The sequence below is a fragment of the Dermacentor silvarum genome, chromosome 6 (genome assembly GCF_013339745.2).
Source record: "Dermacentor silvarum isolate Dsil-2018 chromosome 6, BIME_Dsil_1.4, whole genome shotgun sequence".
Lineage (NCBI taxonomy): Eukaryota > Metazoa > Arthropoda > Arachnida > Ixodida > Ixodidae > Dermacentor > Dermacentor silvarum.
The window spans coordinates 40,130,544-40,245,543 of NC_051159.1; the positions used below are offsets into that span (position 1 = coordinate 40,130,544).

At 46.3% G+C, this 115,000-nt stretch overlaps 2 protein-coding genes across 4 annotated transcripts; one reads left to right on the forward strand and one right to left on the reverse strand.

Moving 5' to 3' along the window:
* Window positions 1–19,428: 19,428 nt before the first annotated feature.
* LOC119456618 (solute carrier family 22 member 7-like) lies at window positions 19,429–20,976 on the reverse strand. Its single transcript, XM_037718444.1, has one exon. It carries the CDS (start codon window positions 20,974–20,976, stop codon window positions 19,429–19,431), a length of 1,548 nt encoding a protein of 515 aa, XP_037574372.1.
* A 27,669-nt stretch (window positions 20,977–48,645) lies between these two features.
* On the forward strand, window positions 48,646–108,847 carry LOC119455449 (gastrula zinc finger protein XlCGF57.1). 3 transcript variants are annotated; one of them, XM_049668790.1, is made up of 8 exons: window positions 48,646–48,730; window positions 49,698–49,733; window positions 59,071–59,370; window positions 72,945–73,269; window positions 86,374–86,705; window positions 92,952–93,368; window positions 95,671–96,126; window positions 103,279–108,847. In XM_049668790.1, the coding sequence occupies exons 2-8, from the start codon at window positions 49,722–49,724 to the stop codon at window positions 103,564–103,566; spliced, it is 2,130 nt and encodes a 709-aa protein (XP_049524747.1). In that variant the 5' UTR covers window positions 48,646–48,730; window positions 49,698–49,721; the 3' UTR covers window positions 103,567–108,847. The 3 variants fall into 3 exon arrangements, with proteins under 3 accessions (XP_049524747.1, XP_049524746.1, XP_049524748.1); XM_049668789.1 differs by lacking the exon at window positions 48,646–48,730 and adding an exon at window positions 48,766–49,090; XM_049668791.1 differs by lacking the exons at window positions 48,646–48,730; window positions 49,698–49,733; window positions 59,071–59,370; window positions 72,945–73,269 and adding exons at window positions 73,296–73,729; window positions 74,562–81,025 and having other exon boundaries at window positions 86,370–86,705.
* The last annotated feature ends 6,153 nt before the right edge of the window (window positions 108,848–115,000 follow it).

A 115,000-nucleotide genomic window follows, 5' to 3' on the forward strand; every position in this document is an offset into this window, starting at 1 on the left:
AAGATTGCGGATTGGAAGTTTCGTCGTTGACTCGGGTGCCGCAACGGTTAGCGAGTCTGACTCCAGATCAGAAGGTTGCGTTTTCGAATCACTTCCGGGTCAACAACCTTATTTTTAGTCTGGTACCGCTTTAGCTCTTCATATGTAGTTAGTCCGCTACATTATTGCCAGAGGATAATGACATCGTCTGCACTGGCATGAGAAGCGCTCGAGCTGTATTTTCAGATAACCGTTACACGGCTGCAGCTTGGGACAAAGATGCGGATTGGGAAGTTTCGTCGTGATCCCAGGTGGCGGCAGGATTCCACTTCCGGCCTTTGCAGTGAACGGTCGCGGAATGTCTTGCTCCTCAGGAGCGGTTACAGCAGCCCTCGGCCGCGGTTCCCGGTCAACGGAAAAACCTTCTCCGGACTACCAGATGGTTCTACCACAACTGCCTTCAGGTGAAAGTGCTTTGAACACTATATTTTTATTCACGGCGAAGTTAAAGCTCGACCTTACCGTGCTGAGCATTTCAGAGATGCGCTTTCGCGACTCATGCTGCTGCCGGAAGTGGTGGCCCTCGGGGCTTATCAGATGAATCATGTGTGGGCCGTAACTTTTGCGAACGAGGCGGCCAAAAAGAAGATATTGGACGCAGAAGGATTCCTTGTCAAGGAACACCGTTGCGTGGTCATTGACCCGTGCAACCAAGATGTCAGGCTCAAGCTCTTCTGGCTGTTGCACGGTGTTCCTGACGAAGACGTCACCACAGCCTTGGCACCGTTCGGAAGAGTGACTGAAGTGACGAGGGAGAAGTGGAGAGTCCAGGGCAGCAACGACAAAGGAACCACGACACGGTCGGTGGTCCTGAAACTCAAGCCCGGAATAACAGCAGGCGACCTACCACACCAACTTCGTGTTGCGGAGGACCCAGCTCTCGTTATTGTCCCAGGCAGAGCACCCCTCTGCCTCCGGTGCCGTGGCACCGGGCACATTCGACGAGAATGCCGGGTTCCACGCTGTGGGCTGTGTCGTCGCTTTGGCCACGACGATACCCAGTGCGTGAGAACGTACGCCAACGTTGCTGGCCCAGGCAGGAGCGAAGACTCGTCTGAGCTTCTTATGGATCAAGAGGACGCCGAAGAGGCCGACAAAGGAGCAGCTGAAAGGGCGGCGGCTCAGCCTGCACCACTGAATACGAAGACCGCAAAGGTGAACTTGAAGGGGATAGATAAAGCAATGTGCCGGATTCTGCGCCTCCACCTGCGAAGGTTCAAGTGACGGAAGCTGGTGCTGAGGCGACGGGCACGTCTTCAGAAATCGTGCCACCTCCGACCAAAGGGGCTGACGAGCCAGTCAGCGTCAGCAACGACATGGACCTGACTTCCGACGCTAAGGGCGCCGGAAAGCGGTTGCGTGACGAGGTTGAGGACCACAGCCGAGACACCAACGGCGTGGATACTGAAGGACCGACACCGAAAACACCGACAGGCCGGCGGTCGACGCTGAAGGTCAAGCCCAACGTGCCGCCAGACAGACGGCCGTCACATGCGCCGCCTCCGCCTCAGCGGAGGTAGTGCCGCGGACAGAACTTTCCGCACCCGAACTTTGATCGGGAATGAGTCTGCAAGGACGTGGCTTTGCAGTTGTCTCCTTCAAAAAGAGCCGTATGTTCACCGAGCATCAGTGTGTACAAGAGCCGCTATGTTTCCTCGAAAAGTGTGAGTAGGGGCGCACCTTAATTGCAGCTAACATAATGGCAGACGAAATTAACATCACCACTCCGCTTTGTTTGGCGACATTAAATGTCAGAGGGCTGTCACAGAGGCGAAGACAATGTCAGATTAGCCGCATGCTACTATAAAGAGACAGTGATTTGATGGCAGTCCAAGAAACAAAAATTGAATCAGAGGAAAAAACGGATCGATTGGCAGAAATTTTCAGAACGAAGTACAACGTATGCGTTTGCCACGCCAATGGTACTTCTGGTGGCTGCCTTCTTTTTATTAGAAACAGTATTGGGATTACAGAGCATCAAGTTACTTCATGTGAGGGAGGGCGTATGCTTATTTGTGATTTTTCTTTTTCTGGACTGCTTTGGCGAGCGGTGTATGTATATGCTCCTAATAATGCTCGTGAACGTGAAGAATTTTTTGTTTACCTGAGATCTTTCTTGGTGTGTGACAGGCACGTTCTAGTCTTTGGCGACTTTAATAGTGTGTGCCGGCCGATAGAGAGATCGAAAAAGCTGCTCAGTCAAGATAAATGTCCAATTGTTCTGCATGAAATTTTGTGTGAAGTTAATCTGGAGGATGTTGGAAGTGTTCTTGGTTCTGACAGTGATGTGCAATATACGCATTTTCAAGGAGACTGCCACTCGAGGTTAGACCGCATCGATGTCCCTCTTCACTTAGTTCCGTTCCTTTCTAGCTACAGTGTCGAATGCATCAGTTTCACTGACCACTGCTTGGTAATGGTTACGATAGGCACGAAATGCAAAGAGCAAAAAATTTAATTGGCACTTATGGAAACTTAATGGCAATCTTTTGCAGGACGAAGTGTTTCTTCAAAAAATAAAAGAGAAATTAGAAAACGTTCTCCTTGAAAATGCTGAAAATGTAGTGGAAGCTTGGGAACTGTTTAAAACCGAAGCGAAAATAATTGCTTCAGAGAGAGCATGCGTGTTGCGGCACAAACAAAAGCGAGAGGAACGGCAAATGCAGTGCACGTTAGCATACCTGTTGAACATGCAAAGAGGCGCGGCTGGTACATTTGTAAACGATATCAAAGAAATTAAAGCGAAACTTGAAGTCACTGACAAGAGAGATATCGCGGCGCCGTTTTGAGAGCACGTGCAGAACGAGTATGGTTGCGTGAAACACCGACCAAGCGAGCGCTAAGTGACGAAAAGACACACGCGCTGAGCAAGGAAATAAAAGAAATGGTTTATCAAGGGTAGCTTACAAACGACAAGGAAATGATAGAACGTTCTTTTGGGGACCACTATAGCACGCTGCTAAGCACGAGGACAAGCGATATCGCGGCGTTTGAAACCGATTATTTGCCTCTGATGCCGATAATTGATGGTGAACTTAAGGAAGCCCTTGAAAGGCCTATTTCTGTAGCTGAAATTGAAAAGGCTATCGATGACCTTAGTGCAAGAAAATCGCCTGGACCAGATTGTCTTGGGGCAGCGATATATAAAATTTTCAAGGTTAAAGTAGCACAGGCGCTGTATCGCGTCATAACGAAGTGTTATCAACAAAAATTGACGCCTCCTTCCTTCCGACAGACACATGTCGTACTTATACCTAAAGTTACTGACCCCATAAAGCTTCAATCAGTAGAGTCCTACCGACCAATAAGTTTAGCTAATATTTATTATAAAGTATTCATGAAGGTGCTCGCCCAACGTCTTCAGAGTGTAGTGAAATTCCTAGTAGGTACACATCAGACATGCGGTATATAAAAGGTAGGGCTATTTTCACAAATATACACACAGCACGAAGCATACTTTAATGCTGCGATTTGATGGAAGATAGTGTAGCCATACTACAACTGGATTTAGCCAAAGCCTTTGACAGGGTGTCGCATGAGATCCTGTTTCTGCTTCTTGAATACGCTAATGTCGGAACAGTCATTTTGGACGGGGTGAAAATGGTTTATGATGGTTGTAACACAAACCTAATTATCAACACCCGACTAAGCAGACAAATTCCAGTACTGTCTAGCATAAAACAAGGGTGTCCGATCTCGGCCTTGCTTTTTGCTCTTTATTTAGAACCTTTCTGTTAAAAGTTACTACATAGCCATAGTATTCGCGGATACATGTTTTTTTTTTTTTTTTGGCAGAGAAATAAAAGTGTTAGCCTGTGCTGATGACATAGCATTGTTCTGTCGCGATAAGCAAAGCATTGCAGAAGTAGTGAAGGAAGCCCAATCTTTTTGTAGTGTTTCTGGTAGTGCCATAAGTTGGCCAAAGTGTTTAGGTTTTTGGCACGGGAACTGGCAAGATACGCCAGAATTGTTTTGTAGAATGCAGTGGAGTGTGTTACCCGGGACTTATATTGGGGTTCCACTCGGTAACTACCGAGATCCAGTATAATACTGGACGAATGAGAGGGACAGAATGAAAGAACAAACTAGCAAATGGGGAGCCCACAACTTTTCGATGTTTGCGAGAGCCAGAGTGTGTAATATGTTTTTAGTAGCTAAAGTGTTTTACGTCTTGCAGGTGCTAAGTATGAGCCGACCTTCAGTTGAAAAAATACAGAGTATTTGCTGAATTTATAGGGGGTTCGGTATGGGAACGCACGAGCAGATTTAACTTGTTTCACTCATTGCGCAACGGCGGACTCAGTTTAACGCATTTGTTTTTCAAGCAACTTGTGTCTAGATTTGTTTTCTTTTGTGACCAAAGTGATGGGTTTCTGCGCACGGTGATCCAAGTGAGATTACGCGACACTTTGCTCGATTTTGTTGTATCGTCACAAGCACTCAAACCGATGGCACTAAAGGGCTATATGCGTGAAGTTATCACGGCGATTCGTCTTCTAAATGCGAGATTTTCTAGAGAGTACTTGTTTGAAGTGTCACGGAAAAGGTTATATAAGGATCTTGTTGACGTTTTTGTAACTGTTCCAGTGTATCGTTCTATGTACTACTTAGGGCCTGAACGTTATGTTCTCAAAAGAGTAAGGAATATGCCTGTAAGAGCTAACGCAAAATCCTTAAATTAAAAAAAATTAAATTATGGGGTTTTACGTGCCAAAACCAGTTCTGATTATGAGGCACGCCGTAGTGGGGGACTCCGGAAATTTGGACCGCCTGGGGTTCTTTAACGTGCACCTAAATCTAAGTACACGGGTGTTTTCGCATTTCGCCCCCATCGAAATGCGGCCGCCGTGGCCGTAACGCAAAATCCTTCTTTTTCAAGTTGCACACTGACACACTCCCGGTTAAGCCATGGCTAAAGAGCAAGGGTTTGTTTGTCAAATGGTCCATCAATTGCCTTATATGCAATAAGGAAGAAACTATTGAACATATTTTACTTGACTGCCATGATGCCCGCTTTCTTTGGGACATTCTACAGCGAACTTTTAAAAAAGGAGCTTCCGATTAGTGCGTTTGGAATAAGGTTCTTGCCATGCGCTGAACCTGATGGTGTGCCGGCGGACATGTTAATGTTATTGTATATGCAAAGCGTATGGCAAACTCGAATGGCTGTACACAATGCTGATGTGCATGCGAGGTCAGCAAGATACTATTTTGTTGAAAGTGTTGTTTACACACGGGAAGTGTTGAAAATGCAAAGTGATCCACCAGAGTGGCTTCCAGTGTTGGATAGTTTGGCTTCGTTGAAGTCATTTTAACATGACACTACATCCTTTTAACGACTGCTCTTTTTAACCTCGTGTTTATTTGACACGATGTTTGTATGCATTAGGCAAGTCAGTAATAAAGAAAAAAAATCGGTTTGCCGTGATCGTATAGTGGTTAGTACCTTGCGTTGTGGCCGCAGTAACCCAGGTTCGCGGATCCCGCGATCGCTAAACGGATCGCGGAATCATGGGCTCCAGTGGAGCGGAAAGTGCGGCTGTCAGCCGCGGCAACATGCTTTTGACTGAGGATGATAAAGGATACCAGACTATTTTGCCACGACTACCAACAGGACGCATCGTATTAAATACGGTGTTTTTGCACGGCGACGCTCGTGTTCGCCCGTTCCGTGTAGAAGATTTTAGGGACGCGCTTCAAGCTATTAGTAAGCTCTCGGGCGTCGTCGCCCTTGGAGCGTACCAAATCAACCAGTGTGGGCGGTGACGATTAACACCGCCGAGGCTTCCAAAAAGCTGGCGGCGCTGATGGAGCTGCAGGTCAAGGGGCGTCGCTGCCTGGTCATCGACCCGAAGGAACAACAGGTGAAGCTGCGTCTCCACTGGCTTCTGCATGGGGTGGAAGACGAGGACGTGAAGACGGCGTTGGCTTCCTTCGGCAAAGTGACCGAAGTGACCCGCGAGCGCTGGCGAGTGAATGGCGTATCCGACAGGGGCTCAACGACTCGAGCAGTGCTACTGCAGCTGATGACTGGGATGAAGGTTGACGACTTGCCCCACCAGATCCGCGTCGCCGGTGAACTCGCGCTTGTGGTCGCCCCGGGTCGCCCTATGCAGTGTCTGCGCTGTAAGGGTTCTGGACACGTTCGACGAGAATGTAAAGTTCCCCGTTGCTACAGGTGGAGGCTTTTTGTCCACGTCGACGCGGACTGTGTACGCTCTTACGCAGTAGCCGCGGCTTCGGCGGAGAGCGAGCCGTTGACATCAGACCATATGATGGGCGTGATCGAGGCGGAGGACGCTGCCAAGGGAGCCGGTAGAGGCAACTCGGCGGCAGAAGCGAGCGAGACGACCACCCCGACGAAAGGAGGACGGGATGATGTACTAGTACCTCCCCCCAAGGAGCCAGCAGCAACTCTTGGGAGCATGACGGAGACACCGGCAGAAAATGAGAGCCCCCAGAAGGCTACTGACGCTACGCAGGGAACGGAAGACAACACGATCCCTACCAACGCCCGCGTCGAAGGCATCTCGGCGTCGGTCAAGAGGTCCCTGCAGCAGGACGAGAAAGTCGACGGAAAGGCCGGCGGTGACTCTGAGGTTGAGCACTGCACGGGCCGATTTTTGCGGCCCGGGCCCGGCTCGGGCCCGTTTTCACATTGGGCGATCCGCCCGAGCCCGATCAAAACTTTTATGGCGAGACCCGGGCCCGGCCCGAGCCCAGAAATAATCTACGTTACCCGCCCGGCCCGGCCCGCCACCCCTTTACCTTAAGCCCGAGCCCGGCCCGAGCCCGACTCGAAACCGGCCCGAAGCCGGCCCGAGACCGAAAAATACATGTTTTTCAGAGTTGAGAAGCCCGAGAATAACTCGCAGAAAGCCCGAGCCCGGCCCGGGCCCGCGTCAAAAAACCCGAGCCCGGCCCGGGCCCGGGTCAAAAAGCACACGCCGTGCCCGAGCCCGGCCCGAGCCCGTGAAAAAACTCCTCTACCCGGCCCGGCCCGGCCCACGGGCCGGGCCGGGCCCGGGCTTTCGGGTAAGCCCGAGCCCGTGCAGTGCTCTACTCTGAGGCTCCGCCCGCTAAGGCGCTGTTCGGAAGACGCTCGACCCTCAAGCCTAAGCCGAACCTGGAGGCCGACCGTAGGCTCGCCGCGAAGCCGACCCCGGAAGAACTCGACCGACGGCCACCGGATGGTCACGGAGGCGTCTAGCGGACTGTCAGACGTTAAGGTGAGCACCATGCTCCGGGCCTTCTCCCCTCGTTTTTGTATCAGTTATGGCTTCCAACCCGTCGCTTAGCCTCGGCACGCTAAACGTTCGAGGTCTGGCCGCCAAAAGGAAACAGAGTCAAGTGTACCGACTACTAGTGGACCAAGAGCTCGACGTTTTAGCCGTGCAAGAAACCAAGGTAGACGGCGAGGAGGAGACCGGGAGCATGGTGCATGGTGCGATGTCCAATGGCGCGTGTTGTGCGTTTATGCGCCTAATACAGTGGAAGAAAGGGCAAATTTCTTAACCTACAGCATCACATCTCGGTGCACAAAATGATGGCCTTAGTTGGTGACTCCAATTGCGTATTAAGTGCCCAGGATAGGTCTATACGCGACGCGTAGTTCATGAAAAAAGCAGCGATATCCTGGCACAGATTCTACGCAAATACGAATTAGAGGACATCGCCGAGTTTTCTCGGAGGGACCGAGACGTGAAGTATACTCACTTCCAGGGCACAAGTCACGCGCGTTTGGACCGTATATATTTCTCAGATGACTGAGTCGAAACTTCCAGTATTATGAAGTGACGGCAGTATTCTTTTCTGACCACTGCCTGGTAAAATGCAGTGTGGGCCACAAGTGAGTGAGTACGAACTTTATTGAGGTCCTGAGGAGAAAGAATTAAAGCGGGGCCGGAGGCCCCGCCAATCGATCCGGTGGCTCCACCCAGGTCGGGGCCAGTAGACATAGTCCTTCGGCGACGGCCCGGGCCCTCTGGACAGCCTTGAGCTGAGCGATGAGCTCTGTACTTCTGAGCGCTGAGTCCCAGGAGGACTGGTCAGGAAAGTCCGTGCCCGCGTTGGCAGGGCACAGCCAGAGCATGTGTTCGAAGTTGTTGCATTCGTGACCGCAGTGTGGGCATGCAGTAGGAAAGTCAGGATTGATCCTGCTTAGTGTTGTTGGTGTGATGTATGTCCTAGTCTGCAACTGTCTGTCAGTGACGGCCTGTGCTTTTTTGAGGTTTTGGTGAGGAGGAGGAGAAATTCTTCGTTCTAACCTATGATTTGAAGTGATTTCGTGGTATGATACAAGCGGGTCTTTGTTGTCTAAATCCCTCCAGGCTGGGTTGAAGCGAGGGGGCGGACCGCAGACGCGGAATGTGAGTTCTCGCGCCAGTTGGTGTGCCCGCTCGTTCGGATTACAGTCAGGAGGTCCGGAAATGTTGCCCATGTGGGCCGGGAACCATGTGATGTGCGGGGATGTGAGGTTATCTCCTCCCGTTTCTTGGAAGATTTTGTTGACCACCGTAGCTGCTTTCCTAGAGACGAGGGCCGCCGAGAAGGTTCTGATGGCTGTTCTTGAGTCCGAGTAAATGACGGAGGCTTGTTTGCAGCTTCGAAGGGCCACCGCGATGGCCATTTCTTCTGCTTCGTGAGTGAAGTTGGTAACCACCGTGGCCGCGTTGACGAGTGATCCATGGGCGTCCACCACAGAGACCGCGTATGCGCCTCGATTCCTATATCTCGCCGCGTCAACGAAGAGGACTTGCGTTTCGTTACGATTAATGTTGCCAAGGATTGCCTTCGCTCTCGCTTTTCTCCGCCCTTCGTTGTGGGTCGGGTGTATGTTTCTTGGGATCGCATCAACAGTTATTGACCTCTTGGCATTTGTGCATAGTTGCGACTTCTCTGGTGGCCTGAAGAGGGGCTGTATGTCTGCTTCTAGTAATATCTCGATGCCCGCCTTTGTGAGTGAGAGCCGACTAATTTGGGTGTTTCGCTGTGCTTAAAAGAGTTCTGTTGCCGTGTTGTGCAGCCCCAATTGGAGGAGTCGTTCCGTGCTAGTGTTTCTAGGGAGGCTTAGGACCTTTTTCAATCCTGTTCTGATTAGTGTGTCGATTTTGTTCAGCTCTGTCTTCTTCCAGTTGAGAAAGGGAGCGGCCACAAGAAAGAACGAAACAAATTTGTGTGGGAACTGTGGAAAATGAATGCAGAGCTGCTACGGGATTAGAGATGCAAAATTTCCGAAAATTTTGAGCAATCGGAAAAAAACCTGTTTTTTTCACGTTTTTTTTTTCGAAATTTTGGAAAAAAATGGAAAAGAACAAATTTTCTTGAGCATAGGGTCAATAGTTTATTGCCAAATGTCAAAAGCCACAACTCTCATTACGTAAACGACAGAAGTGAAATGCTTTCTGCCTTTTCACAAACGAATGCAGGGTTTAACAAATCGAAGACAAGCCGGAAGCATCACCGCGAACGCGTTCAGTTCTCTGTGGACGGGTGCGGCTTCTTAGAATTGTTGCGGCACTTAGAACAAAGAAGAAATGTCTCTCCTGTGGTTATTTCGTCGTGGCTTCGACTATGGGAACATGGATCAAGATGTCTCCCCGACCGTGCAGGTCGCCCGGACCGTGAAGGTCTCCCCGACCGTGAAGTGCATCCACACGTCGGAAATTGGCCGTACCATTGCAGAATCTGCTTCCACACGGCTTCATATGCGGACTTCCGCCACAGGTTGCACAAGTGCACGAGGGAAAGTCAAAATTTAACAATAACGGGCGCTAAAATAGGCGAAACCGCAGCCGAATGACGAAGCCACGCTGACGCTGGAGCTGGAGCTGACATTATGTGATATTGATGGCGAGTGGCCAGCCGTCGTTTAGTGTTTCGGTATCATGTGTGACGTTTTGGTTTCGCGTTCTGCGTTTCGCTTTCACGTTCAACGCTGGGTGTCGCCTAGGTTTTATTTTGGTACGGTTTTCCCCCAGGAAATTTTGACCAATTTTTCCAACTGCGCCGAAAAAAAAACGAAAAAAAAAACTGTTTTTTCTTTCGGAATTTTCCCGTTTTTTTAGGCACTTCGCACCTCTATACGGGATGCCACTTTCAACGAAAAGGTAGTGGCTGCTCTGAACACTTTTGGAAATGACAGTTCTATCAAATTAGGCGAGGAATGGGAGTTGATGAAGCAAACTATTAAAATGAAGGCAATCGAAAGGAGTAGCGTACTGCAATATGAAAACAAGGCAAGAGAAAACGCTTTAAAATCAATGCTCGATAAATTTGCGAAGCTCGAATGCATGCAACCGGGCGTTTATCAAGAAGATATGCGTGCCGTTAAGAAGAAACTTGAGGCGTTTGACGAAGAGTGCTACCGGGGTGCGCTGGTGCGCGCGAGAGCAGAAAGGCTGGCATGTGGCGAAATGCCTACGAAAAGAGCGCGGGGATTAGAAAAAAAAGCCCTCCAGACGCAAGCAGATTGAGGCCATCGAACGCGACGGGGTTGAACTAACCGATAACTATAACATAGGGTGTGCTTTCTTTGAGCATTTTCAAAATCTTTTCGCATTCAGGCCAGTCAATATGCAAGGTTTCAAACGCTTATTTTTGGAGCGAATACCGCAATTGTCGAGTGAAGTAAAAGAGACGTTAGAACAGCCATTAACAGAAAACGAAGTGATGAAAGCTATCAAGACCTGAACCCTGGCAAGTCACCAGGTCCAGATGGTCTTTGTGCAGCTTGATACAAAACATTCAAAGACCACCTAGCTCCTAGTCTAACCACAGTTTTCAATGAAGCATACGAACTGAAAATGCTTCCACCATCCTTTGACCAGTCCCATACAGTACTAATACCAAAAACAGAAGAGACCGAAAAGCTCAAGCAACTTTCCTCCTACAGACCCATAGCGCTGACTAACTGCGACTACAAAATATTGATGAAGGTACTGGCACGTCGGGTTCAGTCAGTTATTAAGGATATAGTCGGCCCGCACCAGACGTGCGGCATCCGCGGAAGGACGATTTTGACTAACATTCATAAGATGAAGTGTGTGCTTGAGTGTTGTCACGCCATGTACGATGCAGTAGCGATCCTCCAGCTGGACTTGGAGAAAGCATTTGATTGCGTTTCACATGATATCTTGCTTACCATCCTGAAACATGTCAATTTTGGCCGCATAATCACTGAGGGGGTGACCATGGGGTACAGGAGCTGCTATACGAGACTTATAATTAATCAGACGTTGGGGGCCCCCATTAAGGTGAAGCGCTCCGTTCGCCAAGGTTGTCCACTCAGCCCACTCTTGTTTTGTGTTTATATAGAAACGCTATGTCAGGCTATAATCCAAAATGACTACATTAAGGGATTTCATCTGCAAGCAGCAGAGGTGAAGTTACTGGCATATGCAGACGATGTGGCATTATGCTGTAAAGATACGCAGAGTGTATTGGATATCGTTAGTATCGTAAGAAGGTTTGGTGACGTCACTAACAGCTTTGTGAACTGGCAAAAATGTTTGGACTTTTGGCATGGAAGGTGGGCGTCTACCCCAGCCCACTTTTCGAACGTAAGATGGGTCAAGACGCCAGTAAAGTACCTTGGCGCACCCCTTGATGCCTACAAGGACAGTAGCGAATACTGGAAGGAGCGGACAAAGGAAATAAAAGAAACAGCGGACAAATGGAACGCGGGCCACTTGTCAATATTTGTGAGAGCTACAGCATGCAACATGTTTCTCGTGACAAATATATGGTACGTAATGCAGGTCCTACAGTGTTCTCAGATTAATTTGCAGAAACAGCTGGGAGCGATGCAGCCGAGATAATCTTTTCCGGCGTGTTAAGGATGGCGGTCTTGGGTTGGCGCCCCTTTTCTTGCGTCAACTCGTGAACAAGTTCTTTTTCTTTCGTGATACGTCTGACCCTTTTCTGCACACCGTAATCCAAATTAGACTATCACGAGCACTTCCCGAGTTTGTTGTTGGTACCGAAACCATGACAGTTCCAGTTGGTGGTTTCTTCCGAGAAATAGTTGATAGTCTTTCCTTTTTGAGTGTTCGTTTTTCAAATGCACATTTGTGAACTGTAAAACGGAAAAAGTTATATCGAGATTTGTGTGATAGTGTTTTGCTTGTACCCATGTACAGAGCCATGTACAGTGGAGGCCCAAGCCTAGACGTGTTGAAAAGGGTGAGAAAGATGCCAGTGCAACCAGCCACCAAATCATTATTTTTTTAATTACATACCGGGATTTTACACGTTAAAGCATTTCTGGAACTACGTAAGTTCTACTTGCCATGGAGAACCAACTGCCTTATTTGTAAAAAAAAAAAAAAAAAAAAAAAAAACGGAAAACATAGATCATGCCTTCATCCACTGTTGGGAGGTGGTCTATTTCTGGGATGTATTGCAAAGAACTTTAAAAAAGGAGCTACCGATAGATCCCCAAGGAATCAGGTTTTTGCCTGTAGATGACGACGAAGGATTCCCGTATGATTTAATCATGCTTACGGGCCTCCACTGCCTATGGCGCTCGAGAATGGCGGGGTACCACTGTGACCCTGATGCCCGACCGGCGCGTGTATACTTCCAAGAATGCATGCATCGGTATGTAGAACTGTTGAAGTCACAACAGACTGTTCCCGAGTGGCTGTCCAGGGTTGAACCCCTGGCAGCACACAAGGAATTTTAACACGACAACGTCATGCCGCAGTAGCGGATGGCAACAAATGCAAAATATTGCTGTTTTCTTTTGTATATAGTGTGCGTGGAATTTGTGTTGTTATGTGTCGAGGACTGGCAATAACGAAGAAAAAACCGCGGTATTGCAGGGAGGCTAAGCTCTGGCATTGCTTCCCTCCCGTCCCTCGGTTTGCCGTATTCGGATATTGGTCAGTCCCTTGCGCTCTGGCTGCAATAACCCAGATTCGAATCCTGGTCACGGAAAATTATTTTATTTTATTTTAATGAAGTTCACATATAAGTCACGGCAATATTATATTATTTTATTTTATTGACGTTCACATATAAGGAACTCGCATATCTGGGCTCATGGAAAAGCAGATGTTAGCGCAACCGCGGTATTTGCAGGGAGACTAAGCTCTGGGATTGCTTCCCTCATCCCGTCCCTCGGTTTGCCGTGATCATTCTGCTTCCGGTAGCCGTGCTGATCGAATCGTGGAATCATGGCCTCAAGTGGGGCGGCGACAGCGGTCACTTTTGACCGCGGAAACAGGTTCAGCAACGACGAAGATACGGACTATCAGTTTATTTTGCCCCAACTGCCCAAAAGAACGAATAGTGCATAACACCGTGTTTCTGCAGGGTGATGTACGAGCAAGAGGTTGTTACGTCTCGTCCCCTACGGAGTGCAGCTTCAACATGAATCAGCAGTGCTTACACGCCGCCTACTGCTTCGCTTGCGATGGCACCAACTAAGAAAACTGCTGCGCTTAGCGGCGCAGAAAGGCAACCCCGTCGACGCGCGAATCTCGCTTTGGTCCTGCGAGAGACACATCAGCCTGAAGCAGAACGCCTTCGCGGGGCACGCTGCGCACTCTGCCACTCGCATTCCTCAAGATGAGTGCGTCGCAACTCAACTGGCCGCCCAAGACACTACGGAGCCGGACCAAAATTATCGTACCTTCGCTGAAGCGACATGGCAGCAGGCCGCCGCTCGCCAAGAGGACGCCGCGCACCAAGCAAACCTGAAACACAGTCGCCGACCCGCAAGTCGTGTGCTTTTCGCTGCAGCGGATCGTGAGTTCACGAAGCAATTTACCAACAACCCGTCGTTCGGTATCGCTTGTACGGTTTGTGAACGCCTGTGGCTTATGGCGGATGTGCGCAGTGCTCCGGCGCGTGCAGTAAGCAGTGTCTCCGATGGATGTTTCCCGGTCGCGAGTCGTTAGACAATTTTTCGCTTTTGCGGCCGTTGTCGAGGATCCTTGTGCAGTGGTAGTGTGCCGCTAACGGCTACTTGCAACTTACTTATTCACGTACAATAAACATGCCACAGCGTCTGTCAATACACGTTTCACTTTCGTGTTCTACTGATTCCTATGAAAGAGGGTTCAGTAATTTTTTGTGCTCGTTTCTTCCTATTCATGAAGACTGGTTGGACGTTGCTAGTTGGACTTTGCTTCATTTAACATTAGATACAGCACCACCGTATACGGGATGATCATTTTTAAATTTACAGAATTTAAAAAAAATCGCCTGTGATAATAGCTTAATTCCATTCCTTGAGCCTGAATATATTCATAGGCGGATTACTTGCACTGGAAATCGAAACACATTTGCAGCTAATTAACGAAAATTCACTAATTCACTTATTCATTACTTTACGGCACATATTGCAATTTGCGAATTGTAGCCTGCGAGTTTGAAAGGCGTATCTGCTTAGAATGAATTTTCAGGATGACACCAGTTACGAGATATTCATTGCCAACGTGTGCGAAAGTATACATTATCATTCTAATGACTTCTGTGCCTCAATGTATAAAAGAGCGTTTTCTTAAGAAAGTAACTGGAACAATGCACTTTTACCGCGAGTTTGATGGCGCATATGCAGAAACCCTTTTCCTCTTCCAAGTTTGTACCTAAGGAATTAGCCATGTAAACTTCCCGGCTACAATTCGTAAATTGCAATATGCGCCTTAAATTAATTATGTCGCACCATAACAGTGCCACTAAATGCGAACACCACCAAGTGTAATGGACTCATCCAGTCGCAGAAACGGTGGCCCGGTTTGCTACTTATACCATGTTTGGTGTTGTAGACGCAGCTGCACCCATTTCTTTATTATTTTTTTATTGATTGATACTGTTAGACCAAAGGCCGATACAGGGTGGAGAACTCATACAATAAGCTTCAAAGATCGCTAAAAACACGAGCGATACACAGATTAAACTAGAAAGTACAACTGCTTAATTATGCCAATTTTACACAAGAATATCCGCAGATATGCAATATAAGTGAGCATTGTATTACAGGCACCGAACACTACAAGCAACAACAACTGTACCATACAAAATCAAATTTTCAACATCACACACAGGAACTTCGTCAATATCCCGCAGAGTCATTTCAATCATGTCATATTACACATGCTGCCTATCATTGCACAAAGAAGCTAATAATGTGTGAGGATGGCTACATAGAAGAATAATAGGCCAGTACCGATTTTTCAAAGTGTTGTAGAGAATAAATTTTCGTTATGCAATGCGATAGAGCATTCCAATCTTCAATCGTTTTAGGAAAGAGGGAGTACTTAAATGAGTCAAGCTTTGCCGTTGTGGGCATAAATTGCTCCTCATGGCTAGACCTAATGAACCGTGATATCCGTGACATTCTGTTTTGTAAATACCTTTGAGTGTCGAAATTGAAGCGGTGATGTTTCATTAAATAAATAAATTTTAGTCTAGCCACTTTTCGCCGCAATGAAAGCTCGGGCAAGTTTAGTTGAGCGAGCATCTCAGGTCACCAAATCCGTGTACCTAAATTTTGACATAATAAACCTTGCTGCACGCCTCTGTATTTTTTCAATTTGATTTACTTCATTCTTTTTATTCGGATCCCATATTATGCTAGCATATTACAGCGCGGGACGTACCAATGCTAGATATGCAGTTAATTTAACATCTCTGGGAGCAAGCTTAAGTCTACGCCTTACGGACCAAAGTTTAACCTCTGCGGCATTACATAAATTAGTGATGTGTTTTTTCCAAGATAAGTCATCTGATATCGTAACGCTTAAATACTTGAAGTGGCTCACTTGTTTTATTGGTTTACCGTCTAACTTGTAATCGAAAAGTAACACATTTCTTGTTCTTCTAGTTATTCGCGGATAAACAGTTTTTTCGTAATTTATTTTCATTTTCCATGGCGTGCACCAATTATTGATTGCTTCCAGTGCTGAACCTAATTCTAATTGGTCCTCATGACATGATATTTTAGAATATATTAAGCAATCATCTACAAATAAGCGAACCATTATATTATCATTAAGCCCGTTTGTCATGTCATTAATATAACATAGAAACAATATAGGTCCTAGCAAAGACCCTTGAGGGACACCTGATGTTACGTTTGGAATTTTTGATTTGTTTCCTTTCACTTCCACATATTGTGACCTGTTAGTGAAATATGAATGAATCCACTTAACTACATTTAAATTAGCTCCGTGATCAAGTAGCTTACCAATCAAATCCGAGTTGGAAACGTGGTCAAAAGCTTTTGATAAATCAAGGCAAATTCCGGCCACCTGACCTGTTGCATTAATTACCTGAGCAAAATTGTGTACTGTTTCTGCAAGCTGGGGGATAGTGGAAAATATGCTCCTACTAATCCGTGCTGGTTAGAAATAAATATATTCGAGCTTTCGATATAGTTAAACAAACTTTTTGATAGGATATGCTCGAACATCTTACAGCAAATAGATGTAATTGAAATGGGTCTAAATTTATTTAATTCTATGTTTTCCCCAGTTTTATGAACTGGCACGACTCGCGTCATTAACCAATCATGTGGTAAATTGTGCTGTTCAAGAGACGCCCGGAAAATTATCAGCAAATACTTCGCGATCCGTTCTGCATATCGTCTCAAGATTTCATTGGGGATGCCATCCGGGCCAGGAGACTTTTTCGTGTCTGGGCCTAACAGAAGTGAAAGTATACCTTCTGCAGTTGAGATAATGTCTGGCATGTCTGAACGGGCATTAGTCATTTTCTCTCTTATTTTTGCAGGCAATGGTAAGGGAGGGTCGAACACGGAATGGAAAAATTCGTTTTATCTACCAGCAATTTGCGCAGAGTCTGTAATGATGCATTCATGCTGATAACATACCTCACATCCTCACCTGAAGCAAGGTGACGCCAAAAATGCTGTGGCGAATCTTTCATAAACCGTGATAAAGTGTGGGAATAGTAATGTTCTTTCGCAATAGATAATTTTTTCTTTAGTATTATCAAAATATATCGAATCTCATTATGATCTTTGTTTTTAATTTTCCTTCTACGTTTTAATTTCCGCTTTAACTGGATGATTTCTCGGTTCACCCAAGGATTTCGCTTTCTCACTTTTTTTTGTCTTCATTGGAACATAGCTATGCATATAGTAATTGACAATACATTTAAACTCATCCCACAACGTACTGAGTTCAGCTGCTCCATCAAATGTCTCCAGTGCCATCTCCAGGTAATCTAGGATGCTGACATCATCTGCTGCAGCAAAATTTCTTACGTGTATTGTATCTCTGTAAAGCTTGACTGGCAAAACTTTTTTATGCACAATAGGATAAGCGTGTGGTCTGGTAGTCTGTCATTAACAGAAATGGCATAATCAGTAATTCTGTTGTCTATAAAGACGAGGTCAAGCACTGACTGAGTAGTTGGTCCAATTCTAGTTGCTTCATTAACAACCTGCGTAAGATCTCTGCTAAATATCATGTCAAATAAAGTATCACAGTGTTTGTATTCTGCTGAGCCAATCTGTCGTACATCCCAACGAATACCTGGCAGGTTATAATCACCTGCTATCATTACACGCGTGTGTTCAGACACATTGTCAGTCAAAAAGTCGTGAATTGATTTTAGAAAGGCAAGAGGGGCGTTAGTAGGTCTATAAACAGCACCAATTGCGCAGGGAAAGCCGCACAGTGTTGTTCTACACCAAATACTTTCGTTATCGGGGCATTCGCGTATCACCACAAGCTCAATATCTTTTTTATGAACAATCGCTACGCCACCACCACGAGTTTCACGATCCTTACGAATAATTTGAGAAGAGGGATGTATTAGTTCGCTGTCGGCTATGTCCGAGCGCAACCAGGTTTCGGTCACAATTGCAATATCGGGGTTGTACAGAAAAAGAAGGTGCTCAAATTCAGTGGTTTTGTTCACTAGGCTGCGAGCATTAATATTTATTAGCGCAAAATCTCGGCTTTGATTTCTACAGTGTCATTCAGACTCACGTGCAGTTGTATTTTTCTTGGTTGTTTTTATTCTACAGGACTGCGCTTCGTTCCACGCATACAACTCGTTGTCGATAACAATCTTGTCAGTACATGAGTCGAACCTTTAGGCCCCGTTCCCTTTCTGCTTCCGCGCTTTCCCATAGATTTTTCCGCTTTCGTTAGCGTGTTTATAGAAAAATCATCCGAGACAGAAATACCGGTCCCTTCTAACTTTCTGCAGTTCTTGAACACCGCAGTCTTTTCTTTGTAGTCGAAAACTCTCATGATAACTTGGCGTACTTTTCCTTCCTGCTTTCTGCCCAGCCTATGTATTCTTTCAGCTGTGATTATTTGAACGTTGAGTCGCTCTCCGAAAATATCAGTTAACACTTTCTTTTCAATCTGTTCAGTAGTCTCATTTTCACTTTCCGGAATTCCAAACACTATAAGATTATTTCTGTGGCTGTGGTCTTCCAGATCAGCCGTTTTTTCTTGTTGCGCTTCCATGGCGATTGCCATATCCTTCAAGCTTGTTTCAAGGCGGGTAAATCTTTCGTCATACTTCGTTACTATTTTCAATGTTCTCTCTACTTCAAGCATTCTTTGGTTCAGCTTGCCTAGTCGAGTAGAAAAGGAAGATTGGTCGGCCTGAATTCCCTTTATATCTTCTCTCATTTCTTTTTGCCCGTCCAAAAGTTTCTGCAGCATATATATATCCTGTACCTTTTCCTAGTTAATTCCTAGTTATAAGATGATTAGTACAGTAAGAAAAGACAAGACATATGGTATAGATAAACGCGTTTACAATTGTGAGGCAGTGGACAAGAGACTCGGACAAAGAATATTGGGCGAACGTCATGAACATTTTTTTAGTAAGATTACGCGTATTCTTCCAATCGGCAACACGGTACGAGAGCGCACTAGTGTCACGGTGTTGCATTCAAGCGAATTGTAACTATTCTGCTTATGTTCGCCGACAGTATCAATTTTTCCGAGTGACGACTGAGTGACGGCAACGCGCGGGAATCATGACGTCTCGTTTACGTGGACAATACGTTTAAGATAAATAAAAACAGCACTGGAAAAAAAAGAGTTGTAGTCTTGTGGCAAACGCGAGGCGCGAGCAGAGAGCTATAGCCCAGCTCAGCAAAGTGCCGCTGCAACCCTGGCACCATCGTCTCCATCTCCTACGAGCCGATGCATCGGAACCGTCGAATAAACGGACACGGTCCAGGTGACCCGGATGTCTCCACAGCTTTCTACTGTAACAGTTACGTAATAAATTAAAGTCCTACGAAGGTAATATGGAAAAGCTATAATGCATTTCAACAACGCTTAGTACGGCAAACATGCGACATATTTGGAAAAAGAATGAACTCCTAGACGGCGCGGAAACAATACAGTGGTGTACAAGTGGTATCTCGTGTGTGCACAGAAGCTTCTAGTATGTTTTCTCGCGACTTGTCTGGATTGTGCAGTCGCTGGATGTTGCTTTGTCCTTCGTGGTGGTGGTGCTCCGGCGCTTGACGGGCTCCTTTGGCAGACGCACCAGTGTCTCTTGCATGGCACGCTTCCTATCTTCGCTGGTCACGCGGTCAGAGCTCTTGCTGGGCGCCACTTGGTACTGCAGCCCAGTGTCAATGTGACAGGGCACAAGTTCGGCGCCCACCACGAAAAGTGACATGAAGGCGGCAGCAATGGCAAGCTGCAACGTTGGGCGGTGGCCGCCGAGCAGCGCTGGACTCATCTGGGCCAAGGTATCACCCAATCGGCTGAAGGCAAGACCCACGGAGAAACTCAGGCAGTGGGTCATGACGGGGTATGGGACGATGGATATCATGAGATAGAACGAAAAGCAGACGGTTCCAGTTGCGCGCATCACAATTACGAGCAAATCCCGCAGCGCAGTCTGCTCCCGTAGGTCGGTGGCCAGGACACTCAATGTTACGGCAAAGATGAGCCCAGAGGCGACCACGGAGTTCCTGAAGCCGAAGCATAAAACGGACCGCGCCGATATCACGCTCGCGATGAAGGACACGATGAAGCTCACGGCGGTCGCGGTTTCCCCGACGGGAACACCGTCGTTTATGACGAAGGTGTCGAAAGCGTAGCTTATCGCAGTCCACATATAACAGAGGGTAATGGTGCAAATCCTAAACCGTGGGCTGCAGATACCACTGCTGTGTCCAGCAACCTGACTACGGGCCTTAATCTCCGCTACCTGGCCTGCCATGAGATCTCGGCAGTCCTCTGGGGAGACCTTGTTCATACTTGCCGCACGCAAAGCAATGCGCTCGGCTTCCTTGACGTTGCCGGTCTCCAAAAGCCAGCTGGGTGACTCATCGATGATGTAATAAAGTAGCAGGAGAAGGCATGTTGGAACCATCAGTATCAGCTGCAGTGTCGCCCATCCTGCCTTCACAAGTTGAGTGGTAAACAGTGTGATCGGAGATAGCACAAATGCAGTTAGCGAGGTCATTATTATGTATGCAGGGTATTTTTCAATCGGTGACAATTCATAGATCAGCGCTTGAATAGGTGGCATCAGGGCACTCGTGGAGGCTGAAACGACGGCGCGCACAGCCACGAAGAACTGGAAGTCATTCGGCACGGCACTGGCGACGCCCGATATGAGGACCACGGGTACGGCTAAAAAGAGTACCGTCTTGCGACCGACGCTGTCCGCGAGCGCTCCAACTGCGGGAAGCGGGACCATGCTGGCGGCCGCGTACACGAGCCTCGCGATGTCGATGAGCCAGCGCCTGTCGCACACCAGGTTCCAGTGGCTGACGATGTTGTTCCCGTACTGGTCGAGGTCGAACTCCCACGATGCGCAAGGCACGACGCGAGCCGCATCGCCACCGTCCGGCGGGTCGCGCATCGTACAGTGGCTGTGCTCTCCTTGCTCGTCCATCGGTATGGCCAGCTGTTTCCACTCGTCCACGCTAAGGTTCTTCATGGAATCGGGCCGCCTGCACCAGTGATCCATTACGCCAGCTGTCAGCTTGAAGCTCTCGTAGTGCAGCGCGAAGGTGTATAGTGCGATGACCCCGCCGAGTACGTGTAGCAGCTGGAAAGCGCCGTCCCCATAGGGCAGCTGCCTCACCAACCGCTTCGGCACTGGCGTGGATTTCGTCTGGGCTGATTCGGCGGGCACAGAAAATGGAGTCGCGGACCGTTGGCCGTGGCGTGCAGGTCATCCTTTAAGCTGACTTCTTCTTCTATTGCGACCGCTGTGAGCGCAAGCAGATATGCGCGAGCGAGCGATCGAGCGAGCGAGCGCCTGTGGTACGTGCCATAGATCAGCCACAATGAACGAGATACCTGCACTCTAAAAAATGGCAAATTTACCGTCGGGTGAATTGCCGCTCTTGTTGTTGCCTCAAAACATGGCTCTTACTACATTAGAAATGTATTTACACCAGGGTGTAGAACCGAACCCGAAGCCCAACCAAAAACCATGCCCGAACCGGAATTCAAGGCAGAACTATACCCGAACCTGAACAGCTATTTTAGAACGTGCCTGAACCCGAACCGAACCTGAACTTAAAAAATATATAATAATTGTTAATGGCCCGACACGAAACGGTGCAAGCATATAGGGTGCACAGGGCAGCTGAATACATGTGCATAAGCGATTCTTCGAAATGATCACTTTTTAAGTAAGCGCAGCCCACGAATAGATCTTTACGACTCACAAGTTGCGTAATGTGCGAGAATGAGTATTTGTGCTGGTAAAGTGTGTGCTGGTAATTGTACGGCCAACTATAGCAGAAACGCTTGCGCTTCTGAAGGCGGCCATATCAGTTGTGTTCCATGGTCGAAACATTCTTTGAAGGGCACACCAGAATCACCGTTTCTTTTAAAGCTCCCAATTTGGCCTTTAGATCCAGCTGGCAACTATGACTAGATAAATCGTAAAACGCACGCACCAGGACACATGGAAAATAAGAAAGACGGTTTCCTCTAGGCGTGGAAATAGGAAAGCAACTAGTTTACGAGCACGGCTTGTTGTAATGTGTTGTAATCAGACCGCAGTGTTGCCCACTCCGTGAAGATGGTTAACCAGCGAAGCTGAAACGTGCGGCCCCGGTGCTTATCACTGGGTTAATCCCGAGGGTTCATTAAAGTATTTCTCAATTATGCGGTTACACACACGTTCGGCTGCTCGGCCGAAGTTTTCTCACCGGTGTGGTTAGCAGCATTCAGTCGCCGTTGCCGCTTGCGATTCTTCAAAATTTAATCTGTCTGTTACGTAAGACAATGAATGGCTCATACCCCCTTAAATGCGGCCTCCTCATTACGACGACAGACGAAAAGTCAAATTCTACGCTGGAATGATGAGCGGCAACGCAGCCAGCTGTGGAAGAAGACGACGACGATGACGAACGCGTGAGCAGTGTGACACGAGCGCGTGCCGAGCATGAGCACGAGCGCAACCCGAGGGGCACCAACGAGTCAGCTGCCGAAGAAGACGACGATGCTCGAGTCAATGCTGATGATGATAATTTTCTGTACAAAGGCGATTTCGCCTAGCCATATACACACATGAACTAAACATGAGGCCGTTCGGACGGCTTCCGAGAAAGAGTTGGTCCGTCAGCTGGCCGAAAATTATCTTTCAGTAGTCGCGCCCGGACAGTCCCAGGACTATCTAGATTATTTATGCCAGGACAACCCCTATTTGGATGGAAAGTTTGGGGTAGAGGAGATTCGCATAGCTTTGCGCGGACTTAATGGCAGGTCCACCCCGGGACCGGATGGCAATTCCAACAAGACGCTTCGCAATCTTGACGATAGGTCGATTGAGTACCTCACATATGAGATTAATAAAATGTGGCACCACGGAATCGTCCCGATTCCATGGAAGACTGCCCTCAGAGTTCTCATGGCCAAACCAGGCAAAGCGCCCAGTGTTGACAATCTGAGACCCATCTCGCTCACGTCCTGTGTGGGCAAGGTTACTTAGCATGCGGTCCTCAACCGTCTCACCCGATTCCTGGAGGATAACGATATCTATCTCCATACCATTATAGAATTTCTGGCGGGCTTGTCCACACAGGACGCTATGAAGCTGATTAAGCATCAAGGCTTGGAGGGTTGCTCCGGGATGTGCGGGCCATTCGAGCTTTGGACCTGGAAAAGGCTTTTGATAACATTCTCGACTCGCACATTCTAGAGACGATCTCTCGTCTAAATTTGGGCGAACGATTTTCCAATTATGTCAGGTCGTTTCTAACGGGCCGGACGGCCAGCCTCCGGGTAGATGAATTGCAAAAGCCATTACTCGAACTTGGTGGCAAAGGCACGCCACAAGGCGCTGTCATTTCCCCTTCTTTATTCAACATAGCCATGGCAGGACTTAGAAGGCGGCTTCTGGAAATTGATGGAATTAAGCATACCATGTATGCTGATGACGTCACAATTTGGTGCACTAGAGGTAGTGATGGATATGTGGAGAGAGCCCTTCAGGAGGCCATATATGCCATAGAGGCTTATTTGGAACCTACTGGTCTGAGGTGTTCCCCATCGAAATCGGAGCTCCTCATATATAATCCTAAAAGCGAGGCCCGGAACCCAAGGACTGGGTGCCATTAGAGAGGGACATCACCTTACGTGCAAAGGACGGAGGCCGCATACCTAGGGTCGACTCGATCAAGGTTCTGGGCATGCTTATAAAATCGGGAGGCATGCAATAGGCAGAGCATGAATAAGCTAATTGCTAAGACGGACAATGCCGTTCGGCTCGGTCGGAGAGTGCCGAATCGGCACCATGGACTCAAAGAGGATAAGCTAATTCGGTTGGTGCACGCTTTCGCCTTATGGCACTTCGCGTATGTGGCGGCTATGCACCAGTGGAAAAGGGCTGAAAGGGACAAATTGAACACACAGCTCAGGAAGATTGCCAAGCGAGTTCTCTGGGCCAATATTTTGTAGCGATGCCTTTCCGGTAATAATGCCTTCTCGCGCTTATCGCGCTTTGTCCGTGGTCAGACCGACGGTCCGCTCGCGTTATCAACTGGATCCGCCGGCCGTGAGCGGTGGATGATAAGTCTAGTATAGAATAAGTCATAAGGCATCGCTACAAAATCGCGGCCCTATAGGTATCCCAGCAGGGGCTCCGGAACCAGTGTTGTGGAGTTACCACTCCGGAATTGGAATGACTCCGGAATCGTTCCACATTTTCGCGACCCCGGAACGGAATGGGAATGGAATGGCGACAACGCTTGGAGGAATGGAATGGAAATGGAATTAAGCACCTTTTGCCCGGAATGCAATGGGAATGGAATTACGTCTTTTTCCAAAAATAGAGCGCTTTTTCGTCTACGCGCTATAGTTTGTGAAAATATAACCAACCAGCCCACGTTCAAACATTAGTAAGTCAGAGCCTCGAATTTAACAATAAAGCAGTATTTTTAAAATGGCTTGGCTGATTACAAGCATGGTACATTTATATGCAACGCGCCTACTACAAGTTTGTCCTTATAGACCGAGTTGTTCCGAAGTTTGTCGCGATTCCTCGCGTAATCGCGGCTCTATGCTGTTGGCATGGGTCGTGCGGAACTACGGCAGCGGCATACTGCCCCCCCCCCCCCCCCCTCCTCATACGCCTTAGGATTTTTTTTTTTTTTTTTTTACCTCGGCAGCGCCTTAATTCACCTCGGCCGCCGGCTGTCGCCCCACCCTTCACTTCGTTTTTGCTTCTGTCCCCGTCGGCGACTTGTATGAATGTTCTAAAAAGCACTTCTCTAAGTTGTACGTCACGCGTATTGACGCTGGCGCGATGCTTGTGTTCACTGCAAGCTTTCGCATACTAGCTTGCACGCCGTCTCACCTCGTACTCCCCCCCCCCCCCCCCCCCCCAACCTTTTTGCAATACTACAGACAGCCGCCTTTGCCCGAAACTCTGTCGACGAAGGTCTGCACGTCAGCGCTGCACACAGTAGTACACGTTGAACTGTGCGCACTCTCCCTCCATACAGAGAGAGAGATTAAACTTTTGAAAGCATTGGTTCGGGAAACCAAAATAAAGCTTCTTTTTGCACCTTGCACTGCTTGCGACCTTTATTGCAGCATTTAAAAATGTGGTGGTGGTTGTGGTGAATTGTAGCAACAGGCGATCAAGGCCGGCAATTGCTCCGCCCGAGCGTCTCTTACAATACCGCTGAAGGGTTTCACCATGGGACGTATTCTGAAACGTTCCACTTCGGCGATATTTCGCTTTTCGCCTTCAGCTGCGCGCTGATTGGCTGTTTTAGCAAAATTGGATGAGCTGATTGGCTGGTTGAGCCTGACGCGTCATTCAATTTTGCTCAACCAGCCAATCAGCGCGCATCTGAAGGCGAAAAGCGAAATATCGCCGAAGTGGAACGTTTCAGAATACGTCCCCATATGTCCATCAAACCAGTCTCTCTTAAGAATTCTATAAGAAGACGTGAAGTTTCTTTGCGGGCGCTAACTGATCCCACGGGAAATACAAGGTGCTTCAGGCACGCATGCGGAAGGTCTCTTTTTTTTTTTTTTTTGCAGATTCTTCAGGAGAGCGTCCCCTTCATCTTGTAATTTCGGGCAGGACCACAAAAAGTGCTGAATGTCTCCTGTCTCGTCGCATGCCGTACAGTTCGGAGAATTGATTCGCCTCATCTTAAAAAAACCAGGCCGGTGTACTAGCAGATCTTGTCCTTATTCGATATAGAAGTGAGACATCCTCACTTCTATACGTGGGAATATGGTCACTCCCCCGCGTTTCAATGTCCGTAAACCATCCTGTACGCCTGACGAGACTTCTTGAGACGAAGGCCAAGTCAAGACAGCTGCTGTATGTAGAGCCGCGTAAAAATTTAGGACTGGCGGCATTTAAAACCCAGAGTTCGCTGTCGGAGGCGAATGATAACAAGGTTCTGCCTTTCGCGTTGATTTTCGTACTTCCCCAGATTGTATGATGAGCGTTGAAGTCCCCGATGATAATCCAGGGATCAGAAGAGGATGACATGATGTCTCGTAATCTTTTGGAGTCAAATCTACTTGATGGTGGTAGGTACACACCCCCACAACAATAACGGTAAGTCTTTTCTTCTTTACTCTTAAGCATACGTATTGGTTATCGTAATGAGGCTGTACAGGCTCAAGAATGTATGTGAGGTCACGGCGAATAAACACCATAACCTTGCTTTTTTCACCACTAGTTGATGACATAAATGACTCATAGCCGTGTAGCCTCATTGAGTTCGATAAGTTCGGCTCGCAGATGATGATTATGGGAAACCTCTTGGTGTACACGAACCGTCGGAAATCGGCGATGCGCGATCGGAGTCCCCGGGCATTCCACTGGAAGATTGCTGCTTTTCGGACTTCCTCCCGAAAAGATAGCTGCTGGTGAGCCACGATTTACTCAAGGGCTGCCAGCCCCAGACTTAGTGTGTCGAGTACTTGCAGTGCACTTTTGGCTGACGTCGTGCGCATGTTGTTCAGCAACACGCGAATGGCATTCATTAAGGATCGCAGTAGAGACAACACTTGCTGATCTGTATGTCACTACCTCATCCGATGGAGCAGGTTGCTGTACTGGATGTGGCACTTGCTGCTGTTCCTCTATAGGTCGTGTACTTGGAAGCGGAAGCATATGTGGTGGAACCCAAAGCGACCCAAAGTGATTTCGAATGTCAGATTTTTTCACTTGATTGCCCTTTGGAACCTTGACTTTGGGAGGATGATAGAGCGCTGCGTATGCAAGCGCATCAGCTTTTTCGTTGCTAGAAATATCAATGTGGGAGGGAATTCACTGAAACTTTACTGTGAAGCCTTTGTTGAGTTTTTTCACGATGGCTAGTGATTTACGTGGGAACTTGAGGGATGGCAGACCATGGTATAGTTGTTGTAACGCGGCCTTTGAGTCCGTATGGACAACGACAGTCTTCGGAGGCAAAGTCTTTAGTTTGCGCAGAGCAGAAGCTATTGCTACGCCTTCCACCACTGTCGACGAGACTATACAGTCCAGACGGCCAGAGCACGTACTCAGAGAGGGAATGTAGAATGCAGCTGCGCAGCGGTCTTCGTCTGCTTTGACGGAGCCATCTGTATATACTTGTAGGTGATTCGGGTAAGTCGTGTTCAAATGTTCCAGGACTAGTGACTTGGCTTCTGCAGATGGAATGCAGCTCTCTGACTGCAATCGTGGTACACGTAAGTTGCATGTGAGGTCCTCGAATGGCCAGGGTGGTTCTATTGTTTCCCTCTTTCTCGAGCATCGCATTCCTAAGACGCGAAGCGTGTGCAGTGCTGCATAAAAAATGTGAGCGCGGCCTGTTACCTATACGTCATAACAGGGCTTTGCCGGGCGTAGACTCACTCAATCGTAGTAGCTGGGTCATGAGGGTCTGGGAAGCCTGAAGTCGGAGAGGGCGTGACTCAGCTTCGTAGAGCACTTTCTTGTTCGATGCTGGCTGAGGGACTCCAAGGCAAAGTCGAATACCTTTTCGGTGGATGGCTTCTAAGCGCTCGAATTGGCTATCTGAGGGTGCCATCAGAGGTAGCTGGTATACATAGGATCAGACTGGTAACCAACGCTGTATGTAGCCATAGCATAGACGTCGGGTGCTTGCCCCAGCGTATGCCAGTGACTCGCGTGAGCACATGTAGCCTCTGTGACGATGACGCCACAACGTGGTCAACAGCGCGGTGCCAGAGAGTAGCCTGTAGTCCAAGGTAACGCCAAAGAATCGGACGTTGGTGACTTGTAGAATCTGGTATCCGTCCGTATTCAGCTTCAAGCGTGTAGATTTTCTTTTCACTCCAGGAAATAGTACGAATGATGATTTCTCTGCTGAACCAATCGTTGCCAAGTGGCCCTGAATGACATTCACTGCTTCCTGGGCTATTCGTGCGAGGCGGCGATGCTGGTAGCCGGAGACCCATATGCAGATATTATCGGCATATATAGATATATTCACTGGTGTTCGATGGTGTAGTATTCTTGGGAGGCTAGCCATGGCAATGTTAAATAATAAGGGAGATAAAACACTCCCCTGTGGCACGCCGCGAAATATACCTATTTCATCGATCAAAGTGGCGCCAAGACCAACTCTGATGCGGCGATCATTGAGGAACGTATGTATGAAGTGCAAGAGATGACCCGTGACGCCTATAACTTGTAACTGGCTGATGATGGCTGTTTGAGACACGTAGTCGTAAGCCATGGAAAAGTCCATAAAACAGCAAGTGTCTACAGGCCATCCGCACTGTAATGTTCTATATATGTGGCTTAACAGGTCCAAGAAATTGTCTTGAGCGCTTAGATGCTGCCAAAACCCAGTCATGCACGATGGTAGTTTTCGACCCTACTCGACATACCAAGCGAGTCTTGTGCACGCCATCTTCTCCATTAGCTTCGCTGCACAGGAGGTCAGCCATGCCAGTCTATATGAGTCCAGAGCTGCAGGATTCTTTCCAGGCTTCAGAACCGGTACCACCCATGCTACCTTCCATAAATTTGAGATATCCCCGCTGGCCCACACTTTGTTTAAAAAAAAGTACTCCATCTCCCATGCGCTCCGCTCCGGATTCCTAGAGGAGAGAGAGGGGGAGGGGACGCGCATGCGCTGTGGGGGTGTGGTACGCCGCGGGACGCAGGATGGACAAAGCCCCCGCCATAAGCTGCTTCACATCTAAAAATGCCAGCAGATCACGTCGTCTCTGAACCGGTAGGTTAGTCAGCATCTGATTACTGATAAGGTCAGGTCCCACCACACAGCGACGTCGGAGGCTGCTCATAGCTAGTTCCAACTCTCTGAGTGTGAAAGGAGCGTCCCTCAGAGACGACGATAGTGGCATAGGCGGTTTGGTTGTGCCGGCTGACCTGCCGGAAGAGTATACTTGAGCAAAGGCATTCGCAAGACAAGCGAACGTCTTGCCTAACTTCAATGCTAGGGCTTCAAATGGCTTGTTTTGGCGAAAATTTCCAGCAAGGTTATTAACGACCCACCATATCCTTGGAACTGGCGTGAAGACCGATAGGCTTGCGCAAAATGCTGCCCATTGATCTCTTCCTAGTTTCCTCGTGTAACGTCGAATCACTGCGTTAATTCTGTTATATATAGTCACGAGGACACCTAAGCACTTTTTATGACGTAGTGATTGCCAAAGCACTAGTGGCCAATTGCCGGACGTGTTGTTGTTGTTGTGAAACACTTATTTGAGCGGATAAAAACAAAATAAAATAAAGGTGGGTGGCCTCTTCTTAGTTCAGAAAGCTGCGAGGGACCGCTGCTGCTCTAGCCTGGGAGATCATCCCGAGTCTCGAGCTGAGAGCTGGTCAGCCCGCACTCCCACTGCTCCAGTGTGGGGTCATTTCATTATTATCGTTATCCTTTTTCATTGCATCTTTTCTTCGCTCAGTTGCTATGACTCGCCACATAACCCGTGTTTGCATCGCCAAGCAAAGATGGCATTTGGGGAAAACGTACTTTGCTACTCCCTTAATTGCTACTTCTGTAATATCATGCTCAAATTAGTCATGTAGGCCTGAGTACATGCATGTTTTCTTGAAGTCGAAGGCCATAACGCATTCTCTAGGTCCAGCTTGAGTTAGCCAAGGGTCGGCGTGGTGTAAAAGTGCGAACGATCTGCCAATTTGTAAAATAAAAACTCAGACATAGTGTATGAACAAATGCATTATCCCAGCAGATACTGAAGGGAGAAACAAATTATCCCTGCGCATTGGTTCCCATTGAGAGCCCCACACGAAAGTCGCGAATAATCTATAACCAGCCTGAACTTTATCTCGCGCGCAGTTTAGTGCCTGACGCACGTAAATAAGCTTTTCGACGAGGAAGACATTGCCACGGCCGCTGGATAAAAAAAAAAAAAGGTGTTTTTTTTTTTTTTTTTTTTTTTTTTTTATCCAGCGGCCGTGACATTGCATACCTGCGCGCAGGCGAACACAGAAAATTCTCACCCCATTCATTCTTGCGAGGTACGCTTGACATGCGTGAGTACTGACGAGTAGTGCGGACCAGTGTTCCATATTTGATGCAAAGGCACGACCAGGTGCTCGAGCGGTGCACTGTTCCAACTAATATACCAGCAGATTTGAAGGGTTCTGTTCCCCATTAACCAAATCCTAGTTTCCTTCATATTCACGACCGCTCCAGACGCGTGACAAAACCGCTAAGGTTTTCTTGAACACTACTTTTTTCAGCACAAAGATATGCTATGTCGTCATTTTAGCATTAACACATTTAAGCTTAAACAATATTAAAACATCACAAGCCGTTAAAACGTGCTGACCATGCAAATACTGTAGATAGCGGGACAACTGCCATAATGGAAATTAGTAGGGTGGTTATACTGCGCGAGATATGTCACCAAGCTACTATCCCTCGACCCTGGTAACATGTTTTGCGTTTTTTTTTTTTTTCAGTTCTTAACGGGTCTGATAACATCAGCTTTATCGGGCGTTCATCGGAAATCGCTAAAACTATCAAGATGCTTTTCCTGCGTTGAGGAATTACAGGAATGGAATTGAACTGCCCGGCGATTTCCGGAGTGGGAATAGGCTAAGTTTTTTTCATTCCGAGGAATTGAAAGGAATGGAATTGCGGCAATTCTAATTCCCGGAATGGAATTGGAATGGAATGGGGGCTCGCATTCCGCAACACTGGTCGGAACCGAGGGGGCAGTCGCCCCCACAGGTCCTAAACATGCCCTCACCCTCAAAGCTGTTCTGATGCCCCTCCCCCCCCCCTCTTCTCCCCTCCCACAACCCGTGAGGCTGGCGACTCCTTTGATAGTTAAAGGGTGCTCCCTTCCTTCAAGAAACGAAACAAAATTTTCAGGAAGCTTGTGACTTCTTTATGGGAGACTTCTTTATTACTGCGAACGCACCATATATCTGAGTTCTCACTGTATAAATCGCCGAAGATTCTTTCAGACTGCAGCCTTCATTTCCCTGCACTGAGCTTCGTTAGTGGTCGTTGAAAAAGCTTAGCAGGGGTGTGCGCGACAAGTTTGATTTCCGTAAAATGCGCTTTCCTAAAGGAGTGGGTGTATATTTGGCGAACTCATCAGACCCTGTGAACATCGCACATGCATGCTCAGTTCTTGACCTCCTCAAAATCCGAATGAGGTGACAGTTTGTTATCATTTGAAGAACATATGAAATTTCTTAGACATATCGTACGTAAATTAACCCACAATACGCGGATTTTCCAATCAGTGCCGGACACCAGAATTAACCGCTTTTGTGTTGGACAGCAGAAAATCACGCTTTTTGTGTTTTATTAATGAAGCTTGCTTTCATAAAAAGTCGCAGTTTCGCCGGAAAGGCGAAGCATCAATTGCGATTACAAATCAGTAGAGAGCTATACAGAGGGAGGATAGTAGTTGTATCGGCTGCATAAACTTGGGCACATTCGCTTACTAACTGAATTAAAAAGCATGGCGTCAGCGCGCACAAGCAATCATGAATAGATCGCACTCGACGACCGCAGAAAACTGCTGTCAAAACGCTGGCGTCAGCAGCGAGCGAAGGTTCGTGCGGTCTATCGCTTCAATGGAAACTGAGCGGCGAAAGCACAGCGCATACTAAGGTCAGAGCCGTGTGGACATCGCTTTCAAGATACGGTGCGCGCGACAGCCCCAAGCTGCGCAAAGGGCAAGTACGCAGTTGCTGGCAGAGTTGAAGCAATACCCCCTCCCTCCCGCGCTGCCTTCCCGCTTTCCTTCTTTCGCGTGGGAGATGGAGTCGCCAGTTCCCCTTGCGCCCAGTCGCAAGATACTCATTTGGTGCCGCAGCTAAACGTTGCCTCCCCCCCCTCCCTCCCATCCCCCCACGACCTTTCGCACGACGGAAGACATCGCGTTTGCTCTCCGCCGTGCGTTCTCTCTCGTGGAAGCGCGCGTCCCTCGCGCGCTTTCACTCGCACGTACAGCATACGGCGCGCGGCGACGATTTTATCGCCCTTGGACTTTATACGGAACTTCACGGCGCCGACGACGCCGACTGGCGGAAATACGTTTGGAGTGTCCATATAATTGCTATCGCAATAAAGAAAGACAAAAAACTCAGTGCTATTCCACTCTATGAAGGCGGATGACCAGCAGAGCGGTGTATAAAGGCACATACCACATGAATTGTCATTTTCTACCGTCTTTATCATTTTGTCACTAAGGTGACTATAGCTTTGTGGTCGCTATGGTAGACGGTCATGGGTTCTGTAACGCGATGCTTGAGCGGGAATGGGCGCCAAGGCGGCGGGGAGCGTTAGCCATTACACGACCAGAACGCAGCTGAGATAACGTGCCCATATGCAGTGCGTGACGTCACCAGCCAAAAAGACACACCATTGGCTACGGCACTGGAACAGGATGTAATAGTCCCGGCGAGGTGGTACTTTTCGTCGCGCTCAAGGCACGTTTGCTGCAAGCCGTGGCCAGTGTACTTCTCGAGGCTATGTTCTTGTGGCTGAGGTAGCTTCATCGTGACAGGCCTGCAATATTTCATTGCGGAGAGTTTTTGGTCTACGCGCTTGTTTGTGGTCGGTCTACGCACAGCTCCTGGTCCTCTTGTTGTTGTTGAGAGAGCGCATCAACAATCCGTTGGATTCTTCAATCTCCGCCTAGCGTATAACAGCTACGCTGTATCTTTCAGTCAACCAACAGAGAGAATGGTGGTAGTTAATGGGCGGCCGTATATACGGGCGGAACTTGGTAACTATATATATATATATATATAGCGAGAGAGAGAGAGAGAGAGAGGTAACCTATACGATGCGACATGGGCCCCCAGACGTCGCCCCCACACATCAGATATACTAACGGAGCCCCTGAGCAAGACCTTACAAGGTCGAAGGTTTTAGGGATGCCCTTACGCCCACGAGCCTGCTGCCTGAAATTGTGTGCCTTGGGGCCAAGTTAGTCATGTGTGGGCGGTGACCCTCAGCGATGCGGCTGCAAAACGCCTGCTGGCCTTGAATGAAATCAGGTGAAGGGGCGGCGATGTGTCATCGTAGACCGTCAGTACCAGCAGGTGAAGCTCAGGCTTCTCTGGATGCTGCATGGTGTGGCTGAGGAAGACGTCCGCACTGCGTTGGCAGCCTTCGGCAAGGTGAATGAGATGAGCCGAGAGAAGTGGCGTGTCGAGGGCGTAGCAGACAAATGTTCGAGCACGAGGACTGTTCTTCTCAAGCTGAAGAGCGGCCTGAAAGTGGAAGACATTCCTCACCAGGTACGCGTTGCCGGAGAGTTGGCCTTGGTGGTGGTGCCCGGTCAGGCCCATGCAAGTGCCTGCGCTGCCAAGGCACTGGGGCACGTCCGGCGGGAGTGTAAGGTGCCGCGCTGCTCCCGGTGCAGACGTTTCGGGCACGTCGACACCGACTGCGTCAAGTCCTACGCTACCGCGGCAGAACCAGCTGCGAGTCAAGAGGCAGCAGAACACGTCATGGATGTGGTCGAGACTGAAGACGCTGCTAAGGGAGCCGGAGACCTTGTGCACCCAGCGACGACAAGTGCCGGGACGGTACCGGAGGGCGTCGACGCCAAGGGGGGTCGAAACTGCAGAGCAATGTGACTGGGCCAGCACGGGTCGAGACGGGCGATGGCCCTGCGAAGGGAGGCGCAAGTGAAGACGAACGTGACGACGACGACGATGCAGCAATGTAACAGGGCGAAGCCACCAACGGCGGTGACCGGGCTGCTAGTCTCGGCGCCACCTTCAAGCGCCCCCGTGACGAGGCCGGAGTACAAGGACAACGCGGCAAGAGCTCCAGTGACGGGCCGCCGGCGAAATCGCCTCTTGAGATGCGGTCGGGCTTTAAACCAAAGCCGAACGTTCCGTCCGAAACGCCTGGGGACAAAGCGCAGCAGACGAACAATGCCGGGAAACCGGGCGGTCCCGGAGGCGGCTAGCCGAGGGCTGGTCGGGAAGGGTAAGCACCATGCTCCGGGCTTACCTCATTCTTTAGTTCAGTATGGCTCCTAATTCGTCACTCAATATTGCGGACACCAGATCGGCGCAGTCTTTTTGCCCTTCTAAAGGACGTCCTCTGCCGTTTTAATCTTAGCGTTGACAATTGCCGAGGGAAATGCTATGATGGCCAGCGGTGATGGGGACAGCACGGTGGGCTGCATGTCCTAATAAAACAGGAGGATCCGTAATCACTGTACGTACGCTGTATTGCGCACATACTTAACCTGGTGCTGCAGGACATGAGTCAGAAAGTGGAAATGAGTCGCGATTTATTCGGCATGATATAAGAAATCATAAACTTTGTTGCGTTCTCCCCAAAGCGCCTAGATATGTTTCATGCATTTCACAAAGATGAGAGCGTAAAGTTGCGGAAGTTTTGTCCCACGAGGTGGACGGTAAGGGCGCTTCTTTCAAGTTGATTGTCCATAACTATAGCCGCCTGATCATTTCTTCATGGTATAGCATCAATAGAACGGAAGGACGCCGGAGCCAAAGCCAGTGGATTTTTGAAAGTGCTGTCAAAATTCGACGCATACTTCATCCTCACGCCCCTGACACTCATGTTTTCGCGATTAGAAACAGTAAGTACTGCGTTGCATAAAGCAGCACTTAGATTTGATCAATCAGAAAAAAATGGTCAAGACCGTCAGGGAGAGTCTTAGTGGACTTAGGAAGGAAGGATTTTGCCGATTTTGGAACGATACACACGGAGAGGCGGGTGAATTGGAACTGAATGTTAATGAGAAAGAAGCTCCTGCGCCAAGGCAAAGGAAGACGACAGTCTCCCATAGTGGGTAGGAGCTTCCTATCTCGTATGTTGTTGAGGCAACAACAACAACATACGAGATATGAAACAACAACGACGACTCCGTGACGGTATGACGAAGGACCTGTACCTCACGTATTTCCTTCGGCCGAGTGCGTGTACCCCCAGCGACTCAATACGAGGTATTGGACACAGTAGATTTCTCGCTGGACGACAGGTATCCACTAGAAATGAGGCATCGCATGACACAGATTGAGCAGGTTTTGACTGGGAATGGTGACAGCACCTACGTGTTGAAGGTCTACTGGCAAGACCTTGAGCCTGGACGGCTCAACCTTCACAGTAATATGCTCATAGATATAGCAAGGCAGCGTAATACGCCCCTGGAAACGTTCAAGGATGTTATTTATTTTATTTATTATTTATTTATTCCATACTGCTAGCCTCGGTACCAGGCCTTAAGCAGCTAGGACTGGGCATACATAATTTTTGATGACAAAAGGTTGCAACATAAAATATCACAAAGACATAGCGAAAAAAAATTGAAAAGTAACTGCACACAGAGAAACACCTTGCATTTTCTACAATGAAATGCATCATTATACAATTTTTACTACAGGAATAAAATATCAGGATCGGTTCCTCAGTGCATTTATAAATAAATCAACTGTTTCACATCCTACAACATGAGCTGGTAAACAATTCCATTCACGGGTTGTTCTTGGAAAAAAACAATTTTAGAACGTATCACTGCGATTTATAAAATCTATGACTTTCTTAGAGTGGCAAAAGCGCACTGTACTTTCAAATGCGGTTTTTATATATAATATCTTGTCAAGTCCAATCTTTCCATGAAAAACCAAATAAAATAATTTCAATCTTTCCGTATTTCTTCTTCTTTGTAGTTGTTCAAGTTCCGCCCTTTGCAAGAGGTGTGAGGGTGACGTCTGCCAGCTATAACTATTAAATACATATCGGATAGATTTTCTTTGAATCCTTTCTAGTGTTTTTATGTTGAACGCAGTAAAGGGATCCCATACTACTGCTGCGTATTCTAACGATGGTCTAATAAATGGCTTGTATGCTAGAAGTTTTATGTCCGGCGTGGCATTTCCAAGCCTCCTCCTTAGATAACCAAGCTTTTTCATGGCCCTTTTTTCGATGTAGTCGACATGGTCATTCCATTTTAAGTCAGATGTGAGTATTATTCCCAAGTATTTATGCGCAGAGACCTCCGATAGAGCATGACCATCAATGTGGTAAGTAAACAAAAAACGGTTGTTGTTTTTTCGCGTCACTCTCATTGCGACTGTTTTTTTTTTGTAATTAATTGTCATTTGCCAATTTATACACCATGTGTTCAGTGTGGCTAATGCTGTGTTTAAATATTCATGATCACTCGGACTGCGAATTTCTTGATATAGTACAAAGATGCTTTCGTGTGGTAACGGTGAACCGCTACGAGATCTTTTGTCCAAGGTGGCTAAGCTTGTCAAAAATGGTTTGACTATCCCAGTCGCGTCGTACACATCTGAGAGATCGTTTTCATGCATCCGTCGCGTCAAAACATACTTGAGGTCAACAATGGGACAAGCGCGTTTAAATCACATAGCAGTTCTCCACGCACACAAAGAGCTCTCCCGCAAAATAAATCTCAGTGACATTGCGGACGAGTTTATTCAGAGGTCAACTGTGCGTATATAAACACATTCTCGATTGTGCGGTAGCCTTTGTATAAAAGTAAAGTGATCTTCATCACATTATAATGCGCCAGCTTTATTCAAGCTGTCACAGCCCCTGACCCTAATTTATCCCCTCCCATAAAATCTGCATTTTGACGCTTCGTTCTTATAACCTCTGCCCTTTGAGTATTGTTTTTGCCTTTTTGATTTGTATCGGGGGGTGGCGGGGATTTTGGTAGTTCGTTTACATTTTTGAAAGGCAAAGAGTTTGTGATCGGTCTTTAGATGTAATATTGCTAGGTTATTGTGGAAATGCTTGTACTGCCCAGTGTTTCTTAGACACGAAGAGCTTAAAATCTCTTTTTAATTTTTCGAATTGTTAGCTAATTGTGGAAATGTTTGTATTGTCCAGTGGTTCTTACAAACGAAGGGTTTCTTATGAGTTTGTAATATTTGAATTGATAGCTTTTGAGGAAAGGTTCGTGTTGCCCAGTGTTTCCTCTTACTTTGGCTAAGGGCGTAGTGAATGTCTACCAAGAGTTTACGTGTATTTCAGTTTCTTTTTTTTTTCATTTATTTAGTGCACTTTAAAGAATACCAGGTGGTCAAAGTTAATCTGGAGCCCTCCAATACGGCGTCCCTCATAATCATAACTGTTTTGGCACGTAAAACCCCAGAAAGAAGAAGAAGAGTTTACCATCTTTAGAACCATGCGGTCATTCTTTTTAGCATATTCGCTCGACTTTAGCAACAAATAAAACTGATGTCTACATATATTGCCTCTCCGCCTGTGTTTGCCAAGGAGCATGCCGGGATAGGGGGGGGGGGGGCGAATTAAAAAAGAAAGGGTGCAAATTGGGCCCCGGCCCAACCCGGCAGATTGAAAACTTGGCGCCTATGCTTGTGTGTTGGGGCAATACAGAGCCTACACTTTGCACTGGGCTAATCCCAGCTCTCGGCAGGATCGCTTTTTTACGCTAGAATCAGACTTCAAATTCCGGATTCCACCCGAAGTAAAGCAAAGCCATACGACTTTACTACACAGACTGAGGCTTGGGGTAGCGTTCACACGACGTTATCTTCATAAGATAGGTCTACAAAATGACCCCAACGGTCAGGTATGTGACACTCCTGAGACAATCTCACACATCTTCTGCGATTGTCCTGGTTACCGCACAGAACGACAGACACTTAACGCCACATTGTCGGGTTCGGACAACAAACCCCTTTGGGAGCAGAATATCCTAGGGCCATGGAACAGCAGCCAAAGTGCACTGAAAGCAACAAGTGTGCTCTTAACATTTCCAACGGAATGTGGCCCCACCTCAAGGCTCTCTCTCCAGGCCTACATGACAGACGCCTTCGCATTGTGACGTTAGTACGGTGAGTTCGCAGAACGTCTATCACTGCGGGCTACCAACGTCGTCCACACTCCCTCTCTCTTCTTTTATTTCCCCTTCTCTCATTCCCCTACGGCCTACGCATAGTAGCAGGCCAGAGACAAAGCTCCTTCGGTCGACCTCTCTGATTTTCTCACATTAAAATACTCTCTCTCTCTCTCTCTCTTTGACTCCCGAAAAATAGGCATGAAGGAAGGAAAGAACTATAAGGTAGCATTACGTAACACGATTGAAGCTGAACGAGTCAGCCCAACACGTGACCGTCACGTCAGAGCACGTGGTAGGTTTTAGTGCTCCCGCTCTGCAGGAAGAGCCACAGCAGGGAAGCCGAACAAGTGCGCATCGAAAAAAAGAAATACGGCAGAACTCGTATCACGATTACTGTCGACGGTAATGCGATTCGTATTCGAGCAATGTAACTAAACGCCGTATTTATGAAGTCATGTTAACTTAGCATCTCTAGCGGTCATCCTGATACTTCCATTGCTTCGGCTCTATGGGACGTACTGCGGCATCGTCACACTTTGCTATATGACAGTCGCTTGCCAAGGTCGCCCATGAGCATGGCGGCATGACGACTGTATGACGCGGGTGCACTCACGACGATGTAATTACGAAGAAGGAATGACGTCGGGTGGAACGACAAAGGCTGTCGGTCGATGGCATGACGACAATGAGAGGACGATTGTATAACAAGGACGGCACGAAGATGATGGGATGACAAGGGTATGGTGATGACATGATGGCAATTTGCTATGACGACCACTGTGCGACGACGACGACGGTATGATGAGAGCCGGATCGTCGCTGGTTAGAATGACGACGATGGAACGACCGCGACGGCAACACAACGACGGTATGACAACGAATGCGTGACGACGACTGTGGCAAATCAGTTCTGCGAAATCCCGCAAGGTGGAAGAAGTATGCAGGACGAATTTTGCCTCAACTGCGAAGCGTTCTTTCTCAGAAACCCGTACGGGTTTCCTTCGCAGCTTCGTGCTACATTCGGGTGGATGACAATTTTTTTCCCTTTCACGACGATGGCTGTATGACGACGGACGGACGGACGGAACGGATGGAACGGATGGAACGGACGGACGGATGGATGGAACGGATGGATGGAACGGATGGATGGAACGGACGGGCGGGCGGGCGGGCGGGCGGACGCAAAACGGCTGAAGTATAAGGGACGAAACATTCCCGTCCAATACGCTCACTCTCATAGGCCAATGTGTTGGGCCTACACTGCGAGGGAAAAAGCGAAGGGAATGGCATCACGGAGAGTTCGCTTACCAAGTCTGGCTGTGTGACGTAATGCTCCCTCCTAGTCCATTTCCTTCCTCTATGAAAATAGGCCCCTCATCGTTTTCTGACCTTTCAAGACGTTGTTTGGATTGGGGTAACTTTTATGCCCACACTCATCACGATCGGCTCTCGCCACCCGCGCTCTACACTTACCCATTCTCGCCGTGCACTCGGCGGCTTGAAATTCCCGCTTGCTTATCGCATGATGAGCGCCTATTTCCAATCGGCCTTTCCGTCATCTCTCTTTTTTGCAGTGAAGCTGTTAAGGGCTAGGTTCCAGGAGATCGCGTTCGTCTACACCGGAAGTAGGCAACAATCTTGTGACGCCTCGTTTTGTGGCGTCTCGTTCACTTGGTATATACCAAAATTGGCATGGAAGGGCACGAATGTATGACTAACATAACTGTTAGGTCATGACAGCAATAACATCCCATGCTCGTCAGTTACGTAACGATTAACGACAATAAAATCACGTGTGGCGCATTCCCGCATTGGATCTGTGGGTATGAGCCAGGGACAAGAAAGAAAGAATGAAAGAAAGGAACGAAGGAAGATGGAAGGGAAGATAGAAAGAAAGGAAGGTAGGGGGAAAGAAAGAAATCATGTGTGGCTCATACCCGCGTTGGAAATGTGGGTATGAGCCGCCGAGAGCGAGGAGCGAGAGAGCGGCGGACTTGGCCCAGCAAACGCACTGCTTAATTGGCCATCGCGCCGGGCGAGAACAAGACGCCGGTGTCCTTGCTCTTTGATGAACATGCCGAAGACGCTCAATATAGTCAATAATGATAATATATAAATCCACTATAGCAATATTCACTACGTCAGACCCATCACAGTCGCAGCTTCGCTGGCTTCCATCTTCTCAGTAGTGGAAGGGCTCTGAATTTTTAAGCGAAGCTTTATAGGCTCACAAGTGTCGGCCGTGGTGGTTTCACGCTGAAAAGTGGGCCGATCCTGGTGATAGTGCAGAAAGGGTCCAAGCTCAATGGCACATACCCCTGTGGGCTCGGGGACCTGCAACGCGCCCTTGAACTACCCTTGTCACACGTGGAACCCAAACAGACAAAATCACCAGCCCTTCCTCTGTCGAGAAAATGGGGGTACAAGCGAAACTTGTCGTCCGATTCTAGCGTGAGGTCTTACGAAGCCCTGGCGAAACGTCAGCTAATAGCCGCAGACCCCGAGTTGCGGGAGCGCGATGTTGAGACCAAACGTCAGCGAAGAGAAGCCGACCCCGAGTTTAGGGCAAACGAAGCGGAACGCCTGCGACAGTGTCGTCTTGCCACAAGCTTCTCTTACCCCCCTTTTCTCGACAGGGGCAGGACTGAATTTGTTTTATAGGCTTCAAGTCAAGTGACAAAATCACTAGGTGGGAAACTAGTGATTTTTCTTCATCCGTGCCAGCACAGTCCCGCTGAATATAACCAACGTGATTTGTTTAACACGCACCTTATTACAGTGCACTAGAGTGCACTAGAGTGCCTCCCCCCACTCGAAATTTTTTCGTGCTCTCATATACACCGCCGACCAACACAACCACCGGCGCCGGAAATAATTCAGGATTTTGTCTACAATGTCTTGTTCACGTTCCAAAAGACATTTCGGCGCGAACGATGCGAACTCGGCTGCATTTCGTGACAACGCCCACGCACCTGGAGTCACATAACGCAAGGAGCCTAATTTGAGCTGAAAGTTTCAAGGCTGTTTTGATCACGAAGCGGGCTCATCGCGGCGTCTCGCGGCTTATCTTTCTTTTCTTTAATGTCGGGCTTTTTTTTTAATTTGCAGCTTAATTATCGCAGCAGCCTCACGGATCGCCACAGAGCAAACGCCATTGGAGCGCAGCCAAACGTCCTTGCGCGGTGCGAGGCATATAGACACGAAGTGATAATTTCGGTGACCGAACTTCTAGCGTACATTCCACAACGTTTTCATTCTTAGCGTGCAGTGCTGTTCGTGGAAGATACGCAAGTAGTTCGGCCACTAAAATGTGTCACTCCGTGCGTTCCGTCTATGCCACGGTTGTATTATGCTTCGCTGCGCTCCAACAGCTTTTGCTCGCGCGAGCATGCACTTGAGGCTGCCGCGCGATAAGTTGAAAATTTTAAAAAACGAAAAGAAAGAAAATGATAAGCAAATTGATCTACAGCCCTACAAATGCATGGTTTGTTCGTCTTAAAGGATTTTTTTTTCACACATTGATAAATCTAAACAAAGAACAGTTTCACCTAATTGGCGGAGAGAAGTGCGAATTATTTGTTGGTGCGAACGCAGCCTCTGGGGGCCTGCGAAGCGGTGACACTGCAAACACGTCTCGCTTTGTGTTTTCTGTGCATACTGCGTATAGACAAACACAAGTGCGGCATCCAAAGTAATGGCAAATACCGGTTTACCACTCTCGCATCGCACCAAGCGCCGAACAGCATCAAATTCGGCGTCAAAAATCAGCGCAATTTTTCGTCAATCATCGCAAATTTTACAGTAAAGAAAGCTTCGATTAAACCAATTCCCACAGTGCATGGTTTTCGCGGGATCTTTTATGACTATGCTTGGAGATTTTCACTTGACGTTCGCTCCTAAGTCCCCCCCCCCCCCCCTTCCTTTTTTTTTTTTTTTTTCATGGTCCGAACTTAGCCGTCCTCGTTAACGGGAACGTGTGAAATTCTGGGAATAACATGAATGCATCCCAGGATAGCAGGACCAGAACATCACGCAAATGGAAAGTGAGGACTAGCAAACAGCGCTTTTAGTAAGGCACTGCTATAGTAGAACATATCTATAAAAGACGATTTTATTTATGCAGGCTTGTGTACTGGGCAGGTGAAATGTGCCGCATTTAGGGAGAGATCGAGGTCCATTCACAACCGGAGAGGAGTGCGCGATGCGAAGAAGCATTTAGTCATTTCTGTAGGTCATTTCCATCATTCTGACGTGTATAGGCTAGCTTGGCAATGGTTGATTTATTGAAGTCAAAAACGATTGCAGCGAAGCTGTTAATTCGGCTATTATATAGAAGCACTCGTAAACGTTATATGTACGTTATATGTCAGTTTTCGCGATTTTCTGGGGGGAAAAAAGCTACATAACTGATGAGGACTAGATTTTTAGAAAATCTGGCACATGATAGGGGCAATGTACAGGCAAATTGTTAAGTGTGCGTGTCAATTAGGGGGAAATGAAAATTACTAAACACTCGTTTTGGACTCGTTTAGAGGCTTTATATGAAACGCTTCAAAAGTCTCTCTGCTTGCCTGGGAAGAGAAAAAGATGGCAGTTAATTCGTATTTTCAGGAAATTGAGGTGACTTCATGGGATGACGTGTAGCAAAAGTTTGAAGTGTGTAGGTTAATTTACATTGAAAATAATTACTCAATACTTGGCCTCACCCAAATTTTATGCATTGTAAAAGGCATGTAGTTGCTTTTCCCCGGTCTGCTAGGTTTACCATATGCGACGCATGGTATTAACATTTCGTTGGAGTACGTAGAAATCATGTTGCGAAGGACGAACGATAAATGTTTAATCTGTGTAGGTTATTTATAGCATATATGTAGAAAGTTACTTATTCAAGCATTCCAGTGTCACGCTGCCGTTATCTGCGATGTTTTCATGTTTCCTATAGTTTTTTTTTTTTTTTTTTTTTTTTTTTTTTTTTTTTTTTTTTTTTTTTTTTTTTGTATTTGCGTGGGTGATACGAGGATTGTACTTGGTTTCTCCGGTGTCTTCGGTGAACTAAACTAGGACCCTTGGGTACAGGCGCGGATCCAGGGGGGATGTCCGGATGTCCTGACCCCCCCCCCCCCCCCTCAGATTTCTGCATCGCCCCCTCGCTGACAGGGGGATGGCCCTGTCGCAAAATATATATATATATATATATATATATATATATATATATATATATATATATGTCCAGCAGCATTCTTCAAAAGTATTTTTCGCGAGTACCAGTGGTATCAGCCATGTAGAAGTAAAGCTAGCTCGCTCACAAGCTTAGTTGTATTCCGTAGGAGTGTGGTGTCGCGAAGTTGCCGTAGTTATTTTTTCTCATGAACACCTTGGACCTCCTGGCGCCTGCCGTGCCTTACTCGTCCCGTCGGTGGCGTCGAATGAACAAGGGGACGTCCCTTTTGCCAAGCACGCCAAGCTCCGCTCGAGCGCCTTCGCGCCTGATTAACTTAGTTTCCCCTTGGGGTGTCAACGGTTGCCTCATTGGCTGTCATCGGTTCCGCGACCAACCCGCTTAATGAAAGAGATTTCTCACTGAAGTGTTCATATATAAATAATAACAACTAACAGCTAAACTAAGAACTACGCATAGGCAACTTTTCTTTAACTGTAGCATTCATTGTGATCACAGTTACACGTTGACAATATCCAGTACGAGCACAGTGCCGTTCGTACGCTACAAGTTTTTCATTGTAACTTCGCAGTTTTATTGTCCTACATTAAGCATAGGAGGCTCAAGCCCGCCGGATCCGTTTATCTGAGTGGGCGTTCTCGCGGAGCGGGCGAAGCCTCGAGCCGCGGCTGCGAAGTGGGGGAGCCCGACGTCAGCGGCCAACGCCAGTGCGCGGGCCTAGGATGGCGTCGCGTGGTTAGAGAAACGGGAGCAGATGCGCGCCTTGTGTAAAAGGATGACGTCGCGTGGGAAACAAAACATGAAGACGCTGGCTCGCGCTCTCGGCTACTACGCCACATCGTTATTCTTGTAGGTGGCGTCGTGAGTCTCCATACGCGGTGATTCGCATATCGTAAACAACCAGCGTAGTGGTTGCTGCGTTGGAGCGGAGCGTCACGCCCGTATTCAAGAACGTTCCTCTAGTCAACACACCACCACGACTCAAGAGAGAAGATGGCACCGCCATCCCTCCACAGAAGTGGTCACGGAGCTTCATGATCATTCACGGGAATTCTTGATAATTGTCGCGTCTTTATCAGTCGAGAAGCGGCGCTGTGCTCAACAAGGTAGAGTGGAGTAAGAGCTTCGAGTCGAGGGCTGTTTGAGAATACGGGAGTTAGTCCTCCAAAGCAAACGAAGGTGTCTCAGCCGAACACAAAGAATCTCCTTAGGGAAATCAAGGTGTCCCAACAGAACTCCAAAGACGGACCCGTGCTTACGCATTTATAAAGAACCTGCAAAAGATCATCCCAAATTTTATTTTAAGAAACAATACAGGCTAGATATACCGGGTGTTCAAAATTCAGCTTTATGGCTTTCTTAAAATTATGCACTGGGAGGCACATGCAGACCACCTGCGCAAATCAGTTATGTGGCCAGGCGGACACAAAGTGAGATGATAATTATCGCTGTCAGCAGCCCAATTAACCAAAATTGAATAATTAACTTTTTATTGACTGCAGTCAGTGTGTACGTTTGTATTCAAAAGTTAGAGGCAGTCGTGTTTCTACACAGTTTCACTTGGAAGAATTCTTCTAGCGTGTCTGTGCTCCAAGATATCCAACTCCAAATTTTAGTTGTCGTTCGCATGATTACGCATGCAAGAGAGTGAGGATCGGCGCAAAGCTCCTCCCTGATGTGACGCGGCTGTTACGTGCGGCGTTTAGTCTGACAACGGGGCGGAGGCATTGACAAAGATAATAACTGTCCACCTTCCCCTCACGGCTGGCGAAATGAAAAAAAAAAAATCTAAGAACCCGTAACCGCTGTCGTAACACGCGACCGCGCAGCCTGTAAAGATGGCGGCAGCTGCCATGCCGAGATAATGGCGCGAGCGGAGAAGCCGGAGGGCTGTACGCGTGCGTAATGGTGACTAGACGACCGGGCATGGTCCTTGTCTGGGCTACGCAAATAAAGTGACTGCTGATTTCCAAGTATTGTAAGTTTTATTGAAATCAAGAGCAACAACTGCACCATCAACAGCAGAAACCTTTTTAGCTATGCCAACGAATATTTCATACTGCCGCTTTAAGTTTGGTGTTGTCATGCCCAAATCTCATGACAACATTTCACCCACCAAGATGTCAATGCCCTAAAGATGTCCAAAATGCCTCCCTTCCACAGCAATGCAAAGCATAAACCGCTCTCGCGTCGACTCGATTATTCTGCGCAGTACGACAATTGAAATTTGGAGTCGGATATCTCGGAGCACGGACACGCTAGAATAATTCTTCCGACTGATACTGTTTAGAAACACGACTGTCTCTAAGTCTTCAATACAAACATACCCACTTACTACAGCCAACCAAAAATAATTGTTCAATTTTAGTTAATTGGGCTGCTCACAGCGATAATTATCATCTCACTTTGTGCCCCCTTAGCCACATAACTTATTTGCACAGGTGGTCTTCGCGTGCCTCCCAGTGCCTAATTTTAAGAAAACCATAAAGCTTAGTTTTGAACACCTTGTATTATCAGGCGCAGCCGCCAAGCACATGGTTGTATTGGGTAACGTCCTTTTCCTATAAGCTCGGAGAAACCGATACCTGGCTTTGCTACAGGTCTTCTTCCTCTTTCTGGGGTTTTACGTGCCAAAAGCAGTTCTGATTATGAGGCACGCCGTAGTGGAAGGCTCCGGATTAATTTTGACCACCTGGGGTTCTTTAACCTGCACTACAACGCAAGAACACGGGCGTTTTTGCATTTCGCCTCCATCGAAATTCGGCCGCCGCGACCGGGATTTGATCCCGCGATCGCGTTCTCAACGCCTGAGCTGGCTGAGCCACCACGGAGGGCTACAGGTGTTGCTCTAGCCGTATAAAACGCGGGTTTATCGTGAGCAAAAACGGTAAATTTCGGTAAATAAGAAAGGCTACTATCATCATCATAATAATAATAATAATCATCATCATCATCATTGACAGAAGCTGACCCTCCCCCCTCAGAAAAAACCTGGATCCGCCCCTGCTTGTGTATGATTAGCAAAAATAAGATGCCCCTTATGGGTTATGTGTAGATGAAGTTCGAAGTGTGCAGACATAAATAGTCTGCACACTTCGAACCCACACTTCGAACGGCCATTGCAGTAAATTAGATATACGAGCGATCCGGAGCTTCACAAGTGTGTTGTACGACCAACGCCGAATTTATGCCGGCACCCTGTGAAAACTGGGAACGCAACCGAGATCAAATTTAGAGAAAACGAAGGGGAGGGGCAATGTCAAAATGTCGCAATGTCCTGGGGGGTATTCTGTAAGTGTCCACCTAGTGGACAAGTCCATTTCGTCTGCTGCTGAAGCGCTGATTGGAGGCACTCCAGCCAATCAGCAATTAAGCAGCAGACGAAATGGACATGTGCACTTACAGAATACGTCCCACAGGACACAATGTGTCGTGACGTCACGACACTTTATTCTCTTGGAAATGAAACCGAAACTAGCTGTACAAAAGCTGTTATATTCAATTATTAACGGCACTCTGAGGCTTGCCACTAACATTTTAGGGTTTGGGACCTTCATTTGCCGCAAAAAAAAAAAAATGAATGAATAGTATAATGTCACTACCTGTTTAAGGAAGTTTATTAGATGTCTACCTGGCAATACTGTGGTATGCATTTATCTTATTGAATCTACGCTCCATGCAAGTCAATCACATGTACGGCGTCCCTTTAGTGACTACGTCCGTCTAAACTTTGCCGATGTAGGTATTTTTAGCACACTCTAATATATGTTGACGCAGTAGCTGTGTCACGCTGCGCCCATTTGTCGAGGGAAAACCACCTGCCCATCAGCTCCTTAGTAAGTTGTCTTGAAGTTTCACGGGCTGTCACACCTAAAGCCCTCCATCCACGCGCCGCCGTCGCTTCTGTCAGCGGTATGGAGGGACTTCAGTCATACCACTCGAGAATGCCCAAGCACTCCTCGATGAGCAAAGTGGCGCCATCTGCTGCGCCAACGGCGAGCTCGCCGGCTGCCGAAATGGCATCTGACAGCGCGCACCATCTCGGAGGTCATACTACCACAATCACGGTCGTGCACCGACGCGCGCTACACCGACCATGCCACGGTTTCGCTTCTTTGAATGCTGTAATGTGCGCGCGCAGCTCTTGGCCAAGGGCTTTGGGAGTGACCTAAGCTTGCAGACGAGAAAGCTAAGCAAATACCGCTAACGCCACCGGAATACACCAGAATCCACGCGAGGTGAACGCGAGTATCGGGCAAAAGCCGTGTGTGCGTTAACGGTATACTTTGACTTCAAATTAAAAAAAGTACAGCAGGAAGAGAGGTGACACAGAGGGTAATGCGAAGCTGCTCGAAGTGACGCCGATTGCTCCTTTGAGCAGGTAAAATAAACCGAATAATACATTTAAGGTGTTACAATCGACGATCACTGCAGTGAATCATTTCGTTGCGCAAGTAGCCAAGCGCGTGCCTAGCCTTCTACGCCACCGCCTACACCCGTGCCTAACACTGATGCGCTCAAAGGTGACCCACTCCATAGCGAACAGTGGCCCGTCTGAATCCCGGTCCTTGCGGTCGACTACCGGCCGCTTATCTGGCGCGCGGGAAAACGCCAGCAACTCGTCGAAGCGTGACCGACTGGTGCGTGCGTCGAGCGCCGTCAGCTTTCCTCGCAATGTCACTTCCCTGCAGCGACCTTCCTTCTACAGGAAAACAAACCGAGCAGGGGACGGCAGCAAACTCCCACCTGCGCCGGTTATCCGCTCTATTATAGTCTGGGTCAGCTTTTCACGCAAATTTCTTACAAATTAGCAGGCTACCAGGCCGCCTGTGTTCCGATGTACATTTCAGATGCCTGTCATTTGACACAGCACTGGTGCAAAAATAAGTCCCACTCGCAACCATCCGCAACCGATACACCACGGCAACGTGTGACCCGAAATCCGTTTTTCATGACGAGGTTTGTGCCATTCCGCCAGTTAGCACGCTGCCCGCCCTAACGTTTAGAAGGTAACAAAGAAACGAATAAAACGTCATTACTGCTGCGGGGCTGGGGCGCACGCGAATCCAAATAGAACTGATATCTCGGTTAATGTACTACTTTGAAACGCATCGCTCCTGTCTGGCAGCGTCACCACCAGTTCAAGTTTCCAGTAAATAAATTGGACTATTATAAAAATTACGGCGATAATTTCGAGGCCAGAAATTAAAAAATTAAAAAGAACGAATTTTCTGATCCTCTTGAGAAAGCGACCGGCCAAGCTAATGATACATCTCGCGAACTGCGGTGTTTGTGAACGACTGCTGGGCACATCAGACGTCCTAAGCTGTGCGCTCAACTGATTCTTATAATCGTCGGACGTCTTTGTAATTTGGCCGTTGCGGTCCAAACAGTCGCGCACGGCGACAGAAACAACCAGAAAATTGACACGGCCACGAAAGCAACGCGACTTTTCTCTTGGAAACCAGGTGGTCGCCATTGTTGCTTACAAGCTGCAAGCAAAACTTGGCGTTGGCCTGCAATTCACAAGTACGTTTTTAAATAATTTCGGCTCTATAAATAGTCTCACCGAGTTAGATCAGAAATATATATATTTTAAGCAATAAAATTGTAAAATAAGAAGTAAGAAAAGCGAATTTGTTTCGCCGAAGGGGGCCTCAACTGGGCGTGTGGCGGCGCTGGGGGTCACGCTATAAAGTTAACTTTTTTTGTTATTCCTTGTTTTATTTGTAGTGTCATTACCGCGTTAGGACTCGTATATAGGGTAAGTTTGGACGCCAATGTTTTCGAAATTTTTACATTAGCGCCGTAATTTCGCGACATTCGTCGAATAACGATCATCGGTTTGCCGCGAGCATCGGGTCAAGTTTCTAGGCCTGGCACGGTCTCGTTCACGTTAGCGGGGCCAGGTCACAGGGCGCATTGTCCGTTGTCTTCGAAGCTTCCCAGGAAACACGGTTAGGCGGGCGCGGGAGAGATGCTTTAATTTAGCACTTAGCGTCGTGCGCGCGCGATCTGTTCGTCTTTATCAACGACTGTAGAACTACTCAAGCCCAAAGCTACGCGAACGGCGTCTCGTGGTTTTGCACCGACGAAGTCGTAGTAACGCCGTCAAAAGCGACCGGTAAACATCGCTGCTTCTCCCTACGGCTTTGGTGATATGGTGGAATGCCTATCCCGACAGCCACAGTTCGGTGATGGCGGACAAGTGCTTTTTTTTTCATCGTTGAGAGATTGTTCGGTTGTTATCTCTCGCTCTTCAAATTTGATTTCGATGAAACAACCCTGAATTTCGGCCCGATTGTCGTAGCTGTATTTGCGCCGGCTCGTGTATCTCTGTAATGTTCGCAAGTGCGGGTCGCGCCAGTTTAGGAAACGAATTTTCCCCGTTTCGGCGGTTTCAGCGACGCGTTAGCCAATCCTTATTAACGCTCGTACTGTATCCTAATCAGAGTTAGCGCCGATTTTGGATGTCCGCGAGTGATTTTACAGAACCTTGTTGTAACTGTTTCCCTATAAATGCTTCGGACGATACTTCTCTTTTTCTAACGAGCTGCAGCTTGTACCGTGCTATCTTAACTAGATGTTTGCCCCTGTGTATCGCTTCGTTATTACATTGCTTTGTTTCTTTCTTTCGGTCACTTATTATTGCGTACCTTTGCTGTTTATTTCTTATAAAGCTTGAGTTATGTCTTGCTTACACGCTTTACTTTCTTTTGCTTCCTTTGTAGAACCGAGCCCCTTTTTTATTTGCCATGGATAAAAAGGTAACGCAGCCACTTTTGTTCGTTACGTTTCGTTAATTAATTTTATACTTTTGTTCTGCACATTTCGTATATTTTGCCGCATTTTGAGTGTCCCCGAGCGGCGAGATTCACACGGCTGTGTCGTGGAATTCTATCTGTCTGGAGGGAAAAAAAAAAAGATCTTGCAACATTTTAGTGTCAGATGCGTCACTGCATATCTCCATTGTGGGCTGCATTTTTGATGCTATAGTTGGTGGTGAGACCGCGTGAGGAATAAAGGAGGCGACCGTCTTCCGAGTTTCGCAACACTCCCAATGTAGTTCGCAGCTGCACTGCTTGCTTAATGTGCAACACAGTTGCTTGGCCTACGTGGCTTCTCTTCATTGTTCAGTTAATGTGATGAATTACCACCCTACATGAGTGTTCCAATATTAGGTAGCTGTCAATCCCCTCTCTCTCTCTCCTTTCATTTTAATAGTTAGTCTAAAATCCTGAATATGCTGTACTGTCACAGTGATCAGGGATTGCACGCTACTAAGTATATTGCAGCTTGCTTAGTGAGTGTAATAGTTTGGGAGAACTTGTGTGACAAAAGCATGAATTTCGGTTTCAGATATTGGTCTTTCACTTAGAGCAATGAAAATGCAGTCGCAAATCATAGAGCATAATGTAGCACATCCACGGCACGCCCTGAAGTTGTGACAAGTTTTTCTTTTCACAAGCTGGTTTACTTTTCGTTTCCCAAAGTTGGTTGCTGCGCATGACATTGCAACAGTGTAAACAGTTTTTGCATAGTGATCACTGAAAGATAATGATAATATACAAGCGCATTAACACACTATTGCAGGCAGCAACAGGAACAGCAAAGTACCAAAGGAGCAGAAACCTCAATGCCTCTGTTAACCCCTTCAGGGATCTTGACAACCTTAGATTGTTGTGAGCGTTTGTCACTTTTTCACTAATTTCCCGCCCACCTTGTCATGAATATTTTGACACTTTCGACCCAACTAGTTGCATTCAGAGGAAAGTGGGCTCTTCCTCTTTTTCTTTTACAATGTAGATGGTGGCAGACATTCTGTAATTGCTTTTAACCACACACAGCATATGCCAGCAAAACTTTACTGCGATGCTCACAGCAGCGTATGCTACCTGCGCACTATGTTATTTTACCATGCCTGAGGGGTGATTCAGGGCCCCTATAACATCAAGGCTTCTGCTCGGATGGCCCTTGGAACACTTTTTTTCCACGCTAGCCTTTTACAATGTGTTATATGTGGTGTAATTTATTTATTTAATGTGTCATCCTACTTTGCTGTAGTGTAGCTGCGTTGTTTGTAATATTGATACATATTTTTACAATAAGTCCGTTAATACTTGAGGAAGCCAGTTTAACGCAGATAGAACAAAGAACATAAGATGGCACCACGGGTGCTACAAGCACCCTGTGGCGGCCTTTGTTTTATTTGCACGTCCGATTACTTTCGAGTCACTCTTTCAGTGGCACACCGACGGGGGGGGGGGGGGATTCGGGGGTTGTAACCCCCCCCCTGAGGCCGACTTAACCCCCCCCCCCTTTTGTTTAACCCCTTTTCTTACGCATTTGAGTGCTGCAACTAAGATGTAAAACGCGCAATCATCTGCACACTCGCAAAAAGCGAATTTTTTTGACAATTTCCCGTGAGCAAATCGAAATTAGTGCTGTTTAGATGGTATTGGCAAACTGTCAACCCCCCCCCTGGCAGAGATCCTGGGTGCGCTACTGCACTCTTTACTTGCCCTTTCGGATTGCTCTTACTTTGCTACTGCTTACAATATCAGCCATAGAACCCAGCGGAGTAGTATTGGTGATATTGGATTAAAATAAACGGGCTTTTACTGAAATGCTTTATTATGCCTGTTAGTGCTTATTACAAGTGTCAAAGAAACATTCGGACAACCTCCAAGTAAGCAACCGAAGCAAAAATGGAGGTTTTGTGTGTGTGTGTGTGCTCGTATGCCTTCGCACAGCCACCTGATCAAAACACAGCCACATGATACAAACATGTCAATATACGTACTGTTATGTTCATTTAAAAAAAAGATCTACAGTAGCTTTGCTGTGTTTGAACCATGGTATGGTGTAAGATACTGTGTAAGTGTGCACAGGCACACCTTGCAGGAAGTGCCGATAATGTTCTCTGGTTCTAAATGACACCACAAGATGACTCTGATCGTAGGTCTGCGAGAGGCGGCAATGCCTTTCTATGGGAAATGTGCACTGTTTTGGAGTCGTTCTCTTGCAAATTGCACACAGTCGTGCAGCACAAACGCCAGCGCGTGCACACATTGTTCTTGACAGCAGCGGAAGATAGAACCATGGTGGGCAGAACGCTGCCCTTTCTCTGCTGAAGAGTCAGTTGAGTGAAGCATGGTAGTGTGTCCACTGGGCATTTTGCAGCCAAGCTGACTGCTCATCACTTGTGTTGCTCGCCCCTCTTGGAGATGCGCTCATGAAAAATGTGAACTCATACAGCTGCACTGCTCTTGCAATGAGTGATGCTACGATCACCAGTCTGAGCAGCATCAAAGGATGTTATCTGTATCCTCTCCTAAAATATATATCTTACACCATGTCCTGAAATTCTCTCTCTCACCATATGCCTCTTCTACATCTTAGCCTGCTGGCTTAGTGGCAGAGCCTTTTGTACTAACAAGTACAACATTGGCAGTCATCCATGTCTTGCTCTGTACTGGCACATGCTCCGCAAGCAGAAATCCACATGCATCCACAAGGCGCGAGCATCACAACTTCCAGATGTTTTGTTAATGCAATGCTCCATGTAGATATCTTTAAGTCTATAGTTGCACCAGTTTATAGTAGTGCTGTGGTTGTACTATCCCTGGAAGTAACTGCTCATTGTGTGAATGTCCTAGCGAATACTCAACAGCATGAAATTATTTGGCTACAAATCTGCAAATTATATACATCATACTAGGGCCCGAAACCCGTTGCCCTTCTTTCATTCTTTTCTTGTCCAGACTTATTTGTGCCAGTGAAGCATAGACTATGTAGTGACGACTGTGCCTGAAAAATATTACCCTTGTGAGCATCGCATAAACAGCTGCAAATTTAAATGAAAGCATGCGCACTCTTCTTCTCTGAGCTACAACACATGACATCACATGTCCTCCCTTCTGTATCACAGTTCCCAGCAGCAGTGTGAACAGCTCGCGGATTTTTGTGCAATGCAGAGCTTGCAAAACTGCCACTGGACATTGGGCTGTGCAGCAAGAAGAGAGGGAGGCGCTCGGGACATAATCGTTAAAAATACCGGCGCAAAAGGCACGACAAGCAAGTGGTGAACACGCATACCGATCGCTGTTCAGACAAACCGTTCTTAATGATGGCGAGAGCAACAATGTGTTTCACCAGCTTAAAGGGGCCCTGAACCACTTTTTGTCAAAGTGGAAGAAGGCATTTGAAGTGAAAATGAGCTATTTCAGAAATACTTTGCCACAAAAGGTACTTCAATGCATTCAGCAGACGCGGAGTTATTGGCAATCAAATACGGCCTCCGCTGTTCTCCCATTCCTTCTTCAATGCCTTGCACTGTGAATGCTACAGCAGAGTGAGGCATGGCCACAATGTTCCGCCTTCGAAATGTCACCGTGGCTTGCTGTTCAAATTTCATTTTGGATGTTAACGTAGACACCACAACTTCCAATTTTGGTGCCTACGACGCGCTAAACGTAAGCCAAACACGTTTGTCCTCAGCGAGCCGCAGTGCGTTTAGTCAGTGGACACATGGCTGCACCTGTGGTGTAGCAGCCATGGTGTAGCCGACCGCACCGACCAATAGCAGCCGCATATGGGAATGCGCTTTATTATGAAATAAAGCACCCAGAAAAGAGTGAGGATCGTAGCTTCCATTGAAAAGAGAGCGTTTGAGAGAAAGGTGACTTCACGCTCCGCTTGCAAGCTCCACGCACTGCGTACGACTGCAGAACTTGGCGGAGATGTTCACAGCAGCATATGCTACCGGCAGACTGTTATTTCACCAAGCCCGAGGGGTGGTTTAGGGCCCCTTTAAGAATGGTTCGAGCTGAAGTGCCATGGCATACGCTCGGTGTGTGGCGAGGGTTGAAGGCACGCTCCTGTTCTAGCCGCACTCATTCGCTCCCCATCACGTCCCCAACCCAGGTACATTGTAGCTACAGTGGGTTCAGACAAATAAGGCAATACAGCAGCATAGGCTCAAACAACATTTATTACTAAGAGCTGTAAGATAAGCAATAAACACTTGTAGAGGAAAGTCCGTAATAGTTACGAATAGGCTGACCTCTTGTCACATGTGGTTGGTCAAGTGACAGGATCACTCGCAGGACAGGCAGGTAATCCAAGAGTCAAGGCCAGAGAGAGTGCGCTTTTCCCTGGGGATGCCCTTTTATGCCTTTTTATTTTCGTGAGAGGGTGGTCTTGCTCGTATAGAGACGGACACTTTCCCACAAGTCTGGTAAAAATGCGCTTCGCGGTGGTTGCGGAGGTGATGGGGACACTGGGTAAGGGAGCGTGGTGTGCCTTCCCCATGTCTCCCACCGGCTCCTGGTGTGGGTCACAATGTGTGATCAGAAAACAGCGTGGTATGCTATGGCAAACGAATGCACGTGCTTTCCACAAGACTGAAGGTTCGTCTTGGAATGAGGAGCATACATCCAGCAGGGGTGCCCAGGTGCGAAGTGCAGGTCAGAGCGACGACGCAGGTGTGCTTGTCGACAGAACTCCCTTTGTAAGAGTCGGTGCTGGAAACTTTTTTGCTGAAAGTGGATATTTCTTTTCTGTCCGCAGCCTCATGCACAGTTGCATGGAAAAGGATGATATTCGAAATCCTGAAAGGCCTTGGATTACCCTAGGCTGCCTCATTGAGGTCTACGTCATGCTGCGCTAGCAGGGGGGGCGATCAGAATTTCCACTCGCTTGTGCCGTCATTTGTGCAGTTCTCTTAAAGCTCTTGCCTTACTAGGAGAGCTTAGATTCAGACCTTAGTTGTGACATAAACTTGACGTGGGCTGTCAGCCTGGTTATGGAAAGAGGAAGGGGACGGGTGTTGCTCGTTGAAGCATTGAGAGAGATCCTCTGCTGTGGGCAGTTTGCGAGCATTGCAAAAGTGCTGGCGGGAGTCGTATAGCGGGAATTATTGTTCCTTGCTTTCTGTAATGCTAATTCGGAAAGTAGGCTCTGCTACTGATGTAGCTCTGCTGCGCCTGTCATTCAAAATGCGCTGGCCCCTCTGAGAAACATCTCTTCTGCAAAGCTCTCAAATCCAATCATTTTGGAGATCAGGTTTTTGGGAACTAGAACATACTTATAGAGGTCAAACTTAACACACCCCTTCTGTTTTTTTGAAGAGAGATGTACAGTTGTGCTCAATATGAGCTGCAACATGGGTTCCCCCGGTTGTAGGAGCACCAAGACTGCACAGCGGCGCCACGATACGAAAATTTGTACAACTAAACACAGTTCCAATTGCTGGTATTTATTAAACCAATTTTTTGTGTGCCTGAGCTGCCATGCTGTCTTTGATCTCTTTTAACCGAGGGCACCAGTGTTGCAGCTCGTATTGAATGCGACTCTATGTACAAGCAGTGCTAAGGATGACATTTTTTCATTGTAAAGAGGGCTCTGAACAGCAGCCAAACTTCAAGTGGTAAATTGGTGTACACAGTCACAGTCATTTAAGTAAGCTTCTTGCTTGCAGTCTCCATACTTATTTATTTATTTATTTATTTATTTATTTACAGAATACCTACATCACTTCGAAGGCATGACATAGTAGAACACGTGCGGTAACAAAAACCACGTTTTTTTATGTCCGACAAGAAAAATAATAACAGTAATAATAAATAGACAAATGTACACTTCTAAATATGTATTCATGCATATATGCATGCAGACCAGTTGTTTGTGCACAATACAGAGCGTACGCATCACATCCATAGATATTGCAGTAATGGTAAGAAGGAAAGGGGCGATCCCTGGTATAGAAGTATCCTGGTGGCCACGGAAACCTGCCGGTCTTTTTTAATGGGCAGAGATGTACTGCGACCTGGTGCTCGGTTGTTTATATGGCTTTTCATCTCAAAAGGGGGCCCTGTAGAGATTCGCGAAGATTGCTGGGCGACTCTTCTCTCACCACATCTTTGGTGAAATAACAGAGTATCCTCTGCTGCTGTGGGAGGCAGACGAGTGCTGCCACCAGTTACCAAACGGTAAAATAGATACAAGCGGGCTCCTGGACAAGTGCTTGGCAACTACAGGAGTTCCAGATGCTTGGAAGGACTTCCACTTATTGTGAAGTTGGTGGCGTGGGAACACCAGACTCCCCACTCTTTTTTTTTTTTCTTAGCGATACGCTCGAACGTCGGCAATGACACACACGGACGATGTGATGGTAGCATCAAATTCCGGCGGACATACTGAGTGTACAAGTGATGATCAAGCTTTCTGGTAGTGATACCAAAGCACTAGTATAGCCCCAAGAGCTTTTTGTGAAATTGCATTATGAAATAGCTGGCGTTCCGCTTGATGCAGTATGATAAATACTTTATGATAATTAATACAACTCTAAAAGCAACTAGTTCTTATTTCGTCGCTAATTTTTCTCAATCTGTTTCTTGCAACTCCTGTTAGCAGTGTTAGTGTCCGTATGTTTTCTTAACACTGCATTCTGCTTTCTTGAGTGTTTGTGTTGGTCCTTGCCGCACTCTGAAACCAGACTTTGTGGCAGAAGCAATGTTTATTTATGGAGAGCTTTCACCCTGCTGTCTGAATTTCACTTTCGTTGTTGCAGCTTTTTATCTCACTGGCAAAGCATTTTGCCTTGCTTCTTGGCCACTTTAGTTTCATAACTTGGCAGCAGTTCCTTTTGCAGCAATAGCTGCTGTTGGTGCTTCCGGCACTCGCATGTCACAAAATGGCTACATAACCTAATCCCCACAGTTGCTCCAGTATGTGGGCATGCCCGAATGTTTCTTCAAAAGCCCTAACATATGTAAACCAATAAGGATAGTGATGCAGAGTGTCCTTGTGATAGCATTAACTGGGACACTTCTCGTTCTCCATGGATGATGTTGACCAAAAACTTCAGTAGGGATAGTTCAAATTACCAGCACTCGGGCGACGTACACAGAAAAGAGTGACACAATCATAGAGCTGGCTGGCAACCGTATGAGTTTCTTGCTTGTTGCTTTGAACCTTTATACATTTGCAAAAAACAACAAGGAAGGCTTGTCTTCCAGAAACTGAATTATGCTAAACTAACTAAACTGGGCTAAACTAACTAAACTAGACCGGCCCAAGTTTCTACCCTGCACCAGTGTGAGGTGGGAGGCACAGGCCATGTGACATGAACAGTGGCGCACGGCAGTGTCAATAGGTCACAGTGTCATTATAGTTAATGAGTGGCAACTATTTAAGGAGGCGGGTCTTCATGTGGATGTTGATAAATGGTTATCGAATTATGGGATGCAGTAATGCCTTTGCATTGCAGTTAAATGTTGAAGACCTAAGAGCTTTTCTTTTAACCGGATTTCACCATTACTACAAAGCATCGTTCTGTGGTTCATAATCTTTAAAAAAATTGATGACAAAGATAAGTTTAGTATATATTAGTAAATTATGCTTCTACAATACCAAGAAAGTCACTCTAACCATGAAAGAAAGTTTGATGAGGCAGAAAAAATGCAAAAGCAAAATACTGGTTGCAATGCCACCTTGAAATTCCTGCACCAACTTGCTGCGATGTCGTATACTTTGGTGGCACCTGCTTGGGCATGATTCAATTTTCATCACTGAAGATTGGCTACAATGTATTCTAAAGGAGCCAAACACTGAATTTAGCAACTTGCGACAACTTCTATAACAGCACAATTACCCGAATAGGAGAAAATACCTTGAAGTTCATGACATTGTACTGATGTACCCGACACTGAGGTTGTGGCACAAAATTTTATAAATGGAAGTTTGGCTTTTTCTAATAATCAACCTCTTACCGTGACATTCACAAAAATAAACCTTTGATAGAATACTATCAGTCTAAATTTATTTAGTGTTTCTCTATAGACTCCCTTTAAACAGGATCATCCTAATAAATCCAGTTTCATGCAGAATGTCTGTATGTGCCTTCTATGGGTCGCTTCACAACCTCATGTGATGCCCATAGTTACTTCAGGTACCTGCGTGGACATTGTCTAGGTGCTTCTTGAGTGCTTATATAACAGTTGCAAAACAGTAATGGGTGACAAATACTATTAGAAGTGCATTTTTAGCCTCATATCGCCACAAACTCGTAGCTGGTTTTTCTATTGTTGATATTGTTGTTAGTTCAGGGTGGGCGAATATTCAAAGTTCCCAATACGAATGTACGAATACACAAATTATTCGTATTCGAAAAGGAACTATTGGGTAGTTTCGAATAACCAAATATTTCACAGCAACCGAGTCTTAGTCTTGTTACTGTTGTCAGTCTGCTAAGCAAAGTATCGCAAATTATCAGAAGTGAACAACAGGCAACGTTTTTGAAGCAATGTAGACACGAAAGGAGTAATGCAAGCTTTGTTTCTGATTTCACGGATGAAGGTGATTTTTCCTTGTATTTGGTCACATAGTGTTTTTGCCAGTGGTCATGCAGCAGTTTACGCTACAACTGTGTGTGTGTTTGTTTGTGTGTTTTTTTTTTTTCAGTGGGTCCTTGCACATGCTTATGTATATGCCAAAAGTCCTTCAGTATCTTTTATTTATTTTTTTTTCCCATAAGAACTTATCTTTGTGCGGCAACTATTTATTAGTGTTGTTTTTGGAAAGCTAGTCTTGTCGAGAGGCTATTCATGCAGACAACTAGTGATCTCACATTTAAAAATTATTCATTGTTCCTTATAGTTGGCTGTCTTTATTGCACTATACTCGGTAGAGGTGTGCTACCTAATTACACCAAAATGAATATTCGTGCTGAAAATACATGCGTCTGCGTTTGACTATTCATATTACATTCAGCATCACATTGAAGTAGCACATTGAATTTTACTCTGAGGCTTTCAGTGCAAAATTCAAAAAGGGAAAGTTCTACCCTCATTTTCAGCTAGTAAGGGACATTTCTCTTGCCAAAGTGCTTAAAATTTCATTTAAGCATAATAATTCATTAAGTAAATTGATTTAGTGTATCTCCTTGGAACGGGACAGTTTGGACATGTTGTATTCAGTGAAAAAGGCTTTTTCACTCTGTCTGTTCTGAAGTGCTACAGCGGTCCAGTATCTTAGTTATTTGTGCATACTGGAAGCAGTGTGATGGGTTACTTGGGCACTCATTGGCTGTTCATTGTCCAGCGGAAGAGCCGGACCCCCAAGGCCATTGGTGCTGCAAAGGCCAAGGTCGTGAGCACCACTCCTGCAAAGGCTGGGACTCCCGTCAAGCGAGGCCGGGGTAGGCCACCTGGATCGGGCAAGAAGAAGTTGGCTGCAACGGAGGGCAGTGCCAAGAAGTCCTCGCCTGTTGTGCCAGTTGCTGCTGCCACTCCCCAGAAGAATGGCACTGGCAGTCCCGAGTGCGACCGCTGTTTACGGACATTTTCCACTGAGCGAGGTCTCAAGGTGCACCGGCGCTGGCCCTGCAAACTGGATGCTGCCGTGAGTGTGATCCCATAGCTGTGCATTTGAAGCACTTCTTTCTTCCTTTCTTTCTTTCTTTCTTTCTTTCTGATTCTTTTCAGTCAGTCAAAGAACTTTATTGAAAGGTCCTGCGAGTTTGTGGGACGGGCAAAAGGTCTTGCCTAGGTGACAGCCAGGAGTTCGAGTCGTGGCGGCTTCCTAGGCCCGCTGGACAGCCCAAAGTTGATCTTCAAGGGCAGAGCTGAGCAACAGTCTCCCAGTGTGCGCGGAGGCAATCGCGAGAGGCTGCATCCGCATTGTTGTTTGTTATGCCTCAACATTCCCATAGCATATGTTCCAGATAGGCTCTAGAACCACAGTTTTTGCATTTATATGTCTTGCATATGTTTGGGCAAATGAGGTGTGACATCTGCGGGTTCAAATAAGTTCTGGTCTGCAACTGCCGCCATTCGACACACTGCTTTTTGCTGAGCTTTTGGTGGGGTGGTGGGAAAACGCACCTTTGCAATTTGTAGTGTTGTGTGATTCGTAGTAATTCCGGAGAGATTCGACCATTAGCGAAATTTCATACTGCCGCCTAGACTCACTGACTATTGTGTCCACTTCAGTCTGTGATACTGAATAGCGCAATAGCTATCTCCTCTGCACTCTCGATTTTTTGCTGTGCTTGGCCTAACTCATGTTTTGCACTTCTTTTCGTGATCAATTACGGCGGCTTAAAGCCACTCCTGTGCTTGTATCTAGCAGTGTCTACAATCTTTACTATTCCCAAACTTCTTTTGTACAGTGTAGACCGCTTATAACGTAAGTCGCCGGAGTCGCGAATATCCGTACTATAAGCGGTACCGCACTATAACCAAAACAACGATTTTCAAGCCCTGTACGTATGCAAAACATGTAGACGAAGCATGTCGACACGCTTTGTACTATCGCGCGCACATCGCGATTACGTTTTCTCCAGTGAGCTGGCGAAAACATAATCTCGATGTAGCCGGTGCTCTTCAAGCTCAACAGCTTTGCACCGAGTCAAAACGAAGCACCTGTTTGCCGCAACCGCTGCAGAAAAAAACCGTGACCGCTATCGATGCGATTATGAACGGCGACTTTGCAGTGCTGAAGGCACGCGCCCGACGCACGTACGGAGTCGTCCAGTCGCTGCAACTGGCCGTCGAAACCGCGGTCGCTATCTATGCGATCATTGATGGCGACTACGCAGTTTTTTCGGCACGCGGCCGACGCGCGTACCGAGCAAAAAGGAAACTACTGTTCGCCGCAACCGCTGCGGAGAAAACCGCAGCCGCTATCGATGCAATCGTGGATGACGACTGCGCAGTTACGAAAGCCCGCGGCCAACGCGGTGTTATGCGTAGCGGTAAACGCAAGAATACAGGCTTTAAAGACACAAATAGGCTCAAAGCGTTCCGGCGTTGCTGTCATTCACGTACCATTTCAACTGATGGCTGTGGCGATGCGGACTCCGCTGCTTGGTTTCGGTTGGACGCTAGCGCCGTTCTTGCTCTTTTACGTCGCAAATTTGTGGTGCTCCTCGTTTACCGAGCTCCGAAAGTAGTCCGAATTAACCGATGTGCGGCCAAATAAGTCCGAATTAACGAGAGTTTTATTGCATTGAATAATGCATACGCCGGCCGGCAGCACGCACCTTGTTGTGAAGCGTGCTCGCTGCCGTCCTTGTCGGCGAGGTGTTCCCGTGGAAGCTGCATTATAACCGATATTTCGTCTGACGCAGCTGCACTGTAAGCGGTATGCGTATACATGGAGTTCTATGGGAGGGTAAACGGGAGTCGGAAAAGGCCGCATTGTAGCCAGTTCTGCACTATAAACGGTTACGTTATAAGTGGTCTATACTATATGTCCATTGCTCTGCTTTCTCTTCTACCTTTATGGTATATGGGGTGCATGTTCTTTGGTAAGGGGGGAAATGCTATCGTATCCGTGACAACATTCGGTATGACCACTTTGGTTCCGTGTTGAGTGTGGTACCCAATACCTAGTCTTTCTAATATGTGCCTTCCTGCCTTGGTCTTAGAAAGGCGTTCGTGCTGCGCTATCCGCTGCACCTCTACGAGCTTGTTCGTTGTGTTTTGCAGGCCTAATTCTAATAGCCTAATTCGTATTCTGATCTGACTGCATGTCGTACATTTCCGTTAACGATGTCCAATCCTACTTTTCGCAAACATTTTCGCAATTATCAGACACTATTGGCTTCTTGTCTTCATTCTTTCTCAATTGTATGTCTTTTTGTGACATGGCTGAGTGATTTCGATAAAAATCTTTATGGTTTCCCATCATGCAATGTAGAATATTGCAATCGCATTTCATCACAACATGGTGGCTCAGCCATGTTTATTCGGTCTGACATTAGATACAAGCGTAGGCTTGATCTTCACTTAAATATCTGTGATTGTGAGTCTATGTGGATTGAGGTTGACCACCCTGTAATAGGCATTGTTAATAATATTGTCTTTGGTACCATTTATCGATCACCACATTCCTGCTTTTTGTGAAGCACTTGACACTATTCTTGACATTCTTTCAAAGGAAAAAAAGTCCGTTATCATCTTGGGTGACATTAACAATAATTTACTAGATGCTTCCTCCTCCTATCTAACTCAGTATGTCAGCTGTTTCCGAGGTTATGGTCTTGAATCTCTACTCTCCCTTCCCACCCGTTGCACTAATAATGGTTTGGGAACACTTATTGACCATGCGCTTTCAAACCTTCTTCATCCTCCCTCCGCATTCATTCTTCAAAGCAATATTACGGATCATTTCCCAGTTGCACTTTGCTTTGAGAACAGTCCTCGCATTAATATCGCAAGCTTTGTTAAGAATAAGTTTGATCGCGACAAATTTAAAGAAATGGTATCTAATTCTGATTGGTCTTGTGTCACTTCGATGAATAATGTTGAATCGGCATACACCACTTTCATCTCTGTAATATCCAATTGCGTATCTCCATCGACAACATGTGTACAGTGCCATAAACATTTTTCTTGCCCCAGAAACCCATGGTTAACAAAGGGACTACTTAATAGCCTGCATAAAAAAGAATTTATATAAAAAAGCAAAAAGACAACCATTTAATCTGCATTTACTTGATCGTTATAAGCAGTATTGTAACATACTCAATGCTCTAATGAAGGATGCGAAAAAGCGCTATTATCAAAATGAAATTAATTGTACTGGTTCAGACATAAAAAAACAATCGCGCTTGATCAATTCCTTTCTCAATAAAACCACTAATCCGTCTATAGCCAACATTCATCATGATCAGTAATATCTAACCCATTAGATATCGCTAATGCATTTAGTGATTACTTCTCCTCTCCCGTACCTGTTCCATCCAGTACGCATGACGAACTTGATCATTGTGGTCGCTCATTTTTTTTTTTTTTTTCCTGCTACCCCAGAGGAGGTAAGAACAATTACTAGTATGAACTCCTCTAGCGCAGGTATCGATAATATTTCTGCTAACCATGTGAAAGTGATTGCTGATGATATTGCAGATGTGCTCACCTACATAATCAATCTAATTTTTGAAACCGGTGTATTTCCCCATGAGTTAAAGATGAGTAAGGTTATTCCGGTATTTGAAAAAGGTGACAGATGCTTAATTTCTAATTATAGGCCGATATCCGTTCTCCCCTTTTTTAGCAAAGTAATTGAAAAATTAATACAGTAGAATCTCGATGATACGATCACGGCTAATACAAATTTCCAGATGATACGAATTTTTCTGTGGTCCCGGCCGAGCCCCATTACTTTGCAACGTGCAAGAGAACGGTTGTTACGAATCGATGTTCGACCCACGTCGGTTGATACGAATAAACGCCGCCCCACCGATGGCCGCGAAAGAGAACAGCGCGGAGGACGCGACTGGGCGCGCAGAGTTTGAAGCGGTGGCGCTTTTGTTGCTTTTGTGCTTTTCCTCCTTTTCCGCGTGCCATCGGCCGGGCGGAGTGGCTGCTGTGCATCGGGCCACGTTCTTTGTGTTTGCGCCATTTTGCCTAGTCGCAGCGAGCTATGTCTACCGAGATACGATCTCAGCTGATTCGCGCGGCCGTACGCCGAGGCACGGGAGCCTCCGTTGGCGCGTATTCCGTCGACTGCGTTATCGGTGCCGATGGCACAGGGCGATTGTGTTTCGCTGCCGGAGTCACATGGTGCAAGATAGTGCGGCACGTAATCCACAGTGCAAGGTAGCACGGCACGTTCAGTCGGGTGCAACTCCGCTTCTCCCGCTAATCGCCGTATTTTTCTTGCGGTAGGAGGCTTGCGCTTCCGTATTCCGAAGGCGTGCTTCGTCCAAAATTTCTTCTCCAATGGGCGACGATCCATCACTAACCTGGGAGCTCTCAGTAATCCGAATTCTGAGTGTCAAGTGAAGACGCCGGCGTGGTTTACGAAGCAGACAACTGCGGTTGCGATCTTGCCCCTGTCACAGCAGCAACCAATGGAGAGACGCCTTTCAGCACGGCAGCCAATCGGAGGCCCGCTTTCATCGGAGGGCCCGTGTGACTACCTATCGCAGACCCGCGCTTTTTTTTTTTTTTTTTTGCGTTGGTTACAAGATGGCTACTACGGCTGAATTAAGAAGTGGAACGGCGAAACCTTGAGCTTTCGAATGATACCAAGATGGCGGCGCTCGGTGGCGGGAAATACGAGATATGTCTCCGTGAACTGCGCTGATTTTGTGCAATTTAAAGCTGTTTTCTCACTCTGTGCACTGACGAATTAATCTTTTTCGGGCACTTTTAGTGCGTTTTCAGCCTAACTATTTTGATACAGCGTAGATTAGGCGTTGCAGATACCGAAACGCGTGGTTTTCAAAAATCTATTTTTTCTCGCGATTTTCGCGATCTGATGCCCGCATTTGGCTAGTTTTAATTGCGTTTCGATGATACGAATTTCGGCTAATACGAGTATTTTTCGTGACCCCGTGAGATTCGGATCATCGAGATTCCACTGTACATGTTCGCCTGTCTAGCTACCTAACAAAATTTAGCCTATTTCCTCCGAAACAATTTGGGTTTAGACAAGGATTTTCGACTAACCTAGCCCTCGTTTACTTCACAGAAAAATGTAAACTAGAAATTGACAATGGTAACTTCGTTGGTTCTGTTTTCTTAGATTTTAAGAAAGCTTTTGATACACTTAAACTTGACATTCTTTTTTTCTAAACTAGCATCTTATGGCATTAGTGGCAACTCTCTCAATCTTTTCCGCAGTTACTTGTGTGATCGTGAGCAATTAAATAACCATCTCCAGCATCTATTCCACTACAAAAATAATTTACATTGGCGTTCCGCAAGGCTCAATTCTGGGTCCGCTTTTATTTCTACTAAAGGTACATTAATGACCTTCCACAGTGTCTAACCACATTATCGGAATGCATCTTATATGCTGACGACACGACTCCCTTATGTTCGAGTAATTCTCTAAGCAATCTTACAACAACCCTTAATGCAGAACTTATTAACGTTAGTGCATGGTGTGCTAAAAATAAGCTTTTGATAAATCCCTCCAAAAGTAAGCTTTTGATTTTTAATTCCAGGTTGATAAATAACGCGCATGTTATGCCCCTCTTTGTAAACAAGCATCCAATTCATCTATCAGGTCATTGTTCCTTCCTTGGTATCAAGCTTGATTCCTGCTTAAAATTTAATTTGCATATTAATGAGCTACAGCAGAAAACTTCTTATGGTATTAGGGTATTACTAAAAGCTAGATGTTACTTCGACTTGACTACTTTGATCACCTTATACTATGCATTCATTCACAGTCATCTAAATTATTGTATTGCTTCCTGGGTTCAAACATATCATTGCCAGCTTTCTTCCCTCCAACATGTACAGAATCAAGCCATTTGCATTCTCACCTGGAGCAACTGATGTTCACATGTTACTGATCTGTACTGGGAACTGCACATACTGAATATTGACAATCTAATCAAATTTAATGTCTACACATTTGCTTATCAAGCAGTTAAAGACTATAGTCTTCTGAAATTTGTTCTTAATAATAATAATAACACCTTAATAATTCAAATATTACACGCTTTTCATCCAATAACAATTTTATACTCCCGAAGGTACGAACTAACTGTGGCTCTCAAAGAGTAGCATTTGTTTTAATCAAACTTTGGAATTCTTTGCCTTATAACATTAAGTGTGCCTTTTCTATATTGTCATTCAAACATCAGCTTCACAATTTCATGTTTAACCTATAGCACCGTTTATTGAATAGGTCTTTTAAACTCAACTTCAACTCTGTCGTTTTGAATGCTGTTTGCTTCGCTTCCTACTTCAGCTTATGCCTTATCTCTATCGCTTTATGTTTTCTATTGTACTATTGTTTCGCCTCAATATGTATTTGCATTTGTATTTGTATTTCGCTGCTTTTCTGCTGTTAAGTAGTATTGGTGTTTTTTTTTTTTTTTAACATTATAAAAGGTCCCCCTACAGTGTTTACACTATGGGATCTTTTTCTGTACTAAATATCTATACTTTTGTATCTGCACTAAGTATTCAATAAACTTCAAACTTGTCACTCGCCTGTCGGTGCTAGTGCTGATTGGTAGTCCTACGGCTTGTTTATAAATTTTCCTAATTAGGCATTCTAATTTAATCTTTTCTGCAGCGTACCATCTAAAGAAGGGTGCGATGTATACGATCCTGCTGATAACGACCGCCTGTACCAGTCTGATCATGTTTCCTTCCTTTATTCCACTGTGTCTATTGGCTATCCTTTTGATCAACCTCATAACTTGAGATACTGTCCCTTCCAACTTCCTAATGGTTTCTTCATAGTTGCCTTTTGTTTAAATGAGTAGTCCCAAAACTCTGGTTTTATCAACCTTAGGTATGGGTTCATCATCGGCAGTCTTCAGTTGTATGTTCGTTTCTAGATTGTCTACCCCTGTGTAGCTGTTTGGTTTACGGCCCCTGCAAGTCTGCCTGTACAATAATAATTCAGATTTTTCCACCGAGCAAACCAATCCAGTTCCCTCTAGGTATTTTTCGGCTGTTTCAATCGCGCTTTGGAGTGTCTGTTTTATCTGCCCATAATTACCCACCTTTATCCATAGGGTAATATCATCCGCATATACAGGGTTTGTCCGGAAAGTAGTAGGACTGAATTTTTTTTAAAAGTTTATTCACAATTTTGACACATTGACTATTGTCTTCAAAATATTGTTACGCTAAAGCTACGAAAAGGACTGAAGAGGAGGAGAACGAAGTGCACGTGTCTTGGTAGCGGCTCGGTGTCGGCGCGGCCCCTTTTCATCAATTCATCTGTTAAATAAACACACCCCATCGTAACAGTTTTGGTGGAGGTGCTGGGTAGAACAACGGCGTCCCCGAGCAACGACGACGAACCGCCCGCAGGAGCGCAATCCGTGGAGCTTCGCCGAAGTCGCCGAATTGCCGGTCTGCCACCAGAGATGGCTTCCGACGGTGACAACCCGCCGCCTTCTTCCAGCTCCCAATGGCAGCCCTACATCGAACCACGAACCTTCGCCGGAAAAGCCGGGGAAGACGTGGACGGATGGCTCAGCTTTTACCAACGCGCAAGTAGGTTCAATGGCTGGAGTTGCCTTCTTCCTCGAGGGAACCGCGTCAGTGTGGTTTGAAAACCACGAAGAAAGCATGACGACGTGGGAACGGTTCGTAGATGAAATCAAGAAGTGCTTCGGAGATCCGGCAGCTAAAAAGAAGCGTGCAGAACAAACCCTAATGCAGCGAGCCCAAGTTCCCGGCGAAACATGCACGACGTACATCGAGGAAGTGCTGAAATTGTGCAAGGCCCTGGACCCTCAGATGGCAGAAGAGGACAAAGTTGGTCATCTTCTAAAAGGGATTGCCGAGGACGTGTACCAGTTCCTCATCGGAAAAGACAGTATCGACTCCGTCAGTGACGTCATTCGGCACTGCCGCACGTTTGAAGCCTTGAGAGCTCGGCGTATCACACCGAAGTTCGGCCGCCTGGCGAACGTAACTAACGTCGCCAGTGTTGACGTGGTCCCAGCTTCATCCGACCTTGCGTCAGTTATTCGGCAAGTGGTGCGCGAGGAGCTTGACCGACGTGAGGCGGCTTCCCTCTCGACTGCGCGGGTTCGAGAGCCCTTTGCTCACTGCGACTTCGGTGAGACGTCCATCACCGCCGTCTCCACAGATGCCTACAACTTCGCCCCTCGTTCAAGAGCGTCAAATACTACTATGAACGCGCATCCAAGTTATCAGTTCCACGGCGGTTACTCACCCAGAGCACCTGCAGTTCCTCAAGAGTGGGATGGCCGTGCCAGTTATCCAGCGAATGACAATTTCAGTGCGTCCCGTGAGCGTCCCATCTGCTTCCAATGCGGTATTCGCGGACATGTCGCCAGATTTTGTCCACATCGCCGTCGCACGTCACCACCGTCGTATGAGCGACCACGCACTTTTTATCGACGCAGCAATCGCCACGGTGACGGGACACGCTGGCCTTCTGACTCCGATGGCAGGACAAACCACCAGGCGAATTACCGCAGCGACTCACCAGCTTCTGTGCGGAGCTTGACGCCTCCGCCTTCACGCCAGCGCAGGTCTCCATCTCCGCGACGACGTCTGACGTCACCGCCGCCGGGAAACTAGGCGGCGCGACCAATGGAGGTGAGGTCGCCAGTCATCTTCAGCTACACGCCCCTATGCCTCCGCCCGTCACCATGTGTCATAACAAGATTCGTGTTTTAGTGGACAATGTTGCTACGTTGGCCTTAGTGGACACAGGAGCGAGTGTCTCCGTTATCAGCCTGGATTTCAAAACCCAACTAGGCCGTAAAGTGATGTTTCTCTGGGATAACGCTAATGCATTTCGTGCTGTGAGTGGAGAGTTGCTCCGACCTATTGGAGTGTGCACCGCGAACGTTTATTTCTCTGATCACGTGTATCAAGCCGAATTTGCAGTTCTTGCTCAATCCACTCACAACGTAATTCTTGGCCTCGATTTCCTACAACAGTGCGGTGCCACTGTTGACTGCGGTACTGGCGAGCTTTTCCTCTCTCCTCTTGCCGACCAACCTGCTGCCTGTTCATGCACTCTCGCCGTCATTGAAGATGCTGTCTTACCGGCACGTTCCTTATCCAGAGTTCGAGTTGCTCTTTGCGGTGTCGACGCCGATACATTTGATGCAATTGTTGAGCCTGTGCCTTCGATGGTTGTGAAGAAAAGTGTGCTCGTACCTCGATGCGTCCTCTCTGTGGCCTGCGGAACAACTACATTGTGGGTGTCAAATTTAGCCTCCCAGTCAGTTGTGCTACCCAAGGGTATGCGACTTGCCTCTTTTGAAGTGGATACCTGCCTCCACATAGGCGCTTGATGACACGTCACACGAATACCGAGAGCACGGGGCTGGCCCCGTTGTCCCTGAAGACTCGTTGCCTTTTCTAAAAGTGATAAACAAGTCACTGTCTTCAGAGAAGCGTCAAGCCCTGGTCAGCGTCCTTAGCAAACATGCGTCATTATTTGATTTCGAGCAGAACGCTAGCAAAGTACGCGTTCCAGCTACGCGGGCTCGCCACCGGATCGACACGGGTTCCGCGCATCCCATAAGGCAGAAGCCTTACCGCGTGTCCGCGTCAGAGCGCAAGATCATCGCTGAACAGGTCGACGACATGCTAGCCAAGGGCATCATCCAAGAATCCTCTAGCCCATGGGCTGCGCCGGTCATCCTCGTGAAAAAGAAAGATGGGTCCTGGAGGTTTTGTGTCGACTACAGGCGTCTCAATTCTGTGACGAAAAAGGATGTGTATCCGCTTCCCCGCATCGATGACGTTGTCGATTGCCTTCATTCCGCGTCCTACTTTTCATCTGTGGACCTCCGATCAGGCTACTGGCAGATACCCATGCATTCAGCTGACAAAGAGAAAACCGCTTTTGTGACCCCAGACGGCTTGTTTGAATTCAACGTTATGCCGTTTGGTTTGTGCAACGCACCTGCAACATTTGAAAGATTTATGGACACGGTACTGCGCGGCCTGAAATGGGAGATTTGTTTGTGTTATCTTGATGACGTCATTTTTGGCCGCTCTTTTGCAGAGCACAACGATTGACTGGACATTGTTTTGACGTGCCTTGAACAAGCTGCACTTACACTCAATTCAAAGAAATGTCACTTCGGCCAACGAGAGGCGCTAGTACTTGGACATCTAGTGGACAAGCACGGGGTGCGACCAGACCCACAGAAGGTCGCTGCAGTTAGCGGCTTTAAACAACCGCAGTCACAGCGCGAACTGAGGAGCTTCTTGGGTCTTTGCTCGTACTTTCGACGTTTTGTGCCCAACTTTGCCGATACTGCCTACCCCCTGACTTCATTGCTGCGCAAGGATAACCCTTTCATCTGGACAGCAGATTGCGATTCCTCGTTTCGTCAACTGAAGTTCCTGCTCTCTTCCGGACCCATACTTCGTCATTTTGACCCCTCTGCCTCAACAGAATTGCACACCGACGCGAGTGGAATCGGCCTCGGCGCCGTCCTCGTGCAGCGTTTTGGTGACGCCGAGCATGCCATTGCATACGCCAGCCGTTCGTTGAGCAAGGCCGAACAAAATTACACCGTCACTGAGCAAGAGTGTCTCGCTGTCGTCTTTGCAGTCCAGAAGTTCCGACCATATCTCTACGGGCACCGCTTCACGGTCGTTACTGACCACCATTCACTATGTTGGTTGGTTGGCCTTCGCGACCCGTCTGGCCGCCTTGCTCGATGGGCGCTACGTTTACAGGAATTTGACTTTGCAGTCTGTTATAAGAGTGGCCGACATCATGCGGACGCCGATTGTCTTTCGAGGCTCCCTCTACAAACAAGTGAATGTGACGCCGACAATTTCAATGAGTTTCTGGCCGCCATCGACGACCATCGTAACAATATATCCCTTCTGCATCAACAGAGCGTTTTCAGCGACTCTGCCAATCACTGAAGGCTCCCTGGAATGCAGAAACTGGAACGCTCTTCAGCTGCCTCGTTAGAGCCTCTTGAATGGCCTAGAACGAGCCGTGGTGCCATCCTTTCATGACCCTTTTCAGTCGGGGGAAGAGGAAGAAGTCTGAAGGAGGGACATTTGGGCTGTAGGGTGGCTGTGGAAGCTGTGTGATGCCATGTTTGGTCAGGAAGTCCATGACACCAAAGGCGGTGTGGCTCGGCGCATTGTCGTGATGAAGGGCATCCTGACCGTTGTTCATCTTCAACTTTCTCTCTTCCTTCCCAAAGCAATTTGTGCCAACCAAACACGCTTGATCGACCCATGGCATCACTCCCATAAGCAGTCTTGATCATGCCATGGGTCTCACTGGCATTTTTACCCAGTTTGACGCAAAACATCACCGCATAATGCTGCTCTAACAAATGATTCATTGTGTAGATAAGGCACCTTGAAAGGGTTTCACCTTAAACTCAATCTACACTCCGTGAAGGCTAGGAGACGACTGGCAACTGGTGCGCTCGTAGCTAAGACCCCCCCACTACCCAACCAGTGCAGTAACATCCCCCTCCTTCACCACGTTTTGGCGGGGGAAAATCAGTCCTACTACTTCCCGGACAAACCCTGTATAGTGTAGTCAAGGCTCTGAATTTCTTGTAGTTTCGCTGGTAATCCAATCAATGCCAGGTTAAACAGCAACGGCTATATCACTGACCCCTGTGGTGTGCCGGCGCTACCAATCTCAATCTCGTCCAAGACAAGGTCCCCAACGGTGATCTTTGCCTTTCTGCCGGCTAGAAAGTTTCAGTTGTCAGTAAAGTGTCCCCAATTAAAGGACAACTGCAGCGGAATTTCACTTTAGATGTATTGGTTATAGTTTAGTTCTACAGTCCACACGCGCCTGTTCCGTATACAATATTCTTTCATATATAACAGACCATTCTTATCACTTCATTTGTTCTGCCTATAATTATTCCTGCGACAAATTACGGTTTTAATGGATCCGGCTATAACAGTCTGTTGGGTACAACCGCTAGTTAGATTATCAGGCAGATTTAGATTAGGCAGTATGCAGAAATGCTGATGTACTTAGTAGCGTTAGGTGCATGTTTAAAAAAACCAGGTGGTCATTATCATCCCTCTTAACTCTGATGTTGCTTTAGGACATTAACCCCCATGAATCAAACAATCAGTCAATAGAGCTAACCAATATGTGTCTCTAGTACTATAATACCGTGTTTACTTGATTCTAACACGCCCTCGATTGTAACGCGACCTGTTTTCCATGACCAAAAAAAAAAATCCTTTACAGTACCGCGCACCTCATGCTTTCATACAGAAATACAACTTTCTCTCATTTGGAAAAACAAAGATTTACTCCCGATGCACTAAAGTTGCGATGAATTAAATAAGTTGCAGTATTGCCCGAAAGGTGAAGCATCGATTGTGATAGCAAATTAGTAGACTGCTATGATGTAAGGATAGCGGTTTTATCAGCCGTATAAACTTGCAAACATTCACTTACTTAATAAATGAACAAGCATGGTGTCACGCACGCACATGCAAGCATGAACACATCTTGCTCGTTGATCGCGGTAACTCGCTGTCAAAACTCTGGAGTGACGAAGCACGGCGAACGAATTGACCTTCATGCTAGCATGCCTCTCGCTTTAACACGACCTATAAGCAGCGAAAACACAGCGCGCGGGCGGGCTCTCCTCGTCGCAAATCGATTTCAAGATAGGGCCAAGGCAATCGTATCGCCGAAGTAGATTGTCGCAGAATACGTCCTGCTTCAGTCCACTGAAACCCTTCTGCGTCGCTTTGCTGGCAAAAATCCTCTCTTTCTGCTTGCGCCAGTCCCGCGCGCAAGTTTTGGATTCTCCAAACGTCCGTGATGAGGCCTGATTTTCGTCTGTCTCTGCACACATGATCAATTTCCTTTTAATGCGACATCATGATGAACTCGGCACTTCATGCTGATACAGCAAACGCAGAAAACGGGAAGACAGACGGTAGACTAATGCCTAAGCCCACGTACTGCAGCACATGGAGGAAGCTACGGTAGGCCACTCTAGCTACGGCAGCTAGGCTAGAGTGTAGCTATTCATAGGCTCGAAGCGCGTACGAGGCGGCCCTTTTGAAATGCCGATGGCTATATGGTAACGCAGATTTATGGTCGTACTCAATTCTAATGCGCACGCAATTTTGGGCCTGTTTATCGGAAAAAAAGTGCCCGTTAGATTTGAGTAAATACGGTATATATATATATATATTGTAGTGACAAATACCGGCGCCAGCAGAGGACGAAGAAGAAGACGCTTCTTGTTGTTGGTGCTCGCACTCGCTCCGCTTGGCCGTTGCCTGTTTCTGACATTCATAAAAACGCCAAGCGCATCTAACCTTGAACGCGTCCTAGCAATTGGTGGAGGTGCCATAGAGGTGCCACCAGTTCCGGTCCTATCAATATACATATATATATATATATATATATATATATATATATATATATATATCACCTGACTTTGACAATCATACTCTCGCGGTTTCCGCTGAATCTTTCCTCTCTATCGTCTGCTTACGTGTATCAAAAGACCCATTGTTCTTGCTTTCTAGAAAGACGATGACGACGCATCAGGCGGCCTCCCATTGGATGATGTCATGGACTCTGATTCCGACTCTGACGTGCCGCTGGGAAAAGTTGCAAGCGGCAAAGGGGCCCACGTCGGGGCTGATGACGAAGGCGAAAGCAGTCCGGACCACCCCAAGGGCAGGCTTGCCAGCAGGCTCGCGAGCAAGCTGGCGTTGGGCAACAAGCCGCAGCTGATCTGCCAGCGCTGTGGGCTCAGCTACGACCCCAAACGGGATGGTCCGCGCTGCAAGCACTGCACGCGCGACAACGAGCACAGCGACGAGAGTGGCGACGAGGACGACAAGGCAAGTGGCAGCCGCTCTCCGCGCTCTTGGCAGGAGGAACTGTACGGGTGGAGTCAGCACAACGATCCCTCAGCCTTTGACGGCCTCTTTTCATTCACAGCGGGCAAATTCGCACCACTCAATGTGTTTGAGTAATGATGCTATTGGTCTCCTTTCGTTGTGTTTTTTATTGTTTTTGTTTGTATTGCGTTCTGACTAATGTTGGCTCATCGGCATCTAAGGTGAGGCCCTCTGGATGGCACCTGTAGCTGAGGTATCGCATTCCCCTTGATAGGGCTCTCTTGGACCTTTAATGGCTGCATAAAGCAAAACCCTTTTGGGTAGAGTTTTGCGTGAAGTTCCTCTATATTTAAGGGGTCTAGTCTTCTGCATTCCTGTAATGAATGTTTTCTTTTTAAGTTCAATACCATTGTTTAGTCAGTGCTTTTTCTGGAGAAATTATTGCGCTCACTGACCAAATCTAAGTGTTAAGGGGGGACCTGGGTCTTGGAGTGAGTGAGTGAGTGAGTGAACTTTATTTGGTCCACGATAGACGCGAGTAAACTCGACGTCACCTGGCTAGGCCCGCTCGGGGACCATCAGATCAAACCTGACGGCCCTCTCGCGGGCCCCCTGGACTGCCAGCATTTGGGAGGTCTGATCTTGGGCCTTAATAAGCGTCATCATTTTCTCTTGGGTCTGGGACTAAAAATTTTGTAGAATCGTTATTCTTTGACGTATAGTGCTGAAAACTTGTACATATATGTAATGTTATGTGCTTATTTCCAATACAAGGTCCGTTTTCGTATATGTCCTTTGGTTTCAAATTTTATGCAAGCTTCCTGTAATTACGTTCCACAAAGATTTGCAAAATATGTGTTCCTTAGATATCACTAAACAGGGTATTAATGGTTTCTGTACGATTCAAGGAGTGCGCCAAAATGAATCTTATTGCTCTGCCTTACCTAGAACAAGAGTTGCGAGACTTCAAAGCTTGAAACTCGAAAAAGTTTTTCTGGTGTCTAATTCAATACCTCGCAACTCGTGTTCTAGGTGCGGCAGACCAATAAGGTTGGTTTTGTTGCACTCCTTGAATCATACACAAGCCACTGATACCCTATTCAGTAATATCTAAAAAACACATAATTGGCAAATCTTTGCGGAAGATAATTAAAGGAAACTTGCATAAAATTTGAACCAAAAGAAATAAACGAAAATTGACCTTATATTGGAAATAAGCACATAACATTACATATTGTACAAGTTTTCAGCACTATACATCAAAGAATAAAGATTCTACAAAATTTTTAGTCCAAGACCTTAACTCCTTATCCGGGCATAATTTTTCTGATGGCTTTTGTCTGGCGCAGGGACCAAGAAAAGCATAAGGGCTCCAAACATTCCTTCATTTGTAGAGTTTTCTACAGAAACCGCTATAGGGCACACGAATGCTAGAATCATTCAACTGCCATGTAAATTATAGTTCATACGTGGGTTTGTCTGATCTTCATGCTGTGGCTTCAAACATCTTTGGGATGTTGTTTATCACACTTTCTTTGTAATTTTCCAAGCCCTCATAGTTTTGTGAACACAACACTGCACTAAGTGCCTGTGCATGTGTGTAATCATAGCCAATTGTTACATTTATAATGTAATATTGTGCAGAAAATCGTGAATTTGCTAAGTTGCAAGACTTGAAGCCACAAGAGCAAAGTTCAGGTGAAATCCACGTACTAACCAACTTGCAGCTCTCATCGACAATAGTATCCGAGTTCCCTTTATTCATTTTTGTAAGAAACTGTTTTCATTAACACTGTCAATTGGTCGTCACTTGCAATAATTTCTTCATAATGACACCTGACCAGATGAATTTTTATCCAACCCTAGATTATATTGGCATTACCAAGTCACGCGCGGCAGCTTACCACCTTTCATGAAGAGATAAGTGTTCAATCATTGCATTCTACCGATACCAACACATAGGGCAGAAACTTGGAGGTTTACAATGAAGCGAGGAAGGTAAGGATCACGCAACAAGTGATGGAACGAAAAATATGTGCGGGATTTGCAAAATAGCTGAATTACTGCAAGGCCTGGACAACATAGTTCCAAAAATCAGTGTTTCAGTCTGTTAGTCTAATAGCTTGTGCAACTGACTTAGTGTTCCAGCTATCCATTGGATTAGAACCGCCGTGCTTTAGCAGAAGTTCACATTTCTCATAGAACCCATGATCCGTAAACTTTTGTGGCCGACTGCACATTGCTGTACATCTGGAGCAGTTCATCTCTTTTCTATGTATCTAACAACTTCATCAATGCACGTAGCCGAGGTAAACTGTCTGTAAATGGAAGCGTTGGCAGTATTATTTTATGGAATGCCCATGTCAGTTGAGGTATGATTATTTGAAGGTGCGAGCCATTTTGTAGTGTACACATTTAAAGTGCTGTTGCCATCCTGAGGCCCATCCTCATTTTCCACATTTTTTTTTTTTTTTTTTCTCTTGCGGTAGTCATTTTATTGACTGCCCCATGTATTGTGCCATGCATACATATCATTGTTCCTGAATTAGTATTTTGTGCGGTTGAAGAGACATGGCTGGCTTATGCGCTCATTTTGTGTTTACTGTCCTTGTTTGGCTAGAGTACTTGAGCATTCTTTTCTTCTTTTACCTTTTTTTTTTTACGTGATTTCATTGTGTGCATGGCAGAGACTTTATCTTGTATGAAAGTTTTTTTCCGTAGCTGGCTTTAGCCTAGAGCGTGGATGCGTTGAAATGGCACACAACAACGTTGCTGCTCTTGATAGATGACCATTGATATATAGTTGTTGCTGTTGGTTTGCTCCTGTTAAAAACAGTTATATAACGCAGTTGTTACAGAATGCTTTCTTCTAATCCTGAGCACCTGAACATGACTGTGGCTCTCTTTTTCAAGCCAGGTTCTTGATCAACTGCTCTATGGAATAGAAGAATGACTTAATCGTTAAATGTTTGCACAGTCAGAACTCATTTATACACACAGTGAGACTCGCTTATACCTGCTGCGGTGGCATAGTCAGCTAAGGCGTTGCGCTGCTGAGCACGAGATCGCGGGATCGAATCCCGGCCATGGCGGCCGCATTTCGATAGAGGCGAAATGCAAAAACACCCCTATGCTTGCGTTGTAGTGCACGTTAAAGAACCCTAGGTGGTCAAAATTAATCCGGAGCCCTCCACTACGGCGTGCCTCATAATCAGAACTGGTTTTGGCACGTAAAACCCCAGAGAGAAGACTCGCTTATAATGAACCGAATAATACGGACAATTTATTTTTGTGTGGATAGCTTATAGTGTCTGGACTTACGATATAAAAGCACGTGAAAAGCAAAGATAAGGCAGCTTGTAAAAAGTCTAGCAGCTGATGGGAGAACAAGATTCAGAAATTGTTTTGTTATATCATTGCTTCATTATAACTGTTGTCCGACTCTCACGGCCAACGAGGACGGGTGTTACCACCAGGTGAGCCAAAGCCAATGCAAATGCCTTTTCCGCACAATGCTGAAGGCATTCGAAAGAAATGAAAAAAGAAAAACGAGCACCTATGGTCAGTGCACTCTTACTGCGGCCACAATGAACTGCCATACATGTGCAGTCATGTCAACAAGTTCATGACTTCGCTTCCTGCTCTCATGCCCTTGCATAACTTATTTCATTGAACATACTGGCAGAGCACTCCAAGCCTCTGATTTCGGTCAGTGCTCGTCACTGAATGCGAACAGACGCTTCATAACATCAGTAGTAAAAGTACTTATATGCTCATTTGCACTATAATAGAAGTTTGTTCAATGTAACCAGTAGCTATACGTGTGATTGGTATGAAGTGGTTTAAACTGCGCTGAGTAAAGGAGTTGTGACTGTGAAAAACATTACCTTTTGTCCCCATAGTTACTGCATTTTTATACTATTAGTTCCTCACAAGCTGTAACGACCTAAAGTTGCTGAACATCAGCAGGTGTTGTCCTTGACAAAAAGGCAGCGAGATGCTTGTGAGAATCTTAGTGCAATATCGTGCCATAGTGCATAGCTTGCACATGGTACAGATTAAACATCTCTGGTGGCAACTGAAGTGCAAATTGCAGGTGTGCAAGTTTAGAGTGTGATGTGCTATGTAATTGGATATTTAACGACAAGTTGCACTCTAGGTCTTTTCATCTTGTGCTGTACTTCTAACCAAATCCTGTGATATTGCAGTACGCAACACTGTGTGCAAAATAACTACAGTCACTTACAAGCTAAGAGCCTAGCAGAAGGTCGCAGGCTCGACTCCCGACTTCTGTAGCCGCACTTTCACAAGGGTGGAATGCGAAATCACTTGTCTTGCGTCCTAGCATTTCATACATCTTAGTAGACCCTAGGTATAGTCGCATAGCCAGAGTGGGTGCCAGGCCCTACTGGTACAGCTAAAAAAAACTGCAGTAAAGACATTTTTTGTCATTTTTAACTATTTTGTTATTTTTATTGTTATTAAAGCTTTCTTGTTATTTTTTAGATGTAGTAAAAGATTTCGGGGGGTGTTCGGTCATCCGGACCCCCTCTAGCTGCACCCCTGCTTAGGTGGTCAAAATTGTCATGTAGCCTTTCAATTTAGCATCCGTCATACCCCAAGTATTGTTCTAAAAACATCAGTCGCTCAGCCTTCCTTCCTAACGATCCATCCCTCCGTTCTCTTGAGGTGATGTGATGATCAGAATGTCCTGGGTGTGAAGCATGCTATTAATGAGGACGTTTATTTATTTGTATTGAAATCAGCATATGCCTCCATGCCATACTTCACATCATACATGTGTGCTTTTGCACTGTGCGCATTCTTCATCGCAGGCCCACCACCTGATGTTCTGCTCTTACACTGGCCTCTGTGTGTTTTAAGGATTTTTCTAAGCACGTTGTGTTAGGCAGCAGGTATAGCACACATTGGCAGTAAGAGCTTGTAAGTGGCTGTAGTTTATTGTTGAGCCTGAATGCCTACGTTGTGTACAGTACAAAAGTTAATATATATAATGCGCATGCTTGTGTGTTGATGTAGCTTTTTGTTTGTGCATTTGTACTTATATGTAATGAGGGTAATGCCTTTTCCTTTCTCGCGTGTGGCAGGGTATTTGTAGAAAAGTATGTCAGCATTCCGTCTTTAGGTTTGTTGCTTTATTAGCACATTAGTCTTTATTAGCTTTATTAGTCTTTTGAAATGTGGCAACGAATTGACTATGCCAGTGTTCCCTCAAAGCTTGGCTTGAGAAAAGCGTTGCAGTTGTGGATTAGTGCTGTAATGTGTCACTGTTGCCAAGAGCAGAGCTTTTTCTTGCAGTAAAATTATGTAAATGTAGGATAGGATCGGCATTGCCATTGATGTCAGCTCCCCTGACATAGCATTTCCCATTTTTAATTGGTAAATTTTAGTTAACTGTTGATGCTTGAGCAAAGCAAGTTGAATTTAAACATGAAAAGACGGGCAAGTTAAAAAATTTAACTGGATTTTAACTCACTGGTGCTGCCTGTTCACACTGCTCTGATGGCATCTTGATGAGGATGATATCCAATGGCATCACCTTTGAATCTGGATCGTGACAAACATGGTTACAGAAGTGCAGCGCCCTCTCTGTGTGGACATGTGACTAAAAGCAGGCGGTAGAACATTGCCAGCAAAAGAAGTTAATGACTTAGCAGTTCAACATGCAAGTGCATTTTGGCTTACTTTATTTGATTTGCCTACAAGAAAATACTTTATACTGTTTTTGAGCTCCCTTTTACAGGAATGCAGTGTCCTCTGTACACGAGCATTTGACTCGTAGAAGGTGCTAGCATAGGTTGCCAAGCCAGCTATGTAGAGAGCCAATTAGTCTTGGGCGATTTTAGTTGGAGAATTGCGCAACATCCTTCAGTCATTATTTTCTCTGCAGCTTTGTCATCCATAAAACAAATGTTGCAGCATTTCTAGAACTTTAGTCAATCTAGATGGACCCATTGTTTGCATTTAGTATCCCCTTCAGAAAAATATGCACTCTAACAGGCAAGTTAGGCACCCGGTACATGCCACATTGACCATGTGTTAGTTCTGAGAAGTTAACTAATTTCTGAACCAGTCAGCCCGTCTAGTCAGTGGATGTATTAGTGCCATTACTACTTGAACTAGTTATTGTGAGATGTAAAAAAAAAAGACTAGTCATTCCTAATGTCACTTGGGCTTTACAAGAAACTAGAAACGAAGCTCACTAGTTTCACACCAAATAGTTACTACCTGCCATTGTGGAAGAAAGGATGATGAAATGTCTATTGGAAGATGAGCAAAACTATCACTATTGTGGTAGCAGTGAAGCAGACACTTGCAATATTGTCATGCTGTCCCATAGTATTATAAAAAATTATACACGACTATGCAGTTCGTGGTGGTTAATAGTATTAACAGCGCCATAACTTTCTGAACAGAAGGCAGTGAATGTCGATAGCAATTTTTTAAACACACAGTGCAATTAGTAATGTGGTCTTAAATGTTGTTGGTATCTGTTCCTAAACATACTAAGTGCTAGTTTGCCTACATAACAACATGTAGTAGTTAACATTACAGACATTTTTGTATCACGACTGCAGTACTTACCAACACCACTGCCATTTCAAGAACTTCTTTGCCTGTTAAACAGGAGACATTGACAATAGTAGAAGAAAGTTGTGTATCTAATTGGTGTGATGGCAATTTGTTTTTTGGCTTTGGATGATTGTCTATTTTGATCGCACTTTCTAGAAACTCAGCTTGCATTCAAATTGGTGTTTGCTGAAGTCAACTTTGAAAGCTTGTGTGACATGCATGCGCATATTCATTGTCTTGAAATTTTCTTGTTTCTGAGCATGAAAAATTGTATGCATCCTGTACTTCGAACTAACCGATGCCTGAGCTACTAACTCGCGCGCGCCTGCTCTTCTCTAACCTACACCGAGAGCTTGAAATGTAAAGGGACTCATATGTGCCTTGATCTTTTGTCATTGGTGTTGAAGCATGTGTTCTTTTTTTTTTTTTCCTTCACAACATGTGAAATTCGATTCACGAATCGAAATGCATCACGCAATCAGCAAATTTTGCCATGCATCGCTGTGCAACACCATCCTGTTGCTTGACATCAACTCACACTTTTTCCAACACTCAGATTTTCTTGTTTTTCTCGATGAGGGGAGAGGGGGGAAAGGGAGCAAGAACGGGGGTGTGCAAATTTGCCAGGCTACCTGTCAGTAATGCAGGCTGAAGAGCGCGACCGCAGGAGGTATGGTGGCAGTTCGATTCGAGAACCGAATGTTCACTGTTGCCAAATTGGGCTTTGTAATGCAGCGGGTCAGGAGATTTGCCATGTGTGCTCGAATTTGTTACGACACCTGTGTCATGTTCATGGAGATTAGTTGTTTAAAACATTCGGGGATGGACCTACTTCGTGTAGCAGATGGCTTGTCAACATCACAAGCCGGTGCAAAGCGCCAGTGAGTGTTGTCACCCCTGGACTCTGTAGGAACTGCCGCATATTGCTTGATAAATTCAAGCGCTTGCAGCACTGAGGCATAAGTTCTCATGGACCCTCGAGAGAGGGGAAACTGTCAAGCTGCTTGTGTAGTGCCCGCAACATTTCTCAGTGACAGACACATCAGCTCAGATTGTGGGAGAACTTTGTTGCGGTGCGAAGAATGGCGGGACAGGGAGCTGGCGAACTCGCGCACGCACTCGTGCCAGGAACCACTCGGCCGCATGGAGGGCTCGAGCAAAATGTGGTATGTCTCACTGTAAACACATCTTTTTTTTTTCTTTAATTTTTTTAGACTTGCCTTTCTTAGTTTTTCATTGACCGTTGCATGCAATGGCACAGATACCGGAACTGACAGGTTGTATGTAAACCACGTGAATTTGCACACCCCCGTATCTTTTGTTTTTGGGTTTCTGCCTGCATGCTGTGCAAGGAAGTCTGTTTGACGTTTGATGCATCGTGTACTTTTTCACAGTCAACCTGACATTCTCCACACTGCGCTACCTCTGTTTCGAGCAACCTTGTGGCACAAGAAAGGGCTCTGTTGCATTTTTGTGCTCATTGCCCCAAAGACGAAATTCTCGAAGCACCAAGTACAAGAACGCATACGGCGTACAGTTGCACATGCTTCCATGGCCAATATTTTTAAGCACGAGTTTTTTCCCTTCATTTCTCCTCATGTCTATTTGGTGTCCTCTGTTTGTCTGCTGTGCAAGTGCCTCGCCTTTGCATCATCTTTCGTACAGACACGTTTTTTACAGGACTGTACATTAGTGGTTCTATGTCTCTCAAGCATTGGCACATCATGTGACGTTGAAATGAAGGCCAGGGTTAATGTTCTACCGTGAAGCTCACTTGACATGAGGTTATGTACAGCATTACAATTATGATGCAATACCACTGCTGCACAGGACAGTGGTGATTGCATTGGTCGTGGTAATGGCGTCACAACTTTTGGTATTTAAGCGCTCAAGGCACTGATGCCCCAGTGACATGGGTTAGCTTATTGTCACTTAAACTTAGTGTCTTTCAACCTAGATGTAGTAAAAGGCTGGATAGGCGAAAATGTAGTGGCACTTGCAACAAATGTCCTTACCGGCAAATGCATTTTTTGAACTTGCTTTTTCAATCCAAGCTTCACCGTAAGTGCTTCAAGGGTGAAAGAAAGAGCGATTTGAGCATTAACAACATTATTTTATGCACTTATTTCCTTAGTATTAGTCACATCCACAATGCACTCTCTCCATTCATAGGATATTTAACATCCTTACTGCTTTACCGAACACATTCTTTGCCCAACTGTTTGATGATGTTCGTTAGTGAAATTCCAGTGCCCTGGTTCCTTGTGCAGGCATTCTGCAAGCTGTGTGTTGACGGGGCAATAATTTCATTGATAGTTGTCAGCATAATATTCAATTTGTTGAGTGCTCATTGCCCAGTATATTGTTGTCAATTCGGAATGATACTTTATATTTCCGTGCTAGCAGCATGCCACCAAGCAGTATCTCGGACTAAGCTTGCTGAGATGATGTTGGCATTTCACCAACCTGATTTGAGGTCCCAGTTTAAGCTGCATAATTTACAAGTTTGTGTCTCTGAACTGTTCATTGTTCAGTACACTTCTTCTAGCACTCGCCTTTGGGTTTTAGCGTAGTCAGTCAAGTTTTAGCACTTGCTGATAAGTTTTGATGCACTCCGTCAAGTTTTAGCATTTGGTGTCAAATTTTAGCAGTTGCCATTGGCTTTTGTACATTCGCCATCAAATATTAGCTGTTACTTTCAAGTTTTGGCACTGTCATGTTTTGGTGCTAGCTGCTAAAATTTAGCACTCTCCATAAAGTTTTTTAGCAGTTGCCTTCAAGTTTTGGCATGCTGTCATGTTTTGGCGCACGCTGTCAAGTATTAGCACCTGCCATTGGTTTTCGACATTTACTGTAAGTCCAGCAGTCACCATGAAGTTTTACCACGGTGAGCCTAGCACTGCCACCACAATTCCTGCTAAACTTGGCTTGCTTTCTTTTGCTGAAGCCAACTTCGCCTCTCTCCAGTATCTGATCTGTAAACCTAAAGTTATTGTGTGTGGATGTTTTGTCGTGCGAGTGCTCTGTTCAGTCATTTCAGTTCTTTCTTTTCTGCTCTTCCGCTTGCCATTCTTTGTGTTCCCCGTTTACACACATCATCGTAAAATTGCAAGGGAAAAATCTTGTGCTTAATAATTGGAAAAAGTCAAGATTTTTTATAGTGTACCTTGCTCAGCTGAAACTACTATCTCAAATCTTGTGTGCAGTGCGCACGTTTGGAAGCAGATCTTAGAAAGCCACTGTGCTGAGTGTCAGTGGTTATCACTTTTTAAATAATTATTCAATCGTGGCCCAGTTTATTCAGGTAATGACACCGTTGGAGAAAGTGCATTCATTTTGCTTGCTCGGAGGTACTACTAGCTGCGTTTATTTGACACATTTGTACCTTTTGTTATCGTTAGTTCATAAACTCAAGTATATATTTTTTTAATGTTCTTTGTTGGGACAGAAGCACAGTGGAGTTCTTTGAAAGGACCGACAACTAATTTTTAAAGGACTCCATTTTCTACCACAACAGAAAGCGTGTTATCCAAAGTACAACTTGAGCTGGGTCAGTTAACTTGCAAACCATGCAAAAACAAATTTTGGAAATGGTCATGGGTTTTGCAGCAAAAACTTCATCTATTTATTGAGGACCTTGCCAACAATATTTGTTACGTAGCGTGCTGCTACTGCAATTACGGTTGTAACAAACTGCACCAACCCTGCTCTTGTTAAACTGTCCTCTGGCTCCCCACCAGCGCCACTTTCTTTTTTGGGTCTAGAAAGAGGCTTCAGGACATCAACAAATGTTTTTTAAGGGACCCTACAACAACCTTTACGAAAGTTGTGGAATGCATCTAGTATCGAATCGTGTCTCCTCTGAAATCTTGTTCAAACCGAAGTTTTTTTTTAATGTGCCTCGTATTAACGAAGTTGTCCGCAACTGAATGCTGCTGCTACCACAGCCTCGGAGCCTCTCCCACCTTTCCATCATTCCAACTGCACTCAAAGTTGCGTGCCACCACATCCATGTGGAACAATGCCAGTCTCACTCCGCTAATAATTGCATTGTGCTTTTGTATTGGCCTGACCCAGAAAGTGTGTGGCATAGCCTTTCGTCGTATTGGCCATCTCTGAGGCCATATTATCGGTGCAGTGGTATTGTTCCCTGCCACCAGTTGATGCCACCATGCCAATCACCGATGACACATTTGTGCTCGTACTTTTTCCAGAGGCACTGCTTAGAGAGCATGTCTAAGAGAAGTCTTGCCAAGGAGTCATCATGTTTAGTGTTATGCAAAAGTAAGGAAGAACGAGTGGTGGGTTCTTTTTAAAAGCTGAAGGAAAGGGCACGCAGCCTTTCGGGTATATTGTAGGCTTGTAGCTGCTCTACAGGAATATTACGGGGCTCAAATGTGGATGATAGCATTGCCTTGACGAATATGCAAGTTTGTTATTATGTTCATGAAAGTGATAGAAGACAATGAGAGAATCTAAGGATGAGTGGATAATACAATTCCCAGTGGATACAGAGAGCAGCGGAGAAATGAAGCATTGAGGGAATAGGCAACTGCGAGTGGCTATCAGGGAATGGGTACTGGGCAATGCAAAAGGTAGGGCGGGCAGTTGATCCATTACATATTTTCTTTGTCTAATCGAAGCAAACACCATTTGTCATTTGTAGACCACAAAAACTCGGTTAGAAGGGCCATGACATTGTGTTCTCATTGTCAAACTATTCGCATCACCATGTTCTTAAGATATGGTCGCTCTGTCATATTTCAGTCACTATGATCGACTGACTGTTCTGAAAACATTATTTTTTTCACTTGCTCATGGACACCCCGATAGTCTGGCAGCTCTCGCTGATTCATAGTCACTGAGTGCGGAGCGAAAGAGGAAAGAATGGCTGGCGCAGCACCCCTCACATTGGCCATCAAAGATTTGAATTTTCTTTCTTCTTTCTTGAGCAATCATTGCACCCTCAAAAATTGCTGCAGTGACTGACGTCTGCTTGTTCCAGCTGGTGATAGCGATAGTGCATGGCAGCTGCGCACACTGTCGATGCGTGGAATGGAGTTGCACAAAGCCGGGAGTGGTTGTACAGTGTACTTTCCATGTTTGCCGATCCATGGCTAAAGCAGTACAAGCTGTCAACCATGGCCTCTTAGATCTCCCAGTATCAGAGGCCATATGCCGATGCGCCTATCTCCCGACTTCACCGATAGGTGGCGCTACCATCCAGGAAGTTTCTCTTGTTAGGCCTGAACGTGTTCAAAACGAGAAGCAATCTCAAAAACTTCGCGTGGTTATCCATAATACTCTGTTGCGATGTGTACACATAGTGTGATGAGCATTAAATGTGACTGTACCTCCTTGAGTCGTCACTGTAGCTGCTGCAATAGGTGGTTTAATATTGCACCAGTAGCTCATTGTGGCCTGTTAGCATGTGTATTGGAAACAACACTCCAGAGAGATGCAGTTTGTGACTGTTATTACGCCGAGTGTTATGGCAGTTCTGGAAGGATGATATTGCAGGTCAATGGGTCTGAGTGACTGATTTGTCGTTAGCTAAAGTGCACAGAGCTGTGGAACTTCTTGGGCCCCTATGCTTTTCACTCTTGTGTCAAGCTCCAATATGTTTGTCTACCGTGTCATGGCCCCTCTATGAGTACAAAGATATCAATGGTAGTGAAAGTTTCTTCCATTGATGAAAGTGCATTTGAGCTCAACTAAGGCTTGCACATTAATGTGTGAGCCCACTTAGTTCGACAAAGGGTGTCTCTCCTTGTTCAATTTTTTCTGTACTGTCCGGGCCTAGTTTTAAAAGGCTACAGCTTATTTATTGGATATCATGCTTGTTTTCATAAATGCTAGACATACTTCATTCTTTCCATAGCCTCCCTACACATTCGTTTTTTCTTATTGGTTGTTGGTCCCTTTAAGTACTTGTGGCCACCGCACTGCCAGTAAATCAAGTTAAGGGGAACAACATCTGTTATACCCTCCACAAATGTAAGTTAAGAGCAAGTAGACTACTGTGTTAGACAATCATGATGGGTGAGTTCAGAATCAATTTACTGTTGTTGCAGTCAGTGTGATATGCAGGTAGCGTAGAAGCTGAGACGAGCATTTTGTTATTAATTTAGTTGTTTTCCTTCTAATGATGGATATTGGTGCCACAATATACTTGGGCACACACGCACGGACACTGTTCAACTCCAACATGCATGCCAAAGAAATAATGTTATTATTGAAGAAGCTACCTGCAGCGTAACTGGAGTGAAAATGCAGAACATTCTCGTGCACTTTTTAGCAGTGCTTCAGTGTGAGCTGTACTATCGTCCTCAGTATGAGCTACAATGTGAAAGTACGGGGCAAGACGGTTGCGCGTTGAAGCTGATACTGAGCCCGATAGTACGTTTGGCTCTAACGTCTAGGTTTTGAATGGTGTAGTACAAGGGGATAGATCTTGGTGAATTCACGGAGAACCTGACATAGTCCTTCTGCGTGGTTGGCGACTTCTAGGAAGGGGAAAATGAAGAGTCTGCTCAAGTCAACGGTGGCTCCCCTGAGAAGGAAAACGAAGCAAAAGTGGCTGACGATGGTCCAGTGAAGAACATCCACGTGGTGACAGATGTCATCAAGGCTGCCAAAGCCGAACAGCGTCTGCAGCAACTGAAGCGTCAAAAGCGGAGACCGCCTCCGGACGACACCGTCGAGAAGGACCTGGACTGCCCCGTCTGTGGCAAGCAGTTCACCAAAAGGTACTACCTGCAGCGCCACCTCCAAATGACCGTCTGCTCGGGCAAGCCCCCGCCCTCTCACCCCTGCGAAGTGTGTGGAAAGGTTTACTCCCGTAAGGTGAGTAGGGCGCTGGACAGCTCACTGCATGCATTGTTGTCTTGGCCACTGCAAAAATGTGGTGCCACTGGTCAATGCAAGTTTCCTAAGGGGCAGTGTGACATTGTGGGGGTGTCAGGATGGGGATACTATGGCTTGTCTTGGCTTGACAAGTGCCTTGTTCTAAAATGTGGCTGTGGTTAGGTGTAAATAGAGCTTTCTTAAAATTATGTCTTAGTGGCAAGTCTGTTCTCTCACGGTACATCTTGCAGTAATGTTTCCTCATGTATGACGTAGCAGTTCAAGAACATGGAAACATTTCACTGCAACTGAGTGCACAGTGATCGCAGAATCTTTTTCACTGGACTTGGTAACCTGTCAGCGATACTGCACGTCCAGCATAACTCTAGAGCAGGTGCTTATGTTTTAGTAATAAATGCTTATACACAATTGTGTAGCAAAAAAAAAAAAAATGTTGCACTCACCCTCCCAAGTTGGAGAGAGCGAGCCACTGTGACAGATCACCAGCCACATCTCAGGGGCGTCCTGGCTCCCCAAGAAACAAGCCAATCCAAAGCCCTTTACATCCTGTTATTCCCATGCACGCACAGCACCGCAGTGCAATTTTAGGTAGTTTTAAAGAACACTGTGCTTGGCATAGCATTATAAGTTGCTTTGAGGCATACCATTTTCAGTGCATGTTGATGCTTGTTAGATGCAATGAAAGAAGTTTGATTGCAGGCACGCTTTACGTCAGACCCGCTTCGGTGCCTCACTGGCCATGGTGTTCTGCCGCTGATTGCAGAGTTGATTTTGGTCCCTGGATGCAGCAAGTGCGTTTTGATGGGGGCAGAATGCAGAAATACGTGTACTACTTAGGTTTAGGTGCACATTAAAGAGCCTCAGGTGGTCAGAATTCTTTAAAGGGACACTAAAGCAAAACAGTAAATCAACTTAGACTGATGGAGTATTCCTCAGAAACTCTACTGTTGTTAATTACACTGCAATAGGTCAATTATTACAAGAGAAAATGAAGCTTAAAGTTAACTTTTTTTTTTTTTAATTTCGCGTGGGAACCTCATTGTCAGCACTTCAGTGTGACGTCATGACTTCTAAAGTAATTTGTCCTATTTGGGGCGCATTGGCTCAGTAAAAGTTCGCGAAACTTGCCACATTCAGTCTTGGGCTCCTTTAGAACACAATGTAGCCAATCTTTACAGCTAAAGAATTAACTGGGACCGAGAAGACGCTGTCAAAGTCCATGACATCACGGTGAGCTAGGGTGGGAACTTCAAGGTGGCGTGGCCACTCGCCTTCCGTGTTTTTCGTTTCTTTCTGGCTTACCAAAGTGGCTTCTCGCGGTAAGAGGTATTGTGGAAGGGTAATCTACTAATACAGAAGAAATCATTTTTTTCCCTTTAGTGTCCCTTTAACTCCTATTAAAGCGACGGTTCGCCGACTGAGCTCGTGATTAACAATAACATTTTCTCTTTAGATAAAGGGAAAGCCGTTGCTAGACCAAAATTTTTGTTTTCACTACACTGAAATTGGTTCTGTATTCGCCCTAATGCAGTTAAACATTCGAAACTATTTTGTTGAAATTCTTTTCCACTGTGTTAATGTCCTGAGAAATAGATAGTGCACTGCGGTCTCTGCGTTATTAAATTTTGTAGTATGCCCACTTGCTTGATCGTCGAACTGCAGCTTATGTGAAATTATTTAATTAATCTGCAGTCCTTTCACTGTGGCATCTATCGCAGGCCCAGTGTTGCTTTAAAGTGTAAAACATGATGAGTCACTCAATCGCTTTCAATTGTTTTTGATTTCCTGTGTCGCACTCGTCAAGTGCATTGACAGGATAGGCAGCTGGCACATTGTGTCATAACGAATGGCCATGGCTATAGTTACATAATTTATTTAATATGCCTTGCAGGCTCCCAGAAGGAACAGTGAATAAAGAGGCTGTTCAGTAAGTGACAATAAAGCAAGCGCAAATATAAAAACATAACCTGTGACAGTAGGAAAAGAAAAGTATACATTTAAGTACAAAAGTAATTGTAGAGGTCAAACTAACTAAACTTTGTGATGTCAAAAAAGCAAACATTGTTTGCACACAGCAAACAAAATACATTATACAATGTAAATAAAATGTGTGGTAAATAAAAGGTCAAACAATTCATGACGAAATGTTACAGAATCGGATATATATGTTAGCGGCACGGCTGCTCCGTAAGTGCATGGAATGGGACAATGCAAATGGGCTGAATGACTGCCTATATAGTGGGAACACACCTGAAACTTTGAATGTGTATGACAGTACAGTGAAAGCCATGTTGTACAACAGTGAAAATGTGGCTGGAAATGTGCGATCAAAACTATTCGTCAATATTTAGAATGTGTGGAGAGTTAGTCAGGCACATTCTTTCGTTTTTGTCTAGCTGTCTGGCTAGCAGTGACACCCTATACGTCTGGTCTGTTAAGGAGGAAGAACATGCCCAGTTTCCAAACTCGATTGTTAGCCAGGCTTCCTGTTAATTCCTCCCATCTTTCTTATTCACATTATGTCATGTCTCTCTTTATAAACTTAATTGTCTGACATCTAACTGAAACATTGTGTGCTTCTAATGCTAAATTAGCCGCTGGTATGATGATTAATGGTCATTGTGAGAAAGCAATACGCATGGAGAAATTGCAAGGCTGTGTTCGTTCTTTGTCTTGTCTTCGCACAATGATAGCAGTTGAGCGCGTTTCACGTGGTGCAGTTTTTTTTTTTTTTTTTTTTTTGCTCTTTTTCACATCCAACATTGGTTGTGTCAGTCTGTGTGAGTGATTTTTCAATGTTTTGATGTGTTGAACTTTGCTGTGAAATCACTTGTGCCGCGCAGTTTGTCGGAACGGAATGAAAACAAAAACGAAAAAAAGAACTAGGTATTTGATCGGAACACGAACGTAATTGTAACATTATTTATTATTATGTTTTGGAGTGAAACCAATATAATTTTTATTGGTTTTCGGTTCAAGGGGAAAGTCTGCAATCTGAAACAACCGACATCAGGTAACATCAGCATTAGCGCATATCTCAAGGGTGTGCATAAGTGCGTATCTCGGGCAGGGATAGTGCGAGCGATAGTCGATCAAGCACTCCACTGATCTAAGCCTGCCGTTCGGTGCACTAGCAGATCGGCATTGTAGCAAAACTCAGGGCGTGTGCGCTGAAGAGCTTATAGTTTCGTTTTCCACGGATACAATGCTTTGTTACCGAAGTTTTATCGGAACAGCTGTCTCGTATTTCGGCAAGCACACTCGATGACACCCGCCATAGTTGCTTAGTGGCTATGGTGTTGGGCTGCTAAGCACGACGTCGCAGGATCAAATCCCGGCCGTGGCGGCAGTTCTGAGATTTTCAGTCAGAACACCCATGTACTTAGATTTAGGTGCATGTTAAAGAACCCCAGGTGGTCCAAATTATTCCGAAGTACAGAACCTGCCTCGTAATCAAATCGTGGTTTGGCTCTTAAAACCCCATAATTAATTTTTAATTTTTTACCACTCGATGACTTGCTGTTTCTGAGATCATGCTCTGTCACACACCCCGTGAACGAGGCGCCAACGCCGGACCAAATTCCAAAGCCGTCTTATGAGCCTCCGAAAATAATTCCACGAAAGCAAGGACTATTAGTAAGGGGCCCTCTGGTGCGCCAGCGAACGCCGGTTGCTGTCTGAAGACCGAGTCATAACCCAGAGTTGTCAAAACACAACAAAATATATTCTTCACACAAGGCAGTTACACACACACGTGCACATCACAATACAATTCAGATGGGTATTCATAAAAGCACAGGAAAATAATTAACGACAAGCACTAACAGTCCAACACGTGAAGTACAAAAGGAATAGGAACACTAAGTGTTCCTATTCCTTTTGTTCTTGAGCCGAGATTGTTCTTGAGCCGAACAATCTCGGCGAAGCTTGAGGCAAATCTCGAAGAAGGAACTTCTTCCGGAAATGCAGACGCTCGATGAACTCGTCGAATAGCTTGCTGGGGAATCCCCTTCTTCCGCAGACGGTCAGTCTTCATGTTACATCTCTTCACCGGCGCAGTCTGATTCCTCTTCTGATTCCCGCACGGCGTTTATATAGCCTTCGCAGACATTCTCGAACCTTCCTATTGGAGTCGTGCTCCCGTAGCATGGCCAAAGTGTGGGAATCTTCTAGTCCATTCTCGCGTCTTCGACCGCCGCCGTCGGAGTGTCGTTGAGCGGGGGGGGTGATTCATTTGTTGGCGTGCTCTGTAGTACTCTCTCTCTCTCTCTCGACTCTATCAACTCGCCGGGTAAGAGGGTCTGAGAGGGTGTTTCAGCACACGCGCGCTCTCTCTCGTTACCGTGGCCTCCGCGTGACTTGCAGATGTTTCTAGACTCCGTTGGTCGCGTCAGCTGCTTGAGGCGTATGCGCTCTCCCCCTCTGTTGTAGCTGCCGCGGGGCCGGTGTGCTTCTTTCACTGGCTTGCGAGACACGCGGTGCTCGCTTTGATTACGCGCTCTTTTGTGACATGCTCAGTGCCTTCACTCAATGCACTGAGCATGATCTCAGAATTTAAAATTTACTTATCGAGAAAAATAAATACAAAATAAATCTACGTTTTTATTGTTACTTTGCTTCAAAAATGTTTGCTTGTGAACCAAGACCGTTAAGAACTGTTATGGATCTTTTTTCCATTCCGGAAAAGGACCAAAACAGAACTTTTTTTTTAGTGGAACAAAACTAAATCGAGAACGAAAAACATTTCGTTCCGACACCCTGGTGCTGCCCGAATCCCGGGGAACCAGTTAAGAACACGGCTCGTCACATGTATCATGAGGTTTTACGGAAACTGTTCCTAATTTATTCTGCCTTGCTTTCAACCAAAGTGTACTTATTCATCATCAGCTTATTTTTACGTAGACTTCAGGATAAAAGCCTCTCCTAGTGATCTCCAATTACCCCTGTCTTGTGCTATCTGATTCAGTTATGCCAGCAAATTTCTTAATCAGACCACCTAATTCTGTGCCATCCTCGACTGGACCACTCTTCCCTTGGCACCCATTGTGTAGCTCTAATAGACCACCGGTTACCTGCCCTACGTATTACGTGGCCTTCCCAGGTCCATATTTTGCTCTCTAGTCTGCACTGCTGCCAGTCTCTTAACATTACGCCTAACAGTTTTTTGTGCCGTCACTCTTTGTGAGGTACTAACTTCTTCTCAAGCTTTTTTGGTAAACTCTCAACTTTCTGCCCTAAATGTTAGTACCGGTAGAATGAAATGATTGTACACTCTTCTTCTCGACCCTGTCAAAAAAAGCAATTGACTCCAATAGGGAAATTTCCAATTGATACCAATAGGAAAATTTCCAATCCTAAATTAGTACATAATTGGACCAATTAGACCAGCTGGAACGTGACCACTTGGTTTTTGTTGGAGTGAGCAATTGTACCCAATAGTTACAAATTGGTTGGAATGACCAATTGCGCCAACGGGCAATACCAATACACATATATATATACCAGGCCCCACAAAGCTAACCTAAATAGGGTTCCAGCTGTCAGAAACAGGTTTTGCTATAGCCTGAATACTGCATGCATATACATGTATAGCTATAACTCATTCTCAGTTACTTTGAATGGGTTCGTACACGGGAAATATGATTTTCCAGTTGGTTACGTTCTAGTTTATTCCTATTGGTAGTCCAGTTAGACTTAGTAGTTGGGAATGTAAGGTGCCTATCTGGTTCAAACTGGCAAATTCAATCGGACTCAATTGGTTGCATCCCCGATTCAATCGTAACCAATTAGAGGTAATGATTTCAGGTAATGATTTCCCACTTGGTTGGAACCAAGTCCAATTGGACTCAATTGGTTTCACTTTGACTTAATCGTAACCAGTTGGAACTAGGGATTTTCCAATCGGTTCCAATTGCTTCCTCCTCTGACCCAATCGTAACCAGTTGGAAGTAAGGATGTTGGAAAAGCCATTGGAAAAGCTAATTGGAGTGATTTTTTTTTTTTTTTTTTTTTTTACTGGGAAGGATAGCATTACTTAATAAGCCACACAATAACTCTTCCACTAGGTGCTCGCAACTGTCAAAATCTTAGTTGGTGCAATTAGTGCATGCAAAGCTCCAATGTGAAGTCTGCACATGTTGTTAATGCAGCTCTGAAACCTCCGTACAAGAAATTGCTGAGTGTGAAACAGCCTTGAAACACGTAGACCTTCTCACCTTCTTGCAGGACAATCTTCGGGAGCACCTGCGTGCACACGCCGGCGAGGTAACGCGGCGGAAGAAGTACAAGTGCGACCACTGCGGCAAGACCTTCCACGGCATCTCGCTGCTCAAGATTCACATCCGTGTGCACACTGGCGAGCGCCCGTTCCCCTGCGACTTTTGCCAGAAGAGTTTCCCGTCGATCACGGCTCTCAACAAGCACCGGCGCATCCACACGGGGGAGAAGCCGTACGCCTGTGCCGAGTGCGGCATGCGATTTTCTCTCAAGGGGACGCTCAACCGGCACACGCGCATCCACACGGGAATCCGACCACACAAGTGTCCTTACTGTGGCAAAGAGTTCATCCAGGGTGGCGGACTCAAGGCGCACCTGTTCCACCACACAGGCATGAACGGCTTCAAGTGCACCGTCTGCGACAAGGTGCACTTCTACTCTTCTAACAACCGTGTACTTAGCGCCGGAGCGGGTTCTCGTGCGCACCGTATCTTGAAAGCTATCTCCAGACGGCCCTGACCTTTGTATGCGCTGTGCTTTCGCCGCTCAGTTTCCGTTGAAGCGATAGACCGCACGAACCTTCGCTCGCTGCTGCGGCGGCCGCGCTCGTGCGCGCCGACTCCATGCTCGTTAATTCAGCGAGCTTTTTTTTTTTTTTTTTAATCTCTAAAGTTTCGGTTACTATTTTGAACGCGGCATGTACATTGAGCAGGTGTCTCGGAGACCCATGTCTTAGTGATCGGCGCTACCTCCTGTGCCTTCGTTAGAGCTAAGCGGTGCGAAGCTTGTTTCTTGGATCTCCATGGCGAACTCCGTTGGCGGAGATAGCCAACGCGGTGACGTTTGTGTCGACTGTACACGGAGACGTCACTGCTGCGCAAATCCAAGGAAGTCGATCCCCTACAAGCGTAGTATGAGGCAGGGCATTATTGAGTGTTTTTTTTTAAGCCGCACTAATAATTTTCTTTGCCTAACGACTTTTTCGGACTATTTTTCAGTCCCCACAAGCTCGGAAAATCGGTTGGCGACTGTACGGAGCGCCCTAACCTAACCGCCGCACATTGCTACCAGCTGGAAACTTCGAATTATCCGAATAGAGCCACGCGGGCCATTCATATTATCCGGTTGAATTTGCATTGAGAATGACGGAACCGCTCAAATTCTTCGAATTATCGAGGTTTTACTGTATTTTATTACTTGTCTTCGCATTACGCGTAATGCGAAGACATGGGACCGTTCCCCACCTGTGGCAAGTTGTTTTTTCATCCACTTTCATTTCCATTAACTTATCATTATATATTATAGTACGCACTAGTAATTTCCCCTATGTTTTCCTTGGTATCTATGTTTGTTGGCTTCCTATGATATAATCTTAGATATAGTATTGTTCAATTATTGCCTTTTCCTCTGGCTAGTTGGCGAAACCTAAGCAATGCCAGACTTTGAATGGGGCTCCTGGAAACACAGAGAGGTTTAGCATTTCCGGTATATCGACAAGTGCAGGCGGTTTGGGCGGATTGCTGGCTGAGTGGAGGCATAAGCATGAACGGTTGGAGCTATGACGCCATCTGATGACACAGCTCAACCAGACGAACACAGAGGCATTGTAGTTACCAAGTGCATCCTACTTTGCTGCCAGTGAAGTCGAACAGATAAAAAGGCAACGTGTTCACACTTACACTGCTGCCAAAAATTTGCACCAGAAGAAAAGTAGAATACACTTGATAACTGCAATAATAGTTCTGTGTTTGTCAAGTTGAGCTCTGCGCCAACCAGGTAGCATCACCACTCCTCGCTCACTTTTGCGCCTGCGTTTGCAGGAATACCGGACACGCTATAACTCCTGAGAGTGGTGGTAGACCGGCGGCTATCATTTTTCAAACATGCGGAACACCTTCAATGGCTATGAAGTCACTGATGTTTTTGAGGATTTTCCCCATCCTTTTCATTATTTTCTTTCCACTTTCTCGTGCCAAGTCTGATGAGCCCACAGATGTGATAAAATGAAAACAGTCAGCGATGAAATGTAAATGATAAATCTGGCGTTACGAGAAGACGACAGTGTGGATTACAGAGAAAGCAGTGGTAGCTGATTATTATAGTTGTGAGAATTAAGTGCGCTAGTTGGGCAGGTCACGTAAAGGGTAGAGCAGAAGTTACAAGTTCACAACTCTGTTATTGCACGAAGAGCTATAGTACATTGGGTAACGTATAAAGGTGGGACCTAATTTCTCACGTAGTTGTAAAGAGGGTCCCTGGACTAGATAGTTTTATATATAAACGTAATGAATGTGTGAGTGAAAGAAAAAGGAATGTTTGTGACATTACAAATCTATTGCTTCTTCATTTATTAAGTGGTGCAAGCGTGAAAAAGTGAAGGTTAGTTCTGTAACTGATAAATTGTTGTTGCAATGTTTGATCTGTCAGTAATTTCTTACACAACTCTGCTTCAGCATATGAAAATGAAGATAACCCATAATTGGTATAGGCATTCAGCACAACTAGAATGTTGTTGATTGTTGTGGTATAGAATAGTATACCACAATAATTGCTGGTTAGGGTTCTTATATAAGTTCCCCAACCAGGGATTTCCAGCAGCCTCAATAGAAGAAGCAAAACGGCGCATTAGACATGTTTGGATTAAGCATGACAGTGACTTTACATAGATAAGCGATCGATAGAACACAGTACGCATCCTCAGGGCTACATTTGCATGCTTTGCGCGCAGGTGTTCAACCGCAAGGCTCGGCTAGACCTGCACATGAAGTACCTGCACCTCAAGGAAAAGCCGCACGTGTGCGAGGACTGTGGCAAGGGTTTCACGCGGCGCGAGGACCTGAACCGTCACTCTGTGCTGCACACGGGCGAGAAGCCATTCCAGTGCCCGACGTGCCATAAGCGCTTTGCCATCAAGCCCTCGCTCAAGATCCACATGGTGACCCACACCAAGGAGGAGCCCCGGTCGTGCCATGAGTGCGGCCGCGCCTTCATCCGCAAGGATTGCCTCATGCGACACATGCGCAAGCGCCACCGGGACCTGCTCGACCGCATCCTGCTCGACGAGGAGGACGACCGCTTCGCCCCGACCCCCACCGCCACTCCGGGAGGCACGGCCAGCACGGACGGCGGCAACAAGCTTGGTGCCCAGGTGGGCGGCACTGTGGCCCGGATCCTGTCCGAACAGGTGCGAATGTGGGCCCTCACTTTGTTTGTACTTTTCATCCGTATTTCAATCGCTGTTCTGGATTTTATCACTTTGCAGAGTTGCACACACTAGAAGGCCAAGTTTGGCAGAAGCCATAGAAATCCCCATTGAAACGACTACAGTCACCAACTGATAATTCAGACATGCTTGATTATTCAGACCGCCACTAGCCTCATAGACTTTTAAGGATGACCGAAATTTCGGACACCTTGTAGCACATCACGCGATAATTCGGACACCGACTGCACAGTCGGTAATTTAGGGGTGATGGGGCTCGTCAAGCTGCTTCTATGCAGCTTTTTTCCCGTCATACCCAACCACAAATGCACATTTCTCATGTACCATGTGGTTAAATAAACTCAAACAACCGTGTGCTAAGTTGGGCACCAAGTCAGCAGAATTTGCTATATTTTTGTTTGATATGTAGCCTGCATGGTATTGTGACTCGGGGTCGAGTACAAGAGACAGACTCTTGGAGCAGACAAAGAGGAGATGAAAAGCTTTATACAATGTACAGATATAGCAGGTAATAGCATACGTGTAGCTTGGTAAGAGCGCACCAGACTGACAGGGCGGCTGATCGCGACTCCCTCTCACAATGGGCCAGTTCTGCCTTAAATCCCTTTTTCGGCTCCTCGCCAGCAGGAGCGATGCGGGGCGGGTGCTGAAGTCACCCGCATCGCATTGTTGATTCATCGCAGAGAAGGCATGTCGTCAACTGCGTCGCACTCTCGTTTCGACGCGGGATTAGTCGTGGTGCTCAGAAGAATGCAAAGGGGGGGGGGAGCGCTTGTCACCTCGATGAAGGCCGTACGCTGTGTGTGCGAGTGAAAGCTTGCGAGGGTCAGCTGACTCCAGAGACGGATCCAGGTCTTTTCTGAGGGGGGGGGGGGGGTCAGCTCTGTCAATGATGATGATGAGAGTAGCCTTTCTTATTTACTGAAATTCACCGCTTCTGCTCATGATAAACCCGCTTTTTATTGGGCTAGTGCAGCAACTGTAGCGAAGCCAGGTATCGGTTTCTCCGAACTTATAGAAAAGGATATTGCCCAACACAGTCATGTGCTTTGCGGCTGTGCCTGATAATAAAGGGTGTTCAAAACTAAGCTTTACGATTTTCTTAAGATTAGGCACTGGGAGGCACACAAAGACCACCTGTGCAAATAAGTTGTGGCCAGGTGGGCACAAAGTGAGATGGTAATTACTGCTGTGAGCAGCCCAATTAACTAAAATTGAATAATTAACTTTTTGTTGACTGCAGTAAGTGGGTATGTTTTTATTGAAAACTTAAGAGGCAGTCGTGTTTTTTGCACAGTATCAGTTGGAAGAATTATTCTAGCGTGTCTGTGCTCCGAGATATCCGACTCCAAATTTTAGTTGTCGTTGGCATGATTGCGCATGCAAGAGAGTGAGGATCGGCACAAAGCTCGTCCCTGATGTGACGCGGCTGTTGCGTGCGGCGTCTAGTCTGACAACAGGGCAGAGGCATTGGTAAAGATGATAGCTGTCCCCCTTCTCCTCTCGGCTGGCAAAATAAAAAATCGAAGAATCCGGAACTGCTGTCGTAACACGCCACCGTGCAGCCTGCAACGATGGCGGCAGCTGCCATGCCGAGATAATGGTGCGAGCAGAGTAGCGGGAGGTCAGTGCGCATGCGTAATGGTGACTAGACGAGCGGGCATGGTCCTTGCCTTGGCTACGCAAATAAAGTGACTGCTCATTTCCAAGTATTGTAAGTTTTGTTGAAATCAAGAGCAACAACTGCACCATCAACAGCAGAAACAATTTTAGCTATGCTAACGAATATTTCATACTGCCGCTTTAAGTTTGGTGTGGTCATGCAAAAAATCTCATGAAAACACTTGACCCATCAGAATGTCAATGCCCTAAAGAATTTCAAAATGCCTCCCTTCCACAGCAACGCAAAGCATAAACCGCTATCGCGGTTTATGCTAATATTTCATCAGTGTACATCTTTCTGTTCAAGTTGTCCTCAAAAAAGCAAGATCTAATGATCCTGTCCTCGAGTCTGCCACACCACACATTCACACTCGAGCGAACTTGATGCTTGTGCTGCCACAGCCAATGTGGATTTTCTTGTGACCAACAATGTGCGTTGCTTAATCAAGCACGCTAATGGCTGTTTAGGATATAAGGGGTGGCTGGCGGTGTCAGAACGGTAGCGGTAGAAGTGGAGGGTCGGCCATCTTGAGACATGCTAGTGGACAGTGGGCACAAGCGGCGGCCTGAACGAAGCTCCAGGGGATAGACTGAGCGGGCAGAGGACTGAGTATCGAACAGTTACCTCCACCACATATGCCATCTTTGTTGACATGACGTTTATTCAGCCCGAGTACTCAGCTGCGAAACAGCAAAGGCACACACACAATGATGATCGCACAGAACCGAAGATGGGGATCGAGCAACGTAGGATGATGATTATAATATACAGCTGAAGATGACGTGCGTAATAAACACCCACAATATTGACAGTGCCATTGCGGCAAAACCGAGCTTCATCTGTCCAAATTATTCTGTGTAAGAAGTCTTTTTCTTCATCAATTTTGATCAGGCCCCAATTGCAGAAGTCAACCCGCCTTTCAAAGTCCGCCTCACTTAGGTCCTGGTGAAGGTAAACATGATAGGGATGGAACTTGTGCTTTCTTAGCACATTTGCGACTGTTCCATCGCTGAGACCGCACTGATCGGCAGTCTGTCGGATGCTGCCATCGACGTTACGCACGCGACAACGTCGATTTCATAGCCTTCATCAACGATTGTCTTCCTGATCTGTCTCGGACGCTAGACTGAGCCTGTTGTGCGAAAGCGCCGAAACACGTTTATGAAGGTAGGCATAGTTGTGTGGGTGGCCTGTGTACAGCCGCATTGCCAATAAAGCATTGCCATTCATCTCAGCCATTGCAAGTACCACATCTATTTTTTCTTCAGTAGAATACCTTGTCCTGCCAGAAGCAGCCATATTAGCATGAAGAGACTCCACGTGGATATTTTTGGTTATCCTTCTGTGCAGAGGCGCCGCTATTCCAGAAGCACTCTAGTAGATGACAGTGAAACTAACGCGTTTACAAGATGATGTCCTGGTGCGATCTCAAGTAACACAAAAATGTGCCGAAAAATTATCTCCTGTTATCGCGTTTAACAGGATCATGCGTACTGCGTATGGCACACCGCGCTGTCATGACTTCGCCAGCCGAGAGAGGAAGGGCAACAGTTATCATCTTTGCCTCTGCCCTGCTGTCAGACTAAACGCCGCACACAACAGCCCCGTCACATCAGGGAGGAGCTTTGCGCCGATCCTCATTCTCTTGCATGCGTAATCATGCGAACGATGATTAAAATTTGGAGTCGGATATCTCTAAGCACAGACATGCTAGAAGAATTCTTCCAAGTGAAACTGTGTAAAAACATGACTGCCTCTAACTTTTGAATACAAACATACACACTTGCAGCATGTGCTTTATTAGCGTCTTTTTGACTTTTGTACGGTTGGCTTTACTGCAGTCAATAAAAAGTTAATTATTCAATTTTAGGTAATTCGGCTGCTGACAGCGATAATTATCATCTCACTTTGTGTCGCCCTGGCCACATAACTTATTTGTACAGGTGGTCATCACGTGCCTCCCAGTTCTAATTTTAAGAAAATCATAAAGCTTAATTTTAAACATCCGGCATGTCTAAGCCTGTAATTGTTTCTTATAGTAAAATTTGGAATCATCTGTTGCAGATTCGTTATAGATGCATAAGCACAGAGTTCTGTTGGGACACCTTGGTTTCCTTAAGAAGATTCTTTGTGTTCGGCTGAAACACCTTCGTTTGCTTTGGAGAATTTACTCCTGTATTCTCAAACAGAAATACTCGGGAAGTTCTTCCTCCACTCCACCTTGTTGAGCACAGCGCCGCCTTTCGAGTGATAAAGATGCGACACTTCTCAAAAAATCCCGTGAATGATCATGAAGCTCAGTGACCACTTCTGTGGAGGTATGGCGGTGCTATCTACTCTCTGGAGTCGAGGTGTTGTGTTGACTCGGGGAATGTTCTTGAATACGAGCGTAACGCTTCCGCACCAACGTTGCAACCACTACGCTGGTTGTTTACGATATGCGAATCACCGCGTATAAAGATGCATGACGCCAACTACAAGAAGAACGATGTGGCATAGTAGCTGAGAGCGTGAGCCAGCGTCTTCATCTTCTGTTTCCCACGCAACCTCATCCTTTTACACAAGGCACGCATTTGCTCCCGTTTCTCTAACCACGCGACGCCATCCTAGGCCCGTGCACTGGCATTGTCCGCGGACTTCACTCTCCCCCATGGCGCAGCCGTGGCTTGAGGCTTCGCCCCGCTCCACGAGAACGCCCACTCAGACAAAGGGATCCAGCGGGTTTGAGCCTCCTATGCTTAATGTACGACAATAAAACTGTGAAGCTATAATGAAAAACTTGTAGCATACGAACGGTACTGTGCTCATACTGGATATTGTCAACGTGTAACTGTGATCACAATGAGTGTTACAGTTAAAAAAAGTTGCCTATGCGTAGTTCTTAGTTTAGCTGTTAGTTGTTATTATTTATATATGAACACTTCAGCGAGAGATCTTTTTCAATTAGCAGGTTGGTCGCGAAACTGTTGACAGCCAATGAGGGGCGACCGATGACACCTCGAGAGGGAACTAAGTTAATCAGTCGCGAAGGCGCTCGCGTAGACATCGGCGTGCTTGACAAAAGGGACGTCCCCTCGTTCACTCGATGCCGCCGACGGGACGAGTAAGGCACAGCCGGCACCTGGAGGTCCAAGGTGTTCATGAGAAAAAATAACTACGGCAACTTCGCGACACCACACCCCTACGGAAGACTTGTCAGTGAGCTAACTTTACTTCTACATGGGGCCGTATTCTGAAACGTTCGCCTAGGCGAATTTCGCGTTGGCAAAATCAGCGTGCGCACTGATTGGCTGGTTGAGCAAATTTGAATGACGTCGGGCTCAACCACCCAATCAGCTCATCCAATTTTGCTAAAACAGCCAATCGGCGCACGCCTGAAAGCGAAAAAAGAAATTTCGCCTAGGGCGAACGTTTCAGAATACGGCCCATGGGTGATACCACTGGTACTCATGAAAAATACTTTTGAAGAATGCTGGTGGACATGTTTTTTTGCGTCAGAGCCATCACCCTGTGAGCGAGGGGCGATGCAGAAATCTGAGGGGGGGGGTCGGGACATCCGGACATCCCCCCTGGATCCGCGCTTGGCTGACTCAATCTCGCATGCACGAGGGAGAACGGCGGGGCAGAAGTGTGCTTCTGTTGCGTGCAATGCACGGGGGGAGGGGTGAGAAAGGGAGGCATTTACTTCGGCGGCAGCCACCGTGTCTTGAAAGTGATCTGCGACGTGGAAATGTGCACGCCTGCGCTGGCCTCATCTTCAAAGCCATCTGCAGACAAAGTGCAACTAGTGCCGGTAGCTTCGTATGCGCCATGTTTTAGACGTCTGGTTCGCGTGGAAGCGAGAGACTGCACGCTCCCTGCTGCTGCCGCACCTCCTCACTCCAGCGTTTCGAGAGCGAATTTCAGGGTCATAGAGCGAGATGTGTTCATGTTTACCTGTGCACGCCTTACACCGTGCTTGCTAATTTAGTTAGTAAGCGGGGCCTCATGGACAAACTGGCTTGCGGCCTTATCGAGTTCGAAGATGCCGTCATCGCGGCAAGGCCACCACGGTGGCAAGTGAAGATTACCAATTTTTTGCTGCCTACCCGCTAATAAAGCCTGTCTGAGTGCGTGTGTTTGAGAGCATCATGACATAGTTCTTTTCTGGCCGGTAAGTAGCCTCTAAACTGGCATTGGCGGTTATTTCGTACATCATTTAGTGCGCACCTAAACGTCGTTCGCCGCTGACTACGTATGAACGAGGTTTAACTGTAGTACAAGACGAATATATGTCAACACTCTTATCAAGGCCCTTTGACACTCGGGCGAGCAAACAAGCCCAGATTAGGTCCCTGGCACTCCCCATCAATATAACGTCAAGCCCTCAATTTCCTGTCTGCTTACCTTGATTCAGCTGGCTCCATTTCAAAACTAGCTCTCATTGGACTCCTACATTCTACAAAAAGCCAGTAGTGAAATCAAGATTTCAAGTCAAACGAAGGTAACAAAAGGGACGGCAAAAGTTCATCACTGCAAATGCCAAAAGTGATATTCAAAATTGATTATGCTGGCGATTGGCTCCCTCTCTGTTGCTGCTTTTTATTTCCGTCTTGTAGTGTTTTTTTTTTTTTTTTTTTTCGTTCCTCTGCCCTTGCAGAGTAACTGGTAGATGAATGCTCCTTTCTTTTTTTAATATTGATCGCCGGTCTTTGACATTGTACAGGGGGAACAGCTTGGCCCACACTTACCTAGCACAAATTGACATTTTGAGAAATAGAAAAGAGGTTTTTAAAGGATTGCCATTGTCTACTTAAGATTCCTTTAGCATTGTCTCTGTCGTCAACAGCCAATCGAGTACAATTCCAATTTTTCTGTTTAAGTGAAGTGACACATATTTTTTCGAGAATAAATACACACAGGCCAAGCGTCCGAAGCTAATAACATACTGCTAAACTGGCAAAGCACTCTGTTTTTAAATATAGCATTCATTTGCATTGTTCATACAAAATGGCAATGAAATCGGAGAAGGCATAGGGGAAGGTAATATTTAGGTTTATTTGAAATGTAGAAATAATAGGGTAAAGGGAAAATGGAAGTCTATGAAAAGATAATTAACTCCAGGTGGGGACTAAACCCACATTTCTGCATTATGCATGCAGAAATGTGGCTCTACCTAGCTACCGCGGCGCCATCACTCCAGCCACTTTCTTAGGCGTTTCTGTACAATATTGGCCCTGAAAATGTTTGCCAGTGCTCCTCACAGCCAAGGCGGCAGATGTGGAACGCCCTATAAACGCAGGCGTTGCGTACTAGTAGGTGAGCTTAGGAGCAGGCAGCTGGCCAGTGAACCCTCGTAAACTATCTCACAGCATCAAAACTGCCAAGGAACTGAGCCCTTCAATTCCCCCTATTTTCGCTCGTTTACCGTCTGTAGCCCTGCTTATGCTCTTGTTTTTTTCTTTTCACAGGCTCTTTGCGAGAGCATCCGCGAGCTGCTGGGCCTACTCGTTGATGAGCCAACACTGAAAGGCTTTGGATACCCGGACAAGCCCGTGGACGAACTGCTCGAAGCGGTCATCCGTCGTTGCGGCCACAGCCCGGCTAGTCCCGATGACTACAACTACATGGACCGGCTGCGCGAGAACTCCAAGCTCCTCTTCACAGTGGTCATTGACGACAATGCCGTCAAGACTCTGCTCAATAACCAGACTGTCGACGAGGTCATTCTACACGTGTTGCGTCTCGCAAAATCCTAGCTTCTCGTTGTCCTCTCCCCCATCTCGTTTCGACTAACTGAAGGTGCACAGAAGCAAACAAATCGTTTTCTAATTGTAATAGGATGACGCTCACATTGATTGTGCAGGCTGAGCGTGTTTGATTTCCACGTGCTGTCATAATGAAAGGGACCATGATATGTTAGTACTATGTAACTTTAACTGACTATTTAGCTGACTGCTACTGCTGACAGTAGCAGTCAGTTAAATACTGCCTTGGTAGTTTTCTGAAAACCCTTGGAACTTGGAAAAGCATGATGTCAGCGGTCTTGTTACACATTGTTGCAACCGCATTTCACGGTTTCTAAGATTTGCGAGAGACTGCGCATTTGTCACTGAATAGCATAACTTTTCCAGTCATCACATAAAAATTCATAACGAGTGTTGTCAGTCATGCAGATCGTATTCGTTCTAGTCGTAAACACATCTTGTGCCACTTTATTGGCTCATTAAGTGACCATAGTTTACGAAACCAAAAGAAAGAAAGAAAAGGAACTGGAGCAATGCTTGCAAACAAATTTCGTCTCGCATTAGGTTTTCTTCTGAACTGGAAAATGGCAGTCACTGGCCGCTGACATACCTTTTTGAGTGCCCATAGGGTCATGAAGTCACAAGAAAGCCGCCTACAGAAGATAAACATTGATGTCAAGCTTAACAGAGAGCTCGTAGCATGCACTACGATGCCGCAAAGTGGATTTGCTTCTTTGCACCCTCACTCTCCTGTGCTTTGAGCACCGTGTATTCTTGTCTTCACTCTGTCTCATACTTTATTACTGCATTGCACAGTGCCCATGCTTAGCTGGGCATGAACGGAGCAGCAAATGGCTGGAAATGTGCTAGGTCTTGTCGCGAGTCCTGTAGGTGCGTTGTGTATGCCAGGGGAGGGGGAGAATCGGATCTACCAACATGAAGATTGACACGATCATGGGCACGCACAATCTACATCTGCCTGGTAGCCCAAATCGTACGAAAAAACTAACTGCATTCTCTCCCATTGGAAGTTTTTGACTGTTGTGGCACATTCCCAAAGACCTGTAGCAGAAGTTAAAGGGGTTACTGGGGAAGGCAAGGCATCTCCAAGTCTGTGTCGGTATTTTCTTGGCACTTTGGGAAAGGAGTGCGAGAGACACGAAGCGCTCTTCGTGCGTTTGAAGTGTCTGATAGCAATGTGGTAGTAAGGCAACTTTTGCACAACATTAAGCGTGAGCACGCCAGCCCACATAGTAAGTGGGCTCTATGTGATTTTTGTCGGCAGTGTGGGGAAAGCCTGACTTGACAGGTAATGTGATGTGCCAGCCAGTGAGACTGGAATATTACTCCAAGAAGAAAGTGCTGGATGTGCCCATGCTAGTGAAATTGAGATGCCCAAACTTGTGCCTTACCGTTACGGTGCTTCAATGTTTGTCATGGTTTTCCTCATTGAGACTCTTTTTTTTTTTTTTTCACATGCGATGTAGTGAAAGTTGTGAAATTAAGTCGTTCATTGTGTTTCCATGCCACAATTGTAGTACAACCTTCATTTTAGCATTCCTCCCTCAAAGCAGGGGGTGGCGGGTGGGTGCAGTGAGTAACACTTGTTTTTCCTTGAAGTCGTGAGATTAACAATACCTTTTCTTTCGGTAATGGCTAACATGGAAATGGCAGTAGGGTCACAGCTAGTGGAAGCTACTAAAAATTTCGAGATTTAGAATTGCTGGTAATGTTCCAGACAACTTTTGCCCTTGACGACTACAAGCCTATTTTTTACTCCTCACTTTCAGTCTAGCCAAATGGCACTTGCTTAAGGAAAAGCAGGCCTGCTTATTTCTGGGGCAAAGCACTGCTCTTGAATACGGGAAGCTTAAGCCGAGTATTGCACAGCCACGACACAGAGCAGCTAATAAGTAAGCCTAAGCGAACCAGTCAGTAACTATTACTAGTTCGAAGAAATTTAGCATAAAACAAAAGCAAAATTTTTCTATGAATGCTACCAATTTCTGGTTCAAAGTGCAGTTGTTTAATGGAGTCTTACGATAGCTTCAGTAATTTACTAATTTAGCTTTACACAAGATCTGTTATTCATATTGGAGGTTAGTGCGAAACGAACACAACGCAGAAACTAGCACAGGTTTGTCCACCTCACCAGTAGTTGGCCCTATGTAACATTCTTCAACTTTGAGGGGGACATGTAGCCAGTGCTACACCTAGAACATGCATCTGTTAAAAGATTAGCTTGCAGGTTCTCATGCGAAATTTAAGTTGCTGTGAATACTAATGAAGTCTTGTACATGAGGGCAGAGGTTATCCAAATATGAAGTTGAAGATTAAAGTTACTTGTTGTATTGTATTTTGAAATTCCTGAGGCTTTCACTATCTTATCCCACTCTTATGATTGATGCGGCATGCAGCCATTATCACCTCTGCATCTCATGCCTTTCATACAGCACAATCCACTTTTAATTTTAAAAATAAGCCATGAGTACTGCAATATTTCTTAAATATCTGGAAAATGTGGCTGGTATGACATTAGAAAGTTGCGTATGTGTAATGTAATGTGCAGGCCTTCATGTCAGATACCCGCTGTCGTTAGTTGTGCAATTTTGAATAGGTGTTCTGTTTAAGAGTAGACAAGACTGTAAGAGGATTGGGCACAGAGCGGTGGCCAAACTTTCATTGCCTCAGTTCTTTGATTGTTGACAGCAGAGTATAAGGTAAATAAGTCTGCAGCTCCTAGCAAGGATTAAAACAAGTACTGTGAGTTTTGGCTCATATCCTAATTGAGAGTTGTGAAACATGCGTACAGTGTTGAAATGACATGTGATTATTATCTAATCACTGATAAGCGCCGAGTGGTGCTTCACAGTTAACATCCTCTGCTGAAAATTACTGCTGCAGGCTGGGAGCGCTGTTCATGTGAGAGTTTTCTTGAGCAGATTAACAATATGAATATCGATTTCAGGGCTAGGGAAAGTTAAACGTAGATACTAGCTTTGTATCATTTGAGCAGCATCTTTCCATTGTAACCACATTGCTAACTTTTACTTGTTTTTAATTTTTGCCATTACTGTCTCATGTTTTTATCAGCTTCTGCAAGGCAGTCAACAGTACCTTTCATCTGTTTGATGCGGCAAATGTGTGGTTAGCAGTTAGTTGCGTCGATCATTGTTGAAGATTTTATATATACATTACATTGTTGTCGGGCAGCACGAGAAGCACATCGGTATTTTACCTAAGCTAAAAAAGAAATTGTTACGACAGCTTTTGTGCATCAGTCTTTGCGTAGCGGAACAGCGGTGTGTCTCTTCAGGGGGGGCACCAGCCTCTGCATTTGTCCAATGTTGCCACACGTAGCCTTATACAGAGAGTCGCGCAAAAGTGTTAAGAAGTCAGGCTGTGCCTTATTTTCTGTCTGCAGTGTAAGAGGAAGCTTCGGCTCAGGTCTGACTACGACTTTCATGTTTAATCACGGGAGAAATGCCGTAAATACTTTCATTAGGAAATGAAGTCTAATTCTAGTGACTAGATGTATGCGGAATGTCACAAAAATTTCGAAAATTGTAGGTTTCTTTTTAGTAAAACGGCGCGTTCTTAAAATTCTGTAACTCTGCAATACACACTGGTATCGAAGCTTTGTGAACAGCTGATGATGCTTAAACCGGATGAAGTCATTTTGCACTACTGTGTACACATACACTTGTGTCGGTTAATAAGCATTTTCAGGAAAACTTCGACTTGCGGGACATGGCGAAGTCTAAAGCCTGATGTTCATGCTGTAGCAGGTGCAGTATGGAAAATCGCTATATACATTGTCATAAGGCTGTGCAGTTGTGGACTCGGCATTTGAGGTCTTCATCCACTAAAATAATCAAGGACGCCAAGAACAGTTCAGCTCTAATCAGTCACTGGAATTTAATTTCATTCAAATGCTACAAAGTTCATTATTCAGACCGTTTCAGGGTCCGCATAATGGTTGGGTTTCCCATTAAATACAGTAGAAGCTTGTTAAATGAAACTTCAAGAGACCCAAGAGATATGTTCTGATAAACATGAGATTTGTTTACCGAGATAGATGTGAAGCCCTATATGTCATACACCCTCTTAATGCAAGTAGTGAATGTAGAAGCTAGTTGAGAAAAAGAAAAAATGACAAGGTGTATAGCATTCAAAATTTTATGTTGCTGCTTTTTGAGAGTAACTTTCTTCACGAAAGACAGGTGTTGCAAAAGTAATTTGAAATCCTGGTTCTCTTCGAAAAAAAGTCATTTAGATCTTTATTCTGCATTTCCATATATATAGAGTTGCATACATTTTGGTTCTTATTAAGGAAATTGTTTTTACATTGTTCAAATGTGAAACCAACCAATTAAGAGCATGCCGTTTACCAAGATTCTACTGTACTTGAATAGTGAAATTGGTAGTATGGCTTGAAGCTTGGGGCTTCCTCGTAAACTGTTACTTATGATCAGCTTTGGATGGTCAGTTGTTGTGTTTCTGTTGTTGCACCTGGGTCGGCCAGCAACAGCCAAGCGCCGGCAAATTTTACATTCCACCATTAGCCCCTTTGGTGCCCTTTGCACGTTTTAGACAGCAGCGGTTGTAACCTTCTGCCCTAAGCCATCATCTGAATGGTACCAGTGCCCTCAGAATGTATCTTGGAACATCAATAATATTTGCTGGCGGGTTAGTTGGTGATGCATTCTTCGTACTATGAAGACTTTAGAACAAGTGCCTTGCGAATTGTTTCACAGAGCCCTTGTCTGCTCGTGCACACAGCTAGAATCATGTCATAACAGATGAGAGAAATGAACCATCGTTTTTCTTCGCATTTTCATGATTTAATTCCGCACTTAGTTTTTCTCTCACTCTTTTGTGAACTCGTTCTGCAAGCATTGCGAGTAGTTCTGCATTGTCTCATGAAAAGTTATGTTATGATGTAAATAGTCGATAAGAAATGGTGTCAAGAAGTCATTGTGTGCCTTATTACAAGATACGCTGGATTTCATGTGTTTGTCTTAATACAGATTTCCAAGCAGTAATACTTGCACGAGCTTTTCATATTTCATTGTCTTCTTCGCTACTGTCATTGTGTGCGCTTCTCACATTGCCTTTTCTCTATTTTCCAACCCTTGTACCAATTTTACATGAATTGTGAACTTTTTTTTTTTTTGCACATCAATCATTCTTTGCTGTATGGAAATATATATGAAGAGCATATTACTGTACCTGTCCTGGTGTGGCCCCTTGGTTTAGCTGACACATAAAAGGGTGCAAGTATTTTGTCTTGATTTTGTAGTGGTCTTTTACTGTACAAAGCAGTAGTGAACGAGGGAGCCGAAATTGAGCTTGATGGATCCCTCACCCTGTTTGAGCATTGGAGATGGACAAGCATGGTACATAAATTACTCGCCTACATTTTTTTCTGCGACGGGTTACTCCGATACACATTGCGAAAATAGCCTAAAATTCAAGTGACATCCTGCGCTCCCTTCGAGCAAACCTCGCTTCCTGGCTATGACAGTGTCAGGTTGAACACCTGTAACAATATCAGTTATGGCACATGACATCGTTAAATCATCCAATGTAGAACACACAAAAGCACTGCCAGAAGTACGCCACACAGCAGAAAAATAAAATAAAGGCAGGGCTCGTGATGTGGTCCCTCAGGGAGCAGGCACAGAACGAATGTTGCTTGTGCTACAACTTGTGAATGCTAATCGAAGCAAAGGAAGAGAGAGTTTATGTTGTCAGCGAAGCTCACCTCTTGGCAGCATGGTAACGCAACGTTATTTCTGTCTTCTCTAATAATAAACCAATTCGAATATGTATTCCACTACAACGCTCCCTAGACGGCACTTTACAACTTACGTTGTGTAACCGAAATTTCCTGTGGGACCTGGTGAGGGGGGGGTCTTTTTACACTGTACTAGTGCAACTTAAAGCGTTCTTTAAAGGGATACGGACACGAAATCTGAAAATTTTACGAAAATGCTGAAAATGAATCCTCAGTATGTGATTACACCGAAAAGAAGTAGTCACTTAGCTCATTTTTGAGCCGATGGTTTATTTTTGGCGTTTTTGTGAGCGCGCGGCCCGATCCACGGGAGTTGGAAGGCGTGACGTCACGACACCCTCGTCGGTTGGCCAGCCGCCGGCCGCGGTCATTCGAAGCGCACCGACGCCGCCATCGCGAGCATGGATTCGAGTTCTGGTGCCTCTACCAGCGATGAGTACACGTCTGAAGACAAGGACCATGCCAACTTGGCAAGAAATATTACCGCTTACGGTTACGAGCCTTCCGCGTCAAGCGACGAAGAAGAGCAGGCGACCGTGGAAGTGCCGGTTAGGTTTTCGCGAACCGTAGCGCGAAGATTTCGCTCTGCACCAGACACTTGTGCAAGAATTATTTGTCATTTCCTCTGTAAACTTGCTTTTTCAACAGCGCACGTAGGCGAGGCAGCTGCGGGGTACTTCAGCACTGCGTGGATGACTGAATAGTAGTTTATGCCGTCGGCGTGAGCAACTGCTGTGAGGTATCAGTACCTCCGAGACTCTCACGTCCACTTCACCAGCCGACCGACAGATGGCAGCACCTGTCTGACGTTCTGCCTAGTGTTTTTCTGCTTTTAACCTGTGGAGAAGCAGAGATGTGTGTGTGTGATCTCGTGAGTCGCGCTCGCTAGCCTTGTATTGTTTTACTATGCTTTGCCAACATTTTTAAAGACATTACTGCCTTCGTGCCCAGCCTAGGGCACCTCGTCCCAGCCTCGCCCTCACACTGCTCAAGAAGGCTGCAAGTGAACGAAAACAGTACCGTCATCTTTTCGCTTCCTCTTTTCCAACGCGCCGCTGATCATTTCTGCCTTGCGTTTTCGTGAGAAGACCGATGGCACAGCGTGCTGATCACATAATCATCGTCGACGAAGTGGCCCGCGCAAATGAAGTCATTTTTTAGAGGTGTCCAGGCTGTGCGTGATGGCCGACAGGCAGGTATCCAAAGTTTACGCACCTTCTCGTCTCTGGGAAACGTGGGCGACGGCATGTCACGACCAACGATGATGTTATAACAGCAATGGCTGGGCACTTCCTGCCGCCGCGACGAACGCGGGAAGGCGCATGTAAGACGCACCACCTGCGTGGAGCGCCGACGGGGATGATTCGGACGGACCACGTGCGAAGATCGCCGAAAAGGGTTAAGCAAAAGCTGCAAGGGACCGTCACCCCCGGAAACACTGCGACGGCTGTGGCCGACCGTGGCCGCGCGCGGGTGGGTGTTATGACGTCAAATTTCAGCTTCTGCCGGTGGCCGCTTGGAGGCAAGGAGCAACAGAAAATCGCGAAAAAAAAAGATGTTTCTCGTTCTTTTTTTTCAAAGCAGCTTGTTGTATTCGTCATTTTCAACAGTTCAAATTTTGTTCCGACGCAAAAAACCGCCCGCCAACTTTTGTGTCCGTATCCCTTTAAGAGCACATTCGACTAGTCGCTTTCGAGCGCTCTAGAGCCCTCTTGTAGTTTGGTTTACATTCGGCTGGTCAAAATCAAGCGCTCGGAATACATTCATCTGGTTCATTCAAAGCGCCATGCTCCAGCTCAGTGCTCAGAAACGCTTTAACCTTCGAGCTGGGAGTGCAACTGAGATGTTGTAGAATCCCGGTTACTTGGCTCCTCCAATTGCTCTGGGAGCAGCTGAATGTTCGGCTGGGACTCTCAGGCTCCAATGTCGACAGGGCTCCGCATTGCTTCCAACCGAGTTGCAGATGCCGCACAACAGGTTGTACTTTTCTTTCTTTTCCAGGTATGCTTAACACTGAACGCGCTACCATTTAGTTGCTTGAATGCTTAAATCAATACCTTTTTTTTTTTTTTTTGTCGCGTTACCTAGGTAGGTATAGTTTTTGCGTGAAGAGAGAGAGAAAGCTTAATGATACCTGGAGAGGTTAGCCTAGCAAAGGGCCTGGCATGTTTCGCCAGGTGAGAAGTATTAAAGAAGGGGAGTGATATAAAAACACAAGCACCAGCACAAAACGTATTTACAAAGGTCTCCTTGACGAATCGCAGGAATGCTCTAAGCACTTCAGTGGGATGCAGTTGAGATTCCGTACATTTCCACGGTCCAAGAACGTCTCGCTGCTCAAATCGCGTGCCGTGTCTGCAGGAGCGGCACTCGTTATGAGGCCCTGGTTGTCTCCGAATTTGGTTCTGGCTGATGCGACCAAGGTTTATATAAACGTTGGTACATGCCCCCTACAAGAGCGTGCTTGCCCTCTCAAAGCTTGACTGCCTGTAGTGTACAGGCAGGGCACATTTATTCCTTTCTTTTTTAGATGCCCATCACCACCACTTCGATGTCTTAAGGTTGGGTACCGGCACGTGAATATATCACTGTTATTCGTGGACCCGCCGTTGTGATGCAAAAGCGATGCCACGAGAGTTCATCTGAACGGCACTGTGTAGACATCTTTTGCGCTCCCGGCGCGTCCTCGTGAGATGCGAATATCTTTGCTGTGTGAGTTGGTAGAGTGTGGTGCAAGGAGTACAGCCGGAAATAAGGGCACGATGAACCGCGCCTATTCAGACGCGTGAGTGAATTGTTTTTCGCCGATTCGAGCACGCTTAGAAGGCTTTTCAAGCGAAGCTTGTATTGGCTCACAAGTTTCGGTTACGTTGTTGTCACGCAAAAACTCGGGTGTGGCGCATACCCGCATTGCATATGCGGGTATGAGCCAGGGACAAGAAAGAGAGGAGAGCATGTGCGGGGAAAGCTGCACCGGCGCCGGATCACGTGACGCGCGCGACCAATCAGGGTCGTTTGCTGTGTCGTGGGGAGGGGAACGAAAGGGGGCTGGCGCGCGCTCCGCGGAGCTTCCCTCGCCTCAGATCAGTTTCGGCGCCAGATGGGAAGGCGTAGCGTGGTGCGTTCCGCCGAGGAGCAGGCTGCGTTTGAGCAACGGCGCCGCGAACTCGCTCGGGAAAGGGCTCGGCGTCGACGTGCCGATTCTAGCGTGAGGGCTTCCGAAGCCCAGGCGAGACGTCGGCGAAGAGCCGCCGGCCGCCAGTTGCGGGAGCGCGATCTTGAGGCCAAACGTCAGCGTCGTCTTGCCCTCCAGGAACCAGACAACGGTGGTGCACGCCTCGGCAACGCTAGCGCCAACTTCCCCGGCACGACGGCCAGGTTTCAACGCGAGTTTCTCAACTGGAACTTCGGAGCCAGCTGCAGTGCGTGTGACCGGATGTGGTTCGAGCACAACGTGGTACTCGTCAGTGCAATCGTTCCGAGGAACACCGACGAAACACACGACAAGCTTCGCCTACCCCCCATTTTCTCGACAGGGGAGGGACTACTGATTTGTTGTTGCCGGGTTCGCACTCTTCGTGAGGCTGGCACGTCCCTCGAGCGCTCTGTGCATCCAATCGATAACGCCCCAAGAGATGCAAAGAACTCAGAGAGACCGTAGCTGAAAGGGACACGATTGGTAAATACGTTTCCGGAATACCAATATCAGCTTTACTCTGAGTGGAGGCTTAATTGGCAAGTCAGAAAGGACGCAAAATAACTACGGGTTTAAATTTATATAGTAGTTATATTTTACGTGCGCGTGACACGGGACAAGAACGTAGACGACTCGCACTCTCACTCTGTCAAGTGCTGTGCAGAAGTCAAGTCAGGTTTGAAGTTACCGCTCTAGCTCCTCAATAATTGTGACCTTCGATTTAGGCAGCGGCTGCTAGGGTTCAATTTATCGATTAACATCAAGATTACATTGAAACGAAATGCTCAATACAGTGAATTATGAAAAGTGTTTCTGAACGAAAACGCTGGAAGCACGCAATTTCTTTAAGTCGCAGTCGGCTCCCGAATGTCGCATTGATAGCGATAACAAAGTATTTGGCTATCAACACGAAGTAAGGTTCGTAGTTTTATCGGCCCGTGTATATTACAATAATCTTTTCCTTAATAACTAAACAAGCATACTGTCACTCGCGCACAGACAAAGGTGAACAGGTCGCGCTCGATGATCTCAAGCACTCGCTTTCACAATGCTGCCGTGATAATGAGGATCGCGCCGGGTGCGAGGAGTGAACGCTTCGTGCTGCCGCCCACTTCAAGGCGTCTCCGATTACGCGACCTAAGCGCGCGGGAAGGGAGCGCACATGAAGCTATCGGCCACCATCTCGGCTCGCCCTGACTTTGGAACCTGCCGCGTATGTGCTCATCCGCGCAGACAGCCATGCGCAGCCACGGCCGAGCCAGAGCTATGAGGAAAGGCGCTCCGGGCTATGCAGTATGATCATTTGTAAGTTTTACGTAATTTTTAGAAGTCGTCTGTTGCAGATAACATAATTCTAGTCCTTCAGCTAGATTACTCACAGATGCGGACATTACATATGCACGAGAAATTGAAACACATTTTCAACTAATTAATTTCCCGAATAACGCCAGTTTGTAGATAAGCGCCATCAAACTCTGTAAAAATGCACTGTTGTTCCACGTACTTTTATAGCAAAGGGATCTTTTATGCATTGAGACGAAATACATGGGCATTCCAGTTACATTTGTGTTTCACACTTTGGGAAGTGTGAAACGGCATTACTTTAAATTGGTATAGGCCATCAGGTGTTATGAACGCGGTTTTTTCTCTGTCCATATCGTCAACAGCAATCTGCCAGTATCCAGAGCGAAGATCAATACAAGAGAAATAGCTGGAACCATGAAGGCAGTCAAGGGCGTCGTCGATACGTGGGAGCGGGTAGACGTCCTTCTTAGTAATTTTGTTCAAATGACGGTAGTCTACACAGAAGCGCCACGTGCCGTCCTTCTTTTTAACCAACACCACAGGTGACGCCCAGGGACTCTAAGAAGGCTCAATGATGTCTTTATCTAGCATTTTGTTTACTTCATTTTGAATCACTCGGCATTCCGTCGCAGAAACTCGATATGGTCGTCGGTGAATAGGCGTAGCATCGCCAGTAGGAATCCGATGCTTGACCGCGAGCGTCCGGCCTAAAGGGCGAGCGTCGAAGTCGAAAATATTGCGGTACGACGATAACAATTGGCAAAGGTCTTCAGCCTGCGTAAAGGACAGGTCTGCCGCAACCATTTTCTTTATGTTGGGATCGGCGCCCGAGGCTGGCGCGAGGGGCTCGACACGGACAACGCGTGTCGACGCTGGGGTGAGGAGCTTTCTGAGTCGTCGTCGGAAGGCAGCACTCATAATAGAAATATGGGCTCCTGTATCGATCAGTGCAGTGACAGGATTACCGTCAACGTAAAGAAGGTTTTGGTTCGTAGGCAACGTGAGCAGAGGATTTGAGGGCAGGGTCGACAACGCAGCTTCACCTCCAGAAGCTGCAGTGGCTAGTTTTCCGGCTGGATCCGGGAGGCGTTGGGCGGCGAAGGAAAGCGGCGGGGTTGGGGCGAACGAGACTGATGGCGTCGAGT

Excerpts from the sequence above, each read along its gene's own strand:
- LOC119455449 (XM_049668790.1), top strand. Across the intron at positions 73,270-86,373 it reads CGACGAGGACGACAAGGCAA|GGGAAAATGAAGAGTCTGCT; the intron begins GTGGCAGCCGCT and ends ACTTCTAGGAAG. Across the intron at positions 96,127-103,278 it reads CCCGGATCCTGTCCGAACAG|GCTCTTTGCGAGAGCATCCG; the intron begins GTGCGAATGTGG and ends TTCTTTTCACAG.
- LOC119456618 (XM_037718444.1), bottom strand. The coding sequence starts at position 20,976 with ATGGATCACTGGTGCAGGCGGCCCGATTCCATGAAGAACCTTAGCGTG.